The sequence below is a fragment of the Danio rerio genome, chromosome 22 (genome assembly GCF_052040795.2).
Source record: "Danio rerio strain M-AB ecotype USA chromosome 22, GRCz13ab, whole genome shotgun sequence".
Taxonomy (NCBI): domain Eukaryota; kingdom Metazoa; phylum Chordata; class Actinopteri; order Cypriniformes; family Danionidae; genus Danio; species Danio rerio.
Window position 1 is genome coordinate 28,942,753 of NC_141042.1, and position 144,179 is coordinate 29,086,931.

At 39.5% G+C, this 144,179-nt stretch overlaps 3 protein-coding genes and 5 long non-coding RNA genes across 9 annotated transcripts; 4 read left to right on the forward strand and 4 right to left on the reverse strand.

Moving 5' to 3' along the window:
• Positions 1-3,060: 3,060 nt before the first annotated feature.
• On the reverse strand, positions 3,061-7,737 carry LOC147831609 (uncharacterized). The gene is given in 5 exon segments (XM_087304469.1): positions 3,061-4,509; positions 4,696-4,790; positions 6,939-7,097; positions 7,218-7,544; positions 7,623-7,737. Coding segments are annotated over 5 exon segments (720 nt in total). The 5' UTR covers positions 7,678-7,737; the 3' UTR covers positions 3,061-4,425.
• Positions 7,738-20,999: 13,262 nt separating this feature from the next.
• On the reverse strand, positions 21,000-24,260 carry LOC137488957 (uncharacterized). The gene is made up of 7 exons (XM_087304499.1): positions 23,027-24,260; positions 22,686-22,924; positions 22,305-22,578; positions 22,023-22,200; positions 21,826-21,902; positions 21,548-21,728; positions 21,000-21,439 (listed from the first exon to the last, which is right to left on the reverse strand). Exons 4-7 carry the CDS (start codon positions 22,186-22,188, stop codon positions 21,168-21,170), a joined length of 696 nt encoding a protein of 231 aa, XP_087160625.1. The 5' UTR covers positions 22,189-22,200; positions 22,305-22,578; positions 22,686-22,924; positions 23,027-24,260; the 3' UTR covers positions 21,000-21,167.
• Positions 23,190-50,481, forward strand: LOC147838551 (uncharacterized). 2 transcript variants are annotated; one of them, XR_015522196.1, is made up of 4 exons: positions 23,190-25,384; positions 25,781-25,840; positions 25,944-26,065; positions 47,948-50,481. It is a non-coding gene; the product is annotated as an uncharacterized LOC147838551 (long non-coding RNA). The 2 variants fall into 2 exon arrangements; XR_015522195.1 differs by having other exon boundaries at positions 23,513-25,840.
• Positions 26,947-41,566, reverse strand: LOC147838552 (uncharacterized). Its single transcript, XM_087304802.1, has 3 exons — positions 41,552-41,566; positions 28,301-29,489; positions 26,947-27,847 (listed from the first exon to the last, which is right to left on the reverse strand). The coding sequence occupies exons 1-3, from the start codon at positions 41,564-41,566 to the stop codon at positions 27,498-27,500; spliced, it is 1,554 nt and encodes a 517-aa protein (XP_087160928.1). The 3' UTR covers positions 26,947-27,497.
• Positions 50,482-66,390: 15,909 nt separating the features above from the next.
• On the forward strand, positions 66,391-68,900 carry LOC147838553 (uncharacterized). The gene is made up of 2 exons (XR_015522197.1): positions 66,391-66,781; positions 66,888-68,900. It is a non-coding gene; the product is annotated as an uncharacterized LOC147838553 (long non-coding RNA).
• A 32,667-nt stretch (positions 68,901-101,567) lies between these two features.
• LOC147838554 (uncharacterized) lies at positions 101,568-107,511 on the reverse strand. The gene is made up of 5 exons (XR_015522198.1): positions 107,310-107,511; positions 107,055-107,196; positions 106,519-106,596; positions 103,689-103,862; positions 101,568-103,580 (listed from the first exon to the last, which is right to left on the reverse strand). It is a non-coding gene; the product is annotated as an uncharacterized LOC147838554 (long non-coding RNA).
• Positions 107,435-112,418, forward strand: LOC147838555 (uncharacterized). The gene is made up of 4 exons (XR_015522199.1): positions 107,435-107,694; positions 108,152-108,222; positions 110,471-111,443; positions 111,761-112,418. It is a non-coding gene; the product is annotated as an uncharacterized LOC147838555 (long non-coding RNA).
• Positions 112,419-116,690: 4,272 nt separating this feature from the next.
• Positions 116,691-121,319, forward strand: LOC147838556 (uncharacterized). The gene is made up of 3 exons (XR_015522202.1): positions 116,691-117,025; positions 117,777-120,399; positions 120,588-121,319. It is a non-coding gene; the product is annotated as an uncharacterized LOC147838556 (long non-coding RNA).
• The last annotated feature ends 22,860 nt before the right edge of the window (positions 121,320-144,179 follow it).

The following is a 144,179-nucleotide window of genomic DNA, read 5'->3' on the forward strand; positions in this document are numbered from 1 at the left end:
TGATTAAACGTTATAATAATGTTAAAATATAATGTTGTAGAAATGTTACTTTGAAACATATTTAGAATGTATTTAGGGAATGTTTTTCTACAATTAAAGAGAACATTCTGTAAACTAAAAGAAAACCCATAAATAATGTTATAAGAATGTTAGAATATAATGTTCTAAAATTGTTACCAGGGAATGTGGTTAGAATGTTTCCAGAGAATGTTTTCCTAACATTAAAGAGAACATTCTGGGAACTTAAAGAAAACTAGCCACTAATAATGTTATACTAGTGTTAGAATATAATGTTCTAAAATAGTCATCAGTGAATGTGGTTAGAATGTTTCTAGAGAATGTTTTCCTACCATTAAAGAGAACATTCTGGGATCTTAAAGAAAACTGGCCGCTAATAATATTATACGAATGTTAGAATATAATGTTCGAAAATTTTTACCAGCGAATGTGGTTAGAATGTTTCCAGAGAATGATTCCAGACTGATTACACTCGAACCCCCTGAGGATTGTCAGAGACTGATTGCACACACTATTTAAGCAACACACTCACTCATTCATATTGCCGAGTCTTGTTAATTGTAAAGTAACACTACAACGTGTTTTCTAGTCTTGTTTTCCCGTGTTTTGACCTTAGACTTGTTAGCCCGTTTGTCTTAGTCTGCCTTCTGACCACTCGCCTGATCCTTTGACTACGATTCTGGACTTCCCTTGTATATCTGTTTGCACCTATATTGACCATTGCTTGCCTGACCACTGATTAAACCTGCACATGGATCCTATCTCTGTTGTTTGTGTCACTCCTCGGGTTACACTAATAAAACTCTTTTGGATGTTTTTTCTGTAGTGTACTTTATTGTAATACACTAAAAGTTTATTTCAGTATTACTGGTATTTAGTATACTTTTGTCAAGTGTACTAAAGTCCTACTGCAGTATAAACATACTTTTATTCAGTATATTTATAGTGTACAACCATCAAACTTTAATTTAACTCAAAAAAAATAACAATGTACTAAAAATGTATTTGCGGGTATTTAAGTGTATTTTAATTGCATTTAATTATATATTTTTTTCACCTGGGATCCCTTCAAAATATATTCGTTAAATAAATGTTTAGTATGTTAAAAGCACATTTTAGATCAGCTTCATGGTGTCTCATAATAGCACAGTTGAGTACGATTACATGTACTTAAGTTTATCTTAAAATGTGCTTAATACTAATTTTTAGTACATTAAATAGAAAATTAGTTTGGGAAAATAGAGCACTTTTAATAAAGTATCTAGCACACTTTTTTACAATTTGTATATTCTTTTAATATATTACTATTATACTTTAGATTAGTCATAAATTTATTTAAATGTTTAAAAAGTAGGGTTCAAGCTTATTTCTAGTTGTAACTAAATATATTTTTTAAAAATACAGATATAGTATGTTAAAAGCACATTTTAGTTCAATTTCAGGGTGTCTCAAAATCATGGGCGGACTGGGACAAAAATTCAGCCCTGGCACTGAAGCCACACAGTCTGCCCATCTTGAAACCAGGCGGCAATTGCCGATTGGGCCAAATGCTTAACATTTATTATTATTTTTATTATCACCATCATAATATCACATCTAGCAAGAGATAAAAGCTGTCTATACTTAAAAACAACACAAATAAAAAAAAAAATAAATAAAAAAAACTGAACAGCCCACATTTAAAAATTGGTCCGGCCCTTCTAGCATTTGCCAGAAATGCCAGTCCGCCCCTGCTCAAAATAACACAGTTGAGTACACTTAGATGGTATTTAGTTTATCTTAGCATATACTTAATACTATCTTTTAGTACATTAAGTACAAAATTACTGTGCGAAAATAGAGCACTTTTAGTACATTACTGAAAAGTGTACTAAGAATACTTAAAGTGCATTTTAGTGCACTTTTTTTTTTTTTACCTGGATATACAGACACACGTAGAAGTTCCCATATGAAGGGGAAACGTAGTTCCTGGATGTGTTCTATTCCCACTTATCCCCCCTATGCCCTATTTATTTAGAATATTCTAACATTCAAAGTTGGAATTATTAAAAATAAAAAAAGCAATAAGGTAATCTATCTTAGATGTAATATGCTTTCAAACTACTTTTATAGTTCAGTTTTAGCGATCTTCATATTTACAATTGTGCTCCCTTCACAGTGCACTTTGAAAACATTGATGTCATTTTGAACACAGCCTCATGGCGGAAGCTATAGGAGTCTTCAAAGCTTGTGAAAACAAAAATCATACATAAATGCTTTTAGTTTATAGTGTTTTTTTTTTATTAAGTATATTATTAAGTATCTGTACTGTATATGACATAGGCCAGCTGGTTAGAACTTTCTGCAGTGGTTTACATGTGTCAAATTTTAAAAGTAAACTTTAAAAAATATGTATGTAAATTAACTAATATTCTTCCTAATAATAATAATTATCATCATAATCAATATTAATATTATTATTAAAGTATGTTTTTTTTCATTTCTAATAAATAATAAATATTACATTTCATTTTATAATAAATAGCCTTATTATTTATTTATATATTTGATTTATATATGATATTAGAATAGTGTTTGCTTTTGTAAGTGATTTTATGTTTTAGAATAGAATATGTAATGTTAAACTTCTCAATAATATTAGTAAAGCAAACATAGGCCCTATGTGGCATTTACATATATTTCAGTTAATATGGGAAGCAAGTGCATGTTTTTACCAAATCTAATATTGGATTTTACTTAAAATGTGTGAGCGTGTGAAACAATATAATTTGCACAAAGAAATTAGGGTTTTTCTCTAAAGAAGTAGTTACTTCACCCACTTTAGAGCATCAATATGGGCGTTTTACGTTATAACTAACGTGGTTCAAGCGATGGATCTGCGACAGAGAAGCTACGGGTTTTGGAAAACACTCGTCACTACATAGTTCTTTTCCCAAACGATGCATCGTACTATGATACTTCAGCCTTGAGTTACGTCGTTGTTTGGGAAACGCAACCAAGAATAGTAGTTCTATTGGTATTTTTTCAGCTTTTTTTGGCACCAGAAAAAGGTATAAAAGTGAAATTTTGGAACTGGTTTTTAAAGCACTCTGGCAAGAGTGCTTTAAATTTTAACTAACAGGGCCAAACCAATGATCTAAATGAGTGGCCCAGAATTCCTACAGACATCCAACCCATCCCACCATCATGTATACAACCCCCCACTTATGCAGACATATAATTTAAAGCGTTAGCTCACCCCAAAATGAAATTATTCATTCCAAAATGATCTTTGGAACACAAATCTTGATAAAATGCATACCCTGAGCTGTCGTAGAAGAAAAGACAAAGTGTTCTTGGAGCTTCTTATGATTGCAACTGAACCAAAGAAGTCACAAGAAATGTTTTGACAATGTTTTTAGTTCTTTTTCTAGACTTAGAATGACCATTGCTATGTATGGAGGATGAGAGAGCGCTTGGATTTCATCTAAAATATCTTAAGTTGTATTCCAAAGATGGACAAAGCCTCAGGGGTTTTAACGACATGAGTCACATGAGTAAGTAATTAACAACAGAATTTCCCTTTTTGTATGAACTAACGCTTTAACTAAAAACAATGGCTGGGTGTTTCCCATTCGGTCCCAAAGCAAGTCAGTGACAGAATTACATTACAGTGTACACGAAGAAGTTTTACTTTATTTCAAATAAAGTAAATAAAAAAGTTAAAATACATAAACATATTTACAGGTGCACTTTAACATCCTTTAGAGCGTTTGTCTAGGCTCAAATGGCCAAAATGTGGGGGTGTGATGACTTCCTGTTAGTGATGTGGTTTGTAGTGTAAAGGACAGTGGTTTTGTTTCTGTTCAAATGTCATGCATTATATATACTTTCAGAATTGTGTTCAATTTCAGAGTTCCTTGTTGTTTGTGTACAGACATTTAATCTCTGACATTAAATCACTGCATGTAGAATTTTTTCCTGAACTGTTTGCAGTGTGCGTTTAGCTCAAATAAAGTGTTATACTAAGCTCTGAACTTGACAAAAAATGACTTGCATGGCCTTTTATTTGTCTCGACATGGTTATATTTACACAGATTTCAAAATTGCTTCAGACATATCACCATCACAAGGTTTTCTTTACAACAAATGGAAAAAGAAAAGCAGAGTAGCCTTTTTTTCTAAACAGCAAAACTAACAACAAAGATTAAACCACCAAGGCTTGCACCTCACTGATGACCAAATGTGGAAAACTTAACTTTACTTGTTGGGGCCCACCACAATGTCTACATCATGCAAAGAAGTTAGTATGTGGGTTTTTTTCCATTAAAAACAACTGAGAATAGCTCATTTCTGATGTGTCTTAATTATTTTATTTATCAAGCAAGCGTGATTAATGCATTTTATATTTAATACATTGGTGGTTGGTCAGGAAGATGTTCTTGTGTTTGATATGTGGGCCATCTTTTGTTCAAACTCCTCACACACCAAAGAAAAGACCACTTCGGTGTACTGAAAAAGCAAAACCAGTGTTAGCATTTGCAAATCCATGTTATATTTTAACATCCAAACAATGAAAATGGAACAATGTATAAAATGTGAAAAGTACTGATGTATTAAATTATTGTAAACCAAACAAAATGGTTCTGCATAATTTAGGCAAAACTAAATTGATGTCATATTTTGTACCACTATTACCACTGTATTTGACTCCTGAAGTTGCTCTAGATGTGTAAACTCCAAATTAGCTGCTTGACATTTGACACTTTTTCCAGAGTAACAACAGACACAACCTAGAAGGATAAACAATTGATGTAATATTTTACATATATATATATATCTTAATCTATTAAATGTTAAAGTTTATTAAATGTCTATTAAAGATGCAGTATGTAGGATTGACCCAGTGATTGACGTAGGTATTACAGTCCAGATTCTAAATTTATTTATAAGAAAAAATTGAACGGCGTCGACTCAACTCATAAACAGGTTTCCAGACTGATAAGACCAATAGATTGCGAGCATGCTTGACAATCAAGCTCTCCATTGTAAACTGATAAGCTAAAGTTTACATGTTTGATAATTGAATTGTTTGCAAAATAAAAAACACCTCATGAAATTTTTATATCCCTCAATCTTCATCTTGTTTTAAAGGCTGCTGGCCATGCAGGCATACATTGAGGCAACCTTCAAGACTGAAATGAACTACGTTTGCTGCATCCGAAATTTTCTAAACAACAACATAACTCGCTGAACTATCATAGTTTGGTGCATCGTTTGGGAAAAGAACGATGTAGTGATAAATGTTTCCCAAAACCCGTAGATTCTATGTCGCAGATACATCGTTTGAACCACGTTAGTTATAACATAAAACGTCCACAATGATGCTCTAAACGGGGTGGTAACTTATTTAGAGAAGAACCCTATAATTTCTTTGCGCACATTATATTGTTATATACACACACACACACACACACACACACAAAAAAATCCAATATTAGGTTTGCTAAAAACATGCACTCATTTTCCATATTAATCAAAATATATACAGTTGAAGTCAGAATTATTAGCCCTCCTGAATTATTAGACCGCTTGTTTATTTTTTCCCCAATTTCTGTTTAACAGAGAGCAGATTTTTTCAACTCATTTCTAAACATAATAGTTTTGCTAACTCATTTCTAATAACTGATTTAATTTATGTTTTCAATGGTGGCAGTACATATTTTGCTAGATATTTTTCAAGACACTTCTATATAGCTTAAAGTGACATTTAAAGGCTTAACAAGGATAATTAGGTTAACTAGGCAGGTTAGAGTAATTAGGCAAGTTATTATATAATGATAGTTTGTTCTGTAGATTAGCGAAAGAAATAAAGGGGCTAATATATTTGTCCCTAAAATGGTGTTTAAAAAATTAATAACGGCTTTTATTCTAGCAAAAAAAAAAAAAAAAAAGACTTTTTCCAGAAGAAAAACTATTTTCAAACATACTGTGAAAATTCCCTTGCTCTGTTAAACATCATTTGGAAAATACTTTAAAAAGAAGAAAAATATTCAAAGGGGGGCTAATAATTCTGACTTTAACTGTATATAACTAGCACATATTATAGAGCCTGTGTTTCCTTTACAAATATTATTGAGAATATATTCTAAATTAACATAAAATCACTTGCAATAGCTAACACCTATTTTAATATGAAAAATAAATCATATAAATAATGAAGCTATTTAAGAAATTCAATTTTATATTTATTATTAGAAAATTAAACAAATCCTACTTTAATAATAATATTATTAATATTAATGATGATGATTATTAAGTAGGATATTGTTTGCTTATTTATTTATTAATTTATTTTTAAATCTACTTTTACAATTTGACACATGCAAACCACTGCAGAAATGTTCTGACCAACAGGCCCATATACAGTACAGATAAATTGTATAAATAACCTATAAATTAAAAGCATTAATGTATGCTATGTTTTTTGTTTTCACAAGCATTGGAGACGTAACAAATTTCTGAGCTAAGCTACATTTTAAGTAAAGTAGCTAATAGCTTACCTCACTACATTTTTTAAGTAGCTTGCCCAACACTGCATACTACTTATGTTCACACTATATAGTAGGTTCTTTAGTAAAATTCAAATTCAAATGTAATACCTACTTCAGCAGTAGGTGATTTTGAATGCAGCTATTGTGTTGAGTTAACTGACCACACACAGACCAAAACAAAGACATGTTTAGACGCAGAACGCACATTTTCAAAAAAAAAAAATAACTAACTTTAGTTTTTCAACAAGTATGCCCACTCAGCATGCTTTTTAAATGTCTGCAAACATATTATGGTATTTTTTTATTATTTAGTATAAAATAGTAGTCAAAAATTATTTAGAAGATAGTCAAAACTTTCATACAGCAACTTTAATGAGCAGAACTCACCAATGACGACAATGACTAGAATGGCATTCGTCAAACCAGATAGGAGGATTATAATAGTACACGGTCTCTGAATTTGCTCAGTATAGTTCACCACTGAATGATTCTTCTCAATATACGTCACTACCGTGTGACTCTGGTACTTTGGTAATTTAGTTTGTTCTGTAAAAAAAAAAAAAAATATATATATATATATATATATATATATATATATATATATATATATATATATATATTGAATAATTAAAGAAATATACATCTGATTGATGAACGCTAACTTACCTTTGATTTAAAGTTTAGTGCCGTTGCTGAATGTTGGAGGTGCATCTGTGGTCATGCAGTAATAAACACCTAACTCTTCATTAGTGACATTAGTAATAAACAGACTGTGCTTCTGTTTGACTGAATATTTGGATACTAAGTTTACATCAGTGTAAAACGGGGTTGGTGAAGTTGAAAATAAACGTAATATCATAACTGGACGATTTGGTGGTTTCAGCAGCATCCAATAAAACTCTTTTTCAGAAAGATTACAGGTGATAGATACGTTTTTACCCAAATTTGTAAACTCTGTTAATGTTTCTACAGATTGACACCATGCTAGTATACCTGTGAGAGATTAAAACAATAATTAAACATAAGTACGTAAAACACAAGCTTTCAAGGTTTGTAATAAAAGACACTTACAAAATAGAAGCTTTACGATCTTTGTGTAATTTCCACAAGTAAACTGCATTAACATGATGAAGGTCTGTTTTTATTAAGGTGAGGGTATTTTGGAGCTTTGAACCAAGAAAAGGATGATGTTATTTCCAACTAACTAGAGGAAATGACACTCACAAACCACATGACTGACATGCTTGCTTTAACATCTCATGCAAGCATCATTGTTTTAACTATGAGGGGTGTCTGCTAGGTCTTTTGTTTAAAAACATTTTTATTGAAAAAACTAAGCTAAATATTGCATAAAGCATATAGAAGAATTGATTTCTGTGCTGACTTAATGGTGTTAACCATTTGGTTTTAATACGGGAACTGAAATTGGCACACTTCTATAAAAAAACATTTTTTAAATAAAACTATGTACCAAAAATCCATCAAATTCATCCATTAAAACTTTCCATGATGATTTGATAAGTTTTATCTGAGGTGCGTCCCTAATCACATACTTTGCAGTATTCTACGCCATTTTGCAGTATAAATAGTGTAAGAAGTGCATTCACATTGAAAACCCTAAACCCCTGAAAAGCACTAACGATGATGCACTAATTCAACTATTAAAATGAAGTGTGGAATGTTGGACACTTCGCGCACTCAACGATGGCTGCTTTGCCCACGTTGCGGAAAGGCGAAGCTATCAGCTTTTGATGTTGGATTACTTTATTTATTTTATATTGTGAAAGCAAAACTCTCCTACGAGAGTAATTTGAATAGTTTGAATTTCCGTTAAGGAAAAAAAAAATGTTAATGTTCCATTTTAGACGACACTACATACATATACTATGTTGTTGAGTGTGTAAGTGCATAAGTACATAGTGGATAAGAGCCTAAAGTATAGTGTGCCATATGGAATGCAGCTCTTGTCTTTGATTTATCGATTTTGGTGAATGCTCCAATTTTTCTGTATTAAAAGTGTTCAAAAATCTGGGAGAGTTGGATATTTCATGACACCATTTAGAGCTCTAATTCCTCTTTGGATGGGAAACTTCAATGCTATTAGTGGATTTTAACCCACAAATGTGGGATTTCGTTTCAGAAAGCCAATTGTCTGAAAGAGTACATAACGGGCCAATGAAATGCCAAATGAGTTGGCAGCGTAAACTTGCGCACGTGTGCCTTATTGTCAATTAGCTATGCATATAAGCACAGGGAAAGCAAGCAAACGGCATCCTTTTCGCTTCAGAGACTATTAAAGCCTTCTAAGAGAGTCGACGTGGGTTCCTCCTGCTGTGATCCAGCGATTTTGAGCGAACGAGAGCAGTCTCCCCGTGCAGAGTGTGTACACGCAGTGGCAGACGGTCGAGCTGGGTTTCTCCCTTGCCTGGCGTTCTTTGGGTCCAGTCCTCCAGAGCGGTCCGTATAAAGTTGCAATTTCACAAAAAGAGCAACACAGTCGTGCAGCACGTCCTTTTCAGGATGGCGCTCTGACCGTGCGTTTTTGGATGCGGTGGTTTCCTGTCCCCGGATGATGGGCACGAGCACTGCGTTGCATGTCTGGGGGTCCAGCATGTTAATGCGGTGCTTGCGGGCAGTCCATGTCATCATTGTGATGCCATGACTGTTGCGCAGTAAAGATCGCGGCTAGCCTTTGTATAAGGGTGAACCACCCCAGCTGTCCCCTGCACTGAGGTGGGCACTCGGGCAGATCTGAGGGTTCCAGTGGGACATAATTCGTCGCCTCCGGGCCCTCCAGACCTCCCGCTCCTTTCAGCCCTCCATCCAAGCTTCTAACGGAGGAGATGGTAGCCCTTACGTTCGATGACACCGGGGACCAGACGTCCACTGCTGCATCGAAGGGTGGGCTTTCATTGTCCTACGAGAATCCAGGCCCGCTTGCCCTCTTCGGGCAGGTGAGCACTGTCAAAATGGATCCTGAAACATACATGTTAGCCGGACTTCTTCGGCCGTGGGGTAAGAGATGGTTTATACCCCAGCTCCGCAGCCGCACCTACTAGATGGGTGCTACGTAGAGGACCAGAGGGCTAAGCCTTCGAAGCCTCTTGTCCCCTTCTTTCCAGAGGTGCATAGTAGACTCACGCGGTCTTGGAGGAGCGGCCAGGGGGTATGTGGCGATTCCTCAGGTTGAGTGCGCAATTGCGGTCAATCTTTGTCCGCGTGGCACCTATTTTAAGTTCTCTTTTTTCTCTTAAGTACGCTGCATGTGCGTTGGGGTGGACAATGTCCACATTACTGGTCCAGAAGCGCCACCTCTGGCTAAACTTGGCTGATATGCACGAAGTCGACAAAGTCCGCTTTCTTGACTCCCCCATATCCCAAGCTGGCCTGTTCGGCGGCACAGTCTGTGAATTCACCCAGGAAATCAAGGCGGTGAGAGAGCAGTCTGACGCGTAATGTCACCTATAGGCGGGACGGTAAGCCCGCTCCGCCCACTGAATCATCCATATCTACTGCTCCTCGCCGAAGGCGCCCGCCTACGAGATCTGCCCCGCCTCCGGCGAAGCGAGCGCGTCGAGCACCTTGAAAACAGGCAGCCCCCCCTGCCCAGAGCGCCACTAAGTCCGGTAAATGGACCGCGAAGCGTCCCTGGGACAGGTCATCTGGAGAAGAGGGAACTTGCTCTTTCCCTGCAGGAGGGGCAGGCCACATTTTCAACAGCACTTGAAAAACTGCCATGAAATAAATCAATAAAAGAGCACTTTACCACTTCCCTGGATGTGACAGCACAAATCCTGCCAGTCCGGGATGCTCTGTTTCCCAGCTCACAGGTTCTATGCACTTCGCCAGTGGCTCACGAGCTCTGGAAGGACGGTCTCCTTTCTCCCACCCCTCGAGCCCCCTCTCCGGAGTTTGGGTATGGAGTGAGAGCAAATCTCTCGCCTCCAGCTCTTCTCGTGCTTCCCGGACCTGCACACCCACTCCGCACTGTCCCACTGCTGGTACATCAGTGATTGTAGCGATGAGTCCATTAGCGAGAGCTCTGCCTGCCTGGTTAGCGCGGGCCAGCCCATTGCGGTGGCTCATACGCACAATCAGACTCGGCTATGCGATTCAGTTTGCGAAACGGCCCCGTTCACGGGTGTGTATTTCACCAGGGTCAACTCCCTGTCCATCCCTGTCTTGCGAGAGGAGATTGCTCCTCCTCTTTGTTTGCAGCAATAGACCTGAAGGACGCGTATTTCCATGTCTCCATTGTTCCTCGCCACCGTCACTTTCTGCGGTTTGCGTTCGACGGTCGAGCTTGGCAATACAAATTCCGCCCCTTTTGGCTCTCTCTGTCTCCGCGGGTCTTCACCAAGCTCGCGGAGGGTGCTTTAGTATCCGCATACTCAATTATCTCGATGACTGGCTGATTTTAGCCCCCTCTCGGGAGCAATTGATTATGCACAGAGACAAGGTGCTCCGGCACCTCCACCTGTTGGGGTTTCAGGTCAACCGAGAAAAGAGCAAACTCGCCCCCGTGCAGAGAATCTCTTTTCTCGGGCTGGAGCTGGACTTGGTCCCCATGGCAGCGTGCCTCTCCGGAGAGCGCGGTCAGCTGATGCTGAACTGTCTGAGAGAGCTTGACAGCAAAATAGTGGTCCCACTGAAATTATTTCAGTGGCTCCTGGGGCATAAGGCATCCACAGTTGCTGTCACATCGCTCGGATTACTCCATATGAGACCACTCCAGCACTGGCTTCACGATCAAGTCCCCAGACGCGCATGGCACGCGGGCACACAACGAGTCACTGTTACTGCGCTGTGTCGCCGCACCCTTAGTCCTTGGAGCGACCCCTTGTTCCTACAGGCCGGAGTACCTCTAGGACAGGCGTCCAGTCATGTTGTTGTTTCAACAGATGCTTCCAGCACGGGCTGGGGGGCTGTGTGCTGCGGGCATGCAGTGTAGTGTTTTTTTGGTTTTTCTCTTACTGAATCAAACTCAGTCTTGAGGTTATGAATATCAGAAGAGTATACTTTATTGTCGACAACAAAGGAGAATTTTCAGGAGACCCCCAGTAGCATCTCTGTCTGAAAAATTCTGTCTCACTCATGTTCTGGCCTGCTTAAATACTCTTTTACAACAGTTTTTTCCTTTGTTCTCCATATGTTACACAAGATCCCTCCTAGTTTAACCCCTGACCCCAAATTCTACCTCTGACATCTGTTTCCTGAGACACCTCAGGCTTTTTACCACTCTCTTTTTATCCCTTCTTTATGACCCTTAGTTGTTTCCTCAGGCCATTTCCCCTTTCTAACTCTACATAACATCTTAATTGTCTTAATGGTATGCAAGTCTACAAGCAGATTATAAACATACCATTTGAATATGTAGATTAACTTTACACTTTAAAGAGTATAAAATCCACTTCAGCAGCTGTGGGCCTGTGGAAAGGAACCCAGTTGCATTGGCATATCAATCGCCTGGAGCTGTTGGCAGTGTTCCTCGCTCTCCACCGGTTTTTTTCCGTGCTGGACCAGCAGCACGTCCTGGTCAGGACAGACAGCATGGCGGCGGTGGCGTATATCAACCGCATGGGGGGTATTCACTCTCGCTGCATGTCTCAGCTCGCCTGCCGTCTGCTCCTCTGGAGTCATCTGCGGCTGAAATCGCTGAGCACCATTTACATTCCAGGCAAGCTCAAGCGGGCAGCCAATGCGCTCTCACGGCAGCCTTTACGTCCCGGGGAATGGAGACTCCACCCCCTGTCTGTTCAGCTGATATGGGCAAAGTCCAGATTGATCTGTTTGCTTTCCCCGAGAACGCTCATTGCCAGTTCTTTTCCCTGACCGATTGCTCTCCCGGCACGAATGCAGTGGCCCACAGCTGGCCTCGGGGCATGCGTAAATATGCGCTTCCCCCTGTGAGCCTGCTCGCGCAGTACCTTTGCAAGGTCAGGGAGGACGAGGAACAGGTTTTGCTGGTTGCGCCCCTCTGGATGTCAGAGCTCTCCCTCCTCGCAACGACCCTCCCCTGGTAGATCCCTTTAAGAGAGGACCTACTCTCTCAGGGACAGGGCACCATCTGGCACCTTCGCCCCAATCTTTGGAACCTCCACGTGTGGTCCTAAGACGCGAGGAAGACTTGGGTAACCTACAAATTGTGGTGGTTAATACCGTCACTCGGGCTAGAGCCCCCTCCTTGAGCGCACCTATGCCTAAAGTGGAGTCTATTCACTGAATGGTGCGTCTCTCGCAGAGAAGACCCCCGAAATTTGCCATATCAGCGTTGTGCTTTCTTTACTCCAAGAGAAGGTGGAGAGCAGGCTGTTGCCCTCCACACTCAAGGTTACGTGGCTGCCATCTCCGCTCTCATGACGCGGTGGCTGGCACCACCAAGGGAAGGCATAACCTCATCGTCTGGTTCCTCAGAGGCGCTAGGCGAATTAATCCACTCCACCCCCCTCTCATACCCTCTTGGGATCTCGTTCTCATGAGCCTGCGTCAGATCCCTTCGATCCTTGACTCAGTATCTTAAAATTTCTCTCCCTGAAGACAGCTCTGCTGGTCGCATTGATACCGATTAAGCAGGTCGGGGACCTGGAGGCATTTTTCGGTCAGTGACTCGTGCCTGTAATTCGGGCCGGCTTACTCTCACATTTTCCTGAGACCCCGCCCGGGATATGTTCCCAAGGTTCCTACCACACTGTTTAAAGACCAGGTAGCGAGCCTGCAAGCGCTGCCCCCGGAGGAGGTAGACCCAGCCCTTTTCTTTGTCCAGTTCGCGCTTTGCTTACTTATCTGGACCGCACTCAGAGCTTTAGATCATCTGAGTACCTCTTCGTCTGTTATGCTGTGTTCACACCAGACGCGGATTGCGCGGATAAATCGGGCTATTCGCACGTAAATAGCCGCATGAACATTTGAGTTTACTCGCTTCATTCGCGCGTCAAACCCCACTTCATTCGCGCGTCAAATCCGTTTCATTCGCGTGTCAAGTTTAATTCAGAACAGACGCGGATTTCCGTGATGGGCAGGGCTTCTGTCTTCCCGGTGACTGTAGCTTCGTTGCTAAAAGGCTAACATGGATTTTATGAAGAAAATAACAGTGTTTATTTACTTTATGATGGCTGAAAAACAGCGTCGATACATTTAGGACCGTGTCTGAGTCCACTACATGCTTTCAGAGGTGCATCCAGCTTTGTGAGCTCATAACTCTTCCAGAAACTGAACCTGGATCATGGAGGCTTTCAACGGTGCTTCTGACTGAGCCAAGCCCAGTTTGATGACTTGTTGTCGGTGTCGCCTGGAGGATTTCCCCCGGGACACCATCAACTGGTTCTACGTCACAATCACGCCCCCACAAGAGCAAGCTTCTGATTGGTTAATGCGGCGCGAATGTCCGTTGAAGTTTAGATTTTTGAATTCGAGAGATTCGCATGAACCGCTCATCAAACGCGCAAAACGCTCAATTTGCCTCGCGCGTATCGCGCTATTCGCACCGCGCCATTCCCGTCTTTCCCGCCACTGGATGTCTTTTTGCACGTTTGCATTGACTTAACATGTAAATCACACTTGTCGCATCTGGTGTGAACGCAGCATTATGGCGGTCGGCAGCAGGGAAGTGCCTTATGGAAACAGAGGTTAGCCCACTGGATAGTGGATGCCTTCTTCCTCGCTTTTCAGAGCCAGGGCAAGCCGTGTCCCCCGAGAATGCGTGTACACTCCACTCTGAGCATCGCATCCTCTTGGGTGCATGTACGTGCCGCCTCTCTAACAGACATCTGTAGAGCTGCGGGCTGGGCGACACCTAATACATTTGCAAGGTTTTACAATCTGCGAGTGAAGCCGGTTTCCTCAAGGGTATTAGGTAACCCTTGGTGATTGATGAAACAACTCGGTTAAGGTGTTGAAACACACATGCTGCGCCATTTTCCCTAACACGGAGATACTTGCGCTTTTTCATCTGTCAGTAAAGTTCCCTGTCAGTTGAGCCCTGCAGATTCCTCCGAGGCCCCCAGCACTGACTCAGCAGAGGAGTCACTTGCTGGCCCATTACATTGTAGGTCTGCCCGCTGGTCAGCCCGCGTTTTGGGTATAGGTGCCCGCTATGAGTGATCCCCACTAGGCAATCCCATATGCTTATTCAGCCACGGTGCAGTCCCCCCACACGGGCGGACCCGTGTCTTCCCTCTCCGCTAACCATCTTATTATATGCGTACTCCCCCTTCTCAGGGCTAGTCCATATATTTTGCCATCATATCTCCCCATTGGGTAGCAGGTGGTCTCTGCAGCGTCCTCCCTATCGGGACTGCACGCTTTCCCAATGTACTGTCGTATTTTCCTAGAATTATCTAGATGCTTGCGACTTCCCAAAATATATATCTAAATCCGTAAAACTTCTTTGAAGTTGGATAAGTAAGGACCAGGGATCATGTTGGAAGACCGCGCCTCTCTTTGATGCAGGAGCGCTCACGCTATGCCTGGCTATCCTCTCATCAGAGGCGAAGGTAAGGTGCAGTCATTATGTCGTTTTCCAGACATTTCCCCATACATGGATTAAACATCAACTAATAGCATTGAAGTTCCCCACCCGAAGGGGAATGCTCTGGTTACTACAGTAACTTCTCGGGGAACGGAAATGCTATATAGCATCGCCATTATGATTGTTCCTTAACTGTAAGTATCAGTCTCTTCCGCTTAAAAGGATAGTGTTTCCCTGCGCTTATATGCGGAGTTAATTGCAATAAGCCACATGTGCGCAAGCTTACGCTGCCAACTCATTTGGCATTTTATTGGCCCCTTATATACTCTTTTAAACAACTGGCTTTCTGAAACGAAATCCCCATACGTGGATTAAACATCCACTAATAGCATTTCTGTTCTCCTCCTCTGGGAACGAGGGTTACTTTAGTAACCAGAGCGATAATGATATAGGCTGTTAATGATTGCATTTCTAGTCATGTAAAATAGGCTAGTTTAGATACATTCATTATGTCTAATCAAAAGCACATACACATCTGGCACCATTTGTGAGGTCATCAACTAAGTAAATTACAAAACTGAAGCCAAGTATTGCCTGAAACTAAAGGTTTATATTAGTCTGAGAACATGTGACTTATAGACACATGCGCTAAAAAAAGTCATGACAGCGAATGTTTTATGTTACTTTAACCTATTTGAATATGATTATCAGGTTTCAACTAATATTTTGAACAATGTTTGAACCTAATATTTTTTTTTTTCAGTTTGATTGATGCAAGTTAAATTGACTTGAAAAGTTCATTTGAATTAACCGAAAAAATAAAATCAGCAATTATTATGCATCTCAACAATCTCTTTTTAAATGTTGATGGGGGGGAAATACAGTAACACTTGTAACACAAATGAATCACCAGTGAGAATTACAACGATCATTAGTGGTTTAACCCATTAGAAAAGTAACACAATTTCATGAGAAATAAATTTTACAAATGTATTTAACCACATGTTGACAATCATTGTATTATTTTCATAACACCATCTCTTCGGTATGAACAGTAGCTACAACCAATTCAACTATGCCCTTAAGATCCAGAATCACTAGCCATGCTGGTTCATCTTCTGGCACAAGATGCCCAACAATAAAGGGAAGTAGTCTTAGCAAGCTCCAATTTTCATGTGCATTGCCACCTATAGAATAGGTACACTGTAAACGATTTCTGTTGGTTTTACAGTATTATACTGCATTTCTCAACAGTTTTTTACTGTATAAGCTGTGCACAGTGTTACTGTATAAATTGTTGTTTTCACAGTATAATAATGTATTTTCAACTTTTCTATACTGTGATGGTTAGCAGTATGCTACTGTAGATTTTACAAAGAATTTTGGGAAAAAATCAGTTACTGTGCATCTAAATACAGTACTGCAAATGACCAAGAACAACTCCACACACACAATATATATTATGATTATTATGTTTATTTATTTTTGACAAATTATTCTGTGAAGTAAATAACCTAACCAGTTTCTTGCATTAAACTGTCCCCTGGTTTTCCATTTTTGGGTGCACTGCACCTTCATTTTATAAGGTAACATGGAAATATTAAATAATATTTAATAAACATAACTTTGTGCTAAACCAAAACGTAAATTGGAACAAAAATAATTGATTCACGTAACCAAAGACTGTTAAACACACAAAATGATTTCAAAGTCTGCTTAAATCTCAGAGTGAGCAACCTGCTTTAGACGGATTCAAGAATATTGGGCGCCCATATGGGCCACCGTAGAGGTCACATATCTCCGCATTTTCAAAACAACATTTTAAAATACGCATTCTTAATAAATAAACCACAGACTTGAGTTTAAAACAACTACATTCTCGCATGAAAAACGGTTAAAACTTTATTTCATAACACATTTATTATCTAGTCATCGAAGACAGGGGCATGTCTCAATAATGTCTAGGCCGATTAAAGCATGAGGTTTGCCGGATACATGAGTGATGGAGCGCTGTCAACCGCTGGAGGTCAAAATCTCCCTTATCGGCAAAGCACACTTAAAATTATACATGATATCTATAAACAAACCACAGATTTGAGTTTGGAAGAACTACATTCTGAAAAAACTGATAAAACTTCATTTCGTGACATATTAAATGCAATATTTATGATATGATCTGGCTTTTCTCATCCGCCATTATATTTGCTTGTTGGTGTAAAATGAACTCTGGGAGAAAAAAATATTAAAGGGCACATATTTTAGCCCTTTTTTCAGATTTAATACTAATATTATGGTTCTTCTGAGTGTGCCAATGTAGGTTCAGATCAAAACGGAATTCAGATATTGTTGTTATGCTGTGTTAAAAAGTGTAAATTTAGAGGCGTGTACACGGGTTGCTGTTTTGGGGTGTGTTGTTTAACATGATAATAAGTTTCGACTGCCCGCCCAACGTAACAAGGGGGCGGAGCCAAGAGCGCGTCTGCTTTGTGCACCACATCACAGAGGCAGACAGTAAGAGTCATCATGAGTGAGAGGAACACAACTCAACACTACATATATGACCCAGACTCGGACACAGATCAAGCAGAGTCGACTGTTGAGGAATCTATAATCCGAATGTGCCAGAATGTGTCAGAGTGGTACATACAAAAAATTTAATGTTTTTGTATACTTTTACAGCCGCTATGTAACTATGCATGCGCCATCCGTAATTTGTTTGATAAAGTTCGCGAACGTCATGCGTTACGTCAAACACAGACAAGACATAAAGATATCCACAAAGATAAATTTTGCATTGGTATGATTTATTCGTAATTCATGAATATTGACGTTGACAAATATTGAAATATTTGAAAATGTATGCTGCAGGGAGATACCGCAGGTAAATTTCCAGTTTATGTTAACGTTGCTGCTCTAAAGACATCGAATGAGATAATAAACAGCATACCTGTGTCATGTAATAAGGTTAGAAGACGAATGGATCAACTGGAAGTGCAACCCTCGTGCATAACGGAGCATCCAGGAATGGATCCCGTTTGCTTCAATATTTATTCCTTGCAAAATGCATTGAATATATACAAAGCAGACTATGGTCCCCTGCGACTTCGTGGAGTGCAAAAGTGAGTTTAAATAAAAAGAAAGAATAGCGGGTTACCTTGTTCATGATCTGCATGCTAGCTTTCTTTTTAAGCACATTAACGCTGTGTAGTCAATAAAATAGCGATAAAGTTGGTTTTATATCCGCACATTCAGAAGTCCCTGTATTATTTACCATGGTAGTTTAAACAATCTATCGGATTTAGCATGCAAGTATGACTTGTAAACAACATTAAAACTATCTACTTGACTGTAAACAATGTTGTACTTTGTCATTTGCTGCTAATACGATTTCCCTATTTTGAATTTGCAAAGAATACTTTACTGAAATGATACTATTAAGGAGAATGTCCAAATATCTGAATATAAAACCAACTTTACCTCAATGTCAATAAAAATGAAATACGTACCGTTTTTTATTGCTGCTATTTCTGAGATGATAATTTGAATGACTTCATAAAAGGCTGAGTAATGCATGTACTTTTTATTGAAAAATAATTTTAAATTCACTAAACATTAATATATAAACGCTTAAAATATATAAAAATCAGTATGGCATAGAAACATCAACCCTTCAGAAAAGATGATTCAATTCCTGAGTCATATAAAAACTTTATATTGAAGTATAAATTAAAATGTGATTGGCAAATATAAAATGTATCCTTGTGCAAATATAAAATATAAACTCCAAGAAGTCACTTTGTTGAATGAAATACAATTGTCCATGAACATTAGAAAGTACAGTATATCTACAAACACATACAAACATACATTGGCAGTTGAATAAACAAAATATGACTTCTGAAATTTTGTTAAAGCTAGTTATTTTATAAAAAATAAAAATGTATATGTGATAACTCCCAAGTTCAAATTGTAGTGCAATTTCTAAAACAATCTTTCATTATTATGTCTTTGTTAGACAGTGCCGCTTTTTGGCTTATCGGAGCTTTGTGAGCTGGTGTTGGGGTTTCCTCGGGCGGAGAGTCCGTGTAGTGATTCCTGCCTGTGTGGTGCTGAAGATTCGAAGACAGTTTCCTGAAGAGCAGGGCAGCTATGTGGGTTTTAGGATAGCTATTGATTGAAGTGGGTCACCCTGCTGGAGATAGCCTCCTCCATCTCAGGTCTATCGTAGGCTTATGATAGAGCAGGTGGTATGTGAATTCCCAACACTTCATCAACATAGGGTGATGGGTCCACAAACTCTTGGTTGAAGATGAGGTCCAGCAGCTCTTCTACATAACCTGTGCAATATAACAGTTATCTCTTTAGTAACTTAATTTTGTATTTTGAGTAGCGAGTTTTCATTGTGAATGTAAAGTGCAATTATTATTATTATTTTTTTAATTATTAATAATACTATAAACATTTATATACATACCGAAAGTTTGCTGCGTCTTCACTTCTCGGACCCTATACTCTCCTTTCTTTGCCTTTGGAAAGGCAAGCTTGTAAATAGGTTTACCAGTTGCTGATGTGGCCTGGGGACGCCCGGCATTTTCATTGTAATGAAGTGCAGCCAAGTACAACCTAACAAAAAGAAAAATGTAAATGACATACCATGACAAGACTGTATGGTATTGTAAATTGTAGGGTCCAGCCAGTTGGTCCAATGACGGTATCCAATGGTGGATGAAGGTTCACTGCATGTTCGGTCTTCCCAGTGCACAATGTTGATCAATATTAAACTTAGCTCATATCTGACTCCAATTTTAGTATGAGGTGGTTTAGAATATTAATATATTTATCCTCGTTTTATCTGACTCCAATTATAAAACATTGAGAAGATTATTTTGTTTCCTTTCACATTATTTTAGATTAAGATTGAATATTCTTTTGATTTGTTATTATACCTTATTCTCATTTACTCAGATTCCTATAGCATCCCGAGTCTTGCACCGGCCGGGTATACAATCTCTTAATACAAGCTTGTCAATCTTGGTCATTAAACAGAGGCGATTAACCACTCTCCTAAAAAGGCAGAACCCTACTTACTCAATTTAGGAGATTTTTATGTGGTCCCCATAGATCTGTTATCTACTAATTCAAGACAAAGTATTTTAATAATAATCGCACAGGATTCTACGTTTGTAAATGAAGGCCTAAATATCCACATTTAAAGTAGTTTCAACAATATTTTGTTGTTCTAAATAGTTGGCCTTTTACAGTCCAAGTATACTTGAATAATGTCAATTTGATAGTCGGATCTCTAACAACATTGTATAGCGTGCCACGCTGCTCCGTCTAACATCTTTTAGTCCGTTACTAACCTGTACAGTGGCTTGTAGTGCTATGGACAACAACATTTATCAGTGATAATAACACGAGGTTTGAATAATTCAAAACATAATTTATTAGTCAGGTAAATGTATTATGCCAAATTCAATCAGTCAATTCATAAATGATCAATACAAAACATCAAATTATCAAAGATAAATCCAAGATTAAAAGATGCATTCCTGACTTTGAAATATACATAACATGGAGCAAGCCATGTTATGGGCTGATCTGGTTAGGCAGAATCGCGCTGAGTCTTTCTCAGACCTTACCTTAAATAATCCAAGAATTCCCTCAAGGAAATGGGTGTGAATAACAAAAGGCATTCACACTTAGGGAAAAGTCACACCCTTCACAGTGGTTCAAAAGATGCCTGAAGTTATATATTTATTGTTTTGATTATGTCTATTTCTGAGAGAATGAGACCATTGTACCAATCGCACTGAGACATTTCAAATGATATCAAACATGATAGTTAAAGTCAGTTTGGTTAATCTAGAACATTCAAACATTGAAATGACCATATGTGTGAGATGGGGGGATGAAGCTGAGTTTCAGCATACTCAGATGCAAATGCAGCAGGAACTGTTTTTTTTTTTTTTTTTTTTTAGCTTGGCCACATCCTTCAATATTCTCTTGTTAGCGAGAACTTTCTCCAGCTGGTAGAATGGCATCGTTGCTAAACAAGCAAAAATGTAAGGTATTAGAGTCTAAATCAAAAACAAATCTGAACAAAGAAACAAGCTCTGTTTTGCATTATTTTAATCGCAAAGAATATTTTATTTGTCTGTATACAATTTACCAGCCGACAGCCATTTGTTCTTGTCTCTGCTTATCTGTTGCGGATGCAGATAAGCCGGAAAATTGGGGTCTTCATGTACATGTTTGTCTTGTACATGGTTTAAGATAGAGGTCCACTTTGCCACTCTTTCAGGACCTGTTGTGGATGATGCAGCAGTCCAGTAGATGTGGTTTTTGATGCTACGTAACCATTTACGCAACTTCTCACACCCCTTTATCTGGCATATCTTGTCCAGTTTTTTGGAAATTCCTGGAAATTAAAGAAAAAAAGACATCAACACAAAAATAATAATAAACATGTAAGAACTGTAAATAGCAATTTAATCTTAAGTAAATGAATAACTGCTAAATGACATACCTTTCTCGATATGCCACACATCGTAAAACTGAGTGACATTTTGATCCCTGAGATATTTCTGTATTTGAGGATGTCGGTCTGTGATGATGCATTCCAGATGAACACCGCGGGCATCCAACAGGTCAAGGCTTCTCTTTAGGCCTTCTTTTTCCATATGGTAACTGCCGCCCACCTCATTACTCTATAAAATTTTAAATAAGCTAAAAAAATATATATAAAAATCACACATTTTCCATCCAAAATATTATGCTAGTTCACATAACACTTTTCTGTATTACCTGGACTAACTGTAGGTCGACCACTGTGTTAGTTGCAAGGTCCATTATTGTATAACTCCCATACTTGGCCGAGTGACCTTCAAGAAAAACCGTACATAATTATTTTAAACACATTTTTGGAATAATTATAATGTATTTCATATTTATTTTTTTATTAGACTGTATTGAATTAGAAATCAAATCTTTTGACTAAATACCTGGGGAGTCAGCCCTCATATCTCCTCCAACAATCACATTCTCTCTTCGACTGAGCTGTTCTAGCATTTCACTCTGCCAATTTCTCCACTTGTGGACAATAGCAGGTTCAATGCAAAGTCTTGCATGACGGCGAAATGAATTATATTTAAAAATGTGTAGTTTCATTGCAGCAACAACCTGACAACAGAGAGGAGAATTTTTAGTACAATGTGCATGCACCATGTGACAAAATCTATATTGTGTTTCTAAAAGAAATGTGATAAATTTTGATAGATAATTACCTTTTCAACTACAAAAAATTATGCACCGCTCAAGTAGACTGCAGCAGAAAGATGCAGGTTGCCAGCTGGAGTACTACCAATAATTGGCTGACTGTTTCATTTTCTTACAAACTCGCAGTGTGGGCAGACTTGCTGTACGCTCAGAAATGTCCCAAGCCTTTGTGACTTTACATCACATCTCCTCTGACACACTGGGCAGTCACTGAAGAGCTCCATGAGGCATGTTTCATAGACAATGAACTTGGCAATGTTATGAACTGGGCATTCTTGGATTCTGTAAAAATAAATATACACATTAACATAATTAAAAAGAAAATGATGATGAATGTTATGATGACAATACACAATCTTTCAAATAATTTACATAATGCATAAACTCACGACAAGTCTGTTGGTTCAGTTGCAGATGTGCATTCCTCTTCAGGGTCAAATGTCACATCCGAGTCTTGGGCTATAATTTTTGACTGTCAAAGTCTCTTCGGCTTCTTCTTCTTCCTCCTCCTCCTCCAGCTCCAGACGAGGTCTTTTTAGTGAAGGTTTGAGGGGTGTTGAAGTCATAAACGCAGTAGAGGACGCTAATGGTACAGTCAGTTCAAAACTGGATACTGTTGTCTGGACACCTATAGTGTAATTTTATGATTAATCTCATTGCACGTTTATAAAGATAATAAAACACGTTTCTAATGCAGCAACTTAAAATAAACTGAGAAATTTTAACTTACTTGTACTCCTGCGTTTAGCCTGAAGCATCCTAAAAGACAACTGGGTACCAACACTGTGTAAAGATGTGTGAAAAGGTCTGGCAAGCAACATCCACCTTGTTGCTCTTTGTCGACGTCGTGGCCTTTGTAAGAAAACATAATTTTTTTAAAATGACCTTTATTTGATTAAAACATACCGATTCTATTGTAAACAACTGCAGACCACTTGCAAGTACAGTGAAAAAAATTACAACAAACATCCCACATACAAAACAAACTTTAGCTGTAACTTAGTCAGTGTTAATGCTTCATTACAATGTTTAATTTTTTCTACGGTTTCTGTTTCTGATGGCTAAAACCCCTTTATGTACACATTACCACTAAAAGCTTCAAGTATTTAGACTGTTTTAGAAAAGCACAATAGCTGTAAACGCGCAAACATCCGAAGTAGCTTTAGCTGCAGATGCTATTCATTTCTGCTTAACATTACAGTATACACATTACAACAAACATCCCACATAAACAACAAACTTTAGCTGTAGCCAGTACTGGTTACTGCTTTATTACAATGTTTATATTTTTCTACGGTTTCTGTTTCTAATGGCTAAAAGCCCTTCTTGAACACACTACCACTTATAGCTTCGATTATTTAGACTGTTTTAGAAAAGCATAATAGCAGTAAACACGTGCAAACAAACATCCGAAGCAACTTTAGCTGCTTTTAACTTTTAGATGCTATTCGTTTCGGCTTACCATTACAGTACAACAAACATTTAACAACAACAAACTTTAGCTGTAGCCAGTGGTACTGCTTTTTACAATGTTGCTATTTTTCTACGGTTTCTGTTTCTAATGGCTAAACCCCCTTCATGTACACACTACCATTTGCAGCTTCGAGTATTTAGACTGTTTTTGAAAAGCACAATAAGAGGTAAACACGTGCAAACAAACATCCGAAGCTACTTTAGCCGCAGATACTATTCATCGGCTTAACATAATTAGAATGCTAAGGCTAGAAGTACATAAAATGTAATACTTACTTGAAGTGAGGCAGGATCACGTATTGTAGGAACTGATCCAGTTTTCAAAAACAATTTACTCGCGAATCCGGAGTTGTATTGTCCCGCGTTCTCGAGGCAGTCTACGCTAAAGTGGTTAGCGCAAACATACAACAGTTTTGGTACATTTTCAGGCACCTTGTCTTCAAAGATAAAACTCAGCCACTTAAGCCTCTGTTGCTCATTTGCAGGAAGACGGTGAAGGCTCTTGTGCTGAGCCTTACATCCTAAAATAGCACAATGGTGTTCTCTTGGTGGCATTGCTTCGACGTACACGCTGATAATGGCGGAAACGGCAAATTCAGGATATGTTAATACGCACAGCTGTCGATCAATTCGGTGGGCGGGGGAATCGCACACCTACGTAATGGTGCGATCGATTTGAAAACAGCTCTAATTGGCCGACCCTTTTTTTTGTAGTTAAATTGAAAAAAAAGGACTGGGTGTGTTCATATCACCCCAGTATGATGGTCTATACACTATACCAACACACAGATCTGTCCAAACAGCTTGAAAAGTAGGTTTTTTACAATAGGTGCCCTTTAATTCTGAAAACACTTCTAGCGAACCTTATTCTTATTGTTAAAGTCTGAAATATGTAATATATTCGCTGGTAAAGTGAAAAAAAAACAATATTACTATTTTATCAATATTACGTTTGCACTGGTTCGGTTCAGCACTCAAACGACACCGAATCGGATTGAACCGTTTGCTCGGGAAATATTTTATCACACGTGTTCATAAGCACATTCAGCAATATGTGTATAAATGTGTGTGGCCGAGCAGTATAACGAAATAGTAATGATTCATTGTTGTGTCTTACAATAATATACAAAAAGGAATTGGTTTTAGACGGATTCGACTCTTCACTGTTCTAAGGAGCCGATTCATAGAACTGAGCGGACTCGATTCGACCTTCACCAGGCAAGCAACGGCTCTTCTAATTTGAAATCAACCTGTCGCCTTTTCTTCCAGTGAATTCATCCTCGGTAAGTGTTTAAAAGTCAAATTCTGTTCGTTAAAGGATTGTTTTGTGTATATTTCCATGTAGTGTGTGTGTAATTTAAAATAATTAACCAAGTTACTTTAGTTGAAGGTACTCATGTCACGTTATTCGACGCCAGACGGTGTTTGTAGTGTTTGCGAGGTATTAGATAACGTACAGTGAGTTTATCTTGAGTGAGTTTTTGACCATAGTAACGTTACCTGAAAAAAAACTTAACTTTTACTTGGGGTTAACTGCATTAATGAATTCTCTATTTCAGCACAACACTGAGATGAAGGCAAAGTCACAATGAAAAGTTAATCGTTTAACGTTAAGGTAAGCTCTGGTCTTCATGTGGTCATTGTGACTAAGTTATCATTATGGTTAAATTTGTTAACTGTAAGTTAGTTATTCAAACTAAACTCACAATGAAACAAGTCTAAACTGTTTTATTAAATTGAGCTGATAATAAAATTCTGTTGATGTCTTTTAAGCTAACGTTAATATTAACATAATTCATAGTAATTGTCTATTTCTCACTGGTTAATGAGGTTATTGTATAACGTTAGTGTGTCATTAATTGTACATTTTATTTTTGGTGTTCAGGTGTAGGGAAAGATTTGTATACAAATTTATTTGAACCCCATACAGATTGGTATGGTTGTACCATAGATTTAGATTATTAAATGTTAATTCTTATTTTACTTTTATTATATTTATCTTTTTTTGCAGCTACAGCAATTGATGTTGAAAAACTGATGCTACCAATCTCTCCTCACTTGATTATTCAAGGTAATGTTGATGTCTTCCTCATTTTGATTAGATTTTGAAATGTCAAGTTGTTCACAGATTTGTTGTGAGGAGTCTCATGTACAATCTCTTTTTCTTCTTCCAGTGGCGACACAGTGGCACAGTAGGTAGTGCTGTCACCTCACAGCAAGAAGGTTGCTGGTTCGAGCCTCGGCTGGGTCAGTTGGGTGAATACAATGGCATAATGATTCTGCTTGCTCACAGGAGGTACTTGATTTAGTATTCCTCAAGCGATACATCAGTTTTTATGAGTAATGTGTGACACTTGAATTGAAGGGACAGTTCACCCAAAAATGAAAATAATGGCATCTTTGGCATCCTCCACTTGTTTCAAAATAGTTAGTTTTTTTTTTTTATTCCATTGAACACAAACTCATATATTTTTTTTAAGAAATTTGGTTCAAATATAGATGTCAATAGTTACTGGTTTCTAACATTCTTCAAAATATCTGTGTTGTGTGTTCAACAGAAATTTAAATGGATTTAAAACACATGGAGTAATGGTGGCAGAAAAGTAAACTATCCTTTAAAATATTTTATTCTGAGACTTATTTATATGTGTCTTGTCTTTTGCCATATTGTCTTTCTAGCTCAGATTGTGATGGACCTTGAATGTGACACAAATAGAGTATTTTTTTATTATTATTCTTATTCTAATTTTATGTTATGTATATACTGAATAGAAGTCATTTAAATTTCACAAATGATTGAATACAAAATATCATCTAGATGTCTTATTTTTCATTGTCTTAAACAGGGGTGCTCAACCCTGTTTATGGAGATCGACCTTTCTGCAGAGTTTTCTGCAGAGTTTAGTCCCGCGAGTCACATTTAACACACAAGGCAGGGATAGTTTGTCCCAATTGGAACGTAGCCAAGGCAGAACCTGGATGAGGGCATCCCACGTGACACTTTTAACACACAAGTTAGGGCTAATCTGTCCCAATCGGAACGTAGCCAAGGCAGGACCTGGACGCAGCAGGCATACAGCGTTGAACTAAGAAGACAGGGCTCATTTTTGTCCCCACTGAATCTACTTTTACCACACAGATAATAAATAAAAGGAATAATGAAGACACTGAACACCATTTGACCGTTAAGTTGTACAATATTTATTCAGGACGATTCAGAGTCTTCTGTTTGTTCGAGCGGGCGAGCGCCCTGGCTTTTCCCCCTGGCAGGGCGCCATGGCAGCGTCCTCCTGCTGGTTCCCTCCTGGAAAAGAGACACATAAAGGGCAGTTAGCCAATGCCACACGTTCTGCTGTCCACGCCAAAGAGAATGTGATTTTTACCAGGGGAGAGACGGAAGTCTCTGTCCTCTTGCGCCCTTTCCGCGGGGGGCTTTCAGTGCCCGCTGCCTCCCCATCCTCCTCCTCCTCCTCCTCCACCAGGGCCCTTTCAAAGAGTCTACGGCGCTCGCGTGCTTGGAGAGGTCCGAGGTGAAGTGAGTAGAACTTATCTGAGGTTGAAGTGTCATGGCACATGAATTGCGCCACCTTGCGGCGATCCTCTGAAGAGTGTGCATTCTTTGCCTGCGTCGGAGAGAGACAGAAGCTTGATTAGGATCGAAGCCGCCGCTGGTAGTTACAGGGGCGTCACAATGCCTACTCACATGGGTCGCGATCGCAGTGCGTACGTCAGTAAAGGTGGGTTTGCCTGGAAGGCCCATACTGAGCCAAGCAGACTGAAAGTACTTGTTCAGGGTCCGACAAGGACTGGCTCTGGAAGTGGAAAAGAAATAGGTAGCCTGGCTCCCTCCGGGAGTGAGTGAGAGAGCATGCTACTGGTGACCCCCACCTTACTTGCGCCATACTCACGTTAATGACATAAGCAGACTCGTCGGGGCTTCTGGAGGCCTCTTCAACCTCCTGGATTGTGAGATTCTGGAAGACTCCACAGCGGTGCCCAGAGATGGAGGTTAGGTAGCCAGTCAGAAAGCCATAGAAGCGCCACTGTTGCCTAGTGCTTGGGTTGGATTCGAGGCTATCTGGTGAAGGACATTAGACAGATTAGACCACCGACGGTTCTATTTCCTTTCTGGGTCACCAACAGCTCTTGGCTGCTGGTGACCTGTTCTCCGGGGCGCCAGCAGCTCAACCAACAGCTGCTAGTGGCCCGGAGAGGAATTGTGCGTTTCTTCTTCAGGGGCACCAGCAGTTCTTGGTTCACCCAGTCTGCCCCCGCTGCCCCGGGGGCAGACAGACGTGGCTGGATGAACCAAGAACTGCTGGTGACCCTGAAGAAGAAACGCACAATTCCTCTCCGGGCCACCAGCAGCTGTTGGTTCATCCAGCCACGTCTGTCTGCCCCCCTTCCCCCCGAATGAGTCCCATTCGCGGGGGAGAGGGGCAGATAGACGTGGCTGGATGAACCAAGGGCTGTTGGTGCCCCGGAAGAACGAACAGGGGGAATCGCTGGAACGGCGCAAGGGCTTGCTTACCTAGCAGGGCGGGAATTTTCCTCCCAGCGGTCGGGTGACAGCGCACCAGGCTGGCCTTGGGGATCAGTCGGCTTTCCTTCGCCTGCTTGGTCCTTACCTCGTGCACGACGACACGCCGGCGTATGCCGCGAATGAGGGCTCTGACCTCCCTTCGAATCAGAATCAGAGCCGTGCTGGAGAGCTGACAGGCGGCCGGCGGCGTCTCCGAGAGGTAGTCCAGGAACTGAGCCACGTTCTTCAGATAGTGCTGCCTGGTGGGCTCGGCCATACGTGTCTGACCTAGCAGGGCGGCCCACGCTCGGATTCGGGCTGGTTGGTTGAGGAAAAGGAAATTCCCTGGCTCCGCGGTGCCCCTGGCCATGTAACCAAGGAAGGCTTTGATTCTCCCCAGCTTCGAAGTGACGTTGTTCCGCAGGCGCGCGGTGGGCTCGCTGCCCAGTTGGTACCCTTCGAACTCCCCCAAGAGAAGGTCTGTGGAACGAGCACAACCAAGAGTCAACTTCCCCGAAGGCACACAGCCAGCAGAGCGACAGTGACGTGCCTGAAATATACTCAACTCAGCGCGGGGACGTGGTCCGGAAACGGGTAGGCAGTGGGTTCCAAAGCTTCCGGAGGCTCGGGGGGCGTCGGACCTCCGGCCGCCCCTCGCCCGGGAGCCGGTGGTGCAGGAGGTGACCTGGTTCTCCTCGCCCTCTTCCTCCTCCTTCTCCCCCCTTCTCCCTTCCTCAGCTCCCGGTAGAGGCGTGTGATCTGGAGCAGGGTAGACCGCATCTTGGTAACCTGTTTCCCCAGGTCCGTGAGCTGAGCCTGTATGCGCTCGGTGGCGCGCCTGCAGCCGCGGTCGGCGCACGGGCGGCCGGCCTCTGGGCCCTCCGAGTCCCGCTCCCCCTCGGAGGACGATGCTAGCTGGGACACGACGGGGATTGCAGGCTGGGTAGACCGCAGCCACTGCAACTCCCGGGCTACTTTCCAGCGTTTCGTCCTCCCCATAGCCTCTTTCCGCCCCGAGGTCGAAAGCTCCACGTGCTGTCTCAAGTGCCTGTCCAAGCGGGCTGGCGTTCTGCGACAGCCCGGGACCGGACACGGCGACTTCCGAGTGTCCACGCGGCGTGCGGCCAGCGCGAGCAGCAGCCGCTTCTCGTCCGCGTTGGTCACCTTGTGAACGGCCGTCAGGTGAGGCGCGAGCTGGCTGTAGACGTTGAACATAGGATACATTCAGCCATGACCGTGCTGGAGCCAATGCGGAGGGGGAAAGGGGCCCACACGCCAGGTGCGGCGGTTGATAAGCGGGCGGAGGCGGCGTCCACTTCTGCGTCATGACGTTTGTGAACCCGTGTTTCTTAAAGGGGAAGGACACCCCCCCGCACCAGGGGGTGTAAGCCGATGCCCTACGGGGATCCTACGGTTCAAGCCTTCTTTTGTTACGACTCTCAAGTAGGGGGGAGAGGGGTCTCCACCTCACTCCCTTCCCCCCTTTTCAAAGGAACCAGAGGGGGGGTGTCCCGTTAAACAATGCACCCCACTGCCCCGGTCAGCGGTTCGACACCTCTCTCTCTTGTTACGACTCGAGTTGGGGAAGGGGTGTCCCACCTCACTCCCTATCCCCCCTTCATTTTGCTGTTCTGGCCAGCGGGAGCTTTTCCACAGCCATTCACGTTCACTTTTTCCACCCCAAAATGGGGATTGATTGAGCCCCATCGGGGGGGGGGACAGCTCCACACGCGCCAGCCGCGGGAGCTTTTGTGACCAGCTACAACCAACATGGGATACGCACCAACCATCGAAAGGGGGGTCCAGACAGCCCGTAACCCCGGCACCACTGACCCTGGCACGTTTCACCTCGCCGGAGTCCACTAGCTTCCCCTCCCAACCAACCACCCTCACTCCCCCCGGGAGCAGGGTAGGCGGGGTGGGGGTCAGCCGGGAGCCAGCAAGGATAAACCCAGGGGGTGGGCGGCGTTGCGGGCGGACGGACGGGATGCAGATGCACACACTCGGGCGGGGGTAGAATCGAAGCCCACACCAGCTCGTTCCCTACGCTGCCCCTGGGGCCTCAATTCACCACACCGGGTGACTCGACCGAACCCACCGAACATCCCCTAGCCCTCGCAGGGCGAGGGGCGTGGGGCGGGGGCACGGGCCGAGTATCGGCGCGGGGGAAACGAAGTCCAGGGGGGCGGGCTGAGCAGCAGACAAGCTCTGGGTCATTTAGCCAGACGGGCCATCTGGGTCCTTTACCCACAGATCGGGGCGGGAAGGGGGGGCGCTGTGTGCGGAGGGACACCCCCACGCCTCCCTGATAGAGCGCCCAGGACGGGGAGGATCTGCCACACCCATAGAGGCCGACCCCATTGGTGCTTTGGGGGGCCTGGGTGGGGGCCTAGCCCCTGGGGCGCCACACTAGCTCCTATCGATCAGTCACCGTGGGGTCTGGCGACTGGACTGTCAGAGACTAAGTCCATATTTCTTCGCCTTCCCCGAAAACCTGATGGCAGGTCAGAGATTGTGGGTGTCGGGCAAAAACCTCCAGGCGCGGGACGTCCCGACAAGTAGGCCGGGAAGGGTGGTCTCCCGTCGGGCATGGTTTGGTGGGCTCGGGCCTGGGTCTAACCAACGCCCCGGTGAGCGCCAGGCATAACGTATTCCTGTTGGACCTTTGGCGCTAGATGCGTAAAGATGTGCCGCTGGTGAACCATTGATGGAGCCGCTGGTGAACCATTGATGGGGCCTCTGGCATCCAGCGGTGGGGGGGGCCTGTGCCCTGTGCGCAATGCCCGAGGTACACACACCTTTTCGGGGATGGCAAGCCCAGCCCAGCCCCCCTCCCTGGCCCGGAGACTCTGGCATCCAGCGGTGGGGGGGGCCTGTGCCCTGTGCGCAATGCCCGAGGTACACACACCTTTTCGGGGATGGCAAGCCCAGCCCAGCCCCCCTCCCTGGCCCGGAGACTCTGAGATCCAGCGGTGGGGGGGCCTGTGCCCTGCGCGCACTGCCCGAGGTACACACACCCTCCTTGGGGGGGCGAGCCCAGCCCCTCTCCCTGGCCTGGGGCCTCTGAGATCCAGCGGTGGGGGGGCCTGTGCCCTGCGCGCACTGCCCGAGGTACACACACCCTCCTTGGGGGGCGAGCCCAGCTCCTCTCCCTGGCCTGGGGCCTCTGAGATCCAGCGGTGGGGGGGCCTGTGCCCTGCGCGCACTGCCCGAGGTACACACACCCTCCTTGGGGAGGCGAGCCCAGCCCCTCTCCCTGGCCTGGGGCCTCTGAGATCCAGCGGTGGGGGGGCCTGTGCCCTGCGCGCACTGCCCGAGGTACACACACCCTCCTTGGGGGGGCGAGCCCAGCCCCTCTCCCTGGCCTGGGGCCTCTGAGATCCAGCGGTGGGGGGGCCTGTGCCCTGCGCGCACTGCCCGAGGTACACACACCCTCCTTGGGGGGGCGAGCCCAGCCCCTCTCCCTGGCCTGGGGCCTCTGAGATCCAGCGGTGGGGGGGCCTGTGCCCTGCGCGCACTACCCGAGGTACACACACCCTCCTTGGGGGGCGAGCCCAGCTCCTCTCCCTGGCCTGGGGCCTCTGAGATCCAGCGGTGGGGGGGCCTGTGCCCTGCGCGCACTGCCCGAGGTACACACACCCTCCTTGGGGGGGCGAGCCCAGCCCCTCTCCCTGGCCTGGGGCCTCTGAGATCCAGCGGTGGGGGGGCCTGTGCCCTGCGCGCACTGCCCGAGGTAAACACACTCTCCGGCGGCAAGCGCTGGTTCCAAAGGACCCTCCAGATTTGCACCTAATCACCAGCTGGCCCGGGCACCCCACTATTAAGCCCGGGGACACTAACTCCTCTAAACCGCACGGATAAGACAGACGTGCTGCTGGTGACCCAACTGGCCAAGACGTACCGCTGGTGCCCCAATCGGTCTCGGATTATTGAATGGGGCACCTCCGGCCTTTGACTCGTGGATGGGTCACCAGCGGCACGTAGTTCTAGCCTCCGCAACCGATGGAATCTCTTGTTTGCTGCGGGAGGTCGAGCGCTAGGAGGCGGGTTGGCAGCTCAGCCATGAACCCCTGGCTCCCCGGGGCGCGCTCGCGCTGGCCTGCGGGGGTATGAGCGCTGGGAGGCGGGTTAGCAGCTCAGACATGGACCCTTGACTCCCGTGGACCCCCTGACTCCCATGGTGTTCAGCCCACTGGCCTTGCCCGGGTTTGAACGCTTGTTTTGGGGCAGCTTTGCTGGCCAATGAGGCCTGGGTCCTTGCAAGGACCAGGGCAGCAGCGCGCACTTGGTTTGCCCGGATTTGAACGCTTGTTTTGGGGCAGCTTTGCTGGCCAATGAGGCCTGGGTCCTTGGTAGGACCAGGGCAGCAGCGCGCACTTGGTTTGCCCGGGTTTGAACGCTTGTTTTGGGGCAGCTTTGCTGGCCATTGAGGCCTGGGTCCTTGGAAGGACCAGGGCAGCAGGGCGCACTTGGTTTGCCCGGATTTGAACGCTTGTTTTGGGGCAGCTTTGCTGGCCAATGAGGCCTGGGTCCTTGGTAGGACCAGGGCAGCAGCGCCCACTTGGTTTGCCCGGGTTTGAACGCTTGTTTTGGGGGCAGCTTTGCTGGCCATTGAGGCCTGGGTCCTTGGTAGGAACAGGGCAGCAGTGCGCACTTGGTTTGCCCGGATTTGAACGCTTGTTTTGGGGCAGCTTTGCTGGCCAATGAGGCCTGGGTCCTTGGTAGGACCAGGGCAGCAGCGCCCACTTGGTTTGCCCGGGTTTGAACGCTTGTTTTGGGGCAGCTTTGCTGGCCATTGAGGCCTGGGTCCTTGGTAGGACCAGGGCAGCAGCACCCACTTGGTTTGCCCGGGTTTGAACGCTTGTTTTGGGGCAGCTTTGCTGGCCATTGAGGCCTGGGTCCTTGGAAGGACCAGGGCAGCAGTGCGCACTTGGTTTGCCCGGATTTTAACGCTTGTTTTGGGGCAGCTTTGCTGGCCAATGAAGCCTGGGTCCTTGGAAGGACCAGGGCAGCAGCGCGCACTTGGTTTGCCCGGATTTGAACGCTTGTTTTGGGGCAGCTTTGCTGGCCATTGAGGCCTGGGTCCTTGGTAGGACCAGGGTAGCAGCGCGCACTTGGTTTGCCCGGGTTTGAACGCTTGTTTTGGGGCAACGGGCCCCTCTTTAGACCCCTGGTTCGTTCAACCGCTAAATCGAAAATTGCACTAAGTCCTTCATATGTGTCTGTTATCGAAAACTCGACGGCAGGTCAGCGAAACCCAGGGACTTTCTACCCCCCCTCCAGGCAATCTCTTTCTGGGCATGGCTTGGTGGGCTCTCCCCTGGGTCTAACCAACGCCCCCGATGAGCTCATCCATAGCGTTTGCCAGCGGTAAACCAAAGCTGTAAAGCTGATCAAACTGCAAAGATAAAATAAATGCATTAGTAGTGTAATTAGTCAAGCTTTTACTCAAACACACAATATGCACTAAAGTGCAAACACACATCAACAATAGTCTGTGAGGTATCAAGACTGGCGGTGAACAGACACAGAGGGATTTACCAGGCATTGATCGAAAGGCAGGCTGCGAGTATCAGAGTCCGTGTATCAGGCTTGGATCGTGGGCAGGCAGCGGATATCAGAGTCCGTGAATCAGGCGTGGGTCGTGGGCAGGCAGCGAATATCAGAGTCCGTGTATCAGGCGTGGGTCGTGGGCAGGCAGAAGGCGAAGCAGAGTCAGAAACAGGCTGGAGTAATACACGAGGAATCAGGCAGGGAATAACACTCAGTAATGCTGGCCGGGGCTAAACAAGGTATGGCGATAAGGCGACAGGCTTTTGAGAAACGGTCCACGACCATGAGAATGGTGGTGTTCCCCTGTGACTGGGGTAAATCCGTGATGAAGTCGATGGCTATGTGAGACCATGGACGACGGGGAACCTCTAAAGGTTGAAGTAGACCAGCTGGACGATGATGGGAATGTTTAGCCATTTGACAGGGGGAACATTTGAGGAAATTGATCACGTCTTTATTAATGGATGACCACCAATAGCGAGATTGGATCAATTGCACTGTTGCAATACTACCTGGATGACCGGAACTGGGGTGATTGTGAACTTCTGCAATCAGTTTTTCACGGAGCAAGGGAGGCACATAAATCTTGTTCTCGGGACATGCCTGCGGAGTGGGGTTTTGATCAGAAGCCTGAGTGATCTCGTGTTCGATATCCCACTGAATGGGTGCTATAATTAGCGGATTCTTCAGAATAGATTCGACTTCTTCTGTCGAAGTCTCCTCATCTGAGATACGAGAGAGAGCGTCTGCCTTTATGTTTTTTGAGCCTGGGATGTAAGTGACTTGAAAGTCAAAGCGGGTAAAGAATAGCGCCCATCTAGCTTGTCTAGGGTTTAAGCGCTTGCAGGATCGGATGTATTCCAGGTTCTTGTGATCTGTGATGACGGTGAATGGGTGTTTGGCGCCCTCAAGCCAATGTCTCCATTCCTCGAGAGCAGCCTTCATGGCGAGGAGTTCGCGATTACCCACGTCATAATTTCTCTCAGCGGGATTCAGCTTACGGGAGTAGAAGGCACAGGGATGGAGCTTGTTCGTGGTCGGGATATCTTTGGGACAGAATGGCTCCAATACCGGAATTGGAGGCGTCGATCTCAACAATGAAAGGTCAAGTGGGGTCTGGATGACACAGAATGGGTGCATTTGTGAAACGGGCTTTGAGCTGGTTAAACGCTCTAATGGCGTCCGAGTTCCACTTCAAGCGGGCATTATTGGCTTTAACCATGGCTGTGAGAGGAGCAGCTACTGAACTGAAGTTCCTAATGAACCGTCTGTAGAAGTTGGCGAATCCCAAGAAACATTGTAGCTGCCGGATGGTTTCGGGTTGAGGCCAGTGAGTGACAGAATCGACCTTCTGTTGGTCCATAGCAACTCCCTCGGGACTGATAATGTAACCCAGAATTGAGATGCAAGTCTGATGGAACTCACATTTAGAAATCTTGGCATACAGTTGGTTCTGGATGAGGCGTTTTAGCACTGCTCTGACATGCTAAATGGGTTCTGGCAAGGAGTTGGAGTAGATTAAAATGTTGTCGATGTACACGATGACCCACTGGTTGAGCATGTCTCAAAATATCTCATTGATAAATGCCTGGAACACGAAAGGACTGTTAGCTAGGCCGAAGGGCATAACAAGGTATTCGTAGTGACCATTGATGGTAGAGAACCCGGTTTTCCACTCATCTCCTTGGCGGATGCGGGCAAGGTTGTAAGCATTGCGGAGATCCAATTTGGTGAAATATTGGGCTGAGCGGAGCTGTTCAAGGGCTGCTGGAACTAGAGGTAAGGGATAGCGGTACTTAATGGTTATTTCATTCAAACCTCTGTAGTTGATACAATGACTTCTTTTTTGACGAAGAAGAACCCAGCTTAAGCAGGTGATGTAGATGGCCCTTCTCCAGTTCCTCAGAGATGTAAGAGCTCATGGCTTCGGTTTCTGGTTGAGAGAGAGGGAAAATGCGACCACGAGGAGGCGTGGTGCCGGGCAATAATTCGATGGCACAATCATACTCACGATGAGGCGGGAGATTAGTAGCTTTTTGCTTGTTAAAGGCTTCAAGGAGATCATGATACATCTCGGGAATTTGACAGATTTCGGAGTCGTCCATACTGGATATGGTGTTGATCTGGACAGGAGAAACAGAGTGTAGACACTGGGTAAAGCATTTCTTGCTCCATTTAATAATCTCACCAGTTTTCCAGGAAACTTGGGGGTCATGAAGTTGTAACCAGGGGAGTCCGAGGATAACATTGTGTTGGGGAGAGTCGATAGCAAGGAGGGAGATTTCTTCTACATGGAGAGAGCCTGTGCGAAGACATAATGGCAGAGATCGGAACTTTACGTGTCCTTCCCCCAGGGGGCGCCCATCTATAGCAGTGATGGCTAGAGAGGAATTACAGGAGGTTAGAGGGATGGAGTGAGTAGAAGCAAACTTGCAGTCAATAAAGTTACCAGCGGCTCCTGAATCGACCATAGCCAAAGTCGAAATCTCAATCTGCTTATATTTCAGACAGACAGGAACGCTCACAATGTCATTAGTAGTCGTGAATACAGTGGTGGCACTCACCGGAAGAGCCTTAGGTGGAGGTTTGTTGGGGCACAAGATCTTCATATGACCTGAAAGTCCGCAATACAGGCATAGGGGATTCCTCCTCCGTTCACGTTCTTCGGGGGTTAAGCGAGTTCTGCCCAACTGCATAGGTTCCGTGGGAGTTTCAGGGGATACAGGGCTGGAAATGGCAGAGCACATTCGGGTGCGAAGTAAGGTGTCTAACCTGATTGAAAGTTCGATAAGCTGGTCCAGGGTCTTCCCCTCATCTCGACATGCCATCTCCTTTTGCAATTCTGGTCTCAAAGCTTTTCTGTAGAGTGTAGTGAGCGGATCATCAGCCCAGCCTGTATGCGCTGCCAGTGTGCGAAAATGCAGAGCGAATTCAGCTGCGGGTCGATCTCCCTGTTGCACACACAAAAGCTCCTCACCAGCATTACGACCACCCTCAGGATGATCAAACACAGTGCAAAACCGTTTGAGAAAGTCATTAAATGAGGGGAATATCGGGGTACTGTCTGGCCAAACTGCAGTAGCCCAGTCTAAAGCTTTTCCAGTGAGCAGTGAACATACAAAAGCGATTTTCCCATTTTCATCCTTAAATAGATGGGGTTGCTGGGCAATGAACAGTTTACACTGCAATAGAAAGCCTTTGCATTTAGCTGGGTTACCTGAGAACTTATCGGGGAATGCCAAAAGAACTCCTGAAGCAGTCTGGGTCTGTGTCAGCAAGGGTTGACTCGTAGAGTAATTGGCGGTGAGTTGCGCTGTGGAAGCAGCTTGCAGGTTTTGCAGAGATTTCACCAGTTCATCTGTTAACTGAGTCCAGTGCGTTAATTGCTGTTGATGTGTGGTTAGTACCTGAGCTTGAGCTGTGACTTCATGAGACAAAACCTGTATGGCTGCGGGATCCGTGTTGGGCGAAGACTGACACGGAGGGATCCATTATGCAGTATTTATTAGTCAAGCTTCCACTCAAACACACAATATGCACTAAAGTGCAAACACACATCAACAAAAGTCTGTGAGGTATCAAGACTGGCGGTGAACAGACACAGAGGGATTTACCAGGCATTGATCGAAAGGCAGGCTGCGAGTATCAGAGTCCGTGTATCAGGCTTGGATCGTGGGCAACAGCGGATATCAGAGTCCGTGTATCAGGCGTGGGTCCTGGGCAGGCAGCGAATATCAGAGTCCGTGTATCAGGCGTGGGTCGTGGGCAGGCAGAAGGCGAAGCAGAGTCAGAAACAGGCTGGAGTAATACACGAGGAATCAGGCAGGGAATAACGCTCAGTAATGCTGGCCGGGGCTAAACAAGACTTCGCACTGACTGAGTGTTTGTGTGCGGCTTATAAAGGGTACGTGGGTCGTTAACAAGATTCAGGACAGGTGTGTGCACAATCAGCGTAAGTGGATGATGTAATGCTAGAAGTCCGGAGATGGCAGCCTCTGCTGGCCAGCGAGGGGAGTGACTGGGACCGAGTCGGTGACAAGTAGTGTGTGTACAAGTGCAGGAATACTTAAAAGCTTATCAACAACTCAAAATTGCATTTGAGAACTAGATGGTAATATAAAAAACTGTAAAACATTAAAATTAAGATTGTTTTAGCAATGTTTAGTAACTGTGAAGACTAAGGGTGTCACGATTTGGATTTTAATCGAAAATCGATCGAAATTTATGCTCGATTTCGATTATCGAATTAAAAAATAGAATCGTCGATGCTGCCACGCCCCCATGTCACGTCAGCTTGGCTTGCCAACCGGGAAAAAACACACTTGTTGAAGTGCTTGTTAAACTGTGCAGACGCAGGAGACCCGTCGACAGAGCTTAAACCTTCAGGGCTCGACAATAAGGACTGCCTGATAGCCCGGAGCCAGCGTGCGAGACGCTCAGGTCAGTGTACAGTGCTGCCTTGATGCCTGACAGATTCAGCCAGAGCTGCGTGCTGCGACTGTCTGTTAATTGTGTGCAAATACAATCTTACGGTGCTTTCACACAGACGTTTGTTTCGGAATCTGTCTCGTTTCCCCCGTTAGTTTGTTTGGCATATATCCAGCAGTTGCGCTCGCATCCACGCCAAATCGACCAGTCCGAGATCGCCTGAATGAGACGGTCGCTGCCCTACTGAGCGGATCGATTGTAGTGAGAAAACAAAAAAATGCAACGAACTAACGACCCAGGCTATATCACAGTGTATTATGATCGTGTAATAGCCATATATACGGCTATATGAAGAGTGAATGATGAGCAGGGCGAGATGTCATTCTTACCGGTAAAAACTCGGTTTATCCATCAGGAAAATTGACTGAAATTACTATCTGTTAATTTTTCCATATTTTAATCGTATAATATGTTGTATTAGGGCTGTTGTTTTGTTCATTTCCGCACTGACAGCTCTAAAGAAAGATTTACATTGATCTGATGCAGTCTCGGTTCATCTGCTATGTCTCTCTTTAATTTAAGCCTATAATGCAGAGTTCTAGCCAACGTTTCTTTAATAGATTGATTAATTCAATAGATCGATTTTTACAAAACCTGAAAATTGAAATGAGGCTCTGTATATATGAGAAAGTCTGACTTCTGCTTTATATTCAGTGACAATGTCTGTGGGTTGTTAAAATTAAAGTGCACATTTTTGCTTATAAAATATTCTATACACAACTGCTCTAAAGTTTGGGGTCAGTATGATTAAATATGTTAAACTAAGCTTCTTCTGCTCACCAAGGCTGCAATTATTTCATCATAAATACAAATTGTGAAATGTTGCACTATGAAATAACTGTTCAAAAGTAGTTTATCATTTAATTTATTTATTTATTCCAGTGATTTAAAGATGAAATTTCAGCTTCATTACTCCAGTCACATGATCCTTCAGAAATCCCTAATATTAATTATTATTATATTTATTAATGGTAATAGTAACAAAAGCAATAATGTCTGGAGTAATAATTTTATTTGAAACTACATACAATAACAAAGCAGTTATTTAAAATTTTGATAATTATTTATCAATTTAACATTTTTTACATTTAATAAATGTAGCCTTGATGAACAGAATAAGTTTTCTTAAAAACATTTTTAAAAAAATACTGTAAATATATATAAAGTGGAAGTCAGAATTATTAGCCCCCCTTTGTTGTTTTTTTATTTTTTAAATATTTCCTAAATGATGTTTAACAGAGCAAGGAAATGTTGATAGTATGTCTGATAATATTTTTTTTCTCTGAACAAAGTCTTATTTGTTTTATTTTGGCTAGAATAAAAGCAGTTCTTAATTTTTTATGAACCATTTTAAGGTCAAATTTATTAGCCCCTTAAGCTAATTGTTTTTCAGACTGTCTCCAGAACAAACCATCGTTATACAATAACTTGCCTAATTACCCTAGCCTGCCTGGTTAACCTAATTAACCTAGTTAAGACTGCTTCAATCTTTTACTTTCACACTAGTACTTAGTCATTTTAGCAAACACCTCAGATACTGTTGGCTGGTTCCTGTTGGTTGTGCGTCTTTTTTACCGACACCATTATAACGACAGAGATCACTGCCTATTCACAAGAAAAAAGGGATTGACAGGTGGTAATTATGTGTGTAACTTGCCTTTATTCATTTACTGTATGATTTTTTTATGGGTAAAACAAAGACCATACAGGTCAGGTAGTTTAAACGGTAGACTACAAATAATTAATTTGTTATTAATTAATTAATTATTCATAATCGAATCGAATCGTGACTTAAGAATCGAAAATGTAATCGAATCGAGAATTTGGAGAATTGTGACACCCCTAGTGAAGACAGATAAAATCATGAAATATTGTTTAATAAAGTTTACAGTGCTATTTTAATTTTAACAAAAGCCAAATGCACAATATAATATTTTCAGCTTTATGTTTGAGGTCACACATGAAAAGCATTTTGAAACTGGTTCAACGGCCGGTCAGAAAATTAAAAACATTGATTTACAACTGATTTTTGATAGTAAATATCTTATGAGTCGTCACATTTTGTGTTCAATAAACATTCACTCTGTGATTGCAACATCAGACTATTAAATTGATTCATAGATAAAATACATTGACTCAAACAGTCAGACGTTAATTCAATTGAGGTAAAGTTGGTTTTATATTTACACATTCCTTCATTTAACATTCCCTATAATATCTACTACGCTAATTTGAATATTGGGTCTGAAATCACACGTAAATATGACTTGAAAACAACATTAGCACTATTTAATTGCATGTGAAAAAATGTTGTCCTTTGATAGTCATTGGCTGCTAATATGATTTCACTATTTAATGCTTGCAAATAATACCTTTCTGAAATGATAGCAAGGATAAAGTCTGAATGTGTGAATATTTAACCAACTTTACCTCAATGTTGATTTAACATCACCCCGAAGACAAAAAATATTAAATCAACGTCGAAACCTTATGATAAAAAACGTTAATGTTAACTCTGTCAGTCTGTTTTCTCCTGCATGATGAGCGACTGGCTAGCCAGCTTGTTGGTACGTGTACGTTTTGGGTCTGTGTACATTCGATTTTTGATCTTAAACGAAATGTAAACAATGAAGAAACGGCCGTATTTTGTTTTTTAATTTGCCTACAAAAAAATTAAATAACTGACTTTGGCTCGATTTTCGTTATTTGGTTTAGGGTAGGAAAATGGATAAATGACTTTTCAAATTCATTATCCACATGCCGCGGCTTTGAAACATTTTTCCTCTGATTGGTTAATCAAATCTGAGCTTTTGACATCGCCCTCAAAATAATAGTTCTGTAGTCCTCGTCCTCTGCAGATCAGCACCCAGGCATTTAATATATTATATTTAATATATAATATATTAGCAGTATAGACATTTATCATTACAATTTATCATTACTGTTATAGTTCGCCGCCAAATTTGCTGCTATGCACCTGATACTGAGCAAAAGATTTGCGAGCAGCATAGTTTGCACGATTGTTTCCAAGCTGGGCCTATATAATAGTAATAATAATAATAATTATTATTATTATTATAATTTTTATTATTTTTATAATTATTATAGTGTTTTTTATTGTTTAGTTTTTATTTTTATAGTTGTTATCAGGGCCAGAATAAGAGTTCATTGAAACATATCACACATTTTCTCTCATGAAACAAGCCTTCCTTTCGAGACTTTCGCTGGATTCATGTCGAGTACAAAATATCTGTAAATTAACAGTTTTCAGTATTTTGTGATTTTTATTTTTTTATTATTTATTATTTATATATTTATATAAATAAACTTATAAACTTTGTAATAAACTGTCAGTGAATTTTCTGTTATTTTACATTAATTTATCTATAGCCTATATTATTTTTTTAAACATCATATTATTTCAAAAGTCCACAGAGCAGAAATTAAGGTCCCATAATGCAATCCAAAACCATAAATAAACGGTAAACACATACTGAAACTGTTAACAGATAGTTTTAAGGTGTAGCCTTGCCAGGAAGTTATAAGTGTGCAATACACAGGCTTGGCCCTAACGGTGTTACATGGCCTTTTATATAAATAAAATCAATTTAGTTCAGCTGGACATCTTACTACAGATATGAGGGAGGCGCACCTAGGCACCTATGTTGAAATAATATGATGTTTAAAAAATAATATAGGCTATAGATAAATTAATGTAAAATAACAGAAAATTCACTGACAGTTTATTACAAAGTTTTTGTAGCATAATATACAACACCAGCCCAGACAATATATATAAATATATAAATAATAAATAATAAAAAAATAAAAATCACAAAATACTGAAAACTGTTAATTTACAGATATTTTGTACTCGACATGAATCCAGCGAAAGTCTCGAAAGGAAGGCTTGTTTCGTGAGAGAAAATGTGTGTGTGTGTTTCAATGAACTCTTATTCTGGCCCTGATAACAACTATAAAAATAAAAACTAAACAATAAAAAACACTATAATAATTATAAAAATAATAAAAATAATAATAATAATAATAATAATAATTATTATTATTATTATTACTATTATATAGGCCCAGCTTGGAAACAATCGTGCAAACCAAGTGCTGCTCGCAAATCTTTTGCTCAGTATCACGTGCATAGCAGCAAATTTGGCAGCGAACTATAACAGTAATAATAAATTGTAATGATAAATGTCTATACTGCTAATATATTATATATTAAATATAATATATTAAATGCCTGGGTGCTGATCCGCAGAGGACGAGGACTACAGGACTATTATTTTGAGGGCAACGTCAGGAGCTCAGATTTGATTGACCAATCAGAGGAAATATACGTTTCAGAACCGCCTACATGTGGATAATGAATTTGAAAGTCATTTATCCGTTTTCCTACCCTAAACCAAAAAACGAAAATCGAGCCAAAATCAGTTATTTAATTTTTTTGTAGGCAAATGAAAAAACGAAAAACGGCCGTTTCCTCATTTTTTAAATTTCGTTTAAGATCAAAAATCGAATGAACGCAACGTACACGGACCGTACACGGACGGGTAGCGTCTCATCAACTCGTCTGCAGCCACAGGTTGAAAATGGTGGATGGACAAACGCAATGCAGGTGGCAGTGAAAATCCGCAGTCTCAAGCATGCGCAAAACGGGGTCACCTTATTGAACATTTGATTTGGATTAATAAAGATTATAGGTGAACCGACAAATACATTTTACGTTACATCAATTAAATGTAAATGAATTTTTTAAAAATAGATATATTTAAATAATGGGAACAGTATTTATTTGTGTTACATCTAAGAAGGGCTTGAATCATTTTTTTGAGTGCACTTATACAATAACATCAGTGACACAGTTACTTTTTAAAAATTTATATTTTTTTAATTCAATTCATCTTTATTTTTGTTGCACTTTTACAATAAAGATTGTGTCAAAGCAGCTTAACATAGAAGTTCTAGTAAAATGAAACTGTCAGTCCAGTTTTCAGAGTTGAAGTTTAGTTTAGTTCAGTTCAGTGTGGTTTTTCACTGCTGAAAGTCTAAACACTAAAGAGCAAATCCATCCATTTATTTGGTATTTTCTTTTCAATGTAATTTACATTATATATTAGATGGTTAAGAATATATATATATATATATATATATATATATATATATATATATATATATATATATATATATATATTAGGGATGTGCGGAGCAGCCGGTATTTGTATCTTTATTTGTATTTGTTGAGGGGGGAAAAGTATTTGTATTTGTATTCGAGTAAAATTCAAAATGGCGCAAAAAAATATATTTTTTCTATTACACTTCTAATTTACGTTATAGTGAAAGTATTGTTTAATTATAACCATTATATAAATTATAGACATGCAATATTGGTTGTTGTTTTTGAACATGTGACAAGAAATGTCATTGAAAAGAAAATAACATAGAAGCCATTATCTCATCCATGGTTAAAGCAACAACTAATAAAATACCATTGTGAATATTATGAACCCCACCACCACCATTCTTGTTGAAGGACACTGAATAGACAGAATAAAAACAAATAATACTTCAAAAAACTGTTCTTCTTCTGAAAGAACTTCTTTCCAATGGACAGAATTCCAAAAACTAAAATTAACTAAATAAATCTAAATAAAACCCTGCCTGGGAGATCTGGCAGAACAAAAGTATTTTTATATAATACTAAAAGATACAGCCCTGCTATTGTCATGTGCCTGCCACAAAACAGACACAAAGTTTTTTTTTTTTTTTTTATGTTTGAAACTGACTTGCTGGGGCAGAATGTGGCTGTGTTGATGGTTTGGTGCTTGTGGAGGATTTAGCAGAACATAGCTGTGCTGATTGAGGGGATTGATGCTTGTGGGGGGTTCACAGACAGTATCAGGAGAGGATGCTTTTAGTGCATGTGATAATACATTACATAGAAGGTTGCGCGGTGGCACAGTGAGTAGCACTGTCGCCTCACAGCAAGAAGGTTGCTGGTTCGAGCCCCGGCTGGGTTCTCCCCATGTTGGCGTGGGTTTCCTCCGGGTGCTCCGGTTTCCCCCACAGTCCAAACACATGCAATACAGGTGAATTGGGTAAGCTAAATTGTCCCTATTGTATGTGTGTGAAAGAGAGTGTATGGATGTTTCCCAGTGCTGGGTAGCAGCTGGAAGGGCAGCCACTGCGTAAAACATATGCTAGATAAATTGGTGGTTCATTCCACTGTGGCAACCCCAGATTGATAAAGGGACTTAGCCGAAATGAAATGAATGAATGATTATGCATAGAAGATGTTGACAGATGTTTAATATCTCTGCCTCTGCTGATTTCACTTTTGCACACATTATACAGTATCAGTTTGTTTTATCTGCAGCTCCACTGACTAAAATTCTTCCACAAAGAACATGAAGTTTGTTTGTTTTTTTTTTTGACTGGTGGAGGACCAAGAAATGGCTCAGCAGCAGTCTTACTCTTTTTCACTTTTTTTCTGGGTGCCCAAATGTATTTGAGGAGTTTCAAGTTCATAAAAAGTGACGGGAAGCTATGCTAAGGTTAACTAGCCTATAGCATATTTCTTGCTATCTGCAAAAGACAGTAATGTAGACGTACCATATAACTCCCATAAGTGCATACTATTCGACACAATAGCACAAGCATCATTTTAACCTTTATAAACGAACATTAACGTTACTCTGTCAACAGTCTATTGTCTAAATTACCGCGCTAACAGAGCTAACGTTGCGTAAACAGAGAGCACCCGATTGCAGACGTCAAAAATGCAGCATTATGGAATATCCCGATCAAACTCCGCTACAAGTTTATAAACTGCATCTGGAACCATTTAAGGTACAAAAATCTATTTAACAAAAATAGTGATGCAGTGAAGTATTTTTTTCGCTCAGCCGAGCCTTCTCTGTCTGTTGCTGTGGAAAAGCTTGTGCCAGACACCTTTTACCTCCGCCCCGCCCTCCGACTTCTGACTGAGCGTGTCTCTCTCTCTCTCTCTCTCTCTCTCTCTCTCTCTCTCTCTCTCACTTCCGGTGTGAATGTTTGGGCACGAGAGGACGGGTGTGTGGGAGTGTGCGTGGTGAGTGAAAGCGATCTGCTTCTATCTTTTTTCTTTCTGCTTGTTTCTAACTGCTTAATTTGTTTGACACCCTGTTGTTGACTTGTTGAGCCGCGTGCTGCTACTCATTGCGAGGGCAATATGGCGGCTCCACGGTCACAGGGGCTAAACAATCTAACGCGGCGTTATGGGGTGAAGGTGGCGTCTGCGGTGACTGTAGAGGATTGTTGTTTGGCGATAGGTGAAGTCGTGGGGCATGAGCACATCATATCTGCTTCGCGAATGAACAGTGTCATAGTTGTTTTCCTCAGTACGGTCGAGAAAGCTAATGAATTGGTGGAATCTGGCATTGTGGTGGATAATCTTTTTACACCTGTACTTCCGCTATCCTTACCATCTAGGAAAGGTTTGTTATCAAATGTCCCGCTGTTTGTTACTGATGATACTTTAGTGAGAATAATGTCTCGCTACGGTAAAGTGGTGTCACCTATAAAGATGATACCGATTGGTTGTAAGTCCCCGCTATTGAAACATGTTGTTTTTCTTTCTTTTTATGATTTTAAAGGAAGATGAAGAACTGGATGTGTCTTTACACCTTAAAGTTGAGGATTGTGATTATGTAATTTATGTTACAACGGAGAAAATGAGGTGTTTCAACTGTGGGGAAACACGGCATTTAATTCGCTTATGCCCAAAGGTGAATGAGAAAAGATCTGAAAATGATAACGGTAGTGCTGGTGCGTCAACTGAGGCTGGCACATCAAGTGATGTGACATCGGTAACTAAAGTTACGACAATCAATGAGAAAGATCAAGTGCGGCATTCTGAGAATGAGTCTGCTCAAGTGGAAAATTTAAAAACTGTGGTGGGAAAAAGCTCTTCTGATACAAATCCTGATACACAGTGCAGTGAAAAACAAAAAGACAATGTCAAATCTCATGTTGCACTGTCTAATGTGCGATGGAGTGATTCTGAAATAGAAACGGAGCAAAGTCATTTTAAAGTTCCTTCAAAAAGGAAAAAGGCTAACATTTTTCAATCTAGTAAAGCAAAAAAAAAAAAACTGAAGTGGACGATGGTTGTAGTAATGATGGAATGGAGTGGCAGTGAGTCTTCTAGCTCAAGCATTTGCTTGTCTCAGACTGCTCCACTCGTAGTTATGAGGTTGATGAAATTAAACTCTTTCTTAGGGTTACAAAAAACAAAAGAGGGGTGGAAGTTTCTGATTATTTTCCTGACACGAAACAGTTTGTTGAGAAAACTAAACTATATACGTCAGAAGGTTTGTTCACAGACAAAGAGAGATTTCGCTTAAAGAAGTTTGTGACAAAATTGCTGGCTGAGGATGTAAATGAAGGAATTGATATTGCTTAAGACTATGAATTTGAAAAGGAGTGTACACTTTTTTGTTGTGTTTGTTCTTCTCTTTTCCTTTAATTATTGCTGAGCTAAATATTGCGACAATCAATGTTAATGGTTTAAGAGAAGCTAATAAGAGTGCTAAAGTTTTTGAAGTGATAAAACAAAAAAAAGTTAATGTTGCCATGTTGCAGGAAACACATAGCGACTTTAGAAATACTGCTAAGTGGGCAGTAGAATGGGATGGGGTCTCAGTTTTAAGCCACAACACATCCCTTAGTGAAGGAGTTGCAATTCTTTTTAATAAAAATTGTTCTCCTCATTCATATCAAGTGAAAGAATTTGTTAATGGGAGACTCTTAAAAGTACTACCTTTGATAAAGTTATTTTTAATTTCATTTGTGTGTATGTCCCTACTTCAGCTCTAGCAAGGATGATGTTTTTAAATACACTTTGTTCTGTAATACAAAAATGTTGTGTAGAAGAATATCTTTTTCTGGGTGGAGATTTTAATTGCACAATGTCTAAATCAGACAGGAATCATGCAGAACCCCATTTGCCATCTCAAAATCGCTTAATTCAACTTGTTAAGGCACATGAGCTGTGTGATGTCTGGAGGCAATTGAATGGGACACAAAAACAGTACACCTGGACTCATGTTAGGGATCATGTTATCTCCTTAGCTAGGCTGGACAGGTTTTATGTGTTTAAACATCAATGCAATGTAATAAGAAAGTGTTCGATCATCCCGTTGAGTTTTACTGATCACAGTATGGTACAATGTAATGTTTTTTTAAATTCAATTAAAACCAAGAGTGCATATTGGCAATTGAATGTAAACTTGTTGAATGACAAGTTTTTTAGAGATGCTTTTAAAATGTTTTGGAGTGAGTTTAAGACAATAAAAAGTTATTTTAGTTCTGTAAAACAATGGTGGGACTTTGGTAAAGCACAGATTAAACAGTTTTGTATACAATTTACTCAAAACGTTACTAAAGAAACTGGCTTAGCTATGAATGCCTTGGAGGCTGAAATTTAAAAAATTCAGGAATTAGCTGAACAATCTGGTGATCAAGGAGTTTTTGATCTGTTAGTCAACAAAAAAATGCAGTTAGCTGATTTGCTGGATTAAACTATGTTAAAGTAAACTATGTAACTGAACATGATTTCTTCAGCAGTTTACCACAGGTCTCAGAGGAGGCTAATAAGGAAATCTCAGGTGTACTGAGTGAAGCAGAGATGTGGAAAGCCCTCCAAGAAATGGAGTCAGCAAAGGCTCCAGGGATTGATGGTTTACCAATTGACTGGTATAAAACCTTTTGTTCTGATCTAAGAGAAGATCTAATGGAGGTGCTGAATGAGAGTCTGGCTGAGGGCGACTACCACTGAGCTGCAGTCGAGCGGTTTGCCGAAAAAAAGTGACCTGGCGGATATCAAGTGTTGGAGACCCGTATCTTTACTCTGTAGCGACTATAAGTTGCTCTCCAAAGTCTTGGCAAATCGGCTGACAGGGATAATGAGCTCTGTCATCTATCCTGACCAGACTTACTGTGTGCCAGACAGATCAACTTTTGATAATGTTTCACTTGTTCGTGATTTGTTTGAAGTCTCCAAGACATTAAATATAGATTGTGGTTTAATTTCTCTGGATCAAGAGAAAGCTTTTAATCGGGTAGAACACCATTATCTTTGGACAGTTTTAAGTGTTTTTGGCTTTTCTCAGAAATTTATTGATTATGTTAAAGTTCTTTATAGTGACGTTGAGAGTATTTTAAAAATTAATGGTGGTTTGGTTACCCCTTTTAAAATTTGTAGAGGTTTTAGACAAGGGTGTTCATTATCTGGTATGCTTTATTCTTTAGAAATTGAACCCCTTTTAAATAAAATAAGAACTAAATTGCATGGCATAGTTTTACTAAATTGTAAAAATAACCTCACATTGTCAGCTTATGCTGATGATGTGATTGTTACGGCTGGAAATCAAACTGACATTCAAGTATTAATAAAGTTACTTTCAATTTTTAAAGAACTGTCTTCTGCAAAGGTAAATTGGAGGAAAAGTAAGGCAATATTGCTGGGAAACTGGAAGGGGGGAACCAGTTTTACCAAAAGGTTTAGAATGGAAAAAATCAGGTCTCAAATATTTAGGTGTTTTTTTAGGTGATGAATTTACAGAACAAAAAAATTGGGAAGGGGTATTTGAAGGAATTAAAGGTAGACTTGAGAAATGAAAATGTTTATCACCAAAAATGTCATTCCGAGGCTGCATCTTAATAATCAACAATTTGGTTGCATCCTCATTATGGCACAAATTTACTTGTGTTGATCCTCCCATTTACCTTTTAACTAAAATACAATTTGTTTTTGTGGATTTTTTCTGGGACAAACTACACTGGATTCCACAAAGTGTTTTATTCTTGCCTAAAGAGGAGGGTGGGCAAGAGTTAATTCATTTGCAAAGTAGGTTGACAATGTTTAGGTTGCAACATATCCAAAGACTTTTAAATGGTTCTGTTGAATATAAGTGGTGTGCTGTTGCTTTTATAATTTTACACAAGCTTAAAAATCTTGGTTTGGATAAAACTCTTTTTCTTTTAGACTCTAAAAAATTGGACATTTCTGTTTTACCGATCTTCTACAAGAACATTTTTAAAGTGTGGAGTCTTTTTGGCTTTAAACAAATTTACTTGAATTGACTGATCGTGATTTTAAGCCCTCTGAAGAAGTTGTTAGGCGTTTGGGTTTCAGGTCTGCTCGCCTAATTGAACAAGCAATTCTGAGATGGAGAACTGTCCTGAAACCGACAGAATGGTCGCTGTTGTCCGATTTTTTGGGATGGAAAAAGCATCCCAAATCCAATAGACTCTTTCCCACTTTTATATATTTCGGTTAATACAGAGAATTTTTCTGGTGTCCTTTTGGAATCTGTAGATTCAGTATGTGTAAATTTTTTATCTTGTACTGGAAAAGTTTTGTATAAGTTTTGTGTGATCAACTTAAATAAGAAAAGGTTAGACAAAAGGAGTGACACTCCATGGCGTGATTTTTTTAAACTTGATAATGAAGTAAAACCTCAATGGAGAGCACTGTACAAACCACCATTAATGAAAAAAGTTGGTGATTTGCAATGGAGAGTCCTTCATGGGGCTATTGCTGTAAACTCTTTCATTTAAATTTTAAATCCTGAAATTAGTCCGCTATGTCCTTTTTGCAATGAAAGAGAAACCATTTTTCATGTCTTTGTGAAATGTGTTAGATTGGATCCATTGTTTAAACTATTGCAAAGTTTTTTTGCTAGATGTTGTGAGACTTTCTCAGTTGAAACATTCATCTTCGGTTTTAAATATGTAAGAAGTAAGAGATTTTCTTGTCAATTATTGAACTTTATACTAGGACAAGCAAAAATGGCTGTGTATGTGAGCAGAAGGAGGAAAATTGAAAATAACACACAACATAATGTAGTAATTGTTTTTTCAAGCATGATACAAGCAAGAGTCTTAACTGATTTTAGTTACTATATACAAATGAATGATTTGGAAACTTTCGAAAATATTTGGTGCTATAATAATGCTTTGTGTTGCGTAGATGAAAGCTATGTTGTTTTTACACTTATTTAAAATGTATAGTTTTTCTTTGATGTAAATTGAATGGACTAATTTTTAGTAATATTGTGTCTGTTTTATTGTAATAAAGTTTTTGTAAAAATCTCTCTCTCTCTCTCTCTATCTCTCTCTTTCTCTCATTTTCACATTTTAGGTGCTTTATTGGCATGACAAATAGCTGTACATTCGTATTGCCAAAGCAGTGCAGGGTCACTGCGTACAGACAAGACAGTGCAAAAAGGGCAGTAGTGCAAACAAATATGAACATAAAATATAATATAGAAATAAAGAAAAGAAATGTAAAAGATACAAATAGATTAATAAAAATAACAATATATCAGTAAAACTAAAAATATTAATAAAAATAAAAATAGATTAATGGTAATTTGTGAAACAGGATAAAAGTGGTGACAATAATATAAACAGTAAGTCCACGAGTAAAGAGTTCCTGTGTTGTGTGTTGGAGACAGTGGAGCGGATCATTGTGGGTTCCTCAGACGGTGGCAGGAGTGCACAAACTGAGCTGCTAACACACAGCAGCACACACACTCCCCCAGTAGGATGGGCAGTTTCTCATTGTTTGACAGGGACTCAAAGTTTTTGTGTGTGTGTGTGAGTTTCGGGTAGAACTTCTCCCGGATCTCTGAGTATTTTGTGCACTCCGTAAGGATCAAATAACTTACTGTTTCTTTTATGTCCTTTGATCATATATTCAAAAATATGTATAATTTAGTTCAAATTCCTTTTTCTTTGACAAACTAATAATACAATTTACTTTTAAAAAATTAATAGCTTTCTAAAATATTTTTTCATATTATTCAACCTTCTTTTAGGTGTCAAAATCACTGTTTTCACCTTGTCACACACCCAGAGTTTTAAACTTTAACAATGAAAATAACATTTTAAAATATTATTTATCTGGTAACTATTAATGTATCTTAATTAAGTACTAATGAAATAGATTCATTTGATTTTTTAATTTTATTTATTGCCACATCAGCAACTTATGGCTATTTCGTGGCAAAATGGATATACATAAAATATTACATAATAAAAACAAATTCGTATTACACTAAAAAGTTACTTAGACAAAAATATAAAATATAAATAGATAAAATTCACACAAAAATTTATTCCAAGTTAAATATGATTTTTCAGTTCAATTTTTGAAAAATAATTTAAAACTCTTCCTGGTGGTACCTTTTTAAAAATGTCCATCAAAGTACTGTCATAAAAAGTGTGTCTAATGGAATTTAAACTTCTACATTCCAACAAAATATGTTTTATGGTATACTTTCAGAAATAAAGGTACACGAGTTGTCACTGGGGTGGTATCTTTTGAATGGTACAAATTTGTACCTAAAAGGTCCATACTAATACCCTAAGGGTACATATCAAAAAAGTACAAAAGTGTTCCTCTTAAAACTTGTAGGTACTAATATATACTTTTGAGGTACCAATATGGACCCTTCAAATACAAATGTGTACCTTTTGAAAAAAAATACACCCCAGTGACAACTTGCGGTCCTTTATTTCTGAGAGTGTAAGAGAAGCCTGGCAGTACTTACATTTAGGTGATTTTTTGATATTCAGTAAATATAAATGTGTCAATCTAGAATGTCCAATTCGAAATCTGGTATAGACCGTCTGATCATGCCTGGTCTCAGAATTATAATTTACTAAATGTCTTTCATTTATTTTTGGGTTAATTTTATGTAATTTAATATTTATGCAGTTGTCCCATTCCCTTTGCCATGTTCCGTTTATGTACAAATTAATTGTGGGTTTCAAGTCCTCAGGAGGAATTAAACATTCCGTCACATTCAAGAAGATTGCCTGTTTTGCTGCTTCATCTGCCAGTTTATTTCCATGTAGTCACATATGACCTGGAATTCAACAGAAGATAATGTTGAACTTCTGATTTTCTAGTGTTGTTGTTTTCTTTACAATCATGGACATTATGGGGTGATCACACTTAGAAGCTTCAAGTGCTTGAAGACAAGATTTTGGAATCTGCAGATTAAAAAGTTATGATACTGTGTCCTTTCCATTTGTTCTAAAGCCATATTTATTGCATAAGCTTCTGCTGTGTAAATTGAACTTTCTCCTGGAATCCGAGTACCAAAGACATCATCTTTACTGCTGTTACTCCTTTGTCTGTTTTCGATCCATCTGTACAGTAAATACAGGTATGGGTTCATGATGAGGGAGACTGTCTGTTATTTGTTTGAATTCTTGTTTGTATTCATTTGGGTGAGTCAAGGACTTCTGTTTGGTTAAGTTCTATAAGATTCTTATTTTTGAGTTGCACTAAGGAGGAATATGGCTCAAATCAGGTAGTGAAAGCTTAACCATATTTAAGCCTGATTTATACTTCTGCGTCAAGTGACTGGCATAACCCACGGCGCAGGCAACACGCGTGGCTGTGCATTTATACTTCTGCGCGCTGTCTCTGTTGGTCTGCATTAACACTTCCGAAACGCTAGTTGGCAGTGAGGTATAAATGTTCATCTGTTCTGAATTTCTTCGCTGTTTCTTTGCTTTTCCTGAACACTACCGGGATGTACAAGTGGCTCAAACTCGCTCATTTTGAGGCAGAAACCGGCAGATGTGCAGCAACTTTAACTTTGAGGTAAACACAAAACAAAACTTTCCATCCGGAGCGCCTTCATGGGACTCCACACTAGTAAACAATCGCTACATTGGGTTCGCGGCATTCGCGCGGCTCTCAGTCCCGCCCTGACTCGTCAGCGCTACCAAGCTGACCAATCACAGAGCTTGCGCTACGCGTTGTTGTGACGTGTAGTTACATTTTTTGAGAGGTGCACGACAGTGACGGCGACGGCCACAGCGAAGGGCAATGCTTCAGCACTGTAGCATACGCCGGTGTTTGACGCAGAAGTATAAATCAGCCTTAACACCCATATTCTTCAGGCGGGGTTTCATACAAATTCCAAAAGGACTGATATAATTAGGTCTGTCTTCATACAATTCTAAATATTCAGGGTGAAAAACTGATGAATAAGTTGGGTTACCTCTTTTTGATTTAAACTTCGTCTTTCAAGGGATGGTTCTTTTGCTTCAATTTATAAACTTTAAACGGGATGTTTTGAATGCTCCCAATGAGATTCTTAGTCCTGTGTAATGTACAGTGTCCAGCATTTTAATGTAGGATTTTCTAGCGAATCCATACACTATACTTCCGTAATCCATTTGGGATCTGATCATGGTTCTATAAAGACTAAGCATTGTAGTACAATCTGCACCACATTTTGTTGTGGTTAGAATGTTAAAGATAACAATTTTTTTCAAGGTTTTTGTTTTTAAGAGTTTGATCTGTGGAATAAAGGAGAGCTTATTATCCAGGATGAGTCCAAGAAATTTAGTTTCCTTTACAATTTTTAAAGGTTCTTCTTCTAAGAAGAGACTTGGTTCTGGGTGAAGAGAATGTAATTGACAAAAATGCATGCACACAGTTTTTGATCTGGAGAACTTAAATCTATTCTTGACTGACCAGTCATGCATTTTATTAATACAGAGTTGCAATTGTCTTTCAATAGTATTCATGTTTTTTTTTCCTCTGTAACAGATGCACAAATCATCCACATAAAGGCTACAGAATACATTTAGACCAATAGCATTTACAATACCATTGATTTTGATGTTAAATAATGTAACTGATAATATACTTACTTGTGGCACACCAAATTCGTGAATATATTTATTTGACAGAGTTGTTCCTATCTGAACTCGAAAACACCTGTTTGTTAAAATGTTTTTACATAAAAACAGGTAATTGCCCTCTAAAACCCATTTCATACAAGTCAAATGACACATCTCAAAGTGGTGTCATGGGCTTTTTATATTGCTACAGTATGTTCTTTTTTAGTAAAACTATTTCACCCATAGGATTCTAGTTTTACAAGATGATCTATTGTGCTTCTTCATCTTCTAAATCCACACTGATAATTTCTAATATTTTGGTCCTTCTCCAGTGACCATACAAGTCAATCATTTATTCATTAATCATTAATTAATTATTTCCATTGTTTTACACAGACAGCTGGCAAGGGCTAAAGGGCGGTAATTAATGTCATCTTGGTGGTCTTTACCTGGTTTAGATATAGGAATGATTAAAGATTCTTTCCAGCAAAATAGTATCTTTCCGGATGTCCAAATATAGTTAAAAATATTTAAAAGGAGGTACAACACATCACAGGGCTTTAGAAACTGATAATGGATTTTATCAGGACCAACTGCAGTGTCTTTTGATTTTTTTCAAGCTTTTTGTAGTTCTTCCATTGTAAATGATTTGTTGTATATTTCAGCATTATTAGAGAAAAAGTCATTCTTGTTTTGTTCTTGTTGCATTTGTATTTGGAATTGAGAAATACATTTTTGTATGGATGAGTTTCTTTCAAAAGTTTCTGCAAGGTTGTTGGCAATTTCTTGTTCGGTAGTTAGTTGGGTGCTACCACTATTTATGTGACATATTTTTGATCCACTTTTTTTGTTCTACATTTTTCGGATCATATCCCAGATTTTCTTAGTTGGTGTCTCTAATGTTAAATTTGATATTGTTTCTAGCTCTGTTTCTTGGTTTCATTACTAGTCCTTCTTGCTTTTGATCTTAATACTTTCAACTTAATGCGGTTTTCATTCGTAGAATGTTTGTTAAAGATTATTTCTGCCTTTTTACGTTTTTTTTACATGATGGTCTTTTTGCAGTTGTCATCAAACCAGGGATTATTTCTTCGATGTGGGTGTCCTGATGTTTTTGGAACGGTTTCTTCTGCTATTTCAATCAGTTTATTTGTAAAAACTTTTATTGAATTATGGTTTACTTAGTCCATTTCTCTGTATTTCTCATTGCATTGCATTTCAAAACTGCACCAGTTTGCTTTTTTAACGTTCCATCTTGGGTTTCTTTGTCTTTGAGTACCTAATGAGTGGGGCCAGACGGAATCTGCAGACATTTTTTGTTATTTCTGCTTAGAATTTTGGTAAAAATCTGTGGATTTCTGCGGAATTATTTTGGGAGTATCATAACTAAAACCTTAATATGTGAAATAAAAAATATTCTATATATATATATATATATATATATATATATATATATATATATATATATATATATATATATATATATATATATATATATATAATATCTCTTCTATTATTTAATGTTTAAAATGCAAATCCGGTTAGATTAACTTTATTTGGTAAACAAAGCAAGTCTCTCATATAATATATCTACTAAAGACAGAAAATGGCACTTTACAAACTGCATTGTACATAAATCAAATGAACATTTTCACATTAGTCAATAATGTTACTGTAATTAATTTAAAAAGCTGAATAAATGTAGATTTACACACAATTACTCAAGTAAATAAACAAAATTAATGATGGGCTAAATATCTGCGGAATTCTGCGCGCCCAGATTCCGTGTGGGCCTTTAATGAGGTACTAATCAATGGAAAATTATCACTTCCACTTTCCATGAAAAATCTGGAGCTATTAAAGGATGACAGAGAGTTAGATCAATGTGTAAGTTCCATGTCCTGGGTGCAGGTATGTATATGATCCATCATTTAATATCCACAGATATTTTTTTTAAAAGAAAGTCCTCAATTACTTTTCCCTTTGAGTTCCTGTAGCTTTCTCCCCATTATGCATAATGGCTGTTTAGGTCTCCCATGAATATGGCTGGGGATGGTATGCTGTCGTAGATTATCCATATCTTGTAAGGTTATAGTAACATCAGGGGGATATAAATGGAAAATAAGGTAATAACTTTGTGGAGGGTTTTGTGTACTGCAACAGCTTGCAAGTTGGTATTCAATGTTACATAACTGTGAATTATATCCTTTCTAACTACTATAGCTAATCCTCCTGAAGGTCTATGTACATTTATACCAAATAGATTGAACATTTGTCATTTTTAAAGGTTATTTTGTAATTTGGTTCTATGTAAGTCTCTTGTAGAATAGGGTTTATAGGGTTTAAAAACTGTTTGTTTTCAGCAAAATTTGTTTTCATCCCTCTGCAATTCCACTGGATTATGCAGTCCTTCATTTTTAGGTAGGTAAAACAAGAACAGTTCTTTTATTGTGACATTTCTAGGACAAACTTCTGCTTCAGGAAGTTCTCTTTCATTTCCACATCTTTTGGAGTTTCTGGTTTGTGACTTTTTTTACTTGAACTATTCTTTGATATAGTGTTTGTTTGTGTTTTCCTTCCTCTTGATGAAACGTTTGGTTCCGTTATCTGGCATTGATCTTCATTCATTTGAGTCTGATTTGAAGCATTGTGGGTTTTCTTTTTATTCAAGTTTTGGTTTTTGTTTAGGCATTGATGTTTATCATTATTTAACCAAGTCAAATCTGTGTGGCATTCTATAGAGTTCAAGATTGGTTTTACCACAAATGCATATGATCTTTTGAGTTTAAACATTGGGTATTCTTCAATCTTTCTTTTTGCTTCTGTAAAGCTTACTTTCTCCATACATTTAATTGTTTGAATTTCTTTTTCTTATCCATACAGGGCATTCTTTTAATGAAGATGGATGGTCTGCTTTACAGTTGCTGCATTTTGCTGTTTTATTACAACTTGGTCCATGTTCTTCTTCTCCACAGTTGGTACATAATGGTTTATATTTACATCCTGCAGAACCATGTCCGAATTTTCGACAGTTGAAACATCTTAATGGATTTGGGACAAATGTGTTTACGGGTACATTCTGGTCTCCCAAGTGAATCTTTTTTGGTGGATGTGGTTTATTGAAAGTCATGATGTAGGTTCCAGTTTTGATAATCTGCTCTTTTCTCCTGATTGTAATTCTTTTTACATGAATTACACCCCGTTGCATTAATTCCATTTGGATATCTGTCTCAGTGAAATGGGTTAAATATTTTATAGTAATAGATGTGAGACTATTATCAATATTAATTTGTATACAAAATATAGCTGTTGTTACGTTTCAAAGAAAGTCAGAGAGGATCCAAATGCAAGTGAACAAGTTTATTGTATATGACAATAAGACAAATAGTGCCTGGCTAGAAGGACGCAGAACACAGGGCAGGAAACAGAACGGGGAAACCAGATCCAGATAACTCCTCAGGGCCTGAGCACAGACACACAAACATGAGTGATAGTAACGAACTGACACAGACACACAAAAGCGTCGCCCAGATATAGGCACCATGATGAGCCTCAGCTGGCGAACTAATCAGACCAACTGAGTGTCGTCATAACACGTGAGCCTAACAAATCCACATGGACAACCAAAACAAAACAAACCCACGTGATCAAACATACACTCCGGAGAAGCGCACAAACCTGCAACCGTGACAGCTGTAGCACAGTATCATTATTATTTAGGTGGTTTCTATGAAACTTATTAGTGTCATCAGAGCACGTTCAAATTGGAGGAATTTTAAATTTTCATCAACAACACATGTAGAAAAATCACGGTAAATATTGCTTGACAGGGTAATAAATTTATTCTACGTCATTTCCAAACATGTTGTACCTTCAAAGGTGTTTTTAAAAATCTAACTAAATTAAGGTAAGTAAGAGTGTTTTGTATTCATTAAATGCTAGTATCAATGCAAAGCTAATCAGTGATGCTATGTAAAAAAAAAAGAATTCAATAAACTGGAAATGTAATTTCCACCACACTGCCCTCTGAGGTGGAAAAGACAGCATGTGGTTGAAATGACATTTATGGTTTCAAAACACAATTAATATGGATTGTGAAAGTACAGGGTTTGGACAATGAAGTTAAAATACTGTCCAATTTAGTGTTGGAGGTTTCATGTTTAAATTTGAGCAGCTGGTGGCCAATCTTGCAAAATTGATTGCACATTCCACCAGTAAGAGCGGAGTGTGAGGGTTTAATTAGCAGATTAATAGCACTGTTTTGATTAAAATATTGCAATGCACACAACATTATGTCATATGTTGACATATCAGAGTTCCAAAGTGGATTCATTGTTGGTGTACGTCTCGCTTGCACTTCTGTGACTAAGACAGCAAGTCTGTAAAGTATCGAGAGCCCCAGTATCTAGAGTAATGTAAGCAAACCACCAAGAAGATGAACCACATCCAACAGGAGTTTACTATGGACACAAGAGGAAGATGTCTGAAAGGGATATCGGGTTGCTAACACCAAGTGTATCCACAAACATAAAAGCACAGCTGCTCAACTCACTGCACAATTGAATGTGCACATCAGCTCTCCTGTTTCCACCAAAGCTGTTGGTCTGGAGCTCCACAGGGTCAATATACTTGACTGACTGCTATAGCCACTGCTATATAGATCAGTGATGGTTTGAGCTGCAATATCATGGCACTCCCTAGGCCCAATGCTGGTGCTAGATGGAGCATCATTGCCAAAGACTACTGAAGCATTCTGAATCAACTTCTCCTTTGGTGTCCAACAAATCTTGGAGAAAAAAAATGTATATATATATATATATATATATATATATATATATATATATATATATATATATATATATATATATATATGAAAATTTGTGTCGCTCTCATGCTATTTGTGTATGATTAAAAGTTGTTTTTTTTTTGCTATTTCACACCATGGACATGTTTAAAGGGGTGGTCCAGAATGTAATTTTAAAGCTTGGTTGTGTTTATAAGATGCAGAGCAATGTGTGCTCATGTTTCACTTGAAGGAAATCACGTTATTTTTTCATATATCTCACTTTGATTATACACAGCTACTCAGCTAACATGAAAACGAATTTCCTAGTTCCTCCGAAAGGCCCGCTGTCACCGATTCGGTCCCAGTCATTCCCCTCACTGGCCAGCAGAGGCAGCCATCCTCAGACTTCTAAGCATTACATCATCCGCCTAAACTGATTGTGCACACACCTGAACTGAATCCCGTTAACGACCCACGTTCCCCATATAAGCCACACTCAAACACCAGGGGCCTGTTTCAGAAAGCAGGTTAAGTGAAATCTCAGAGTAGTTTAACCCTGAAATGAGAGAAACTCTGGGTTTTCCGTTTCAAAATGGCAGGTTTGTTAAACTCGAGAAAGCAGGGTAAGTCAAGCCTGTTTCTGAAAGAGAGGTAACTTTAACTCAGAGTCAGTTACCGTGGTAACTTACTCTGTGAATCTAACCTGGTCCGAAGCAGGTTTTATTCTCTAAACTCTGAGTTTTTGTCGGTCTCCTCCCCTTTTTAAAGATGAAGTGGTATTTCTCGCATTAGTCTTACGTCTCCACACACCTATTTTAGAGCTCATTTTGGAGATGCCCATAAAAAAGATTGATGGAAACGTCATGATTCACATAACTTTTGAAAATACGCATAATAAAACATGTGCATAACTGAGTAGGTTAAACTTTTATTTGATAAGAAAAGATGTTCATAAACTACGAAGTGCACTTAACAAATTACAGTATGTACATTAAAAAAAGGTTTGTTAGAGATGATGATGAAAATGTGTGTGAAAGGACAAACCAGCAGACTGAGCACACTGCAGAACATCTTAAATGGTGTTTTAGTGATTCTAAAATGCCTTACCTGTTTCAGTATTAGTCTATATTATTAATTACCTCCGAGCATCTGGAGCGTGTCAAGATCTCCGCGTCTGGCTTCAAACGCCCCCACGTGTTCATTGTGTCAATTGTCTTCTGAGGCTCAGGTACATTAATTAAATAAAAAATCATTAACGCAGCTTATTCTACCTCAGTAAATTCTGTTTTACTGTTGATATTTGGCGCAAGTTAATCAGGAAGTGACGATTGTGTTCTCTTCGACTCTGGATAAAAACGCTGCTTTATTTTTAGGCGTTATTCCAGTTTTGCACAAATTTATGTAATAGCCTATATTTTGATGGAAACAGCTATTGCCTACATTTTTGTCACACAGATCAAAGTCACGTACGAGGCTTGTCCTTTTTTCATAAATAATTAACCTTCGACATGCACTGTTTCTAGATTAATGGGATTATTATTCTGTCTAAATTATTTTATTACTGCTTACCTTCTTAATGTTATATCAACCTCTATCACTTGATCAATAAAAAGGCAGACACACAAGTGCACTGTTAAATCTAATAAAACTGATTAAAGTGTATAAGTTTAGAAAAAAAAAGTATAAACGTCACACTTTACATTACTTATTTTATTATACTTAAAATGTTTAAATACTTAAAATTAAAAATTACGTATTAACTTGAGCAGCTGTTTTCCCACGCTGTCTGTTTCACTGATGGTTGCTTCTTTTTAAATATATACTCATATTTGCTATAAATTTGCATGAGCAGATCAAGTTCAGCTGGAGAAAGAAATGCTGATCTCTTTTTTTAAGATGTTGCCATGGTCACTCGTAATATCTGCGCTCCATTGATAATGCCTTTTTATAGTCACGGTGTGCGCGCTTAACTCTGAGTTGGTGCATAACCCCGGACTGTTTTTGACTCTGAGTTGCCTTCTGCCTGCCCACGACCCACGCTTGTTATACGGACTCTGAATCACGCTGCCTGCCCTCGACCCACGCTTGTTATATGGACTCTGAACCACACTGCCTGCCCTCGACCCACGCTTGTTATACTGACTCTTAACCACGCCGCCTGCCACTGATCCATGTCTGTTATATCACCCTGTGTCTGTCAGCCGCCAGCCCCATGACCAATATTGAATGCTGTTGATGTGAGTTCGCACTTTAGTGCGTGTTGTATGTTTGTGTTTGAACTGTGTCTATTAAATACTGCAAAATGGATCCCTCCGTGTCAGTCTTCTCGTTACACCCGCCCTCAAGTGACTCTGATTGGTCATTCATCATAATGTGCTGTGATTCGTCGATCGGCTCCAAGTCACGTCCAGAGGCAGACTGGAACTAAAAAATTAGCCCTGGCAGTGTGGCCACACCAGCCCACATTACCACACTGACACATGCCTTTTCATGGACACGCACATTCACTACTTATTTTGGTGTACAAATAGTAAAATAATATAAGCAGTGCATATGTAATGCATATATAAACATTTAATCTATGTCACTGGAATAAAAACAACCCATTTATAACAAATTTATACATACACTAGTTTAATTTTCTTTTCGGCTTTGTCACTTTATTAAACTGGGATCGCCACAGCGGAATGAACCGCTAACTTATTTACCATATGTTTTATGCAGCGGATGCCCTCCAAGCCGCAACCTATTACTGGGAAGCCCCTATACACACACATTCACATACATGCACTACAATTAAGCCTACCCAATTCACCTATAGCACGTGTTTGGACTTGTGAGGGAAACCAGGAGGAAACCCACGCGAACATGCAAACTCCACACAGAAATCGTCCTTCACCCTCCACACGTGTCCATTAGAAGCTCAAATACAGAAACAGAAGAAGCTCTGTGGGAATAACAGCATTTGGACGCATTTTAGCTTTTTCTGCTGTAAAATTACAGTGCCTCTGGCCACGCCCCTTAGCTGCGCAGTGTGTGTGTGCGCTGTTACGAACCCCAGTTTTTCAAGGCTCGTCTAGGCAAGGGGTTAGCAACACAAAAGGACACGAAACCAGAAATACAATTCTCTATTTAGAGACCAGAATATGTGTCCGATTAAGTGAAGTTTATTCATAAACTAATTTCGAGAGGATCACATGCTTATGATTTATCACGGCCAGTCTCGCCAGTCTCGCATTTGCTAATCACTAATCTTCCAATCATATGAGCTACTATAAATAGCCTCAGTTTTCAGTTCACTTTATCTTCGTTTGGAAGAAGCAGCTTCACCGTAGCTAGCTCCGTTGAAGAACCAACTCTAAACCAGCATGGACAACCAAAGCAGCAACAAGCTACAATCTTCAGGATCTTCGTTTGGAAGAACGCTCTGCTCCGCTCATCAACTACAAAAGCTACATGCGCTTCAAGCTACAAAAGCTTCAATCTACAAGCTTCAAGCTACAATCTACAATATACAATCTAAAAGCTTTAATCTACAAGCTACAATATACAAGCTACAACAACAACAACAACAACAACAACTACTATTACTACCATTTCAAACAACTACAACTCCAACAATTTCATCAACAGCTTAAACAACAACACCAAAATCTTCCACTTTAAAGAGCCTCCACAACGCATCTGCCGTGTCTTCAACCTTATTTCCCAGCAAGACATAAGCCAAAACTCCAAAATTATTGCAATAAAATTGAACCCTCACCTTCTCCTAGCAGTACACATGCGATCCAGCGTTTAACAGATTGTTTGCTGGAATGTGTTCAGCAGAGCAGCAGCTCCAGCCATAAACAATGTTGAATTTGATCAACAAAATGGCCGCCAGGCTTTTTGCACCTTTTGCATGGCCTGACTGAAACTCCTTAAGCCAATAGCTGTAAAGAGAAGCGTCACCATCCAATGAGCTAAAAGACTGGAGATGGTCCCGCCCTCTCTCTTGACTCTGTTGCAAAGACCTTATGAATAAATAGGCCAGACACGCTTGTAAATTTAGTTAAGTTAAGATAAAAAAAAATAAAAATTCCATTAGACATTTAACTTCTGAATAGATTATTACCCAACCAGTAAATATTAGCAAGCTATTGAAAAACATTATGCCATCAAGCACAGAACTCCAATTGTAATACGCCAGTGACTCATGTGTTGATTTACAAAGCGTCATATAAGATTATATAGCAAGTCAGTCGGATGTGAAAACGGCAAAGAAACAAACTTCCCACTTGACTGTTATAAATAGAAATTTAAACTTTACTATCACTTCACATGCTCAGTCTTCAAGAGGTACCAGTTTTCCAGGACCACCAGACAAGCCATATCCCATATCCTCAGCTCTCCATCCATCTGTCATCCCATGGGGAGACGAACACCCACCCCTACCATCCTTGCACATCGTATCAATGAAGCTATCGGACCATGCAGTAACAAAAGCGCTTCCATTTACAGCCGCCCATGCCCTTATTAAGATGCCTCACATGGATATCAACTAAAACAATTTTCATGTCTGCCATACTTGTATTATTTTGCAAAGATTTAATTTCTGATTCTCTTTGTTTTTTCTATTTTAGAGATCATGACTGCTGGCTCCAGAAGCTGACCCTCATCCAACCTATTACACTCCACATCCTCTTCACAAAGGATACATTCCATTTTTCACTTTATCCAATCTGTCCTAACCTGCAGTCTGCAACCTCCGAACCTGAAACCGTCGATTATCTTATTAAAAAGAAATCGACAACTTCATGATTCGACCATTCAAGGCTCCTCCATTTAATATCTCGCGCATTAGCCCCATTGGTGTCGCTACTCAAAAATTTTCTGGCAAAAACGCCTTATAGTCGACCTTTTGTCCCAACACAATTGCTCCTTCCCTAGCATTAACAACACGATACCACTAGAAGAATATACGCTCAACTATCACGACATCGATCAAGCAATCTCTCTTATAAAGATAGCCGGCCATAACGCCTGGCTTGCCAAAGTAGACATCTCTTCTGCCTTTAAAATCATGCCAATCCACCCAGACTTCTGGCACCTTTTTGGCATTTATTGGCGCAATCAATTCTATTTTGCAGTCCGACTAACCTTCGGATGCAAAAGCAGCCCAAAAATATTTGACATGATGTCAGAAGCATTATGCTGGATTCTATCCAATAATTACGGAATTCCATACCTCATCCACCTTCTAGACGATTTTCTCATTATTTCTCCCCCGTCATCTCCTCCAGCCAAACACTTAGCGATCACCCAACAAGTTTTCGCTGATCTCGGAATTCCTCTAGCAGAGGAAAAAACTTCAAGTCCCAGTACTTCAATCCAATTTCTGAGCATTAATCTAGACTCGCATAAATTTCAAGCATCCCTCCCTAAAGAGAAAATCGATCGGATCATTTCTCTATCCCAAATCTTCCTCGAAAAACAGATGTGCACAAAACGAGAACTCCTATCAATTCTCGGCCATCTAAATTTCGCTATGCGCATCATTCCACAGGGCCGCCCCTTTATTTCCCACCTCCTTCAACTATCTACCACAGTTCAAGGTTTAGAAGAAATAATTGTTCTCTCTAAGCCAAGTCGCGACGAACTCTGCTTATGGATCTCTTTCCTTAAGCAATGGAACGGCTGTTCCTTTTCTATAGCGACTTAACAACATCCCCCATTGACATTAACCTATACACAGACGCTGCCCCCTCAATTGGTTTCGGCGGCTACTATAAAGGACACTATAAAGACCAATGTTCTTCAGCCCTCTTTGAACTCTACGCCATTGTCGCAGCAGCCATCTTGTGGGGGGACGAATGGTCTACGTCTAGCATTCTTATTCACTGCGATAATGAAGCCACAGTGCATTGCATTAACAAAAGGCGCTCTCACTCCCAGTCACTTATACCATTTTTAAGACGCCTTATCCGGATATCTGCTAAAAAACTATTTATCATGATTGCTGAACATGTACCTGGTTGCAAGAACCAAATTGCTGACTCTCTCTCTTGCTTCTCTCTACAGAAATTCTGGCAACTGGCCCCGGAAGCAGACCCTCACCCAACGCCTGTACCTCCGTATTCAGAAACGATATTGCCATAAACCACCCACTTCATAATCTTCATCAAACTTCTCTATCTCTCATCCTGCAAGCAATAGCTCCCAGAACCCTCAATGCATACCTCACAGCATGGAATTCGTTCAAACAATTCCATACTCTACACCAACTTCCTTTCCCTGATTTTTCTCTTCTCTCTATCACTTCCTTTATATCCCACCTTCACAACGCAAACCACCTACAAGCCAGTTCAATAAAGAGCTACCTTAGCGGGATCCAGTTCTTTCATAAATTAATCCATGGGTCCCCTTCCGACGCCATCACAAGTTCGTAAACCTCCCTTCTTATCAAAGGTATTCAGAAAAACCACCCCACCAGCCCCGATGCTAGACAACCCATCACACTCAAAATCCTTACCTCATGCATCTACACCCTTCGTAAAGGTTACATTTCCTCCCATACAGCCCGCACCTTAGATGCTATGTTCAATCTAGCATTTTTTGGGTTTCTTAGATGTTCTGAATTAACAGTTACATCTAAATTTAACCCTCTACTCCACCCCACCATCTCAGATCTAGCTTTGCAAGACAGGGAAACTATCTCTTTCCTTATCAAACAAAGCAAAACAGATCAATTCCAGAGAGGACACTCTATCCTCATTTTCGATATACCTTCACCTACACGCCCATTCCAAACCCTCCTAGCCTATCTTAATCTAAGAAAATCTCAAGAGGCTAACCCACTGGCCCCGCTTTTTACTGACGACGCTAACCGTCCAGTATCTCGATTCTGGTTTCAAAAACCCCTTAAAGAAATCCTTTGCCTATCAGGTTTTTCCCCAGAGCCCTTTTCCAGCCACTCATTCAGGATTGGCGCAGCCACTACAGCAGCCTCTAACGGGCTCTCACACCATCAGATCCAGACTCTTGGTCGCTGGTCTTCTGAAGCTTTCAAATCTTACATACTTACACATACACAGCACAATCACGAAGATAATAATGATAATATCGAAGAAGGCTAACTAAAGAATAAACCGTAACAGTGTTGTAAAAGTACGTTTGTGATCTCACAAGTCCCGGAAGAATTTTTTTGTGGTCCCCAAAATTTGTTCATTGTAGGCTTTGCTAAGCTAACTCTGTAAAATGTGTAAGAAATGAGTCTGCCTCGACCCAACTTCCACTCTAAATGGTGAATTGATGCTCATTTCCCAAAAGGCTGACTTATGAGAGAAAAGAGAAGTCAACAAGGTCTTGTCTCTGCATTGTTTGAGGTGACTACATCTCAACCAAATGGTAACAATTGTAGAATGGGGATGGGTGTGGTGCACAAAGAACCATCTCATCAATGGTGTTGAAACTGCATTAACATGGAGAGATAGGGAGAACAGCTGGGTCAACAGCCAAGGAGCAACTTCATTAACATCTAAAGGCAACATCAAAAACGGTATAAAGGTTTGAGTTTAAGAATGTTCAGGGTTCATTCTGACTCCGGTGAACCCAAGGTACAGCCTTGTATTTTGAGACTGCTATGCTGAATAAACATCTTCATTGAGATTTTCTTCGTCATCATCATTTTTTCTTACACTGGCGAGTCATCCAGCGAGGACTTCCAAAACAACAAAGGAGAGAAAGGTAAGAAAAGCAGGTTTTCTTATTAAATGTTTGTTGTTAGGAATCCCCCTTGTTTTAAAAAAATCTAGAAAAGAAAATTTAAGACAGAAGAGAAATTGTATTGTTCAGTTTTAGCAGAAGGAGTTCTTAAGTCTATTCTGTACTATTCTGCCAATTTTGTTTAAGATTCTAACTAAACTGAATTAACCCGATGTAGTGTGGTAGCAGAATTGTATTAAATTGTTGTTTCTAAAGTAATTGAAGCAAAGGGCTGAAGTTTAGGTTTCTAAAGTGAATGAAACTGTGCTGAACTGTGTTGATTCTAGTGGCAGAGTTGTATTGGAAATGTTGTTTCTAAAGTAATTTCTAAAAATATGTTTCTAGCATAAGTGAAACTGGTTTATAAAGTTTTCATAATTCTTTATAAATTCAAAAGTAACTGAATTGATTTGATGCAGTGTGGTCACAGAAAATATATTTGGTAGGGTGTCTGGAACTGTTAAAGATCATTTTCTTGAGGTTTTGCCTGATGTAATGTAGCAGTGTTTTGATTTTTAAATTACAACACAAAGGACTGATGCAGATTGGTTTTATCTGATAACATACAGATAAACATTGTTTTGAGAGTAGAATTTGAGGCCTGATGGAGAGTGTCTATGTTCAATAGACACTGAAGTACAGACATTTTAATGGTCTTGTTTTTTTTTTTTTTTTTTTGTTATTATTCATTTGCACAGGAGCAGTGAATAATTGTATCAAGTATTAAATAACTTGGTAATGTTTAGTCAGTAAAGAACTAAAATCTATTGAATTACTCAAGTGAACTTAATAAGATTGTGAAAATGGAAGATATGATGGTTAAATACATTGCTAAGCATGGCTCAGTTGGAATTTTTGATGGTATAGAGAAAGTCGTAGATAAGCCATATGAATGGGCTATCTCTAAATTTGAAAATTTTTCCAAAATGCCAAAGAACAATAAAGGAAAAATTGCCAATGCACTTCAAGCTGTTCTTGCATCATACAAGGTAACTAGAAAGAGAGTAGTGGAGTTAGAAGCTGAAAATGAAAGACTCAGTGTTGAGATAAATGCTTCAAAATATTACCAGGCTAGTGAAGCATTATGGAAGGAAGAGAAGATCAGAATGCAGAATGAGATAACACGTCTGAAAACTCATAAAGACTTGTTGGCATCATCTGTAGAAACATTCTACATTAATTTGGAAGAAGCAAGGGCTACTTGTAACTTCTTCATAAAGAATGGCCTAACAGAGAATAACACAAGTGAGACATTAAACGCAAATAGAGTTCCAGAAATGACAGAAATTCAGGAAGATGATGAGGAATGGGAAAGAGATTCTCAGTCAGTCAGAAGTCAATGCTCAGAGTGTACAGTTAGATTTCCTATGGCACCAGTTCACTCTAATACCACCATGCATATTACTGAAGCAGGGGTTGAATCAACGACCCATAACACGGTTAGAGGGTTTAACCCAAATGAACTAGAAGCTGTGATTGCAAATATTGGAAAATTTGATCCTACTGAACAAGATCCTTTAGATTTCCTAAAGAGGTTAGAGGAATATGCAGAGGTGTACAAATATACAGATGGTGATGCATGTGTGTTGCTAAGAATGTGCCTGCCTGAAACTTTGTTTGGAGCTTTAGGTCAGAAAGTAAAAGACAAAATGGCAAACAAGTCAGAGAGGAAACAGGCACTGCTTGAAGTCTTGGGTGTGATGTCTGTTAACTGGGATAAAATATCTGAGACACACATGAAGAGAGGGGAACACCCAAGAGCATTTTCTGAGCGATTGTTGGAGATGTTTAAAACATTTAGTGGCAATCCTGATATTACTTATGATGACGTCAGTTTCAAGTCTGCCTTGATCAACAAGTGTGACCCACACACCCATTCTGCTGTGACAATGCTTGTGACACCACTCTCTGATTATAATGAAATTATTGGTAAAATGACACAGTTTTACAACAATAATGCAAATTCACAGAGGCAAATGAAAGATGCGAGATATCCTGTTGCTGCCTTTGCAAGCAGAGAATATTCAAGCTCATCCAATGGTTTCCATCACAGAGCAAGGAAATTTACAAGTGTGAACTCAATGGGTGTTGTTCTTTGTTATGCATGTGGAAAAGCTGGTCACATTGCGAGACATTGCCAGAAGAGTGCAAAATCTCAAAGCATTGCTTGTCATGCATGTGGAAAAAATGGTCACATAGCAAGACATTGTTTAGCGAAAATGAGGAAAGACCAGGAAGTTGTTTGTTTCAGATGTGGAATTATGGGACACAAGGCAATACAGTGTCATGTTTCAGTCAAAAGAAAGACAAGTTATAAAGATTTACATAAGAAAATAGCCAGACTAGAAAACCAGCTGGAAGAGTTAAAAGGAATGAAGGAAGGACCCATTCACACCTTTTCAGACACATCCCTGCATGGAAATGACTGTAACTCAGTCTCAAGCAGCTGCTGATGTGAATTGGAGAAAATGTTTCATGATAGTACAATATTATAGAGATATTATTACTATCAAAACGGGGGTGATTCTGTATAATTTCTAAGAAATTATTTTAAATTATATTGATTGTTTAAATGTAATATATGATACATGTTTTAATGTAATTATTTTTTTAAATAATATTACTGTTGTTTGATGCTTTAATGTGAGAAGATACTTGTGTGGGAAAGGGGGGGCAACCTCTTCTTTTTATTCTCGTTCCAGATTGAAAGGTGTGGTGAAAGATAATCCAGTCATGGGTGAGACAGGCCAGTATGACCACGAGGAGATTATGCAAAGAACAAGGTTCTTCAAGAGAACAGAGAGATCCAGAACCCCAGGCCCAGTATTGATCAAAACTTTCAAGCCTGGATGAGAGACAGAAACCAAAAAAAAAAACTTGATCACAGAAACCAAACAGAGATCCAAAGCTCCAGGTCCAGCATCAATTAGAATTGTCAAGACCCAGATTACATCTAGAAACTCAGAGATGGTGAAGATGATCAAGAAACCAAGAGATGCCAATGAGATTAAGAACCAAGAGATGTTGGGATGCTGATGAAGTTCTAGAAACCCAGAGACACAGAAAAGTTGGAACAGCACAAATGGAATACCAGTGACTGCTTTTTCAAGTGAGACTTGTTGTCCAGATGGAAGAGACTGAACAGTGGATAAGAGAAAGAGAAGATCAAACCATTTTTAGAAACTTGGAAGTTAATGAAAACAAATGGTAAAAATACGGACCCACATTGAAGGCCTAAAAGCCTAAGGCCACAGACTGACATATAAAGAAACGAATACATACATACATACATACATACATACATGCATGCATGCATGCATGCATACATACATACATACATACATACATACATACATACAGATAGATTATATATTATATATTACTGTCCTTGAATGCACACTTGGATAAAAGATGTCCATGCTGAAAAAAGTGGACACAATGTGTTTAAAAAAAAAAAAAAAAACACAGGAAACTTTTCACAAACAAATGTTTGTTGTGCTGGGAGTGTACATTTGTTATCTAGTGGATGCAAATGTGGTGTAGTTAATATGAATGTTTAATGATTCTAATGTTTGATTTTAATGTGGATTATAATGAGGATGTTAACACTGTCGACACATAAAAAAAAAAAAGAAAAAAAAAGGTAAATGCTTGCACTCACAAATACTTGTTGTGTAGTAAATGTTCATGAAGTGTAGTTAATGCAATGTTTAATGTTCTTATGGTGTGATTTTTAATGTGGATTTCACTTGGATTTTAATGAGGATTTATACGCTGATAAAATAGACACAGTGAGAAAAAAAAAGAACAATGCTTGCATAAAATGGACAATACTATGCAATGGTTGTACATATGAAAAAATGTACATGCTAAGAAAATGAACGAGAAGAAACGATGCTTGCATACAAGCATGCAGACACACAAGCACGCACGCACGCACGCACACACTCACACACACACACACAATTTTCTCTATTGATTGATGTTCTTGCTCCTTTGGCTTTTGGCTGTAGTACTTTTTAGACTGATACATTAGAACATTAGATGTCATGGTTCTCATGTGCTCCTGTCCTAAACCCAAGAAATTATTTATATTTTATAGTTCCAAATTTGAAGAAGAGACTATGACAACTTGCCTAATTGGATGGAGCAATAACCAGTGTGCATGAGGTGATGACCCCAAGACGGGTAAGATTCTTTGGTGCCCAGCCAAGAACAACTTAAGCCAGGGCTTTACCGCCACTGGGCACCTGCCCATGAAGGGAGGTGTAATGTGTGAAAGAGTGGTTGTGATGCTTCTTTCTGGGCCAAAGAGCATCAGAGAGGGGACTGTAAGAAAGGAGTCTGCCTCGACCCAACTTCCACTCTAAATGGTGAATTGATGCTCATTTCCCAAAAGGCTGACTTATGAGAGAAAAGAGAAGTCAACAAGGTCTTGTCTCTGCATTGTTTGAGGTGACTACATCTCAACCAAATGGTAACAATTGTAGAATGGGGATGGGTGTGGTGCACAAAGAACCATCTCATCAATGGTGTTGAAACTGCATTAACATGGAGAGATAGGGAGAACAGCTGGGTCAACAGCCAAGGAGCAACTTCATTAACATCTAAAGGCAACATCAAAAACGGTATAAAGGTTTGAGTTTAAGAATGTTCAGGGTTCATTCTGACTCCGGTGAACCCAAGGTACAGCCTTGTATTTTGAGACTGCTATGCTGAATAAACATCTTCATTGAGATTTTCTTCGTCATCATCATTTTTTCTTACAAATGCAAGGTCTCCCTTTGTACTGAACTTTGAGCATTTTACATTCAGAGATGCCGCTTATGTACACACCGCTACATTACACATCAACTAAAGTTCAAAATATGATATCGTAGTGGACCACCCCTTTAAGCTACTGTTAAGTAAAAGTGTTAAAAACAGTTCAAGAGTTCACACTTAGATATTGCTTGACAGCTGTAAGCAGGTTTGGCATGCTGTCCCGGGAGAGAACCCTGAGCTCGGAGATAGTTGAGCCCAGGGCTCCCGCCAGGTCCATAGAGCATGTGAGGGGAGTACGAGATCAGGTGGTTCTAGAGAGCTCCCCTTTATGTAAAGGAGAAAAGGAGGAGAAAGGGGTGGATGGGGGGTTTCTTCGGAAAACGAAGATAAGGGAGTAATGTCTAGCTAGGCTACTTATAGTGGGTTAGGATAGATCTGATTGGCTAACTAATGAGTGTAGATAGGTGGCCAGCTGCTGTCAATTATATCACGTGCTCCTCTCGAAATTAGTTTAAAAACTTCACTTCAAGAGTTCACACTTAGATATTGCTTGACAGCTGTAAGCAGGTTTGGCATGCTGTCCCGGGAGAGAACCCTGAGCTCGGAGATAGTTGAGCCCAGGGCTCCCGCCAGGTCCATAGAGCATGTGAGGGGAGTACGAGATCAGGTGGTTCTCGAGAGCTCCCCAAATGCATGAAGCTCAGGACAGCAGCCGTGTATTCGAAGAAACTCCCCAAAAGGCTTGAAATGCTATATCCGGCTGCTGGATATAGTTATTTGAAAAAGAAAAGGTAAAGAGGGCTCCTTTGGAGCAAAGGGTGAAACAGGTTCCTGCGGGAACCCGAGCAGAGTTGGCTTGGGCTGTGAATACTCCTGCTGGAGTAGAGACTCGGGGAGACCCCTGCGGGGGTCAGAGCCATGGGGTGGGTGGGAATCCTGCTGGAGTCATTATAAGGGAAGGGGAAGGAAGGACTCCGGCTGGAGAGGGGGGTGAAGGGGGGCAGGGGGGGCGGGGACTCTAAAGGAGTAATTTGCTCGAGGAACACTCCTTGCGGAGATAGAGCTGGGAGGTGGCAGCACTATATATAATTATATATTTATATGAAACATATAGCTATATAAATATATAATGGGGTAATCTAGGGCCTTGGGGGGGCGTTTTTACTGACTCTTGCGAGAGTTGAAGCTCTTGACTCTCCTGCGGGAGAGAGAGCTGTATGTGCCATCTCCAGCTGGAGTCGGGAAAAGGAATGGTCGGTGAAGCCCCAGCTGGAGGGTGAAATGGCAGTTGGGCGATGACCCCTGCGGGGGTCCGGTGCTCGGGATTAACTCCGCGGGAGTTAGAGCTTGAGGGTGACAGCACTATATATAAATATATATTTATATGCGTGGGTGCATATATATATACATATATATAAATAAATTTTAAAAATAAAAGATAAGTGTGAGAAATAAACAAAAATAAACATAAATAAAAGCTAGGGCCGGGGAGGGTCGGTGACATGACTCATGTCACAGCTCGGGGTTGGGTGAGCTATTTAGCTGGCTCCAGTAGGAGTCGGGAAAGATGAGGGGGAGGTGAAGACTCTTACTGGAGGGTGACGGGCAGTATAGGTGCTCTGGGGGTGTTCCTGCGGGAACAGAGCGTGAGGGTGACAGCACTATATATAAATTCATATTTATATGCGTGGGTGCATATAGATATATATTTATATAAATAAAATCAAACAGAGAGAAAAATAAATAGTGCTATACTATATGTCATTATGGAATGACATATAATATAAAAAGCTAAGGCCAGGGCAGTGAGATGATTCCTGCGGGAATCGAAGCTCGGGGTAACGCCCCTGCGGGGGCCAGAGCCATGGGGGGGGGTGGGGTCCTACAGAAGTTAGAAAAGTTGGGGGGCAGTGAAAACTTCTGTGGCAGCGGCCGGGGGGGGCAGGGTTGACAAGGGGGCCTGGGCAGGGAGAGAACTCCTACTGGAGTTAGGTGAGTGAAAAGGGGGAGAAGGCTGAGTGCAAATCAGCTGGAAGGAAGAAAGAAAGTTAGATGGCTGGGTCATGCCTGCGCCCTTGGGAGACTGGGTAGTTCCTCTGCCCTCGGGAAGCTGGTATGGTTGGGTCGTATTCTCTCCCTGGACTAGGCCCATGCGCTTGGCCGCTGGGATTACTGCGTCTGCTGGTGAGGGTCCTCTGAGCTTCCCTGAGATGGCTGTGACTGAGTCAGATATAAGATTTGAAGGCGTCGGGAGACCACCTTCCTAGTGTTTGTATGTGTTGTTACGATAGCCCTTGTGTGCTGCTGTGGTGGTGGCTCCAATTCTGAATGAGTGACTGGATTATGAATCTGGTGGGAAGCCTGAATAGTCCTATGACTTTAAGGTGTTTTGAAACCAAAAATGGTATTGAACGGAATGTGTGGATGTGTTGAGCAGTGAGAAACTGATGAGGTGTTCTGGGGTAACTTAAAATGTATAAATGCATGCTGACGCAAATTGTGTATGCTGTGGTTATGGGATTATCATCTTAAAAGGAGAGATTGAGTCAGCTGCGGCTCTGCTTCTGATACCAGTTTCTGAAAATAAAGCAAAAAGAGAGTCAGCGATTTCCTATGCAACTAGGAACATGTACAACAGTAATTTTTTATTTTTATTTATTTATTTTTTTTTTTTTTTTCAGAATGTATTGACGATATTGCCCGTTAGAAGCGCATTGGTGGCCCCGATGATATACCCCACGAAGGGGGCAGCATCTGTGTAAAAAGGATATACTGAGGATGAAATTGGATAGCTAATAATTTAATGGCTTCTATTCCAGCGCTTAAGGAAGGAAGCATAAGCAGGTCGCATGCTTTAAGCGCCACTTGATGGTTACGAACCTTTATGAATTTCTTTTCTGTTAAACCAGGAGTCACCAAATATGGTACCGATGGGCACCAGGTAGCCCACGAGGCTCTCGTGTGTTGCTCACAGGCCTGTTCTAAAATAGCTCACCATAACGCCACTTACAAGTAAGCTTTCTCTCATATAGAAGTAATCATTTAAAAAATGTAAATATTTGCAAAGATAAATAAAATAGTGTTGCACACTGATATATTAATTACAGGGTATTTCATACCCTGTTAAATCATTGTTGGTAACTTTAAGAGAATCAGAACATGATCAGTGACTTCACCTGGATGAATATTAATTATTACCAAAAACTTAAATTATAATTATAAGTAAATTGAGCAATTTGTTATTTGAGAAGGGTTTATCAAACTGGTAGCCCTCCACGTTAATCGGTGCCCGAAAGTAGCTCTTAGTTTCAGAGGTTGGTGACTCCCGTGTTAAACGCTCAAGACAACATTTTGAAGAAAGCTGAAAACCTGTAACCATTGACTTTCACAGGAAGGAAATAAATACTAAGGAAGTCAATGCGGCTGTCTGTAGTGCCCAGCCACAATTCATGACACTTCGTATTCTGCCGCGCCGCGGAGCGCTATTTGTATAATTAATTAGTTTATTTGATAAAGTATGAATGCGTGAGTCTGGTGTGCATTAATCTACTATTCTCTGTCGTAAGCGCGCCGCGTCACCGCGCCGTCGGCGCCTCTGGTGAGCGATGCCCTTCAGGCAGAGTTTGTTACGGCCAAGATCGGATTTAGATAATTTCTCTTCTATTCCGGAGATTGCTGCTGCGAGATGAAGTAGGTGAGTGACGAAAAGGCATCCCTGCGGGATAATGCGCATGTGTGTTTGATGTTCTAAGATGGAGAGCAGTTTATGCTTAGCGTGATATTTCTTCCAGAATATAAAAGGGGACTGATTTGTCGATTTATTCAAGTAGCTTATTAATGCTTGAGTTTCTATCACTCCAAATTGATGCTTAAGAATTCTATAGAAGTGCTTAAGCCGGAGGTTCTTCCGCAATGAGAATGCAAATATTAGAAAACCGGTCACTAGTTTAGCTGGGGGATATTAGGGAGAGAGAAACAGGGAACTTGTAGGTGAATTACGTGCAAACGCCCTAGTTATTGGCGAAATCCAGCGGATCGTTTTTAAGCATAAATGTGTGGGCTACTTCTGCATCTGAATGTTAAACGGACTACGAAATATAATTGTGACCTCCGATTGCCAGAAATCGGGTGGCAGGTGTAATGTTGATTGCAACCGAGCGCTGCAGCCGTCTAGATTAGATAGATTGCTTGGTTTATAACGTGATAACTTAAGCATATTCATCAGGCAGAATCATGCTGTTAATGCTGAAAAAGGCAGAATTATGAGGAGATGAAAGAGCCGTTATTAGACGTTTTTGGAAACGTTCTAATGCCCATTTCAGTAGGGCTGGTATGGATGTGCTTAACAGGGAATTGCTCTGTGATTTCTGGTTTAGCGTTGGTGGACGGCTAGTGAGGTTTTGGGAAGGGAGCGCCGAGATCGGCTGTGTTCCAGTAGACGAAACCTGGAATGAGAAATTCAGAAAATTAGGTCAGTTACAAACGTAATTCAGTAAAAGCATAAACATATTGACAAAAGTCGACAAGTAATTTCTGTTTTCACTAGGCTTAGCACTTGTCTGACGGCGTATGCACCGCCGCAGTAGCTGTTTGTATAAATTAGAGGGGAAAAAGCAATGATACGCAAGGTAGAGGGGCGGGGTGCGTAGCCCGTAGGTGGTAAGGATCGCTGAAAGAGGAGGACTGGAGTGTGCACTGGAATCGGGAGCTGCGGGCTGGAAGAGGTAAGGTGGGATTCCCAAGAGTTGTTTTATTGTCCGGGAGATTGGTTTTATCCGTGTTTAGAATTATGATTGCTGCAATATGTCCAAATCCAATATTGCTTTTTAATCCTTTCCTTGATTCTCCGGGGAGGCGGAGAGATTGCGGGTTTAATGTCTGTTTAGGATAGGGGGTGTGGCAGGAGCGTGTTATGTCCTGGGGGTGGCGGTGAAGACGTGGATTCGCAAGTTTTTTGGGTTTAATGCAGCGGCTTTGAATTGTGGTCCCGGCGTCTAGGAGTTTGGAGGAGTTCAGTGACAGTCGTTGTTGGATATGAGAGACGCATGATGATGCTGGAGAAGGTACGTAAGCAGAACTGGGGATTGCATTGTGATCTGGCTGGAGTGGATAGGCCTACGGCCTCTTGTTGGAGCCTCGGTCTCGAGCTGACTTTCATGCTGGGCTGGTTGTTGTTAAGACGGGGCTGATGTTTCATGGAGCGCGGAGCTTTCTTTCTTGTATGTAGCTGTGCTGATGCTGTAGTGATCTCCGCCGCCGTCGCTGTTGTTGTTGTTGTTTTTGTCATTTTTTTGTAGTTGCTGACGATGGTAGAAAAGGTGGTGTGGTACTGTAGTTGAAGAATAGTAGGAGATGTGAAGGATCCGTTTTGTCCGTGAGTAACTTTGGAGGAGCTAGAGCGGACCTGTCGTTTGTTTCTTCAGAAAACGAAGATAAGGGAGTAATGTCTAGCTAGGCTACTTATAGTGGGTTAGGATAGATCTGATTGGCTAACTAATGAGTGTAGATAGGTGGCCAGCTGCTGTCAATTATATCACGTGCTCCTCTCGAAATTAGTTTAAAAACTTATTGTGTGTTGTATTTTACAGGAAAATAATGCAATTAATCCATTATAGAGCAAGACTGAGTAAGCTGAACCACATTCATTTCAACCTTTTCAAACAAGAAATTAATTCTGGTTTGGTGAACACGTGAGTCAGGTTAACTGATATGTACTCTGAAACAATGTTTCAAAAGAAGAAAAAAAATCATATCAAAATTGTTCACCTGTTAACATGCTTCACATAAATGCTTATTAAATATCAATTGTGTCATGATTGACTTTCTTTGTAGACAGACACTGGAAACATGTTTAGTGCAACACAATCTCATTTAAACTTTTTAATTTAGTGGCTAATTCGTATGAATTTGTATGATCTCATTTGTACAGTTTAGTTCGATTTGCCCATCCCCAATAAATGGGGTATAGGGGCGGGGTTGGGTCATTTTCATACATTTTCAAAAGTTTGTCGAATTCATATAAATTAGCCTCTAAACAGACAAACTGTAAAATGCTTATGTTTTCACGTGATATCAGGCTGGTTTAGTATGCATTCCCTTTTGGTCACCTTTATGTTTGTATTATGGGAGTATTTGAGTTTACGTATAATTTTAAATAGCCCTTATTGTTTCCACTGAGTGGTACAGTACAGGTCACCTTTATCAGGCTTGCGTTTCCACTGATAAAAAGGTACCAATACCCATTTGGTTGGCGTGGTGAACAACAGAAAGTTTCAGATGACGTTATTCTCGCTCGAGAAATTGTCTACAGTAAAGCTGTATGGGTCATTCACATATCATATAAAAAGTACTTCTCACAAAACAGATGTTTCATACACAAATACTTGTGTATAAATGTTCATTACTAACTTTTATATGAACATGAGTTGATTATAACTGCAGATCAATGATGCGAAATAGCCTACTGTAACATCTGCGATTACATAAAATATATAAATAAATGCAGCATATATGAACACACAGTACATTACAGTCTCTAATAACGCTGCACGATTAATCATATCACAATTGCAATCACGATGTCAGCCTATGCGATTACATTACAGCAATCTTGCGATTATAATAAACAAACAAATGTATTTGTGGACATAACAAGACATTCATTCTGTTTCACACCGCAAGCGAAAGCCGCAAGCGAAAGCAGTGCGCGAGCAGCGCGTATGGAGAGCAGAAGCAGCATGCAGGCGTTTGCCTTTCACACCAACTGCGTCTAAGCGCTCAGCTCTTCGGCAGCTGCTGCAGAGATCTCTGTCCATTCTATCTAGTTACATATCTTTCTATATATACAAATACACCTTTAAAAAAAACTTTTTTTCTGCATTAAGGCCCTCGGCAACCTCCTCCTATGCTGTTTCTTAAACCTGCAAGTCTTTATTTTAGAAAGTATATAGATCATACAGTACTTCATCATTCATGTCTGGTGCACTCATAAGACAATCGTCTGTGATATGTCATTTGGTTTTTGATTGTAAGGATGTTTTAGGCCTAGTTATAATAATATTTATACAATATAGTGTAGCGAGGCAGAGGGAAAACAGCGGCACAACAGGATGAGTTTACAGACAAGTCCCCGGAGGGTGCTTTATTTACAAAGTGAATGTGCTGTAAAAGGTGCTCTTCTTTAGGGTGAGGTGCTCTGGTGCTCCAGGAAGTAGGTGAAGGATGGTGAGTAGTCGGGTGCAGGATCGTCACGAGCTGGAGTCCGCTAAGGAGAGACAGAGAGACAAGCATTAGCACAGGGAGTCATAGAAGGAATGAAGCTCATCTTCTCCTGGCGTAGGTTGGGCTTATATGTCTCTCCGCTTGATGTGCTCCAGCTGTGTACGATCCTGGCTTGATGAAGGTCCAGCTGGGTGAAATTTGCGACCAGGGCGACGTGGCATATAATTGCTCGTTACATTCCCCCCCCCTTAGCGTCGTCCTGGTCCTGGGTGTCCTGCGGAGAAAAGGTAGAGTATTGTGAGGGGGGATAGAATGGTTTGACAGACCTGCCCATCCTGACCATAGCCTTGAGAGCCCGTCGGCGTTTCCGTGGGAGGCCCCGGCTCGATGTTGTACCGTGAAGTTATAATCCTGGAGCGACAGGAACCATCTGGTGACTCGAGCGTTGTTATTTTTCGCCGTTGACATCCATTGAAGTGGAGCGTGGTCGGTCACCAGGGTGAATCTTCTGCCAAGGAGATAATATCTGAGCTCCAGGATTGCCCACTTGATCGCCAGGGCCTCTTTCTCCACCGTGGCGTACCGGGTCTCTGCAGGGGTAAGCTTCCGACTCACGTACATGATGGGGTGTTCTTCATCGCCGTGGACCTGGGAGAGGACCGCGCCCAGGCCCGAGTCGGAAGCGTCTGTTTGTAGGATGAAGGGGCAGCCGAAGTCAGGTGCGTGCAGTACCGGAGAAGATGTTAGTGCCGTCTTCAGGGCTTGGAACGCGCCATCTGCTTCCCTGTTCCATTGTATCTTCTCTGGCTGCCCCTTTCTTGTCAGGTCTGTCAACGGGCTGGCTATGGATGAGAAATTGGGAATGAAACATCTATAGTAGCCCGCTAACCCCAGAAATGCACGTACCTGGGTCTTTGTGGTGGGTTGTGGAGTTTCTTGTAGTGCTCTGATCTTGTTCTGTTGTGGCTGTATGAGACCTCTACCGATGTGGAAACCGAGGTATTTTGCTTCTGCTAGACCCAGGTGGCATTTCTTGGGATTAGCTGTGAGCCCAGCCCTACGAAGATCAAGGAGCACCCTCCGCAACCGGGATAGATGTTCTTCCCATGACTCGGAGTGGACGATTAGGTCGTCGAGGTATGCTGCTGCATACGGCTGGTGGGGTCTCAGCAGGATGTCCATCATACGCTGGAATGTTGCTGGAGCCCCGTGGAGCCCGAAGGGAAGAACCCGGTATTGCCAGTGCCCACCGGGAGTGGAGAAGGCGGTTTTCTCCTTGGCGCTTTCACTTAGTGGTAGTTGCCAGTAGCCTTTGGTGAGGTCGATCGTGGATATGAATCGGGCTCCACCCAGCCGATCCAGCAGCTCGTCCACCCGAGGCATGGGGTACCCGTCGAATTTGGAAATTTCGTTCAGCTTCCTGAAGTCATTGCAGAAGCGGAGGGTGCCGTCGGGTTTGGGGACCATCACTATGGGGCTGGACCACGGGCTACGAGATGGTTCGATGATTCCCAATTTCCCCATCTTTTGGATCTCATCGTTGATAGCCAGCCGGCGAGCTTCTGGTACTCGATAAGGCCTCTGCCGGACGATGGTGCCAGGTGGGGTGATGATGTCGTGCTGGATGATGGTGGTTCGGCCCGGTTTCTCTGAGAACACATCCCTGAACTGACCGACCAAGGCTTGCAGCTCCGCCTTCTGATTCGGTGAGAGTTGCTCACCTATATGGACAACGGGAGAAGTTTCTTCTGAGAAGGCAACTAGATGACCTGGAGCTGCAACCCATTTCTTCATCAAATTGATGTGGTAAAGTTGTTCTTCTCTTCTTCGTCCCGGCTGACGGACTCGATAGTTTACCGGCCCTACCCTTTCTACCACTGTATATGGCCCCTTCCAAGAGGCCAAGAACTTCGAGGTGGTGGTAGGTATCAGGATCATTACTTTGTCCCCTGGTTGGAACTCTCTGGGTTGGGCGGGCCGGTTATATAATCGCTGTTGGGCGCGCTGGGCTTCGGTCAGATGTTGCTTGACAATGGGCATGACTTTCTCTATACGTCCTCTCATGTCCCGTACGTGCTCAATCACTGACCGTTGTGGGGCTGGCTCTTGCTCCCAAGCTTGACGAGCCACGTCCAATAGCCCTCGTGGTTGACGGCCGAACAGCAATTCAAAAGGTGTAAAACCTGTAGATCCTTGGGGAACTTCTCTGATCCCGAAAAGCACGTACGGGATCATGAGGTCCCAGTCGCACCCATCCTCTGCCACCACCCTGCGGAGCATCTGCTTCAGCGTCTTGTTAAAGCGCTCCACCAAGCCATCAGTCTGCGGATGATAAACAGAGGTTTTTATTTGCTTTACCTTTAGGAGGCGGCAGAGGTCTGCCATCAACCGGGACATGAATGGGGTGCCCTGGTCGGTCAGTATCTCTGCTGGTATTCCTACTCGGCTGCACAATAAAAACAGCTCTTTAGCGATTGCCGATGACGTGGCTTTTCTCAGAGGTATCGCTTCTGGATATCTGGTGGCGTAGTCGAGGATGACAAGGATGTGTTCATGTCCCCGGGCCGACTTCGGCAAAGGCCCTATCAAGTCCATGCCAATGCGGTTGAAGGGCACCTCAATGATGGGTAATGGTATCAGAGGGCTGGGGGGTGGTCGTTGGGGAGACGTTCTTTGGCAGATGTCACATGCCTGACAATACCTCTTGACTTCTCCATCCAACCCGGGCCAGTGGAAACGATCTCTAATCCTTTTGATCGTGTTGGCTGCTCCTAGATGTCCTGCCATCGGGTGAGTATGTGCCAGTTCCAGAACCGTCTCCCTTTTGGTCCTCGGGACGACCAATAGCGTCTTCGTTTCCCCCCGCCTCTCTGCGACACAGTACAGCAGACCATTTTGTACAATAAAATGTGGGAGGGGGTGAGGGCTGGGAAACCGTTCGTTACCGTCTATGATCCGGACTTGTGGCCAGCAGTGCTTCAACGTTTCGTCTTCACGCTGTGCTCTCCCGAAATCGCCACCTGCGGTAATCTGTTGGAAAAGATCATAGTACAGGTTAGCCGATGATGACTCACCCCCTCTGTCGCTCTCGGTGGCCATCAGCGCTGGTTGGCGGTCCCGTTGAGCCCGTCCCTTGCTGTTCTTCTTTGTACGAGCCGATCGAGCCTGATGATGGGTGAGGAGATCATCGAACCCCGGCCAGTCTCTACCCAGAAGAAGGGGTACTGGAAGATCTGGAACCACTCCTACTTCGATGCGCCAGCTTCCCGACTTCGTCGCTATGGTGACTTTTTGGGAGGGTACGTGGCGGGTATCCCCGTGTACGCATGTAATCGGGATTCGGCTTTTTCCTTCCTGATGATATTTTAATGTTTTTGGATGAACCAGGGTTATTGCACTTCCTGTATCCAATGTGGCCGTCTGTGTTTTCTCGTCTATGCATACTTTACGGGTGGGAGCTTCGGGAGGGACGTTGCGATGTACCACGCACCCTGCCATCCAGGCCGGGGTCGAGTGAGATGTTGGCTCTGTGGGCATCGGCTCGTCGACTGGGCTGGGGACCGCCGGTCTGCTGCCTGGTCTTGTTGTGCCCTCCACCGGTCGCCATGGCGCATTTACCCTCCGGGGTGGCAGAGCCGCTCTCTCCCCAGTCTCCCGGGCCACATGAGCTTCCGCCAGCTCCACCGCCTCCACCAAAGCGGCCAGCAAGTCGGGGTTCCTCATGCTGGTAAGTGTGCGGAGCCGTTTGGGTAGCGCCCTCATCATTTTTTCAATGACAACTTTCTCAGCGACCTGGACTGCGGTTGGATCTCCTCCCTGCAACCATAATCTTCCCAATCTGGATAAGTTGGCTGCTTGAGTCCGAACCGGCTGTTTGTCATCATATGACCACTGAGAAAATTGTTGTGCTGCGCTTATGTTGGAGAGTCCCATTCTGGCGAGTATCTCCTTTTTCAATGCTTTATAGTCGTCGTTTTTCGGTGTCTCTAATGCGAAATAAGCTCTTTGAGCTTCTCCAGTCAGAAATGGTGCTAACATCCTCGCCCAACTTTCCTTCGGCCATCTTTCTCTTTCCGCAATTACCTCGAAGGTGTGCAGGTAAGCATCAATATCGTCCAGGTCGCTGAGTTTTGTGATGAATTTATGAGCGCTCACCTCAGAGAACTGGCTGGAACCGGCCGCTTGGCGGAGCTGTTGTTCCATACGGTCTTGTCTGGCGGTGAGTTGTTCAGTTATCACTTGTTGTCTTCTTGAGATTTCCGCTAGATGGCGTACTACCTCTTCGATCGACATGACTCAGGAGGGGATGACAGCCGAGTAAGAGAGCGTGAGTGAGAGAGAGAGCGGATGCCTGTCTGTAAACAGAAGAAAAACAGAGAAAATTCAGTGGTTACTTCTTCTTACTGGTAAGTGCTGAATTTTTTTCCCTCTGAAAAAGCGCGCATTCTCCACCAGTTGTAGCGAGGCAGAGGGAAAACAGCGGCACAACAGGATGAGTTTACAGACAAGTCCCCGGAGGGTGCTTTATTTACAAAGTGAATGTGCTGTAAAAGGTGCTCTTCTTTAGGGTGAGGTGCTCTGGTGCTCCGGGAAGTAGGTGAAGTACGGTGAGTAGTCGGGTGCAGGATCGTCACGAGCTGGAGTCCGCTAAGGAGAGACAGAGAGACAAGCATTAGCACAGGGAGTCATAGAAGGAATGAAGCTCATCTTCTCCTGGCGTAGGTTGGGCTTATATGTCTCTCCGCTTGATGTGCTCCAGCTGTGTACGATCCTGGCTTGATGAAGGTCCAGCTGGGTGAAATTTGCGACCAGGGCGACGTGGCATATAATTGCTCGTTACAATAGTTATAATGATATTTATACATGATCAAACTAGTGTTACTTTCTCCGCTTCAGTAATGTTCACCTGCAGAGTAACAGCTCGTGCAAAGCATGAGACGGACAAAAGTTATTAAAGTATTAATAACTATTATCAAAGAAAAAAATGCTACCTCTGTTATTTGGCGATATTTTGGTTTCAGGATATCGGACACTGAGCAGAAAGTGGAACTGTGCAAAATTTGCCGAACTAAAATTGCTACGTCACGTGGCAACATGACAAATTTATAGGTGTGTTCGACCTGAAGATTGCGATCTGACCACACTTTATTTACCGAACGCTTGCACCAAAACTAAAATATGAAAAAAAAGAAGACACAGTAAAGAACCTGGGTAGACTCTAACTGTTATTAAATAGTCATCTATCATCAACATGTCGTCACAGGAAAAGAAGAGAACGATGAAGGCTGCTAAACAAGCTGCTGCGACAAATTTAGTTAACCCCCTCATGTCTAACTGCCATAACTACGCTAACACAGTCGGTCACTTGTCTCTGATGCTTTTAGAAGAGGAATTTCCATCATATCCAGCAACACTGTGCAAACCTCCTGCATCTAAAAAAACTCTCCTTAAAGAAGATTGTGCAGTTTCCCTGTCTAGCTTAGACATTGTCGATACTCTCTCGACATTAATCAACACAAGATCAGATGCCATTAAAAAATATGGTAGGTGAAAACTCCATGAAAATAGAAGGCTTAAAGCTGACAATCAATTTTGCATGTAACGAAATAAAGGATGCGAAGACATGGATCGAGAAAGTAGAGAGGAGATTAAAGAATGAAGAGGAGATGGTTACTCAGCTGATAAACAGAGTAATGGAGTTGGAAAATTAATCGAGAAGATGGAATTTGAAAATGCACGGGTTACCGGAATCAGTCGAAGATGTTAAATCTGAAATCATCAAAATATGCCAGACCATTCTGCCTCAAGAACAAAGCAAAATAACAGAGGTGATTGATGTCGTACATCGTCTGAGAAAGAAGAAGCCAGGAGTCGCTAGACCTAGAGGAATCATACTTCGCTTTCTGTTAAGAACACATCGGGATGCGGTATGGGTTGCAGCGAAGAACAACTTGTTTTTACGAGAAAAAGGCCTGAGATTTGCTGAAGATCTTCCTCAATCTGTCAAGGATACTAGAGCCAAGTTTTGGCCTACAATTCAAAAGGCACGCAGCGAGGGGAAATCAGCCTACTTTGTCGGGGCGCAGGATTTCATTGGGGGCGTTGAGCTTCGTCTTCATCAGATTGAGGATGGTGCACAGAATGATAAAGAAAACGGAGATAAAATGACTTAAACTTGTTGCTGCTTGTTGTTACTCGGTGACTTTGCAAGACTTCTTTTTGTTCAGTTCTTCATATTTAATTAGTTTATATTTTTTATTGTCTTTACGTACCTCTATTCGTAATATGGTGCTTCGTTCAGTTCTTGAATGAACATTTTTCTCAAGTGACATTTGTCTCAATATTCTTTTTCTTTCAAGTTTACTGTTTATGTCTTTTTCTATACTATCTTTAAATGCCAGGGGGTTGTGTTTCAACTTAAAACATAAAGCACTGTTCTTGTTTGTGAAACAATTTAAAACAGATTATTGTTTTTTTCAAGAATCACACCCTATACCTGAAGACTCTAATTATTGGCGCTCACAATGGGGAAATGATGTATGGTTTTCCAACTGTTCCGAGCGTTCTGCTGGTATTATGACTGCACTAAACCGTTTTAATGGCAACAGTTTGCACTCAGAAGGTGATAGCAATGGCCACTTCCTCATTCATATAATTTCTATTGTTAACATAACGTTTTTGATTATTAATATTTATGGATATAATTCCAATGCACAGAATGTCCAGTTGCTTGATTTATTAGATAATAAAATTAAACATTGGTTGACTAAATTTCCTAATGCACATATCATAATTGGAGAAGATTTTAATACCACTCTTAATAGTCAAATGGCCACCTGGCAAAGATTCCTCTGCGACTACAAAAATAAAACTATTAATGGATAGATACGAATTGATCGATGCATGGAGGCAAAAATTTCCTGATGATCCGGGATTTTCTTGGTCTACAAAAAAATCGTAGTAATTATTCACGCATTGATTACTGGCTAGTATCAAAGGACCAAAACCAAATGAACATCTCTATATCTACTCATCCCACCCCGCTGACAGATCATAAAGCAATTGCATTACAGATTAATATATGTTTGTCTGAAAACGTAAATAGGAGAATATCATATTGGAAGCTTAATAGCTCGTGCCTAAAGAACAAACAAGTTATTACAGAAATTAGCCGTTTACTTAAATATTTTTTCAATAAAGCAACCACAGAACAATCTTTCAGTAAAATCTGGGAATTGTTTAAATACGAATCTGCAAAATACTTAAGATCATTTAGCAATATGTGTGTACGGACTAGAAGGGCAGAGGAAGAGGATATCATAGCCCACATCTCTTCCATTATAGAGAAAGGGGTGGATAATTTATCAGATGATGACCAACTTGATCTAATAGAATTACAGAACAAATTAGATGAGATTTATAAGAAAAAAGCAGAGGGTGCATTCATTCATTCTAGAAAAATGTGGCTTGAAGAGGGGGAGCAGAATTCCGCATATTTTTTTCGATTAGAAAAGCAGCGTGCAAATCACAATACTATACACAAGCTTAATATTAATAGCACAGTTACCTCTGACTCTAAATTAATATCTAAATATTGCTCTATGTTTTACAGTAAATTATACACTTCCAACTACTCAGAACAATTAACATCCTCATTTTTATCGTCCTCAAAAAATTCTACAAATATCTCACTAGAAGATAAGATTTTTTTGTGACAAGCCCATAACTATTAAATAAATAATGGATGCCATCAACCATTTAAAAAATAATAAATCCCCTGGAACAGATGGGATGGTATCAGAGTTTTATAAAACTTTTGCCCAACAGATGGCGCCTTTCTTACTGCATGTATTTAATGAGAGTATTCCCAATAGCAAATTGCCACCAACTATGAAACAAGGTCTTATCACACTTGTCCCAAAGTCAAATAAAGATCTCTTGTTTATTGATAATTGGCGACCAATATGTCTATTAAATAATGATTATAAAATATTTGCAGCAATTCTTGCTGAAAGATTCAAAGATATATTAGACTCAGTTATTGATCAAACCCAAACAGGATTTATGAAGAATAGACATATTGCTAACAATATCAGACTAGTTTTGGATTCTCGATTACTCCCACATGATATGAGAAAAGTTATATATTATTTTTAGACTTCTATAAAGCTTTTGATACCCTTGAACATAATTTAATTTTTCTCAGTCTTAAGAGGTTTGGGTTTGGTCCTTTTTTTGTAACGCAGTTCAAATTTTATATAGTAATGCTAACAGCTCAATTAGACTGAAAAATGGGACTTCAACTAGATTCAATGTAAAATAGGGCCATACGCCAAGGATGTTCCATTTCTCCTTATTTATTCCTACTGGCTGCACAATTATTAGCAGATCATATTAAGCAAAGTGATCTTTTAGGCATCAATATAGCAGAAAGGGAAGTGATTGTCAGTCAGTTAGCGGATGACACTACTCTCTTTTGAAAAAATAGTGATCAAGTTGCCGTAGCTTTAGAAGTAATAAATACATTTTCAGAAGCATCTGGTTTACACCTGAATATTGTCAAATGTGAATTATTATGAATCCCAAACTGAATCCATACGCTGTAGTGATAATTTTACTCCAATTATAGAATAACTCATAAAAAACTTCATCAGTGGCTTCAAAGAAATATCTCTTTAAATGGAAGAGTGCTACTTACTAAAGCTGAAGGTCTATCCAGATTAATCTATGCTGCTTTGGTCTTACAATTAGAAAACAAATTTGTAATACAATAGACAAGTTATTATTTAACTTTGTTTGGAGAAATCGTACACATTACATTAAGAAAACAGTTGTGATGAACACCTATGAAAATGGAGGACTAAATTTTTTAGATATTAATACATTAAATTGCACCTTTAAAGTAAATTAAATGAAACAATTTTTAAAATGCCCCACATCGACTTGGAATTATATCCCTAATAATATTTTTTCACAGCTGCGTGGCTTGAACTTTCTCTCCCTGTGTCATTATAATATTGAGAAGTTACCCGTGAAGCTCTCTGCATTTCACAAGCAAATGCTTCTTGCTTGGTCTCTTATCCATAAGTACTTTCTTCAGAGTTGGTATGATAAAAAAATATTTTAGTTCATGATCTCTTTAATGAAAATGGTCTTTAGCTATCATATTATGAGTTCTTACAGAAGTTCAATTTTCCTGTCTCACCAAAAGAATTTGCTATTGTCTTTGATGCTGTTCCTGCAGGAATTATTACACTGTTTAAAGGCTTGAACAGAACTCTATGTATCACACCATCTCTCTGTGATCCATTTGAAACAACAGTGGGCAAAGCTTGTCTTGTTCCAAACTCAACTAACAAATCAATCCGTATTTTGTTTCAGAAAGAAGTTGTCGCAAAATCATATGTTATTACTTATTGGAGCAATTTTACAAATATTTCAAACTGGAGAAAAGTTTGGCTTTTGCCAAATATCTTATTGTGAACAAAGTCAGAGAAGTGTCCTTTAAATTAATTCACAGATTCTACCCAGTGAGTAGCTATTTAAAAAGATTTAAATTGAATATTAACACAATGTGCGCTTTCTGTAATACAAAAGAAGAAACAACTGTACATTTATTTTGGTATTGTTCCTACACAAAAACATTTTGGGGTAACTTTTGCAAATTTGTAATTGAGTTTATATATTCCAATTTTTCTTTGTTTTGGGAAAATGTATTATTTGGTTTTATTGACACAGACAATAGTACAGAGAAAACGTTCTACTTCATAAATCTTTTACTTTTACTTGCTAAATATCATATCCATATATGCAAATTCTCCAATAATAAACCGCTTTTTAAGGTATTCATAAAAGAATTGAAACAATACTTTCAAACACTTTACGGTTCAGGAAACACTAAGGCTAGGAAACATTATCTTGTCATGCCCTATTTAAAATTCCCCTGTAAAAAGCGGTACTTCGTTTTGAAATACTTACACTCTTAATATTGTATTTTTATTTTAAGCTTTACGTTATATGTATCTCTTATTCAACTTATTGTATTTTTTCCCTTCTTTACTGTTTTATCCCCCTGGCATCTTTTATGTTCCTCATAAAGTTCCTAATGTTTCATTATGCTGTAATAATTTACTGTTTAATAAAAAAAAATTAAAAATTAAAAAAAGGTGCGTTTGACTTCATGCAGCGCTACGCAGATATTTCAAAACTATTTCTGAATTCAGATCTAATTTCCTGCAAATTAATAAATGAACAACAATAACAAAGTGTGGTCAAACAACTGAGTTATATCCAAATACATATGCTGTGCAACATATGGTCTAAAACCTGACAGGTGGACAAATCTAAGCTTGTTTTTAATAAAACATATATAAATATGCATATAATAAATAATACTGCTAATAATAATAACATTATACAAAAGCAAATTGTTATGAATGAACTGAAAAAGCCTCATATGAAAAAGATGAGGAAGGCAAGAAGGCAGTGTTTTTTTATATTTCTGTAGGCTAGAAATGTCATGAATCTGGTTTGTTGATTGTCTACCTTTTCCCCTCTGTGTTCTCCTACCAGCTGTCAGCGCTTGCAATGAGCACGAGAGACCGGGGAGTTCTGGCGAGCGCGATATCCTTATCCTCCACTCTGTAGCGGCGAACCACTCTCCCTGCTGTCCTGCGCCATGGGGGCAACTCTATTGCCTGCGAGGCGTTTATTGACTCAGGAGCTGAAGGAAACTTCATGGATGAGGCGTGGGCATTACGTCATGGTATTCCCTCCAATGAGATGGACAAACCACCTCCGGTGTACGCGCTCAATGGACGTTTCATGCATCAAGTTCGACGTATCCGTAGAAGACGTAGTGTCTCTCACTGTCTCTGGAAATCATCAAGAGACAATAAGATTCTTTTTATTTGACTCTGTCCTTTCCCCATTAATACTCGGCCACCCCTGGCTATCTAAACATAATCCCCACATTGTCTGGTCCGATGGGACTGTTATGTCTTACCTGTCATGATAAATGTCTTATCTCTGCTGTTCCTCCCGTCTCTTCTGTCTCTGTGTTGCAGGACGAACCAGGTGATTTGTCGGGCGTGCCAGAGAATCACAATCTGCGAGCGGTCTTCAGTCTTTCCCGGGCCGTTTCTCTGCCTCCCCATCAACCTTATGACTGTAGCATCGATCTCGTTCCAGGTAGTACTCCCCCAAGGGGGCGATTGTATTCTCTATCCAAGCCTGAGTGCGAAGCCCTTAAAAAATATCTCTCTGAATTGCTCGCCGCTGGCACCATAGTTCCCTCTACGTCACCCGCTGGTGCTGGTTTCTTTTTTGTTAAGAAGAAAGATGGTTTGCTGCGCCCTTGTATTGACTATCTAGGTCTCAATAGTATAAATATTAAGAATTGCTATCAGCTGCCCCTCCTGTCATCAGCTTTTGAGATCTTACAGGGAGCTAAGGTTTTCACTAAATTAGACCTTCGTAACTCGTATCATTTGGTCAGCATCAAGGCCGGGGATGAGTGGAAAACCGGTTTTAATATGCCGCTTGGCCTCTTCGAATATAGGGTCCTTCCCTTCGGGCTGGTAAACGCCCCTTCTGTATTCCAAGCCCTGGTAAACGACGTGCTTATGGACATGCTTAACATCTTCGTTTTTGTCTACCTCGATGACATTTTAATTTTTTCTCCTTCGCTCGAGACCCATATCCATCACGTTCGCCGCACACTCCAACGTCTGTTAGAGAATCGACTTTTCGTAAAAGCGGAGAAATGTATTTTCCATGCTGACTCGGTTCCATTTCTAGGCTATATAGTCTCCGCCGATGGTATAAGCATGGACCCAGCCAAAGTGCAAGCCGTTGCGGACTGGCCTGTCCTGGAGACACGCACTGCTCTCCAGAGATTTTTGGGTTTTGCTAATTTTTATCGCCGGTTTATCCGAAATTTTTGCCAAGTTGTCACGCCGTTAACTGCTCTTACCTCCACAAAGTCTAATTTTGTGTGGTCACCCACTGCCCAAGCTGCATTCGACAAACTTAAGCATTTATTTTCATTTGCGCCCATCCTCGTTACGCCTTACCCCTCCCGACAGTTTATTGTGGAGGTGGACGTCTCCAGCTCTGGCGTGGGAGCCGTTCTCTCACAACGGTCTGTCACCGATAAAAAGGTCCACCCTTGCGCCTTCTTTTCACATAAGCTCTCGCCCGCGGAGCGTAATTTTGATGTGGGTAATCGTAAACTCTTGGCCATAAGGTTAGTGCTGGGCGAATGGCGACACTGGCTCGAAGGAGCGGCTGTGCCGTTTGAGGTCTGGACGTACCATCACAATTTCAGACAGGCACGGTGGGCGTTTTTCTTTGGGCGATTTGACTTCACCATCTCGTATCGTCCAGGTTCTAAAAACGTCAAACCAGATGCGCTATCACGCCTGTTCAACCCCTCCGACAACGACTCCACCCCGGAACCCATTCTTGGTAAAGGCTGTGTTGTTGGAGCCTTAGTCTGGGGAATCGGACATAAGGTTAAACGAGCTCTCGCACGGGTTACAACCCCTCAGAGATGCCCAGAAAATAATTTATTCGTTCCCAAGCCTTTACGTTCGGCTGTGCTCCGCTGGGCACACGCCTCCAAATTAGTAGCCCACTCGGGGGTTAATGGCACCCTAACCACGATCCGTCAACGTTTCTGGTACCCGTCTATCATACGCGACACTCGCTCTTTTGTCATGTCTTGCCCAGTTTGCGCTCAATCCAAGAGTAGTAACCTTCCTCCCTCAGGTCTCCTCAGACCGTTACCCATTCCCTCCCGCCCGTGGTCACACATCGCCTTAGACTTTGTTACTGGGTTACCACCCTCCAAGAACAATACTGTTTTCCTTACTGTAGTCGATCTCTTCTCTAAGTCCGCTCACTTTATTCCCATCCCCAAACTCCCCTCTGCGAAAGAAACTGCCATACTGGTTTTCAACCATGTTTTTAGAATCCATGGGTTACCAGTAGACATTGTTTCTGACAGAGGTCCGCAATTCACTTCGTGTTTCTGGCGAGAATTCTGCCGACAGATAGGGGCTACTGCCAGTCTGTCATCAGGCTTTCACCCACAAACTAATGGGCAAGCGGAACGCGTGAATCAAATTCTCGGTCGCCTTCTCCGCACCTTAGCAGCGCGGAATTCCTCCTCGTGGAGCGAACAGTTGTTCTGGGCTGAATACGCGTATAACTCCACTCCTACGTCATCAACTGGGCTTTCCCCTTTCCACTGTTGTCTGGGCTACCAACCTGCACTATTCTCCCCCCAAGAGAGGGAGGCGTTGATGCCGTCTGTACAGGCGCACATTAACCGTTGTCAGAACACTTGGAAAACCGTGCACTCCGTGTTATTAAAGTTTTGAGAAAACACTCATCGCAACGCTAATCGTCACCGCATTAAGGCTCCTAGATATATTCGCGGCCAAAGAGTCTGGCTTTCCACCTGCCACCTACCCCTCCAGTCCCAATCACGCAAGCTATCTCCCAAATTTATTGCTCCTTTTACCATTATTAAGATCATCAATCCCGCTGCGGTTCAACTGCGCTTACCTCACTCGCTTCGTCGCATCCACCCGATATTCCACGTTTCATGCATTAAACCTGTCATCCGCGCTCCCAACCACGCACCCCCCGCCTCTGCTCCCATCTTTATTGACGATGTCCCTGCTTTTAAGGTCAAGAAGATCTTAGCTTCCCGCCGCGCGGACGTGGTGTTTAATATCTGATTGACTGGGAGGGCTATGGTCCTGAGGAGAGAAGTTGGGTCCCGGCTCGGGACATCCTGGATCGCTCGCTCATCGATGACTTCTCTCGCTCGCGCCAGTCAACTTCTCTGGCAGCACCTGGGAGCGCTCCTCGGGGGAGGGGTTCTGTCATGAATCTGGTTTGTTGATTGTCTACCTTTTCCCCTCTGTGTTCTCCTACCAGCTGTCAGCGCTTGCAATCAGCGCAAGCGTTGATCAGCAGTCACCGGTTCTCGCTTTGTCATTATTGACACTCCTATATCTACCTCCCTATTTTCTCCCTCTGTTGTCAGATTATTGTTACTCTGTGCGTTTGCTCTCCGTGTATCTTTGTCCTCCACCATTCTCAGATCAAATCATCATTTGTCTCGTCTCGTCAAGTTTGGTTGTTAATCACCCTCCTGTGTTCATCGTTGCATGTTAAGATTGCTGCAGCTTGTTGCTCATCTGTTGACTGTGCTCTGATTCTGTTCCATGACAAGAAAATAATATGTTTTGTAATATTTTAATCCTTTATATTTATATCCTATATATATATATATATATATATATATATATATATATATATATATATATATATATATATATATATTTCCTTATTATATTCTATAAATGTCCTTAATATTTCATTTTCATATGTAAAGATATTTGAGTATTGCTCTACATCTTCTGTGTATTAAGCAATGTGTAAGCGAGGTGCAACTCTGCGCTGGACTTTAGACCGGGTTTGTTATGGTCTATTGAAAAATCTATTATAGTATCTCAAAATAGCAACGCGCCAGCAGTGCGCCTCAGAACGACTTCCTTTTTAGACCAGAACGCCTATGGGCGCACATATGAGTGCAAATGCATTTGCTACTTAAACAGCGTGGCGCAACATCTCAAAATGACTCTTGCGCCAAGCTAAAACTAGCAGACAACTATTGCGTCGTGCCCTGCGCTGGGTGTATGATAGGGCCCCTTGACTTTTACAAACTGCGATATACCTTGAAAATGGTTATCGTCCCATGCCTACCCTGGTGAAAAAAAAGTATACTAAATTGTATTGCAAATATATTTTTTTATTCCAATAGTACATTGAAAGTATACTAATTAAAAAGTATACTTAATTTAAATATATTAAAAATGTATTATTACCATACTTTTATATATAGCATTTAACACACTAAAAATAATTCTAATTTAGTATATTTTATAAAAATATATTTTAGAAAAATGCACTTTAATTACATGCTTAGTTTATTTTTTTACAAGTGTAGTTATTTAGCATTTGATGGTAATATATTTTAGTATTATTTTAATTGTGCTTTGAAAATTAACTTTTAAGAATGTTCAAAGCACATTATTTTAAGTTTTATATTTTGTTAAATTCTATCTATCTATCTATCTATCTATCTATCTATCTATCTATCTATCTATCTATCTATCTATCTATCTATCTATCTATCCATTTAAAACATTTGTAAATAGTGTGCAAACATACACTGTTAAAACATTTCCCAGAAACTCACAACGTTATAGTATCCCTTTACTGGATTCAACTGTAAAAAATCACAGTAATATTATGTAGGCCTACTTAAAATTTTATTGTGACATTGGCAGCAAAGGGCTATATGTTTTGCACATTAGTTATAGGGATTCAAATTCTTTTTACTTTTGCATAAAAATTGATACAGTAGAGCAGGCACTATATATAAAAGATATATGTTTCATATCTTTAAATTTGGCTACCAACATCTTATAAGGTAACATGTAAATATGACATTTTTTATGAACACAATTTTGTGCTTAGTCAAAACTTAATAAAGTGTAACAAAAATAATTGATTCATGAAACCAAAAAAGTGTTAAACACACCCTGAGGTTAGGAATCTGCGCTACCGACTCATTTTAAATGACACAATCTTAATAAATAAATAAACCAAAAACTATCAACTATTGTCTAAAACAGGGGTCTCAAACTCAATTTACCTGGGGGCCGCAGGAGGCAAAGTCTGGGTGAGGCTGGGTGTGTCAGGATTTTGCCCATGTTATTTTAGTTTTTTCTTGTAATGTTTTTTCTTCACCACTAGATGTCCTTATTTCGTTCTTTGTCTTTATTTTGTATTTGTAATCACAGCTATTGATTTCACATGTTCCTTGTTTAGCTGTTTGTATTTAAGTAGCCTCAGTTTAGTAGTTCTTTGCTCGGTTATTGTGGATCCTAGCCTGTCATCCTCTGTGAGTTCCTCTATTTGAAAACTTACCTTTTGTCAAGCTTTTTTGTGACTTATGTTTTTGTAGTAATTTTGAGCAGTTACTGATCCTGAGTTTTTTGCCTCTTGAGCTTTTTGCATTTTTTGAAATTGGAGAAGTCTCTGTTTTTTTTTTGTCTGCTCTATCTTAATCTTCTATTGAAGTGTTTTTTTTTGCCATTAATAAATTCCTCTTAAGGAGAAAGTTCCTTTTTGTGACTTTGATTCTTCAACGCCTGTGTGGCTCAGTGGGTTCAAGACCAACATCTCGTGCTGAAGACCAGTACTATTCCAGTCTCTGACAGAATAACCAAGCCAACATCATGAACCCCGAAACCCCCAGTTCCCAGGAGCTCCTTACCACAGTGGCTCAGCACGAGTCTACAGTTCAACGACATGAGAATGTCCTAATTCAGCAAGAGACTTTGATGGCCAAACATTCACAGGTACTCTCTGAACTTATGACTACTGTTCGTCAACTTTTTGACAGATTACCTACCTGTTCTAATCCGGCATCCACCGCCACCTCAGTACCCTTGTCAGAATCTCGAGTACCATCCCCTATGATGGAACCTCGCCTACCACCACCACAACATTTCTCAGGTGATCACAATGCATGTGATGGTTTTCTAACCCAGTGCTCTCTTACCTTTGAATTGCAGCCATCATCCTTCCCATCAGATCGGGCCCGAATCGCATATGTGATCACTCTATTATCCGGTAAGGCTCTCTCCTGGGCTACCGCAGTTTGGAAGGCCAAAGCCCCCTTCTGTTCAAGTTACACTGCTTTTGAACAGTAGTTTAAGCGAGTCTTCGACCACCCTCTCAGTGGCCGACAAGCCTCTAAAAGACTCCTCATACTTCAGCAGGAGACTGGAAGTGTGGCAGAAAATGCCATACAATTTCGTACAGTGGCAGCAGGGAGCGGCTGGAACGAGGAAGCTCTCATGGTCTGTTTTCAAAATGGGTTATCCGAGATTATTCAAGATGACTTGGCTACTAGGGAACCTGCCCAAAATCTCGAGATTCTAATTGATCAAGCCATTCGACTAGACAACCGACTGAGGGAGAGACGTCTAGAGCGCTCCACGGCTTCCACTGAGATGCTCACTTCAATTCCATCTTCCACATTACTGGCCCATCAAGATTATACTGAACCAATGCAGTTAGGCCGGACTCGCCTTTCTTCTACTGAGAAAGACCGCCGCATGAGGGAGCGGCGCTGCCTTTACTGTGGCTTATCAGGTCATTTTCGCTCCACCTGCCCTCAGCTCTCGGGAAACACTCCATCCCGTACAGGCAAGGAAGGACTATAACGGGAGTTACATACAGTTCATCACCTTCCAAAAGTGGTTTGTTCCTTCCTGTCACTCTCACTTGGGCAGACCAACATTCCCAACTCCAAGCCTTCATTGATTCTGGTGCCGCGGGAAATTTCATGGACATCACTCTAGCCAAGAACCTCAATATTCCCAATGATCCCCTTCCAGAACCACTGTCAGTCACAGCATTGGATGGCAGACCATTAGGTCCGGGTGAGGTGACTCATCTTACCTCTGACCTGTCCCTTTCCATTCACCAGCATCATGAGAAGCTCTGTTTCCACCTCATACAATCACCTGAATTCCCAGTTATCTTTGGACACCCCTGGCTGCTTCAACACAACCCGCACATTGATTGGGTTACTGGAACCATCCTGGCTTGGAGTCCCACCTGCCAAGCCACTTGTTTGAGTCAGAAACCCCTGAAACCCATTTTCGAGTCTTGAGAGCCCTTAAATCTGTCTCAAGTTCCAGCCCAGTACAACCACCTTAAAACTGTCTTCAGCAAAAAGAGAGCAACCTCCTTACCACCTCATCGTCCCTATGATTGTGCCATTGAGCTGCTTCCGGATTCCTGCCCCCCTAGAGGCAGTATTTTTTCCTTGTCCCTTCTTGAGCGCACTGCCATGGATGACTATATTGAGGAATCCCTCGCAGCAGGTATCATCCGGCCTTCCACCTCTCCAGCAGGCGCTGGTTTTTTCTTTGTTGGAAAGAAGGACGGCGGTCTTAGGCCATGCATAGATTACAGGGGGCTAAATAAAATTACCATCCGCAACCGTTATCCCCTGCCATTGATGTCTACTGCTTTTGAGATCTTACAAGAAGCCTCAATTTTCACTAAGCTTGATCTGCGCAATGCTTACCACCTTGTGCGCATCAAACGAGGAGATGAATGGAAGACTGCTTTCAACACACCTACTGGCCACTACGAATACCTAGTGATGCCCTTCGGTCTCACCAATGCCCCCGCTGTTTTTCAAGCCCTCATTAATGATGTCCTCCGAGACATATTGAACAAGTTTGTATTCGTCTACTTGGATGACATCCTCATCTTCTCGAGCTCACTCCAAGAACACATACATCATGTCCGCAAAGTCCTCCATCGGCTTCTCGAAAACCACCTGTATGTTAAACCAGAGAAATGCCAGTTCCACGTATCCCAAGTCAAATTCCTTGGTTTTGTCATCCAACCAGGGCAGATCCAAATGGATCCACAAAAGGTTCAAGCTATGGTGGACTGGCCTTCCCCTTCATCAGTCAAGGAAGTGCAGCGTTTCCTGGGCTTTGCTAATTTTTATAGAAAATTCATCCTAAATTTTAGCACTGTGGTGGCCCCATTATCTGCCCTCACCAAAGAGAAAGTTGCTGGGTTCCGGTGGGGGCCTGAAGCTGAGAAGGCTTTCAATGAACTCAAGAAGCGCTTTACATCGGCACCTATCCTCCTTATCCCAAACCCTGACAAACCTTTCACGGTTGAAGTTGATGCTTCCGAAGTGGGCATTGGAGCGGTGTTATCCCAGAGAGGTGAGGATAACAAACTTCACCCTTGTGCTTTTCTCTCCCATCGTCTCACCCCAACCTGAGAGAAACTATCACGTGGGTGACAGGGAACTACTGGCAGTGAAGCTAGCACTTGAGGAATGGAGACACTGGCTGGAGGGATCCAAACACCCATTCCAAGTACTGACAGACCACAAAAATCTTGAGTATGTGCAGCAGGCTAAGCGACTCAATCCCCGCCAAGCCCGATGGTCTCTGTTCTTCAACCGGTTTCATTTCACCCTCACCTACCGTCCGGGTTCCAAAAATCTGAAACCAGATGCATTGTCCCGAGTATATGTAAAATCCCCTCAAGAAGACCGCAATAAACCTATCATACCCAGTTCAAAGATTATTGCCCCCATCAGGTGGAGTCTGGAGGGTATTGTTAGGAAAGCCCAAATCAAAGACCCTGACCCAGGCGGAGGTCATGCTGGCTGTCTGTACGTCCCCAAAGCTGCTCGATCCAAGGTTCTCCAGTGGGGATATTCTTCCCAGCTCACGTGTCATCCAGGGTCTGCTCGCACTCTTGAGTTTTTGCAGAGACAATTTTGGTGGCCCACCATCAAGAAAGATGTGACCTTGTACGTCAATGCATGTCATACTTGCAACCAGAGTAAAAGTTCCCACTGTTCACCTCAAGGTTTCCTACATCCACTTTCCATACCTCACAGACCATGGTCGCACATTTCTATGGATTTCGTCACGGGGCTCCCTCCATCCCAAGGGAATACCACTATTTTGGTGATTGTGGACCGATTTTCCAAAGCTGCACGATTCATTCCCTTGCCCAAACTTCCCACTGCCAAAGAGACAGCTGAGCTTACCATAAATCACTTGTTCCGAGTCTTTGGCATTCCCCAAGACATTGTCTCTGACCGAGGACCTCAATTTTCCTCCCGATTCTGGCAAGCTTTTTGCCAGTCCATAGGGGCCACTGCCAGCCTATCCTCAGGTTTTCACCCAGAGTCCAATGGTCAAACCGAAAGACTCAATCAAGACCTTGAGACCACCCTGAGATGCATGGCAGCCAATAATCCCACCACCTGGTCCCGTTTCATTATATGGGCAGAATATGCACATAATACACTCTGTTCTTCAGCTACTGGTATGTCCCCTTTCGAATGCCAATTTGGCTATTCTCCTCCACTATTCACGGAGCAGGAGGTAGAAGTGACCGTCCCCTCAGCCCTCCAGTTTGTCAGACGCTGCCGTCAAACGTGGAGGAAGGCACGTCTTAAGCTTCTTTGCGTATCCCAACAATACCAGCAACAGGCTAATCGTAGACGCAGACCAACCCCCACTATGCGCCCGGGCCAAAGAGTCTGGCTCTCCACTAGAAATATTCCCCTACGAGTGGATTCTAGAAAACTCTCCCACAAGTTCATAGGACCCTTCAAGATAGCAAGGAAAGTAAACCCGGTCACTTACAAGTTATATCTACCTTAATCATTAAAAATAAACCCTACCTTTCATGTATCGCTACTAAAACCAGTCTCATCCTCTGCTTTTTCTGTGACAGGTAAACCTCCCCCTCCTCGGTTATTTGGAGGCCAACTAGTCTACACAGTCCACCGGATACTGGATGTTCGTCAAGTTCGTCGGACCAGGCAGTATCTTGTGGACTGGGAAGGCTACAGCCCTGAGGAGCGTTCCTGGGTTCCTGCCAAGGACATTTTGGATCCTAAGTTGATTCGAGACTTTCACACTCTCAAGCTCAAGTCTCTCGGCAAGAACGTCAGGAGCCGTTCCTGGGGGGGGGGGGGGGGGGGGGGGTTGGGTCCTGTCAGGATTTTGTTATTTTATTTTATGTTATTTTATGTTCCTTGTTTAGCTGTTTGTATTTAAGTAGCCTCAGTTTAGTAGTTCTTTGCTCGGTTATTGTGGATCCTAGCCTGTCATCCTCTGTGAGTTCCTCTATTTGAAAACTTACCTTTTGTCAAGCTTTTTTGTGACTTATGTTTTTGTAGTAATTTTGAGCAGTTACTGATCCTGAGTTTTTTGCCTCTTGAGCTTTTTGCATTTTTTGAAATTGGAGAAGTCTCTGTTTTTTTTTGTCTGCTCTATCTTAATCTTCTATTGAAGTGTTTTTTTTTTTTTGCCATTAATAAATTCCTCTTAAGGAGAAAGTTCCTTTTTGTGACTTTGATTCTTCAACGCCTGTGTGGCTCAGTGGGTTCAAGACCAACATCTTGTGCTGAAGACCCGGGTTCTATCCCAGTCTCTGACAGGGTGAGGCTGGGCCGCATAAGGGATTTCACAAAAAAAAGTCTACACCTGTACTTTGACTTATTGAAGTCCTGGGAAAAAAGTGGGGGAACTCACTCAAAACTTCCATTCCCTCACCTAAAAAAAGGTGTATATATGTATAAATAAAACACCCCCACCCCACTCCAGTCACATCAGTCTGTACCAGTCTGTATCTACCTATGATATATATAAGATGCAGGGCAGGCACGTGCACACATAGGGCTCAACCTGTGCAGAGCACATGCCCTTTTTAGTCTTGCATAGAAAGTGCCCTTTCAAAATGATCAAAAGTGCCCCCGCGACGCGACACACCCTCGGTCCCGCCCTTCATAACACCGCTCTTGAGTACGCGCGCGACAACACAGCTGATGAGAACGCGCGCGACAACACGGCGGGCGGGGAATGCCTGTGACCGCTGTGTACGGATAGAATCAGCAGAGCGGGGAGTGCTCTCTCTCCCCGCTCCGCTGATTCTGTCAGTGTACAGCGGTCGGCGCGGGCCACAAAATATTGCACTGATTCGACTCTTTACTATTCATTTAAATGAGTCAGTTCATAGAACCGCATGCGCTAATTCTCAGGAATGACGTCATGCTTTCGCTTCGCTAATGAATCAATTCGTGTTGGTTTTGAAAAAAAAAAAGAATTTGTGTGGGTTTTGCTGTATTAACAAGCCCAATGTTGGTTGCATTAAACAATTTTTCATTATATTTGGTAATAGTAATTTTTGCATGCACTCATTAATTGTTTTGTTGTTAATGTGTGCGTGATGCAGTACAGGTGAATTGGGTAGACTAAATTGCCTGTAGTGTATGCGTGTGTATGGGTGTGTATGGATGTTTCCCATAGATGGGTTGCAGCTGGAGGGGCATCCACTGCGTAAAACATATGCTGGATAAGTTGGTGGTTCATTCCATTGTGGCGACCCCAGATTAACAAAAGGACAAAGCCGAAGAGAAAATGAATGAGTATAGGCAATGATAGACAAGACAATGTTTGATTAAGATGAAGTGTTTTAAAATGCTTATTTATTAAAATAAATTTTACAAAGTAAAGAAGAAATATGTTGTGTGTTTGTATATTTATTTTACTGCCTTCAAGATTTTAAAATGTAAACTAAAGGGAACAAGGGGGAAACAAATGTTGTATTTACCCGTTAACTACAGGTAGCAAGGGAGGAACAATGCTTCACTTTAATTTACAAACCTCGGTCCCACTTTACATTAGGTGGCCTTAGTAACTATGTACCTACAGCCCTAAATACACATTTAGTACAGTGAACTTACATTGTACCTACATGTTCTTACATTGTACTTACAATTGAAGTACACCCATACTTAATATGTATTTACAGTAGTGTACTTACATACGTAGTCTAAGGTGTAAGTACACATTTTGTAAGTACATATTTGTAAGTACATATTCGTAAGTACATATTTTTAAGTACACATTTGTAAGTACACAACATATTTACTATAGCTATTATATATATATATATATATATATATATATATATATATATATATATATATATATATATATATATATTGTTCATGGGGGCGAGGCAGTGTCGCAGTAGGTAGTGCGGTCGCCTCACAGCAAGAAGGTCGCTGATTCGAACCTCGGCTTAGTTGGCGTTTCTGTGTGGAGTTTGCATGTTCTCCCTGCCTTCGCTTGGGTTTCCTCCGGGTGCTCCGGTTTCCCCCACAGTCCAAAGAGATGTGGTACAGGTGAATTGGGTAGGCTAAATTGTCCGAAATGTACGAGTGTGTGAATGTGTGTGTGGATGTTTCCCAGAGATGGATTGCGGCTGGAAGGGCATCCGCTGCGTAAAAACTTGCTGGATAAGTTGGCGGTTCATTCTGCTGTGGCGATCCCGGATTAATAAAGGAACTAAGCCGACAACAAAATGATTGAATTTTATTATTCATGGTTACCACAATGTGTGCAATATACCTATTATTCAAAGATGCAACCAATGTTGGCAGAATACATAAATGTTTATTCAGTTCCTTCATTCAACATTTTGTGTTAGGAAAGTGAGTCATTTATTTATTTTTATTATTAGTGGTGTGCGCCTCACCTGTTGTAAATAATGTAAATAAACTGCACCATCTATTCAGCAAAACGACGATAAGAATTTATTTGTAAACAGTAGTTAATATACAAAAGGTTGGAGGAAATAGCAAAGAACAATGTAAATTTTAGCATATACAATCTTTGTTTATGTTAGTGCAAATGTTCTCACTTATGTCATACTGCATTAAATAATGTAAAAAAATAACAACACATAACTTGATCTAACAAATCTGGTAAATTCAATGGTCAACAGTAACTATGCTTAATAAATTACGTACATGTATTAGTTGTTAACTCATGTTAACTAAGTAAATTTTGTTGGGAAGGGTGGTACCATTTAGACACTCAGGAAAGTTTTTAACTACTGTGAAACTACCGGGTACTTACACTGAAAACACACAAAATCTGCCCTCTTAAAATACAGTGAGGAACCGTTGTTGATACACAGGAACTACCGTGTTCTTACAATAAAAATACACTAAATCTGCCCTCTTAAAATACAGTGAGGAACCATTGTTGATACACAGGAACTATCGTGTACTTACAATGAAAATACACTAAATCTGCCCTTTTAAAATACAGTGAGGAACCATTGTTGATACACAGGAACTACCGTGTACTTACAATAAAAATACACTAAATCTGCCCTCTTAAAATACAGTGAGGAACTATTGTTGATACACAGGAATTACCATGTACTTACAATGAAAATACACTAAATCTGCCCTCTTAAAATACAGTGAGGAACTATTGTTGATACACAGGAACTACCGTGTACTTACAATGAAAATACACTAAATCTGCCCTCTTAAAATACACTGAGGAACTATTGTTGATACACAGGAACTATCGTGTACTTACATTGAAAATACACTAAATCTGCCCTCTTAAAATAAAGTGAGGAACCGTTGTTGACACAGGAACAACCCTGTACTTACAATGAAAATACACAAAACCGGCCCTCTTAAAATACAGTGAGGAACCATTCTTATTTGAAATTGCTAATAATTACAGGCCATGCAAAATAAAAAAAAATTTAAAAAAGGAATTATTTATTTAGCTTTTTATATTGTAACTTTTAGATAAACTAAAACAGTGTATTTTGGAAACTTTTATATAATTATAATTATTTTGAGAAAATGTAACAAACAAAAAGGTCACACAATATGGTTTAAACACATTTCCTTAGATATACATAAACACAGGAAACCATACGTTAAATGGAAAAAAAATCAGCGGAATTGATATTTAATTGGGGTGACGCAGTGGTGCAGTAGGTAGTGCAGTTGCCTCACAGCAGGAAGGTCGCTGGTTGGAGCCTCGACCAACTGGGTCAGTTGGCATTTCTATGTGGAGTTTGCATGTTCTTCCCGCGTTTGCGTGGGTTTCCTCCGGGTGCTTCGGTTGCCCCCACAAGTCCAAAGACAAGAGGTACAGGTGAATTGGGTATGCTAAAGTTGTCAGTAGTGTATGTGTGTGAATGAGAGTGTATGGGTGTTTCCCACTGATGGGTTGCAGCTGGAAGGGCATCCGCTACGTAAAACATGTGCTGGGTGAGTTGGCAGTTCATTCCGCTGTGGCGACTCCAGATTAATAAGCAGAATAAGCCGAAAAGAAAATGAATGAATGAATGTATATAATTGGTAAGAGTTTTCCTTTTTGTTTAGCTGAGAAAATTTAAGCTTTCACTTCAGTGGTCAGGGCCTCTGAGCACCTCAAATTCAAAGTTTCTGTCTGTCCACTCCAACCTTTGAGAAAGCTCTTGTCATGCTTCCTTCCTTATTGTATGCTCTAAAAAACTTTATGTGTCTCTTCAAATTGTCTTCTGGAAACTTAGCTGTTGAAAATGAAATAAATAATTTATTAATGCATTACACGTTATAAAAAACATGGCAAAGTCATTTTCATCAAGAATCAATTCACAAAAAAGTGCTGTTGTATTTACCTCACACAGTTAAACAGGAGAATATAGATTTTGACCTAATTGAAGGGGGGTTCTTCTTTGATTTTTTTGGAAAATCTTTCATTCTCAGATGATGATGATGGGGAGGAGGATGATGAAGAGGGTAACTCATCACTGTCACTACTAGTGTCTTTCTTCCTCTTTTTTTTTCTTTGCCTAAATGAAAGATTCATATCAAATTAATTTATCTGTGAAATGGCTGTCATTTTTTATGTTGGCATAAAATAAATGTTACAAATAAAGATGTACTGCATTAGGCATTTTGAGTAACTTACATATTGCAAGGTCTAATTGTATCCAGTAGTTGCTGGTTTAATTTTGAAAACCAAGCACTGCATACAAAAATGAAGGCTGATCTAAATGCAGCTCACTGCCCTCACTGTAAAAAATCTACTGCCTTAAAAATATTACTTTTCTTCATATAAACAGTGAAGTTGTCTTAACTCAGGTAAAATTTGACGGGACTTGACAATACAAGTGTAATGGACATGGTCTAAGTTTAGTTAACTTAAATAGATAAGTTGTAATTAAGAAGGATATTGATAGGACTTTATAATTCAAGTACAATGGATATGGTTTAAGTTTATTAAACATAAATATTGAAGTCTCTCATGGCGATGCAGTAAGTAGTGCCATCGCCTCACAGCAAAAAGGTCGCTGGTTCAAGGCTCGGGTGGTTCAGTTGGCGTTTCTGTGTAGTTTTTGCATGTTCTCCCTGCTTTTGCGTGGGTTTCCTTCAGGTGCTCCGGTTTCCCCCACAGTCCAAAGACATGTGGTACAGGTAAATGGGTAGGCTAAATTGTCCATAGTGTATAAGTGTGAGTGAGTGTGTATGGATGTTTCCCAGAGATGGGTTGCGGCTGGAAGGCCATCCGCTGCGTAAAACATGTGCTGGATAAGTTGACGGTACATTCTGAATTAATAAAGTGACTAAGCCAAAAAGAAAATGAATGAATGAGTCTCTCATTCGCACAAACTCATACACTATGGGCAATTTTATTTTTTCAATTCACTTATACATCTACATCTTTGAAAGAAATCAGAGCACCGGGAGGAAACCCACGTCAACACGGGGAGAACATGCAAACGCCAATACAAACACCAACTGACCCAGCCGGGACTTGAACCAGCGACCTTCTTCCTGTGAGGTCACAGTGCTAACCACTGAGCCACCTCGCCACATTACTTACCCCTAAATAAATCAGGATGACTAATGGTTCCACTAATGGACCTTTTTTTTATTTAATACTAAAAACAGATTTTTGCAGTTTGCAAATACATTAATTTTACCAAAATATAGTAATACAGTAATTTTACCAAAAAAGCAGGTATCTGAAAAGAACCTCAGACAAACACAAAGCTCAACATTACAACAAGGAAAAAGTCAGTGTTGCCAGATACACTTGATACCCCCTCCCAAACACACAAAAAAGTAGGCGGTGGGTAAATACATTTGGTTTTTGTTATTTACAATAATTTGGCCAAATTTTGTCAACCCGCATAAGCCATTTTTTTACAGCAATCAATTCCTAAGGCTGAAGAAAGGTTCATCGTCTGATATCATCCAAAAGTAAACAAATATAAATTTAAGTTAAAAAAAATAAATAAATAATAATAATAATAATAATGACCGGTCACTTTATTAACTTATACCTGTCCAACTTCTCAATGCATTTAAGTGACTTTAATTCACTTTTTAAGTGGCATGGTAGTTGGTGCCAGATCTGCAGCAACTGCGTGATGCTATCATGTCAATATTGACCAAAATCTTTGAAGAATATTTCCAGTACCTTGTTGAATCTATGCTACCAGGGTTAAGGCAGTACCAAAGGCAAAAGGCAGTCCCAACCAATACACAGGAGTCTGAGTCCTTAACACAGACATGCAAATTTACTGTATGTTCTGCCACTCGTTATTTAGGCTCTATCAAGGGTCAGGTTTGAAATAACTGTCTTTTGATTTACTAGCTATACAGGTATTTAAGCTCACCTCTCTCACTTTTATTCAAAGAGCAACATATTGTATATTAATGTTACAAATAACTAATAAACTTATTACAAAATATACTCACTAATTACTTACCCTCAAGTGGTTAAAATAACACAAGAAGATATTTTGAAGAAAGCTAAAACCTTGTAACTATTGACCTTCATAGTAGGAAAAAAAAATATGTAAGTGGATGGTTACAGATTTTCAGCTTTCTTTAAAATGTCTTTCTTTGTTAGGAAACAAACTCAAACAGGTTTGGAACCACTTGAGGATGAGTAAATGATGCCAATTTTCAGTTTCGGGTGAACTATCCTTTTAACTGTCACCTATTTGTTTAAAACTTACACTTATGAAGACAAACTACAGTGATCAGCATTAATAAGTACACCCCAAATTGAATAATAATATTTGTATCCATTTCTTAAGAAGCAACAGTGATTGGCAATAAATTTCACATGCAGTTGTGCAAATAAACCAAATCCTTTTTTTATTATTTCATATTTTTCCCAACAAATGAATTTACATATTTGTGTACACATGTGTACACATATTTGGACTGTTATATTAAGATATTTTGTGAGATTAGTTACAGTTTTGCAACTGACTAAAGTACAGTATATGCACAAATATATTATTGCACAGCGTCCAACAGATAAAATTAATTTAAAGAGAGATTTGTGAGGGGTGTACTCATTTATGCTAAGCACTGCAAATAATATAGATAAAAATATATACACTTTTATAAATGGAAACACAAAAAGTAATGTTAGGGTTAAGATAACAACTACATTTTGGAATGTCCCAAAAATATTATAATGTGTACCTGGGTTGTTTTCAGAGTCCACTGACAGCTTAGAGTCAGTAACCTTTCTGTCCTCATCTATGACAACAGCAGTTATATCTGTAACGTTAAGCCAGTAATCTGTGAAGTTTAGCCAGTAAAATGATGAAAGAGTGTAATATAGACCCTTTTCACTTTTTTTGTTTCTCAGCAGGAGAAGCCGTCATAGCTGTATAAACTTTGAGTGCGGCGAATGAGAGAGTACAAGAATTAATCTTTTTACAATTTGCTGAAATAATACACTAAATACTCCACAATAGTGTTATTAAGACTTTCAGAAATAGAAAAAAATGTCAGCCTCATAGACGCTGCATTAGATATAAATTTCATTTAATTGTAATTTGTGTGACGTTAATTTGATGCAAATATGACACGTTTCTTTTTTTTATAAAACTTCCAAGAATTTAAGTTTATGACAATCGTTAATGTGTCATAACAGTCTTGTGAAATGGGTCCATTTATGTGATACAATCAAGGAAACATTAATGTTACTGTATGATAATGTTTTCATACGTTACCTAATGCAGGTACTGTAGATACTGTTGGTTAGAGTGAGAAGTCTTTTTGTCTTCCTCTTCCGAAACAACTGGAAGTGTTCAGAATTAAAATCCTGTTTCTAGTGTTATGAAGTCTTTTCTTTCGCTATTTCCGTAATGTACACTGTGGAAACAAAGTACAACAATTGACATAATATATATATATATATATATATATATATATATATATATATATATATATATATATATATATATATAATTATTTATCTGCCATACCTCTAGACTGTCGTCGTCAGCCCTTGAAATTCAAATAATTAAGACCGTCCGCCAGGCGCCAGCTGAAATCACGCATGCGCGCAACACGTCTCTGAAAGTAGACACGTCATCAAATGGAGACCTCTGATTGGATGTTTCGCTCCCGCATTTCACTTTTAAATATTTAGGAAAGTAAATATGCAGTTTTTAAGAGGCGGTTAAAATGAGATTATCTGAGCAAATACATCACCTTTTGCATCGCTGCAGAAGAGGATCTCATCATCGGAAAAGTTTAATAAAATGATTATTCAAGAAGAGACTGCTCCATGGTGCACCAACCTGCCGCGTTTGCACAAAGGAAATGAAGCTGTCTGACCAGTTACAAGAGTAGCGACCGTTATATATGGTAAGTAGAGTAATACTGTATATTGTACTTATGTGTTACTAACGTGGTTTCAATATAATATGTTTTTTGTTAAAATTCAAATAAACGTATACTCTATAATATACTGTTTGTATTAAGCATAGCAACAATAACACATTTAGGGCTATTATCAGATTTTAAAGTTTATATATTAGTATAACAACAGATACATTTTGAGATACATTACAGTATTACAAACAGATAAATAAATATACAGTACAGTATTAAAAATGAATGAAAAAAATATATAATAAATATATTTTATGTACGAATATTTTTGTGTGTTATTTTTATATTTATCTTAGCCTTTTGGTAAAGAACCTTATGTATTGGAAAATGATTGTATAATATTTAGGAAATATTGTGTTAAATATGAAATACTAGGTTGGATGTTAGCATGTTTTTATGATTTACTTTACTGTTTTTTATTTGTTTATAGGTTGTGCAGAAGAAAGGATCATCGCAAAGTTTCATTATCAGTAACAAAAGGTTAACTTTTCAGCCAAATGGGTAAATCAGGCACATGCACACATAGAGCTCAACCTGTGCAGTGCACATGCCCTTTTTAGTCTTGGATAGAAAGTGCCCTTCCAAAATGATCAAAAGTGCCCCTGCGACGCGGCACACCTTCGGTCCCGCCCTTCAGTAGGCACGCGACAACACCGCTCTTGAGTACGCGCGCGACAACACAGCTGATCAGTACGCGCGCGATAACACCGCTCTTTAGTACGCGCGCATCCACTCTGCGGATCTGCTTTTTGTTGACTATCTGTAAAAAAAAAAATGCCTAAAGGGTTTTTGTCCTTAAAATGGAGTTTAAAAAATGTAAAACTTCTTTTATTCTAGTAAAAAAACAAATAATACTTTCTCCAGAAAGAAAATATTATCAGACATACTGTGAAAATTTCCTTGCTCTGTTAAACATCATTTGGGAAATATTTTAAAAAGAAAATTTTAATTAGGACTTATAATTCTGACTTCACCTGTATAGGGGAATAGTGTTCTGATGATTAGCAGATTAAGCTTTTTTGTGTTCTAATCAAAATGTTCTGCTAATCAATGAAAGTCCAGAAATTTCTAATTAGGCCTCATTGCTTCATAAAACAGTGTAGAAGTCTACAATCCTATCTACATTTATTTTAGTTTGTTCAAACCAGTCTTTATGTTTAGGTGTTGCAAGAATGGTATTCTTGCAACACCTATACTACTCTACTCAGGACTTTTGGCCACTATTTTTCTAATTCAACTGATTTTCTTTTTTTCCAAAATTACATTTTAAAACAAGTGTTTTGCAGGTATATTTCTGTTTCGATGGCACAATTGTTTATATATATAAAAAAAAAAGAAAATCAAACACGGAGAGTCTAAAAATCTTTTTGTATTAGGAACTACTTTCTTCCGCCGTTCATTCACATCTGCAGCTGACATCAAAACAGCAGAAGCCGTTACTAATTCACCAACATCACTTTAGAGCTAGTATTTGAATGATTCTCTGTAGCGTAATGTCTAAAGTGATGACAAAACAGGTGATTTTGCTCACATATTAAAATTATAAGGCTTGACATGAAATGCCATCCATCTACAGAGAAATCTTCTTACAGTTTTACAGTCTACAGTATTTCTCTGTTGCAATCGGGATATCACAATAATTAACCCTGAAAAGCAGCGCAATCACCACCAGACTGCAGTTTTGTTTGCGACAAGGAGCGGGTGTTCGGGGTTGAGGTCTCTAAATAACACTGTTGAGAACCTGGATAAGAAAGTAACTATTAAAATAGGCACTGTCCTTATAAGTAGACTGCATAGATGCAATCTATACAAAAGAGAGAGATCGACTTAGAATATCACCTACTAGTTTAATAATGATTTGATCAGCTGTAGTTGTTATCATGCTGTTTTAATCTTCTTAACAAGGGCTTATTATGCGGTCCTGGCGCCATCTTGTGGATAGACAACGTCAACTGTCTTTGGCTAATGGACGCCGACGCGCTGTCTCTTAGAAATTATAAATATTTTGAAATAGGCACTATGCTTATAAATAAACTGCATAGTTGCAATCTAAACAACTACATTTTCGACTAAAAAAGCCTTAAAATTACATTATGCATGGTTATCAGCCAATCAGATTCAAGAACCAGACAGAACTGTTGTATAAAAAAAAATATATATATATATATATATATATATATATATATATATATATATATATATATATATATATATATATACATACATACATACATATATATATATATATATTAAACAAATTATTTCACTGATTTTTTAGGTTCATTAAATACTTGATTACGTCATCCTAATTTAGGATGTTCGTGAATTCTTAAAAAGTATTAAAATGTTTGAGAAAATTAAAGCCCTTTAAAAGTATTAAGAAGTTTTGAATGTTGCGTTCCAAGGTATTATATTTCTATTATACATGTATTTTTAATAAGCTATAAAGTTTGCCTTAATTAAATTTGCAAATGTGTAGTAACTCAAATAATTATGTTGTGCTTCGTTTCCTTACCTTTTGAAATATGTTGAATTGATAAGGAGTTGTCACAAGATTGTTAGATGGGCTTTTAAACATAAGTATCTAGTAAATATACTTTAAAATTTTAGAAATGTTACTGGTAAAATCTAAAGTGGCGACGAGGTCTTAAAATGTAAGAAGAGTCTTACAAAGGTCTTACAATGTATTAAATTGAACATGATTCCTGTATACCCTATAATCTAAAAATATATACTTTTTTGTTTTTAGTATAACTGTGGCCATTTTCGTTCTATATAGAGAAGAAACAGCTGGGTGTTTGGAATGCTGGAAATCAAGGGCCACAGACGTTTAAAGATAGTCAAAAACCGCTCAAGACAGACTCTTGTTCCCATAATCTGAAGACATGCAAGAAGAGGATCCATCATTTTCAGTGACTGTTGAAGAACATATGCTCAGGCACTTCCTAGACATGGGTACAGGCATTTTACTGTGAACTATTCAGAAAACTTTGTTAATCCAATCATTGATTGACATACACAGCACATAGAACGTGCATGGGAAAGCATCAAGTCACAGGTTAACATGCAAAGAGGCAACAAAAGCAAACAGCTCTTGAAAGAGCATTTGAAATGTATTACGTGGTCTCAATTAGGCAAACAAAACAAAGCAGGAGTACTTGCTCACTGTTTCATGACATTAGGAAACATTTCAAAATCCAATAATTTGCAACCATGAAGAATATAAAAAGTTGTACTGCTAAGAAATTGGGTAAATATATGTAGATCCAGGGTGCATCATCATTTCTTATTAAATCATAAGAAATCATTTCTTAACAAGCAAATGTGATTTTTTTATGTCATCTTTGTAAATTTAGCATGTAAATTCTATGTATTAAAATGTGTGTTTCCTGTTTTTCCAGTTTAGTATCACATTATTTCCTTAGACCAAAAGTTTTGCACTGTAAGAGGATAATTTTTTTTTTTTTTTGTATTTTCAGTGTAAGTACATGGATAGTTCCAGTGTATCAACAATAGTTCTTCACTGTATTTTAAGAGGGCAGATTTAGTGTATTTTCATTGTAAATACACGATAGTTCCTGTGTATCAACAATAGTTCCTCACTGTATTTTAAGAGGGCAGATTTAGTGTATTTACAGTGTAAGTACATGGTAGTTCCTGTGTATTAACAATAGTTCCTCACTGTATTTTAAGAGGGCAGATTTAGTGTATTTTTATTGTAAGTACACGGTAGTTCCTGTGTATCAACAATAGTTCCTCACTGTATTTTAAGAGGGCAGATTTAGTGTATTTACAGTGTAAGTACATGGTAGTTCCTGTGTATTAACAATAGTTCCTCACTGTATTTTAAGAGGGCAGATTTAGTGTATTTTTATTGTAAGTACACGGTAGTTCCTGTGTATCAACAATGGTTCCTCACTGTATTTTAAGAGGGCAGATTTAGTGTATTTTTATTGTAAGTACATGGTAGTTCCTGTGTATCAACAACGGTTCCTCACTGTATTTTAAGAGGGCAGATTTTGTGTATTTTCATTGTAAGTACACGGTAGTTCCTGTGTATCAACAATAGTTCCTCACTGTATTTTAAGAGGGCAGATTTAGTGTATTTTCATTGTAAGTACACGGTAGTTCCTGTGTATCAACAACAGTTCCTCACTGTATTTTAAGAGGGCAGATTTAGTGTATTTTCATTGTAAGTACATGGTAGTTCCTGTGTATCAACAATGGTTCCTCACTGTATTTTAAGAGGGCAGATTTAGTGTATTTTATTGTAAGTACACGGTAGTTCCTGTGTATCAACAACGGTTCCTCACTGTATTTTAAGAGGGCAGATTTTGTGTATTTTCAGTGTAAGTACCCGGTAGTTTCACAGTAGTTAAAAACATTCCTGAGTGTCTAAATGGTACCACTCTTCCCAACAAAATTTACTTAGTTAACATGAGTTAACAACTAATACATGTACGTAATTTATTAAGCATAGTTACTGTTGACCATTGAATTTACCAGATTTGTTAGATCAAGTTATGTGTTGTTATTTTTTTACATTATTTAATGCAGTATGACATAAGTGAGAACATTTGCACTAACATAAACAAAGATTGTATATGCTAAAATTTACATTGTTCTTTGCTATTTCCTCCAACCTTTTGTATATTAACTACTGTTTACAAATAAATTCTTATTGTCGTTTTGCTGAATAGATGGTGCAGTTTATTTACATTATTTGCAACAGGTGAGGCGCACACCACTAATAATAAAAAATAAATAAATGACTCACTTTCCTAACACAAAATGTTGAATGAAGGAACTGAATTAACATTTATGTATTCTGCCAACATTGGTTGCATCTTTGAATAATAGGTATATTGCACACATTGTGGTAACCATGAATAATAAAATTCAATCATTTTCTTGTCGGCTTAGTCCCTTTATTAATCCGGGGTCGCCACAGCAGAATGAACCGCCAACTTATCCAGCAAGTTTTTACGCAGCGGATGCCCTTCCAGCCATCTCTGGGAAACATCCACACACACATTTACACACTCATACATTTCGGACAATTTAGCCTACCCAATTCACCTGTACCGCATCTCTTTGGACTGTGGGGGAAACCGGAGCACCCGGAGGAAACCCACGCGAAGGCAGGGAGAACAAGCAAACTCCACACAGAAACGCCAACTAAGCCGAGGTTCGAATCAGCGACCTTCTTGCTGTGAGGCGACCGCACTACCTACTGCGACACTGCCTCGCCCCCATGAACAATATATATATATATATATATATATATATATATATATATATATATATATATATATATATATATATATATATATATATAATAGCTATAGTAAATATGTGGTGTACTTACAAATGTGTACTTAAAAATATGTACTTACGAATGTGTACTTACAAATATGTACTTACAAAATTTGTACTTACACCTTAGACTACGTATGTAAGTACACTACTGTAAATACATATTAAGTATGGGTGTACTTCAATTGTAAGTACAATGTAAGAACATGTAGGTACAATGTAAGTTCACTGTACTAAATGTGTATTTAGGGCTGTAGGTACATAGTTACTAAGGCCACCTAATGTAAAGTGGGACCCAAACCTCAAATGTGGTATTTATCTTGTAAGTACAGTGAACAAGGGGGTAACAAGAGAGGAACAATGCTTTACTTTAATTTACAACCCGCAAATGTGGTATTTACCCTGTAAGTACAGGGAACAAGGGAGGAACAATGCTTCACTTTAATTTACAACTCTCAAATGTGGTATTTACCCATTAAGTACAGGGAACAAGGAGGGAACAAATACTGTATTTACCCTTTAACTACAGGGAACAAAGAGGGAAGAAGCTGAGCTTTAACACACTAGTGTATACTTGAACACTAAGAACAGAGTAAACTACAGCAGCAGTTTTTATTGATTGAAGACCAAATTACTACATTTTTCTATAAAGCATCAGCTATACATTTACTGAAATGCAACAGTTAGCCCCCCTGTGCAAACAGCAGTAAAGATGCGAGCCTGTTTTAATCTGCATTGAACCCTGACGGTAGGCCTATATCATGCAAAGTTATTTGTTGATATTGAGTTAGGGAGACATTGATGGCTTTGGTGAGATCGACCAGTAAACATAAGGTAAGTAGTCGATGTAAATAAATTTTATATTTAATTGCAGATTTAAAATACATTCAGTATACAATAAGGGTTCATAATTTCACAGGTTGTAAACCTTTTATTCATTAAACACCCCATATAAAACCCAAGCACTGAAAAAGAGTACTAATGTACTCACGCAGGTGCATGTACAGTACATTTGCAGATAGCAATAGGTTGTCACCATCCTTGCATAATTCTTTATATGTATACAATACTTGAAGAAAAGTACATCGTAAACGTAATATACTTACGCGGTTCTTTACGTGATGAATATCTTGTCACTCCCCTATTACGCAAACGTTATGGTTTGTTCTTTTGCAATTTAAAGAAAAGTACAACGTTATTTTACTGTACTTACGCGGTACTTTTTTTTGGAATATCTGGTTGTTACCCCGTTATTACCCAAGCATTACAGTTTGTTCCCTTATACCTACGTAAACGTTATTTATACTTACACTATACGTACAGAAAAGTACACTGTTATTTCACTGTACTTACGTGGTAATTTTTGTGATGAACATCTGGTTGTTACCCCCTTATTACCCAAGCATTACGGTTTGTTCTCTTATACCTACACATACGTTCATTATACTTACACAGTACGTACAGAAAAGTACACTGTAATTTCACTGTACTTACGCGGTACTTTAGGGGTTGTAAAAGAAAGCGTCACCGACAGCAGAGAGGTCAAATTAAGCAGTGATGCAAACTCAGTCAGAGACACAGATTTTCACTTGCAACTTGCTTTAACATGTTCAACACTGCATTAAATATTGTCTAAAACAAAAAGAATGATGCTTTTTAGTGGCTGAAACTGTTTTTATCACTTGCTGAATTAGACCTCAGAATAAGTTTTTCCCAGCCAGCAGAGAGGTCAAATCAAGCAGTAATGCAAACTTAGTCAGAGACACAGATTTTCACTTGTAACTTGCTTTAACATGTTCAACACTGCATGAAATGTTGTCTAAAACAAAAAGAATAAGGCTTTTTAGTCGCTGAAGCGGTTTTTATCACTTGCTGTATTAGACATCAGAATAAGCTTTTCGCAGCCAGCAGAGATGTCAAATTAAGCAGTAATGCAAGCGGTCAGAGACACAGATTTTCACTTGCAACATGCTTTAAAATGTTCAACAATGCATGAAATGTTGTCTAAAACAAAAAGAATGAGGCTTTTAAGTGGCTGAAGCTGTTTTTATCACTTGCTGTATTAGACCTCAGAAAAAGCTTTTCCCAGCCAGCAGAGAGGTCAAATTAAGCAGTAATGCAAACTCAGTCAGAGACACAGATTTTCACTTGCAACTTGCTTTAACATGTTCAACACTGCATTAAATGTTGTCTAAAACAAAAAGATAGATGCTATTTAGTGGCTGAAGCTGGTTTTATCACTTGCTGAATTAGACCTCAGAATAAGCTTTTCCCAGCCAGCAGTGAGGTCAAATTAAGCAGTAATGCAAACTCGATCAGAGACAGAGATTTTCACTTGCAACTTGTTTTAACATGTTCAGCACTGCATGAAATGTATGTTGTCTAAAACAAAAAGAATGATGCTTTTAAGTGGCTGAAGCTGTTTTCATCACTTGCTGTATTAGACCTCAGAATAAGCTTTTCCCAGCCAGCAGAGAGGTCAAATTATGCAGTAATGCAAACTCAGTCAGAGACACAGATTTTCACTTGCAATTTGCTTTAAAATGTTCAACGCTGCATGAAATGTTGTCTAAAACAAAAAGATAGATGCTATTTAGTGGCTGAAGCTGGTTTTATCACTTGCTGAATTAGACCTCAGAATAAGCTTTTCCCAGCCAGCAGAGAGGTCAAATCAAGCAGTAATGCAAACTCGATCAGAGACAGAGATTTTCACTTGCAACTTGCTTTAACATGTTCAACACTGCATGAAATGTATGTTGTCTAAAACAAAAAGAATGATGCTTTTTAGTGGCTGAAGCTGTTTTTATCACTTGCTGTAATAGACCTTAGAATAAGCTTTTCCCAGCCAGCAGGAGGTCAAATTATGCAGTAATGCAAACTCAGTCAGAGACACAGATTTTCACTTGCAACTTGCTTTAACATGTTCAACACTGCATGAAATGTATGTTGTCTAAAACAAAAAGAATGATGCTTTTTAGTGGCTGAAGCTGTTTTTATCACTTGCTGTAATAGACCTCAGAATAAGCTTTTCCCAGCCAGCAGGAGGTCAAATTATGCAGTAATGCAAACTCAGTCAGAGACACAGATTTTCACTTGCAACTTGCTTTAACATGTTCAATACTGCATGAAATGTTGTCTAAAACAAAAAGAATTATGCTTTTTAGTGGCTGAAGCTGTTTTTATCACTTGCTGTATTAGACCTAAGAATAAGCTTTTCCCAGCCAGCAGTGAGGTCAAATTAAGCAGTAATGCAAACTCGATCAGAGACACAGATTTTCACTTGCAACTTGTTTTAACATGTTCAGCACTGCATGAAATGTTGTCTAAAACAAAAAGAATGAGGCTTTTTAGTGGCTGAAGCTGTTTTCATCACTTGCTGTATTAGACCTCAGAATAAGCTTTTCCCAGCCAGCAGAGAGGTCAAATTATGCGGTAATGCAAACTCAGTCAGAGACACAGATTTTCACTTGCAACATGCTTTAACGTGTTCAACACTGCATGAAATGTTGTCTGAAACAAAAAGAATGATGCTTTTTAGTGGCTGAAGCTGTTTTCATCACTTGCTGTATTAGACCTCAGAAAAAGCTTTTACCAGCCAGCAGAGAGGTCAAATTAAGCAGTAATGCAAACTCAGTCAGAGACACAGATTTTCACTTGCAACTTGCTATAACATGTTCAACACTGCATGAAATGTATGTTGTCTAAAATAAAAAGAATGATGCTTTTTAGTTCCTGAAGCTGATTTTATGACTTGCTGTATTAGATCTCAGAATAAGCTTTTCCCAGCCAGCAGTGAGGTCAAATTAAGCAGTAAATCAAACTCGATCAGAGACACAGATTTTCACTTGCAACTTGTTTTAACATGTTCAGCACTGCATGAAATGTATGTTGTCTAAAACAAAAAGAATGATGCTTTTTAGTGGCTGAAGTTGTTTTTATTACTTGCTGTATTAGACCTCAGAATAAGCTTTTCCCAGCCAGCAGAGAGGTCAAATTATGCAGTAATGCAAACTCAGTCAGAGACACAGATTTTCACTTGCAACATGCTTTAACATGTTCAATACTGCATGAAATGTTGTCTAAAACAAAAAGATAGATGCTATTTAGTGGCTGAAGCTGGTTTTATCACTTGCTGAATTAGACCTCAGAATAAGCTTTTCCCAGCCAGCAGAGAGGTCAAATCAAGCAGTAATGCAAACTCGATCAGAGACAGAGATTTTCACTTGCAACTTGCTTTAACATGTTCAACACTGCATGAAATGTATGTTGTCTAAAACAAAAAGAATGATGCTTTTAAGTGGCTGAAGCTGTTTTTATCACTTGCTGTAATAGACCTCAGAATAAGCTTTTCCCAGCCAGCAGGAGGTCAAATTATGCAGTAATGCAAACTCAATCAGAGACACAGATTTTCACTTGCAACTTGATTTAACATGTTCAATACTGCATGAAATGTTGTCTAAAACAAAAAGATAGATGCTATTTAGTGGCTGAAGCTGGTTTTATCACTTGCTGAATTAGACCTCAGAATAAGCTTTTCCCAGCCAGCAGAGAGGTCAAATAAAGCAGTAATGCAAATTCGGTCAGAGACACAGATTTTCACTTACAACTTGCTTTAACATGTTCAACACTGCATGAAATGTTGTCTAAAACAAAAAGAATGAGGCTTTTGAGTGGCTGAAGCTGTTTTTATCACTTGCTGTATTAGACCTTAGAATAAACTTTTCCCAGCCAGCAGAGAGGTCAAATTAAGCAGTAATGTAAACTCAGTCAGAGACACAGATTTTCACTTGCAACTTGCTTTAACATGTTCAACACTGCATGAAATGTATGTTGTCTAAAACAAAAAGAATGATGCTATTTAGTGGCTGAAGCTGTTTTTATCACTTGCTGTAATAGACCCCAGAATAAGCTTTTCCCAGCCAGCAGGAGGTCAAATTATGTAGTAATGCAAACTCAGTCAGAGACACAGATTTTCACTTGCAACTTGATTTAACATGTTCAATACTGCATGAATTGTTGTCTAAAACAAAAAGAGAGATGCTGTTTAGTGGCTGAAGCTGGTTTTATCACTTGCTGAATTAGACCTCAGAATAAGCTTTTCCCAACCAGCAAAGAGGTCAAATCAAGCAGTAATGCAAATTTGGTCAGAGACACAGATTTTGACTTGCAACTTGCTTTAACATGTTCAACACTGCATGAAATGTTGTGTAAAACAAAAAGAATAAGGCTTTTTAGTCGCTGAAGCGGTTTTTATCACTTGCTGTATTAGACATCAGAACACGCTTTTCCCAGCCAGCAGAGATGTCAAATTAAGCAGTAATGCAAACGGTCAGAGACACAGATTTTCACTTGCAACTTGCTTTAAAATATTCAACACTGCATGAAATGTTGTCTAAAACAAAAAGAATGAGACTTTTTAGTGGCTGAAGCTGTTTTTATCACTTGCTGTATTAGACCTCAGAATAAGCTTTTCCTAGCCAGCAGAGAGGTCAAATTAAGCAGTAATGCAAACTCAGTCAGAGACACAGATTTTCAATTGCAACTTGCTTTAACATGTTCAACACTGCATGAAATGTTGTCTGAAACAAAACGAATGATGCTATTTAGTGGGTGAAGCTGTTTTATCACTTGCTGTATTAGAACTCAGAATCAGCTCTTCTCAGCCAGCAGAGAGGTCAAAATAAGCAGTAATGCGAACTCAGTCAGAGACACAAATTTTCACTTCCAACTTGCTTTAACATGTTTAACAGTGCATGAATTATTTCTAAAACAAAAAGTATGATGCTGTTTAGTGGCTGAAGCTGGTTTTATCACTTGCTGAATTAGACCTCAGAATAAGCTTTTCCCAGCCAGCAGAGAGGTCAAATCAAGCAATAATGCAATCTCGGGCAGAGACACAGATTTTCACTTGTAACCTACTTTAACATGTTCAACAGTGCATGAAATTTTGTCTAAAACAAAAAGAATGACGTTTTTTAGTGGATTAAGTTGTTTTTATTATTTGCTGTGATAGGACTCAGAATAAGCTTTTCCCAGCCAGCAGAGAGGTCAAATTAAGCAGTAATGCAAACGGTCAGAGACACAGATTTTCACTTGCAACTTGCTTTAAAATATTCAACACTGCATGAAATGTTGTCTAAAACAAAAAGAATGAGACTTTTTAGTGGCTGAAGCTGTTTTTATCACTTGCTGTATTAGACCTCAGAATAAGCTTTTCCTAGCCAGCAGAGAGGTCAAATTAAGCATTAATGCAAACTCAGTCAGAGACACAGATTTTCAATTGCAACTTGCTTTAACATGTTCAACACTGCATGAAATGTTGTCTGAAACAAAACGAATGATGCTATTTAGTGGCTGAAGCTGTTTTATTACTTGCTGTATTAGAACTCAGAATCAGCTCTTCTCAGCCAGCAGAGAGGTCAAAATAAGCAGTAATGCGAACTCAGTCAGAGACACAAATTTTCACTTCCAACTTGCTTTAACATGTTTAACAGTGCATGAATTATTTCTAAAACAAAAAGTATGATGCTGTTTAGTGGCTGAAGCTGGTTTTATCACTTGCTGAATTAGACCTCAGAATAAGCTTTTCCCAGCCAGCAGAGAGGTCAAATCAAGCAGTAATGCAATCTCGGGCAGAGACACAGATTTTCACTTGTAACCTACTTTAACATGTTCAACAGTGCATGAAATTTTGTCTAAAACAAAAAGAATGACGTTTTTTAGTGGATTAAGTTGTTTTTATTATTTGCTGTGATAGGACTCAGAATAAGCTTTTCCCAGCCAGCAGAGAGGTCAAATTAAGCAGTACCGCAAACTCAGTCAGAGACACAGATTTTCACTTGCAACTTGCTTTAACATGTTCAACACTGCATGAACTGTTGTCTGAAACAAAAAGAATGATGATATTTAGTGGCTGAAGCTGTTTTATCACTTGCTGTATTAGAACTCAGAATAAGTTTTTCCCAGCCAGCAGAGAGGTCAAAATAAGCAGTAATGCAAACTCAGTCAGATACACAGATGTTCACTTGCAACTTGCTTTAACATGTTTAACAGTGCATGAAATGTTGTCTAAAACAAAAAAGAATGATGTTATTTAATGGCTGAAGCTGATTTTATCACTTGATGCTTTAGATGTCAAAATCAGCTTTTCCCAGCCAGCAGAGAGGTCAAAATAAGCAGCGATGCAAACTCAGTCAGATACACAGTTTATTACGTGCAACTTGCTTTAACATGTTTAACAGTGCATGAAATGTGGTCTAAAACAAAAAGAATGATGTTATTTAATGGCTGAAGCTGTTTTATCACTTGCTGCACTAGATGTCAAAATAAGCTTTTCCCAGCCAGCAAAGGGCAAAATAAGCAGTAATGCAAACTCAGTCAGATACACAGATTTTCAATTGCAACTTGCTTTAACATGTTTAACAGTGCATGAAATGTTGTCTAAAACAAAAAGAATGATGCTATTTAGTGGCTGAAGCTGATTTTATCACTTGATGCATTAGACTTCAAAATCAGCTTTTCCCAGCCTGCAAAGAGGTCAAAATAAGCAGTAATGCAAACTCAGTCAGATTCACAGATTTTCACTTGCAACTTGCTTTAACATGTTTAACAGTGCATGAAATGTTGTCTAAAACAAAAAGAATAATGCTATTAGTGGCTGAAGCTGATTTTATCATTTGCTGCATTACATGTCAAAATCAGCTTTTCCCGGCCAGCAGAGGTCAAAATAAGCAGTGATGCAAACTTAGTCAGATACACAGATTTTCACTTGCAACTTGCTTTAACATGTTTTACAGTGAATGAAATGATGTCTAAAACAAAAAGAATGATGCATTTTAGTGGCTCAAGCTGTTTTATCACTTGCTGCATTAGACGTCAAAATAAGCTTTTCCCACCCAGCAGAGAGGTCAAAATAAGCAGTGATGCAAACTCAGTCAGATACACAGTTTTTTACTTGCAACTTGCTTTAACATGTTTAACAGTGCATGAAATGTGGTCTAAAACAAAAAGAATGATGTTATTTAATGGCTGAAGCTGTTTTATCACTTGCTGCATTAGAGTTCAAAATCAGCTTTTCCCAGCCAGCAGAGGTCAAAATAAGCAGTGATGCAAACTCAGTCAGATACACAGATTTTCACTTGCAACTTGCTTTAACATGTTAAACAGTGCATGAAATGTAGTCTAAAACAAAAAGAATGAAGCTATTTAATGGCAGAAGCTGATTTTATCACTTGCTTAATTAGACGTCAAAATCAGCTTTTCTAAGCCAGCAGAGGGCAAAATAAGCAGTGATGCGAACTCAGTCAGATACATAGATTTTTACTTGCAACTTGCTTTGACATGTTTAACAGTGCATGAAATATTGTCTTAAACAAAAAGAATGATGCTATTTAGTGGCTGAATCTGATTTTATCATTTGCTGCATTAGACGTCAAAATCAGCTTTTCCCAGCCAGCAGAGAAGTCAAAATAAGCAGTGATGCAACATCAGTCAGATACACAGATTTTCACTTGCAACTTGCTTTTACATGTTTAACAGTGCATGAAATGTGGTCTAAAACAAAAAGAATGATGCTATTTAGTGGCTGAAGCTGTTTTATCACTTGCTGCATTAGAGTTCAAAATTAGCTTTTCCCAGCCAGCAGAGGTCAAAATAAGCAGTGATGCAACATCAGTCAGATACACAGATTTTTACTTGCAACTTGCTTTAACATGTTTAACAGTGCATGAAATCTAGTCTAAAACAAAAAGAATGATGTCATTTAATGTCAGAAGCTGATTTTATCACTTGCTGCATTAGACGTCAAAATCAGCTTTTCCCAGCCAGAAGAGGTCAATATAAGCAGTGATGCAAACTTAGTCAGATACACAAATTTTTACTTACAACTTGCTTTAACATGTTTAACAGTGCATGAAATGTTGTCTAAAACAAAAAAGAATGATGCATTTTATGGCTGGATCTGTTTTTATCACTTTCTGAATTGGACGTTGAAAATGAGCTTTTCTCAGCCAGCAGAGAGGTCAAATCACAGTAATGTAAACTCAGTCAGAGACATAGATTTTCACTTGCAACTTGCTTTAAGATGTTTAACAGTTCATGAAATGTTGTCTAAAACAAAAAAGAATGATGCATTTTATGACTGGATCTGTTTTTATCACTTTCTGAATTGGACGTTGAAAATGAGCTTTTCTCAGCCAGCAGAGAGGTCAAATCACAGTAATGCAAACTCAGTCAGAGACATAGATTTTCACTTGCAACTTATTTAACATCTTTAACAGTGCATGAAATGTTGTCTAAAACAAAAAAGAATGATGCATTTTATGGCTGGATCTGTTTTTATCACTTTCTGTACTGGACATTGAAAATTAGCTTTTCTCAGCCAGCAGAGGTCAAAATAAGCAGTAATGCAAACTCAGTCAGAGACATAGATTTTCACTTGCAACTTGCTTTAACATGTTTAACAGTGCATGAAATGTGGTCTAAAACAAAAAGAATGGTGCTATTTAGTGGCTGAAGCTGTTTTATCACTTGCTGCATTAGAGTTCAAAATCAGCTTTTCCCAGCCAGCAGAGGTCAAAATAAGCAGTAATGCAACATCAGTCAGATACACAGATTCTTACCTGCAATTTGCTTTTACATGTTTAACAGTGCATAAAATGTTGTCTAAAACAAAAAGAAAATGCTTTTTAGTGGCTGGATCTGTTTTTATCACTTTCTGAATTGAACGTTGAAAATGAGCTTTTCTCAGCTAGCAGAGGTCAAAATAAGCAGTAATGCAAACTCAGTCAGAGACATAGATTTTCACTTGCAACTTTCTTAAACATATTTAACAGTGCATGAAATGTTGTCTAAAACAAAAAGAATGATGCATTTTAGTGGCTGGATCTGGTTTTGTCACTTTCTGTATTGGACGTTGAAAATGAGCTTTTTTCAGCCAGCAGAGGTCAAAATTAGCAGTAATGCAAACTCATTCAGAGACAAAGATTTTCACTTGCAACTTTCTGAAACATATTTAACAGTGCATAAAATGTTTTCTAAAACAAAAAGAAAATGCTTTTTAGTGGCTGGATCTGTTTTTATCACTTTCTGAATTGAACGTTGAAAATGAGCTTTTCTCAGCCAGCAGAGGTCAAAATAAGCAGTAATGCAAACTCAGTCAGAGACATAGATTTTCACTTGCAACTTGCTTTGAGATGTTTAACAGTGCATGAAATGTTGTCTAAAACAAAATGAATGATGCATTTTAGTGGCTGGATCTGGTTTTATCACATTCTGTATTGGACGTTGAAAATAAACTTTTTTCAGCCAGCAGAGGTCAAAATAAGCAGTAATGCAAACTCAGTCAGAGACATAGATTTTCACTTGCAACTTGCTTTGACATGTTTAACAGTGCATGAAATGTTGTCTAAAACAAAAAGAATGATGCATTTTAGTGGCTGGATCTGGTTTTATCACATTCTGTATTGGACGTTTAAAATGAGCTTTTCTCAGCCAGCAGAGGTCAAAATAAGCAGTAATGCAAACTCAGTCAGAGACATAGATTTTCACTTGCAACTTTCTTTAACCTATTTAACAGTGCATGAAATGTTGTCTAAAACAAAAAGAAAATGCTTTTTAGTGGCTGGATCTGTTTTTATCACTTTCTGATTTGAACGTTGAAAATGAGCTTATCTCAGCCAGCAGAGGTCAAAATAAGCAGTAATGCAAACTCAGTCAGAGACATAGATTTTCACTTGCAACTTGCTTTGACATGTTTAACAGTGCATGAAATGTTGTCTAAAACAAAAAGAATGATGCATTTTAGTGGCTGGATCTGGTTTTATCATATTCTGTATTGGACGTTGAAAATGAGCTTTTCTTAGCCAGCAGAGGTCAAAATAAGCAGTAATGCAAACTCAGTCAGAGACATAGATTTTCACTTGCAACTTTCTTAAACATATTTAACAGTGCATAAAATGTTGTCTAAAACAAAAAGAAAATGCTTTTTAGTGGCTGGATCTGGTTTTATCCCTTTCTGAATTGAACATTGATAATTAGCTTTTCTCAGCCAGCAGAGGTCAAAATAAGCAGTAATGCAAACTCAGTCAGAGACATAGATTTTCACTTGCAACTTTCCTAAACATATTTAACAGTGCAAAAAATGTTGTCTAAAACAAAAAGAAAATGCTTTTAAGTGGCTGGATCTGTTTTTATCACTTTCCGAATTGAACGTTGAAAATGAGCTTTTCTCAGCCAGCAGAGGTCAAAATAAGCAGTAATGCAAACTCAGTCAGAGACATAAATTTTCACTTGCAACTTGCTTTGACATGTTTAACAGTGCATGAAATGTTGTCTAAAACAAAAAGAATGATGCATGTCAGTGGCTGGATCTGGTTTTATCACATTCTGTATTGGACGTTGAAAATGAGCTTTTCTCAGCCAGCAGATGTCAAAATAAGCAGTAATGCAAACTCAGTCAGAGACATAGATTTTCACTTGCAACTTGCTTAAACATGTTTAACAGTTCATGAAATGTTGTCTAAAACAAAAAGAATGTTGCATTTTAGTGGCTGGATCTGGTTTTATCACATTCTGTATTGAACGTTGAAAATTAGCTTTTATCAGCCAGCAGAGGTAAAAATAAGCAGTAATACAAACACAGTCAGAGACATTGATTTTCACTTGCAACTTTCTTAAACATATTTAACAGTGCAAGAAATGTTGTCTAAAACAAAAAGAAAATGCTTTTTAGTGGCTGGATCTGTTTTTATCACATTCTGTTTTGGACGTTGAAAATGAGCTTTTCTCAGCCAGCAGAGGTCAAAATAAGCAGTAATGCAAACTCAGTCAGAGACATAGATTTTCACTTGCAACTTTCCTAAACATATTTAACAGTGCATGAAATGTTGTATAAAATAAAAAGAATGATGCATTTTAGTGGCTGGATCTGGTTTTATCACATTCTGTATTGGACGTTAAAAATGAGCTTTTCTCAGCCAGCAGAGGTCAAAATAAGCAGTTATGCAAACTCAGTCAGAGACATAGATTTTCACTTGCAACTTGCTTTAACATGTTTAACAGTGCATAAAAAATTGTCTAAAACAAAAAGAATGATGCATTTTAGTGGCTGGATCTGGTTTTATCACATTCTGTTTTGGACGTTGAAAATGAGCTTTTCTCAGCCAGCAGAGGTCAAAATAGGCAGTAATGCAAACTCAGTCAGAGACATAGATTTTCACTTGCAACTTGCTTTAACATGTTTAACAGTGCATAAAAAGTTGTCTAAAACAAAAAGAATAATGCATTTTAGTGGCTGGATCTGGTTTTATCACATTCTCTATTGGACGTTGAAAATGAGCTTTTCTCAGCCAGCAGAGGTCAAAATAAGCAGTAATGCAAACTCAGTCAGAGACATAGATTTTCACTTGCAACTTTCTTAAACATATTTAACAGTGCATAAAATGTTGTCTAAAACAAAAAGAAAATGCTTTTTAGTGGCTGGATCTGGTTTTATCACTTTCTGAATTGAACATTGAAAATGAGCTTTTCTCAGCCAGCAGAGGTCAAAATAAGCAGTAATGCAAACTCAGTCAGAGACATAGATTTTCACTTGCAACTTTCTTAAACATATTTAACAGTGCAAGAAATGTTGTCTAAAACAAAAAGAAAATGCTTTTAAGTGGCTGGATCTGTTTTTATCACTTTCTGAATTGAACGTTGAAAATGAGCTTTTCTCAGCCAGCAGAGGTCAAAATAAGCAGTAATGCAAACTCAGTCAGAGACATAGATTTTCACTTGCAACTTGCTTTAACATGTTTAACAGTGCATGAAATGTTGTCTAAAACAAAAATAATGATGCATTTTAGTGGCTGGATCTGGATTTATCACATTCTGTATTGGACGTTGAAAATGAGCTTTTCTCAGCCAGCAGAGGTCAAAATAAGCAGTAATGCAAACTCAGTCAGAGACATAGATTTTCACTTGCAACTTGCTTTAACATGTTTAACAGTGAATGAAATGTTGTCTAAAACAAAAAGAATGATGCATTTTAGTGGTAGGATCTGGTTTTATCACATTCTGTATTGGACGTTGAAAATGAACTTTTCTCAGCCAGCAGAGGTCAAAATAAGCAGTAATGCAAACTCAGTCAGAGACATAGATTTTCACTTGCAACTTTCTTAAACATATTTAACTGTGCAAGAAATGTTGTCTAAAACAAAAAGAAAATGCTTTTAAGTGGCTGGATCTGTTTTTATCACTTTCTGAATTGAACGTTGAAAATGAGCTTTTCTCAGCCAGCAGAGGTCAAAATAAGCAGTAATGCAAACTCAGTCAGAGACATAGATTTTCACTTGCAACTTTCTTAAACATATTTAACTGTGCAAGAAATGTTGTCTAAAACAAAAAGAAAATGCTTTTAAGTGGCTGGATCTGTTTTTATCACTTTCTGAATTGAACGTTGAAAATGAGCTTTTCTCAGCCAGCAGACGTCAAAATAAGCAGTAATGCAAACTCAGTCAGAGACATAGATTTTCACTTGCAACTTTCTTAAACATCTTTAACAGTGCATAAAATGTCGTCTAAAACAAAAAGAAAATGCTTTTTAGTGGCTGGATCTGGTTTTATCCCTTTCTGAATTGAACATTGAAAATGAGCTTTTCTCAGCCAGCAGAGGTCAAAATAAGCAGTAATGCAAACTCAGTCAGAGACATAGATTTTCACTTGCAACTTTCCTAAACATATTTAACAGTGTAAGAAATGTTGTCTAAAACAAAAAGAAAATGCTTTTAAGTGGCTGGATCTGTTGTTATCACTTTCCGAATTGAACGTTGAAAATGAGCTTTTCTCAGCCAGCTGAGGTCAAAATAAGCAGTAATGCAAACTCAGTCAGAGACATAGATTTTCACTTGCAACTTGCTTTGACATGTTTAACAGTGCATGAAATGTTGTCTAAAACAAAAAGAATGATGCATTTTAGTGGCTGGATCTGGTTTTATCACATTCTGTATTGGACGTTGAAAATGAGCTTTTCTCAGCCAGCAGAGGTCAAAATAAGCAGTAATGCAAACTCAGTCAGAGACATAGATTTTCACTTGCAACTTGCTTTAACATGTTTAACAGTGCATGAAATTTTGTCTAAAACAAAAAGAATGATGCATTTTAGTGGCTGGATCTGGTTTTATCACATTCTGTATTGGACGTTGAAAATAAGCTTTTCTCAGCCAGCAGAGGTCAAAATAAGCAGTAATGCAAACTCAGTCAGAGACATAGATTTTCACTTGCAACTTTCTTAAACATATTTCACAGTGCAAGAAATGTTGTCTAAAACAAAAAGAAAATGCTTTTAAGTGGCTGGATCTGTTTTTATCACTTTCCGAATTGAACGTTGAAAATGAGCTTTTCTCAGCCAGCAGAGGTCAAAATAAGCAGTAATGCAAACTCAGTCAGAGACATAGATTTTTACTTGCAACTTGCTTTAACATGTTTAACAGTGCATGAAATGTTGTCTAAAACAAAAAGAATGATGCATTTTAGTGGCTGGATCTGGATTTATCACATTCTGTATTGGACGTTGAAAATGAGCTTTTCACAGCCAGCAGAGGTCAAAATAAGCAGTAATGCAAACTCAGTCAGAGACATAGATTTTCCCTTGCAACTTGCTTTAACATGTTTAACAGTGCATGAAATGTTGTCTAAAACAAAAAGAATGATGCATTTTAGTGGCTGGATCTGGATTTATCACATTCTGTATTGGACGTTGAAAATGAGCTTTTCTCAGCCAGCAGAGGTCAAAATAAGCAGTAATGCAAACTCAGTCAGAGACATAGATTTTCACTTGCAACTTTCTTAAACATATTTAACAGTGCATAAAATGTTGTCTAAAACAAAAAGAAAATGCTTTTTAGTGGCTGGATCTGGTTTTATCCCTTTCTGAATTGAACATTGAAAATGAGCTTTTCTCAGCCAGCAGAGGTCAAAATAAGCAGTAATGCAAACTCAGTCAGAGACATAGATTTTCACTTGCAACTTGCTTTGACATGTTTAACAGTGCATGAAATGTTGTCTAAAACAAAAAGAATGATGCATTTTAGTGGCTGGATCTGGTTTTATCACATTCTGTATTGGACGTTTAAAATGAGCTTTTCTCAGCCAGCAGAGGTCAAAATAAGCAGTAATGCAAACTCAGTCAGAGACATAGATTTTCACTTGCAACTTTCTTTAACCTATTTAACAGTGCATGAAATGTTGTCTAAAACAAAAAGAAAATGCTTTTTAGTGGCTGGATCTGTTTTTATCACTTTCTGATTTGAACGTTGAAAATGAGCTTATCTCAGCCAGCAGAGGTCAAAATAAGCAGTAATGCAAACTCAGTCAGAGACATAGATTTTCACTTGCAACTTGCTTTGACATGTTTAACAGTGCATGAAATGTTGTCTAAAACAAAAAGAAAATGCTTTTTAGTGGCTGGATCTGGTTTTATCCCTTTCTGAATTGAACATTGATAAATAGCTTTTCTCAGCCAGCAGAGGTCAAAATAAGCAGTAATGCAAACTCAGTCAGAGACATAGATTTTCACTTGCAACTTTCCTAAACATATTTAACAGTGCAAAAAATGTTGTCTAAAACAAAAAGAAAATGCTTTTAAGTGGCTGGATCTGTTTTTATCACTTTCCGAATTGAACGTTGAAAATGAGCTTTTCTCAGCCAGCAGAGGTCAAAATAAGCAGTAATGCAAACTCAGTCAGAGACATAAATTTTCACTTGCAACTTGCTTTGACATGTTTAACAGTGCATGAAATGTTGTCTAAAACAAAAAAGAATGATGCATGTCAGTGGCTGGATCTGGTTTTATCACATTCTGTATTGGACGTTGAAAATGAGCTTTTCTCAGCCAGCAGATGTCAAAATAAGCAGTAATGCAAACTCAGTCAGAGACATAGATTTTCACTTGCAACTTGCTTAAACATGTTTAACAGTTCATGAAATGTTGTCTAAAACAAAAAGAATGATGCATTTTAGTGGCTGGATCTGGTTTTATCACATTCTGTATTGAACGTTGAAAATTAGCTTTTATCAGCCAGCAGAGGTCAAAATAAGCAGTAATGCAAACACAGTCAGAGACATTGATTTTCACTTGCAACTTTCTTAAACATATTTAACAGTGCAAGAAATGTTGTCTAAAACAAAAAGAAAATGCTTTTTAGTGGCTGGATCTGTTTTTATCACATTCTGTTTTGGACGTTGAAAATGAGCTTTTCTCAGCCAGCAGAGGTCAAAATAAGCAGTAATGCAAACTCAGTCAGAGACATAGATTTTCACTTGCAACTTTCCTAAACATATTTAACAGTGCATGAAATGTTGTCTAAAATAAAAAGAATGATGCATTTTAGTGGCTGATCTGGTTTTATCACATTCTGTATTGGACGTTGAAAATGAGCTTTTCTCAGCCAGCAGAGGTCAAAATAAGCAGTTATGGAAACTCAGTCAGAGACATAGATTTTCACTTGCAACTTGCTTTAACATGTTTAACAGTGCATAAAAAGTTGTCTAAAACAAAAAGAATGATGCATTTTAGTGGCTGGATCTGGTTTTATCACATTCTGTTTTGGACGTTGAAAATGAGCTTTTCTCAGCCAGCAGAGGTCAAAATAGGCAGTAATGCAAACTCAGTCAGAGACATAGATTTTCACTTGCAACTTGCTTTAACATGTTTAACAGTGCATAAAAAGTTGTCTAAAACAAAAAGAATAATGCATTTTAGTGGCTGGATCTGGTTTTATCACATTCTGTATTGGACATTGAAAATGAGCTTTTCACAGCCAGCAGAGGTCAAAATAAGCAGTAATGCAAACTCAGTCAGAGACATAGATTTTCCCTTGCAACTTGCTTTAACATGTTTAACAGTGCATGAAATGTTGTCTAAAGCAAAAAGAATGATGCATTTTAGTGGCTGGATCTGGTTTTATCACATTCTGTATTGGACGTTGAAAATGAGCTTTTCTCAGCCAGCAGAGGTCAAAATAAGCAGTAATGCAAACTCAGTCAGAGACATAGATTTTCACTTGCAACTTTCTTAAACATATTTAACAGTGCATAAAATGTTGTCTAAAACAAAAAGAAAATGCTTTTTAGTGGCTGGATCTGGTTTTATCACTTTCTGAATTGAACATTGAAAATGAGCTTTTCTCAGCCAGCAGAGGTCAAAATAAGCAGTAATGCAAACTCAGTCAGAGACATAGATTTTCCCTTGCAACTTGCTTTAACATGTTTAACAGTGCATGAAATGTTGTCTAAAACAAAAAGAATGATGCATTTTAGTGGCTGGATCTGGTTTTATCACATTCTGTATTGGACGTTGAAAATGAGCTTTTCTCAGCCAGCAGAGGTCAAAATAAGCAGTAATGCAAACTCAGTCAGAGACATAGATTTTCCCTTGCAACTTGCTTTAACATGTTTAACAGTGCATGAAATGTTGTCTAAAACAAAAAGAATGATGCATTTTAGTGGCTGGATCTGGTTTTATCACATTCTGTATTGGACGTTGAAAATGAGCTTTTCTCAGCCAGCAGAGGTCAAAATAAGCAGTAATGCAAACTCAGTCAGAGACATAGATTTTCACTTGCAACTTTCTTAAACATATTTAACAGTGCATAAAATGTTGTCTAAAACAAAAAGAATGATGCATTTTAGTGGCTGGATCTGGTTTTGTCACATTCTGTATTGGACGTTGAAAATGAGCTTTTTTCAGCCAGCAGAGGTCAAAATAAGCAGTAATGCAAACTCAGTCAGAGACATAGATTTTCACTTGCAACTTTCTTAAACATATTTAACAGTGCATAAAATGTTGTCTAAAACAAAAAGAAAATGCTTTTTAGTGGCTGGATCTGTTTTTATCACTTTCTGAATTGAACGTTGAAAATGAGCTTTTCTCAGCCAGCAGAGGTCAAAATAAGCAGTAATGCAAACTCAGTCAGAGACATAGATTTTCACTTGCAACTTGCTTTGACATGTTTAACAGTGCATGAAATGTTGTCTAAAACAAAAAGAATGATGCATTTCAGTGGCTGGATCTGGATTTATCACATTCTGTATTGAACGTTGAAAATGAGCTTTTATCAGCCAGCAGAGGTCAAAATAAGCAGTAATGCAAACTCAGTCAGAGACATAGATTTTCACTTGCAACTTTCTTAAACATATTTAACAGTGCAAGAAATGTTGTCTAAAACAAAAAGAAAATGCTTTTTAGTGGCTGGATCTGTTTTTATCACATTCTGTCTTGGACTTTGAAAATGAGCTTTTCTCACCCAGCAGAGGTCAAAATAAGCAGTAATGCAAACTCAGTCAGAGACATAGATTTTCACTTGCAACTTGCTTTAACATGTTTAACAGTGCATGAGGAGTCACGTGGGACCGTTGAACAAGATGGAGGGCTGAAGACTAGCTCCGGCTTGACCTCGTTAATTTATTTATTTTTAGTAAGTTAGCACCCCACTGTTAACTATTAGTACAATAGCTCAGCGTTAATTGAATATAAAAAAAGAATTTTGCAATTGCTCGGTTATGACATCCAAGTTTACATCGAAGGCGCGAGCTGCAAAGCAGGGCGCAATGGCGAGTGACGGGCCTGCCGAGATTCGAGAAAAAGACGCTCGATTGGGACACGTTACTACACCACCAGGGTTCGCGGAGTTACAGGCTGCGTTAAAAGCAGCAATGGATGAAATGGCACGATTTAGTGCAAATTTGTCAACTTTGCAGGCAGATGTAACGAGTGTGAAGACTACGCAGTTTCAGATGAAGGCGGACGCGGCCGCCATGGCGCAACGGCTTGACGAGGCAGAGGCTCGAATTGGAGTGCTTGAAGACGAGAACGAGCGCCTGCAACAAATGGCCGAAAAAAGTGCTAAAGACTGTGCAGATCTTCGGGATTCGGTTTCGGATATGGTAAACAGGGAGCGGCGCATGAATCTACGTCTAATAGGACTTAAGGAAAAGTCCGTGAATGGTAATCTGCGGGAATGTGTAAGGCTGATTCTCTCCGAGGCTCTGGATGTGGATATTTCCGAAACGGAGTTACAGCGTGTCCACCGATCTTTGGTTCCAATGCCGGATGAAAACAAGCCCCCTCGCCCCGTTATTATGCGCTTTCACAGTTTTCTGGAAAGAGAGAGGGTTATGGCAGCAGTGAGAATGAAAGTGCGGGAAGGTGGCAGTATCATGTGGAGGAGTTCTAAAATATCGCTGTTTCCTGACATGACGAGAGATGTGGCGGAAAAAAGACGGCGGTTCACAGCGGTCAGAAAGAGGCTTCACGAGCTGGATATCCGTTTTACTCTGGCGTATCCTGCAGTAATACGCTTCACATGGAAAGGACAGCGAGTGAGCTTTGATGATCATAACAAGGCGCTGATGTTATTGTCTGAAAAGGACTGAGGTACGGAAGTTGCTTTCTGGGGACAAAAGTTATGTTATTTGATGCTAAGATAAAAACAAACAGACTAGGTCTGCAACCAATGTAAGGACAAAGGGATCTACAGCAAGTTTGATGGGGTGTTAACATGCGATTTACAATAACGTTCTGGGGCGGGGTCGACAGGTGGTTCCATCATCAGCGCTTCACTGCTCGTGTATGGGGAGGGGCCTTCTTTTAGTGAAAGGATGTAACTTGGGAGGGTTTAAGGGGTTTAAGTTCTTGAAGTCAATGTTTACAGAGTTCGTTTATGTCTTTTATTTTTACTTTTTTACTTTTGTATGTATGTTTTTTACAGACAGCAAGTGTTTATATATAGTTGGGAGACATGCATGGAACGGCTAAATATTTAAAAATAATATCCTGGAATATAAATGGTTCTCATAATCCAGTTAAAAGAGGAAAATGGTTAGGTTACCTTAAATCTATAGACGTGGACATTGCTTTAATTCAAGAAACGCATATGATGGGTCCAGAGGCTGAAAAACTTAAACGTGACTGGGTGGGACAGGTGTTTCATAATTCAAACAATAGTAAGAGGAATGGGGTAGCAATATTAGTGCATAAGAGGGTAAATTTTGTCATGATTAAACAAAAGAAGGATGAGGAGGGGAGATTTATATGGTTGGAAGCCATGGTTGATGGGCAAAAAGTTAATATTTGCAATATTTATGCTCCAAATAAGGAGGATAGTGTATTTTTTCATATGGTTAATAAGATGATTGGGGGACAAGCAGGTAATCAGTTAATAATTGCAGGTGATTTTAATCAGGTGCAAGATGCCTATCTGGATAGAACAACCTACCATAAAAATATGCCCAGAGACAGATTAGCTATACAATTAATGATGAAAGATTTGGGGTTGGTGGACATATGGAGGCTTGTCAATCCTAGAGAGAGAGAGTATACCTTCTTTTCACATAATCATAAATCTTACTCAAGAATAGATTACTTTTTGGTTTCTGGTGATTTAGTAGAGTCAGTAGTAGACTGTAAGTTAGGCGTGATTGCTTTGTCAGATCACGCACCAGTGGAGATGACATTAGACTCTAAATCTAAGACAATAAAACAAAACAGATGGAGATTCAATATATCCTTGCTTCAGGACTTAAATTTTAGTACAAAATTGGGAGCTGACTTAAAGGAATTTTTCGAGATTAATGTTGGTACCACAGAGAGGCTGGGAACGGTATGGGAAGCATCAAAAGCTTATGTCAGGGGTAACGTAATACAATATGCTAGCTTGGTAAAAAGACTTGACAAGGAAAAAGTTAAGGACATTGAGGCCAGAATTAAAGTTTTAGACAGGCAATTATCACTAAAGTTTTCAGATAATATTTTAAAACAAGTCTGCGATCTGAAATATCAGCTTAATGATATTTACAATAGAAAAGCAGAGTATGCAATGTTTAGGATGCGCACAGCTTTTTATGAAAGTGAAGAAAAGGCTGATAAATTGTTAGCAAGGCAATTGAAACAAAAGGATGCTAGTTTCTTAATTTCAGCTATCAAAAATGAAAAAGATGAAGTGGTGACTGCAAACATGGACATTAATAAGGTCTTTGAAAAGTTTTATAGTAAACTATATGAGGCAGAGTCATCCCCAGACTGTACTAAATATAGAGATTTTTTCTCCAAAATTACACTTCCCACCTTGTCCTCAGACCAGCTTGAGATGTTGGATGCACCAATAGAAGAATCTGAAATTAGGGCTGCGATAATGTCAATGAAGGCCGCTAAGTCACCAGGTTTAGATGGCTTTCCTGCCGAATACTATAAGAAGTACATTGACATTGTTGCACCAATATTGGAAGGGGTGTATAAGGAAACCTTGTTACTGGAGCAGATGCCCCCAACATTTAATGATGCGCTAATTACGTTAATTCTTAAAAAGGATAAGGATCTTTATGATCCTGGGAGTTATAGACCAGTTAGTTTAGAAAATGTTGATTGTAAAATTTTATCTAAAGTATTAGCATTGAGGTTGGAGGGCATTTTATCCAATATCGTACATAGCGACCAGGTAGGTTTTATAAAAGGGAGATCTTCTTCTGATAATCTTCGGTCACTACTTCATCTCATCTGGCAAAGCCGCAATGAGAATGATCCAGTTGCTGCTTTTTCATTAGATGCGATGAAGGCATTTGATAGAGTAGAATGGGGCTATTTAACTTATACGTTGCAAATGTTTGGCTTTGGGCCAACTTTTCTTAAGTGGGTCAAGGTGCTATATTCCGCCCCACGTGCAGCCGTTCTTACAAATGGCATTATCTCCCCTTTCTTTAAATTAAAGCGAGGCACCAGGCAAGGGGACCCCCTGTCTCCTTTGCTTTTTACTTTGTTTCTGGAGCCCTTAGCAGTTGCAATTAGGAATGACATAAGAGTGAATGGTGTCCAGTTAGGAGAGAGGGAATATAAGTGTTTTTTATATGCTGATGATATTCTTCTTTTGCTTTCAAATCCAAGGACATCTATACCTCCTATGATGGATACTATCGAACGTTTTTCTCAAATATCTGGTTACAAAGTTAATTGGGTGAAATCTGAGGTAATGCCAGTGTCTGTGGGATGTTCGTTGGCTGATGTGAGCGCTTTCTCCTTTAAATGGATACCAACTGGGATGAAGTATTTAGGTGTTAGGCTCTCAAGGGACTTGTATGATGTTGTTCAGATGAATATAACCCCTATGCTTCAAAATGTTAGAACAAACTTTGATAAATGGAAAGTGTTAAATTTGTCTTTGTGGGGGAAGGTTAATGCAATTAAAATGATGGTATCATCAAAGATTAATTATATCTCTATGATGATCCCTTTGGAGTTTCCTGTATCCATCTTTAAGCAATACAATCAACTAGTTAGGGACTTTCTGTGGGAAGGGAAGAAGCCCAGAATAAGTATGAAAAATATGTTTACCACTAGAATAAAGGGGGGTTTGGCATTACCAAATATAGAGCTTTATAATACTGCATTTGAGATTATTAAAATATGTAAACATTGGTCAGGTGATAATGTAGAGGGTATAAGTTGGATCGAAATAGAGAAAACGCTAACTTTCCCATTCAGGGTTATTGATGCTTTATCTCAGAAATCTTTATCTTCTATTAGGAATGGGGAAGTTAACCCTATACTGGAACACTCTCAGCAGGTCTGGAAAAAAATACATAAGATATTTAATTTGTCCCATCATAAACAAGGCTATTCTTCATTATGGAATAACCCTGCTATTAAGATAGGAAAAAAAACAGTCTATTGGAAAGATTGGTGTAAAAAAGGTCTGAAAACAGTTGATGATCTATATGGACAAGGCACACTGTATTCATTTCAGGAATTGAAAGACAAATTCAATCTAGTAGATAAAGGGGATTTCTGGAAATATATACAGCTGCATAGTAGTATAAAAACTGTGGGATTTAAGCCAGGAGCAGAAGAAACTGTTTTATTAGGGTTTCTAAATATGCCAAAGTCGATGCAAACCACATCTTTTGTTTATAAGATTGCTGCAAACAACATGTATGGAAAAAGTGATCATTTAAGAATTATCTGGGAGAAAGACCTGGAGGTGGAATTTGAAGAGGGTGAATGGGAGGTATGTATGGAAAAAGTGATCATTTAAGAATTATCTGGGAGAAAGACCTGGAGGTGGAATTTGAAGAGGGTGAATGGGAGGCAGTAGTTTCTGGTATAGGTGCTACTGTGAGAGATGTTAGGAGTAAACTCATACATTACAAGATAATTAATCGATATTACTGGACACCAGTAAGACTGTATATGATAGGATTAATGGAAAATAACCACTGTTGGAAATGTGGTCAGTCTGTGGGCACTTTTTTACATTTAACGTGGAGCTGTCATTTGGTGGCTCCATTCTGGACAAGAGTTATTCAAAACCTTGAGAAATGGCTGGGACAACCTTTACCTTATTCTCCAAGAGTCTGTCTTCTTGGTGATACATCGATTTTACAGAACGGAATATCTAAAACACAGGCTGGACTAGTCGTCGCAGGATGTATTATTGCTGTGAGACTGGTGCTGCGAAATTGGAAGAACTCAGATACTCCCTCATTTAAAGATTGGATTGAACTAATGACTTCTACTGCATCATATGAACGTATGTTGGCAAGACTTCAGGATTCCACCCATACCTTTAATCAGAAATGGGGTAGCTTTTTGCAATATTTGGAGAGCACATAAAAAGAAACTTGAAAAGTTGTCAATTTGACTGTCTGTTATATGGTTTTGTACTATTTTATATTTGTTATATTTTTTGTTTTGTTATTATTTTTATTATAATTTGTTTACATTATTTCTCGAATGTTGATTTTGTATTGTAAATTTTATGTTGTGTGGGTGTAAAAATTCTAAATAAATAAAAAAGTTCAATTACAAAAAAAAAACAGTGCATGAAATGTTGTCTAAAACAAAAAGAATGATGCATTTTAGTGGCTGGATCTGGTTTTATCACATTCTGTATTGGACGTTGAAAATGAGCTTTTCTCAGCCAGCAGAGGTCAAAATAAGCAGTAATGCAAACTCAGTCAGAGACATAGATTTTCACTTGCAACTTGCTTTAACATGTTTAACAGTGCATGAATTGTTGTCTAAAACAAAAAAGAATGATGCATTTTATGGCTGGATCTGTTTTTATCACTTTCTGAATAGGACGTTGAAAATGAGCTTTGCTCAGCCAGCAGAGAGGTCAAATCACAGTAATGCAAACTCAGTCAGAGACATAGATTTTCACTTGCAACTTGCTTTAACATGTTTAACAGTGCATGAATTGTTGTCTAAAACAAAAAAGAATGATGCATTTTATGGCTGGATCTGTTTTTATCACATTCTGTATTGGACGTTGAAAATGAGCTTTTCTCAGCCAGCAGAGGTCAAAATAAGCAGTAATGCAAACTCAGTCAGAGACATAGATTTTCACTTGCAACTTGCTTTAACATGTTTAACAGTGCATGAAATTTTGTCTAAAACAAAAAGAATGATGCATTTTAGTGGCTGGATCCAGTTTTATCACATTCTGTATTGGACCTTGAAAATGAGCTTTTCTCAGCCAGCAGAGGTCAAAATAAGCAGTAATGCAAACTCAGTCAGAGACATAGATTTTCACTTGCAACTTGCTTTAACATGTTTAACAGTGCATGAAATGTTGTCTAAAACAAAAATAATGATGCATTTTAGTGGCTGGATCTGGATTTATCACATTCTGTTTTGGACGTTGAAAATGAGCTTTTCTCAGCCAGCAGAGGTCAAAATAAGCAGTAATGCAAACTCAGTCAGAGACATAGATTTTCACTTGCAACTTGCTTTAACATGTTTAACAGTGCATGAAATGTTGTCTAAAACAAACAGAATGATGCATTTTTGTGGCTGGATCTGTTTTTATCACATTCTGTATTGGACGTTGAAAATGAGCTTTTCTCAGCCAGCAGACGTCAAAATAAGCAGTAATGCAAACTCAGTCAGAGACATAGATTTTCACTTGCAACTTTCTTAAACATATTTAACAGTGCATAAAATGTCGTCTAAAACAAAAAGAAAATGCTTTTTAGTGGCTGGATCTGGTTTTATCCCTTTCTGAATTGAACATTGAAAATGAGCTTTTCTCAGCCAGCAGAGGTCAAAATAAGCAGTAATGCAAACTCAGTCAGAGACATAGATTTTCACTTGCAACTTTCCTAAACATATTTAACAGTGTAAGAAATGTTGTCTAAAACAAAAAGAAAATGCTTTTAAGTGGCTGGATCTGTTGTTATCACTTTCCGAATTGAACGTTGAAAATGAGCTTTTCTCAGCCAGCTGAGGTCAAAATAAGCAGTAATGCAAACTCAGTCAGAGACATAGATTTTCACTTGCAACTTGCTTTGACATGTTTAACAGTGCATGAAATGTTGTCTAAAACAAAAACAATGATGCATTTTAGTGGCTGGATCTGGTTTTATCACATTCTGTATTGGACGTTGAAAATGAGCTTTTCTCAGCCAGCAGAGGTCAAAATAAGCAGTAATGCAAACTCAGTCAGAGACATAGATTGTCACTTGCAACTTTCTTAAACATATTTCACAGTGCAAGAAATGTTGTCTAAAACAAAAAGAAAATGCTTTTAAGTGGCTGGATCTGTTTTTATCACTTTCTGAATTGAACGTTGAAAATGAGCTTTTCTCAGCCAGCAGAGTTCAAAATAAGCAGTAATGCAAACTCAGTCAGAGACATAGATTTTCACTTGCAACTTGCTTTGACATGTTTAACAGTGCATGAAATGTTGTCTACAACAAAAAGAATGATGCATTTTAGTTGCTGGATCTGGTTTTATCACATTCTGTATTGGACGTTGAAAATGAGCTTTTCTCAGCCAGCAGAGGTCAAAATAAGCAGTAATGCAAACTCAGTCAGAGACATAGATTTTCACTTGCAACTTGCTTTAACATGTTTAACAGTGAATGAAATGTTGTCTAAAACAAAAAGAATGATGCATTTTAGTGGTAGGATCTGGTTTTATCACATTCTGTATTGGACGTTGAAAATGAACTTTTCTCAGCCAGCAGAGGTCAAAATAAGCAGTAATGCAAACTCAGTCAGAGACATAGATTTTCACTTGCAACTTTCTTAAACATATTTAACTGTGCAAGAAATGTTGTCTAAAACAAAAAGAAAATGCTTTTAAGTGGCTGGATCTGTTTTTATCACTTTCTGAATTGAACGTTGAAAATGAGCTTTTCTCAGCCAGCAGAGGTCAAAATAAGCACTAATGCAAACTCAGTCAGAGACATAGATTTTTACTTGCAACTTGCTTTAACATGTTTAACAGTGCATGAAATGTTGTCTAAAACAAAAAGAATGATGCATTTTAGTGGCTGGATCTGGATTTATCACATTCTGTATTGGACGTTGAAAATGAGCTTTTCTCAGCCAGCAGAGGTCAAAATAAGCAGTAATGCAAACTCAGTCAGAGACATAGATTTTCACTTGCAACTTGCTTTAACATGTTTAACAGTGCATAAAATGTTGTCTAAAACAAAAAGAAAATGCTTTTTAGTGGCTGGATCTGGTGTTAACCCTTTCTGAATTGAACATTGAAAATGAGCTTTTCTCAGCCAGCAGAGGTCAAAATAAGCAGTAATGCAAACTCAGTCAGAGACATAGATTTTCCCTTGCAACTTGCTTTAACATGTTTAACAGTGCATGAAATGTTGTCTAAAACAAAAAGAATGATGCATTTTAGTGGCTGGATCTGGTTTTATCACATTCTGTATTGGACGTTGAAAATGAGCTTTTCTCAGCCAGCAGAGGTCAAAATAAGTAGTAATGCAAACTCAGTCAGAGACATAGATTTTCCCTTGCAACTTGCTTTAACATGTTTAACAGTGCATGAAATGTTGTCTAAAACAAAAAGAATGATGCATTTTAGTGGCTGGATCTGGTTTTATCACATTCTGTATTGGACGTTGAAAATTAGCTTTTCTCAGCCAGCAGAGGTCAAAATAAGCAGTAATGCAAACTCAGTCAGAGACATAGATTTTCACTTGCAACTTGCTTCAACATGTTTAACAGTGCATGAAATGTTGTCTAAAACAAACAGAATGATGCATTTTTGTGGCTGGATCTGTTTTTATCACATTCTGTATTGGACGTTGAAAATGAGCTTTTCTCAGCCAGCAGACGTCAAAATAAGCAGTAATGCAAACTCAGTCAGAGACATAGATTTTCACTTGCAACTTTCTTAAACATATTTAACAGTGCATAAAATGTCGTCTAAAACAAAAAGAAAATGCTTTTTAGTGGCTGGATCTGGTTTTATCCCTTTCTGAATTGAACATTGAAAATGAGCTTTTCTCAGCCAGCAGAGGTCAAAATAAGCAGTAATGCAAACTCAGTCAGAGACATAGATTTTCACTTGCAACTTTCCTAAACATATTTAACAGTGTAAGAAATGTTGTCCAAAACAAAAAGAAAATGCTTTTAAGTGGCTGGATCTGTTGTTATCACTTTCCGAATTGAACGTTAAAAATGAGCTTTTCTCAGCCAGCTGAGGTCAAAATAAGCAGTAATGCAAACTCAGTCAGAGACATAGATTTTCACTTGCAACTTGATTTGACATGTTTAACAGTGCATGAAATGTTGTCTAAAACAAAAAGAATGATGCATTTTAGTGGCTGGATCTGGTTTTATCACATTCTGTATTGGACGTTGAAAATGAGCTTTTCTCAGCCAGCAGAGGTCAAAATAAGCAGTAATGCAAACTCAGTCAGAGACATAGATTTTCACTTGCAACTTGCTTTAACATGTTTAACAGTGCATGAAATTTTGTCTAAAACAAAAAGAATGATGCATTTTAGTGGCTGGATCTGGTTTTATCACATTCTGTATTGGACGTTGAAAATGAGCTTTTCTCAGCCAGCAGAGGTCAAAATAAGCAGTAATGCAAACTCAGTCAGAGACATAGATTTTCACTTGCAACTTTCTTAAACATATTTCACAGTGCAAGAAATGTTGTCTAAAACAAAAAGAAAATGCTTTTAAGTGGCTGGATCTGTTTTTATCACTTTCTGAATTGAACGTTGAAAATGAGCTTTTCTCAGCCAGCAGAGTTCAAAATAAGCAGTAATGCAAACTCAGTCAGAGACATAGATTTTCACTTGCAACTTGCTTTGACATGTTTAACAGTGCATGAAATGTTGTCTACAACAAAAAGAATGATGCATTTTAGTTGCTGGATCTGGTTTTATCACATTCTGTATTGGACGTTGAAAATGAGCTTTTCTCAGCCAGCAGAGGTCAAAATAAGCAGTAATGCAAACTCAGTCAGAGACATAGATTTTGACTTGCAACTTGCTTTAACATGTTTAACAGTGAATGAAATGTTGTCTAAAACAAAAAGAATGATGCATTTTAGTGGTAGGATCTGGTTTTATCACATTCTGTATTGGACGTTGAAAATGAACTTTTCTCAGCCAGCAGAGGTCAAAATAAGCAGTAATGCAAACTCAGTCAGAGACATAGATTTTCACTTGCAACTTTCTTAAACATATTTAACTGTGCAAGAAATGTTGTCTAAAACAAAATGAAAATGCTTTTAAGTGGCTGGATCTGTTTTTATCACTTTCTGAATTGAACGTTGAAAATGAGCTTTTCTCAGCCAGCAGAGGTCAAAATAAGCAGTAATGCAAACTCAGTCAGAGACATAGATTTTTACTTGCAACTTGCTTTAACATGTTTAACAGTGCATGAAATGTTGTCTAAAACAAAAAGAATGATGCATTTTAGTGGCTGGATCTGGATTTATCACATTCTGTATTGGACGTTGAAAATGAGCTTTTCTCAGCCAGCAGAGGTCAAAATAAGCAGTAATGCAAACTCAGTCAGAGACATAGATTTTCACTTGCAACTTGCTTTAACATGTTTAACAGTGCATAAAATGTTGTCTAAAACAAAAAGAAAATGCTTTTTAGTGGCTGGATCTGGTGTTAACCCTTTCTGAATTGAACATTGAAAATGAGCTTTTCTCAGCCAGCAGAGGTCAAAATAAGCAGTAATGCAAACTCAGTCAGAGACATAGATTTTCCCTTGCAACTTGCTTTAACATGTTTAACAGTGCATGAAATGTTGTCTAAAACAAAAAGAATGATGCATTTTAGTGGCTGGATCTGGTTTTATCACATTCTGTATTGGACGTTGAAAATGAGCTTTTCTCAGCCAGCAGAGGTCAAAATAAGCAGTAATGCAAACTCAGTCAGAGACATAGATTTTCCCTTGCAACTTGCTTTAACATGTTTAACAGTGCATGAAATGTTGTCTAAAACAAAAAGAATGATGCATTTTAGTGGCTGGATCTGGTTTTATCACATTCTGTATTGGACGTTGAAAATTAGCTTTTCTCAGCCAGCAGAGGTCAAAATAAGCAGTAATGCAAACTCAGTCAGAGACATAGATTTTCACTTGCAACTTGCTTTAACATGTTTAACAGTGCATGAAATGTTGTCTAAAACAAACAGAATGATGCATTTTTGTGGCTGGATCTGTTTTTATCACATTCTGTATTGGACGTTGAAAATGAGCTTTTCTCAGCCAGCAGACGTCAAAATAAGCAGTAATGCAAACTCAGTCAGAGACATAGATTTTCACTTGCAACTTTCTTAAACATATTTAACAGTGCATAAAATGTCGTCTAAAACAAAAAGAAAATGCTTTTTAGTGGCTGGATCTGGTTTTATCCCTTTCTGAATTGAACATTGAAAATGAGCTTTTCTCAGCCAGCAGAGGTCAAAATAAGCAGTAATGCAAACTCAGTCAGAGACATAGATTTTCACTTGCAACTTTCCTAAACATATTTAACAGTGTAAGAAATGTTGTCTAAAACAAAAAGAAAATGCTTTTAAGTGGCTGGATCTGTTGTTATCACTTTCCGAATTGAACGTTGAAAATGAGCTTTTCTCAGCCAGCTGAGGTCAAAATAAGCAGTAATGCAAACTCAGTCAGAGACATAGATTTTCACTTGCAACTTGCTTTGACATGTTTAACAGTGCATGAAATGTTGTCTAAAACAAAAAGAATGATGCATTTTAGTGGCTGGATCTGGTTTTATCACATTCTGTATTGGACGTTGAAAATGAGCTTTTCTCAGCCAGCAGAGGTCAAAATAAGCAGTAATGCAAACTCAGTCAGAGACATAGATTTTCACTTGCAACTTGCTTTAACATGTTTAACAGTGCATGAAATTTTGTCTAAAACAAAAAGAATGATGCATTTTAGTGGCTGGATCTGGTTTTATCACATTCTGTATTGGACGTTGAAAATGAGCTTTTCTCAGCCAGCAGAGGTCAAAATAAGCAGTAATGCAAACTCAGTCAGAGACATAGATTTTCACTTGCAACTTTCTTAAACATATTTCACAGTGCAAGAAATGTTGTCTAAAACAAAAAGAAAATGCTTTTAAGTGGCTGGATCTGTTTTTATCACTTTCTGAATTGAACGTTGAAAATGAGCTTTTCTCAGCCAGCAGAGTTCAAAATAAGCAGTAATGCAAACTCAGTCAGAGACATAGATTTTCACTTGCAACTTGCTTTGACATGTTTAACAGTGCATGAAATGTTGTCTACAACAAAAAGAATGATGCATTTTAGTTGCTGGATCTGGTTTTATCACATTCTGTATTGGACGTTGAAAATGAGCTTTTCTCAGCCAGCAGAGGTCAAAATAAGCAGTAATGCAAACTCAGTCAGAGACATAGATTTTCACTTGCAACTTGCTTTAACATGTTTAACAGTGAATGAAATGTTGTCTAAAACAAAAAGAATGATGCATTTTTGTGGCTGGATCTGGTTTTATCACATTCTGTATTGGACGTTGAAAATGAGCTTTTCTCAGCCAGCAGACGTCAAAATAAGCAGTAATGCAAACTCAGTCAGAGACATAGATTTTCACTTGCAACTTTCTTAAACATATTTAACAGTGCATAAAATGTCGTCTAAAACAAAAAGAAAATGCTTTTTAGTGGCTGGATCTGGTTTTATCCCTTTCTGAATTGAACATTGAAAATGAGCTTTTCTCAGCCAGCAGAGGTCAAAATAAGCAGTAATGCAAACTCAGTCAGAGACATAGATTTTCACTTGCAACTTTCCTAAACATATTTAACAGTGTAAGAAATGTTGTCTAAAACAAAAAGAAAATGCTTTTAAGTGGCTGGATCTGT

Bases quoted from the DNA above. Each gene is read 5' to 3' on its own strand.
- LOC147838552 (XM_087304802.1), bottom strand. The intron at 27,848-28,300 runs GTAAGCAAGCCC...GTCCTTCACCAG, and splicing joins GAAAATTCCCGCCCTGCTAG to ATAGCCTCGAATCCAACCCA.
- LOC137488957 (XM_087304499.1), bottom strand. From the start codon at position 22,188: ATGAAACTACACATTTTTAAATATAATTCATTTCGCCGTCATGCAAGA. The intron at 21,903-22,022 runs GTATTTAGTCAA...TTTTTCTTGAAG, and splicing joins TATGAGGGCTGACTCCCCAG to GTCACTCGGCCAAGTATGGG. The intron at 21,440-21,547 runs GTATGTCATTTA...TTTAATTTCCAG, and splicing joins TGTGTGGCATATCGAGAAAG to GAATTTCCAAAAAACTGGAC.